This window comes from Pan troglodytes, chromosome 20, assembly GCF_028858775.2.
Source record: "Pan troglodytes isolate AG18354 chromosome 20, NHGRI_mPanTro3-v2.0_pri, whole genome shotgun sequence".
NCBI classification, from domain to species: domain Eukaryota; kingdom Metazoa; phylum Chordata; class Mammalia; order Primates; family Hominidae; genus Pan; species Pan troglodytes.
Genome location: NC_072418.2, coordinates 54,962,938 through 55,106,024, shown reverse-complemented (window position 1 = coordinate 55,106,024; position 143,087 = coordinate 54,962,938). Strand labels below are relative to the sequence as shown.

General features: G+C 44.4%; 4 protein-coding genes, 2 long non-coding RNA genes and 2 pseudogenes across 9 annotated transcripts; 5 read left to right on the top strand and 3 right to left on the bottom strand.

The window, feature by feature from the left end:
- Positions 1-257: 257 nt before the first annotated feature.
- Positions 258-15,127, bottom strand: LOC134809122 (uncharacterized). Its single transcript, XR_010153949.1, has 3 exons — positions 14,982-15,127; positions 680-806; positions 258-567 (listed from the first exon to the last, which is right to left on the bottom strand). It is a non-coding gene; the product is annotated as an uncharacterized LOC134809122 (long non-coding RNA).
- PANTROV1R-PS278 (vomeronasal 1 receptor panTroV1R-ps278 pseudogene) lies at positions 3,912-4,654 on the top strand (annotated as a pseudogene).
- Positions 15,128-15,195: 68 nt separating the features above from the next.
- On the top strand, positions 15,196-20,009 carry LOC129137967 (uncharacterized). The gene is made up of 3 exons (XR_010153950.1): positions 15,196-15,439; positions 17,428-18,066; positions 19,499-20,009. It is a non-coding gene; the product is annotated as an uncharacterized LOC129137967 (long non-coding RNA).
- Positions 20,010-20,099: 90 nt separating this feature from the next.
- PPP2R1A (protein phosphatase 2 scaffold subunit Aalpha) lies at positions 20,100-56,537 on the bottom strand. Its single transcript, XM_024351951.3, has 15 exons — positions 56,039-56,537; positions 44,430-44,520; positions 40,401-40,501; positions 34,966-35,198; positions 33,627-33,774; positions 33,350-33,505; positions 30,602-30,716; positions 30,421-30,491; positions 29,833-29,967; positions 26,663-26,836; positions 26,282-26,342; positions 25,397-25,551; positions 24,289-24,431; positions 20,710-20,801; positions 20,100-20,553 (listed from the first exon to the last, which is right to left on the bottom strand). The coding sequence occupies exons 1-15, from the start codon at positions 56,114-56,116 to the stop codon at positions 20,537-20,539; spliced, it is 1,770 nt and encodes a 589-aa protein (XP_024207719.1). The 5' UTR covers positions 56,117-56,537; the 3' UTR covers positions 20,100-20,536.
- An 18,022-nt stretch (positions 56,538-74,559) lies between these two features.
- Positions 74,560-92,093, top strand: ZNF836 (zinc finger protein 836). Of its 2 annotated transcripts, none has more exons than XM_009436177.5 (5): positions 74,560-74,917; positions 76,472-76,605; positions 78,099-78,193; positions 85,365-85,491; positions 88,433-92,093. In XM_009436177.5, the coding sequence occupies exons 3-5, from the start codon at positions 78,179-78,181 to the stop codon at positions 91,099-91,101; spliced, it is 2,811 nt and encodes a 936-aa protein (XP_009434452.2). In that variant the 5' UTR covers positions 74,560-74,917; positions 76,472-76,605; positions 78,099-78,178; the 3' UTR covers positions 91,102-92,093. The 2 variants fall into 2 exon arrangements, with proteins under 2 accessions (XP_009434452.2, XP_054528684.1); XM_054672709.2 differs by having other exon boundaries at positions 74,583-74,917; positions 76,468-76,605.
- Positions 92,094-102,564: 10,471 nt separating this feature from the next.
- On the bottom strand, positions 102,565-102,968 carry LOC456260 (large ribosomal subunit protein eL37-like). The gene has a single exon (XM_054672712.2). The coding sequence runs from the start codon at positions 102,918-102,920 to the stop codon at positions 102,627-102,629; it is 294 nt and encodes a 97-aa protein (XP_054528687.1). The 5' UTR covers positions 102,921-102,968; the 3' UTR covers positions 102,565-102,626.
- A 2,941-nt stretch (positions 102,969-105,909) lies between these two features.
- Positions 105,910-138,426, top strand: ZNF616 (zinc finger protein 616). Of its 3 annotated transcripts, none has more exons than XM_512866.9 (4): positions 105,910-106,230; positions 115,361-115,448; positions 121,911-122,037; positions 128,937-138,426. In XM_512866.9, the coding sequence occupies exons 2-4, from the start codon at positions 115,437-115,439 to the stop codon at positions 131,141-131,143; spliced, it is 2,346 nt and encodes a 781-aa protein (XP_512866.4). In that variant the 5' UTR covers positions 105,910-106,230; positions 115,361-115,436; the 3' UTR covers positions 131,144-138,426. The 3 variants fall into 3 exon arrangements, with proteins under 3 accessions (XP_512866.4, XP_054528685.1, XP_054528686.1); XM_054672710.2 differs by lacking the exon at positions 105,910-106,230 and adding an exon at positions 106,302-107,496; XM_054672711.2 differs by lacking the exons at positions 105,910-106,230; positions 115,361-115,448 and adding an exon at positions 127,458-127,577 and having other exon boundaries at positions 121,951-122,037.
- Positions 111,620-111,702, top strand: LOC112206457 (small nucleolar RNA U13; annotated as a pseudogene).
- Positions 138,427-143,087: the final 4,661 nt, after the last annotated feature.

Genomic DNA, 143,087 nt, shown 5'->3' with positions numbered 1-143,087 from the left:
AAAAAAAGAATGGCAGAATTTGGCTGTTAAATCATGTGATCCTTGTGTTTTATTTGTGAGAGACCTTTTTTTTTTTTTTTCACATCTTTCTCTTTAGAATATTTTTATGTCCAGACTTTTTCTGTCACTGCTGAGGTCACAATAGTAAAGTGTATTTCCTAGAACGTGTCCATATTATCATTTCTAAATTAATTTACATTTAATTATACAAATGAGTCCAGCGATTTCTAATGCAAATTACTCCATGCTTTTCTCTCACATTTATCTCATTTTTTATTAATCCATTCTAGATCCTTTATCTGATTCCAGTTACCTGCTGAATACTTACATAATGGATCTGCAAATTAAGGATGAGCTTGATTTTAGGAAGAAGAGTATCTCATAGAATTAGGAAATCCAGTGAGACAAACATGCTTCTCTACAAGTGCGTCACAGATCAAACCTCAATATTTTCTGCTCCTTGCAGTCTTCAGGGATTGTGAAAAAGTAAGAGCCTCTTTTGGATACTTCAGTGGTCTCTTTGGAGACATTTATGAGAAAGTTGTAATTGCCTCTGGTAATTAGCATCTGCAAAAAGTTTTTCAAAAAGTTATCAACTCCCTAAGTCAGCTGTCATTGCTGCTACAGGTAAAATTATAATTGCACTTCTGAGGGAAGATGAGATCACAGACTCACAAACCTTTATCTCAGGGTCTGGCTGCCTCCTTCCCACACAGTGCTGTTATGACCGTCACACAAACTGGGCTGTCCTGGCAGTGGGAAGGAATCAGGTGAGTATTTTTGTGTTTCAGTCTGGCAGGCAGAATCTGCAAGAAAAGAAGTCCAAGTGGTCATGTCTGGAAAGGGATTTCTCTTTTGTAGAAACAAAGTCAGTAGCAAAGCCAGACAGGGAGGAGGAATAATTCCTTTCTTATGGGCTGAGTCAGTAAAGAGAGATGAGAGGCCTAAACCTTATACCAATCCCTGATGGATACAAAGCTATCATAATAAAATCCGGACGAGCACGGTGGCTCACACCTGTAATCCCAACACTTTGGGAGGCTGAGGCGGGCACATCACTCGAGTTCAGGAGTTTGAGACCAGCCTGACCAACATGGCGAAACCCCATCTCTACTAAAAATACAAAAATTAGCTGGGTGTGATGGCTGGCGCCTGTAATCCCAGCTACTTGGGAGGCTGAGATAGGAGAATCACTTGAACCCGGGAGACAGAGGTTGCAGTGAGCCGAGATCACACCTCTGCAGTCCAGCCTGGGTGACAATACTAGACTCCATCTCAGAAACCAAACAAAACGAAGGTAACTTAATAAAATCTTCACTTAGGATGAGAGTTGGTGAATAATTCCAGTAATCATTAAATAAGATTTATGGTGCTCAAGGATTGTAGTAAATAAATATATATGTTGTTCACACACCTCATAAGAATCACACAGTACATTTACAGTATTTTAAATAATATGCTTATACTGCCTCCATGATTATAATGAAGAGTAGGATAGAGCTAGAAAAATTACCTTATCCTGTGCAGAAACCATATATCTGAAATCATTTCCAGAATAAAATTGTTTTTTAAGAAATCTAACTCTGTATAAATGATGCGCTTAATGGAGACAGTGATTGTCCTCCACGGAAAACCTCTGTGCTCTTAGGATTATGGTGAGGCTGCTTTCCCTCTTGAGGTTAGGGAAGTAGCATTTAAGGGAAGGGTAACTTTACTATTAAGAGTTGCAAACAGCAGTAGTCAGGATCAACTGTATCTTGTGTTATTTTTCCTGGTCAAAAATATTCTGCATAACTCTTTAATTTTTTTTTTTTTTTTGAGATAGAGTTTTGCTCTTTTTGCCCCAGATGGAGTGTGTGATTTTGGCTCACTGCAACCTCCGTCTCCCGGGTTCAAGCTATTCTCCTGCCTCAGCCTCCCGAGTAGCTAGGATTACAGATGTATGCCACCATGCCTGGCTAATTTTTGCACTTTTTTTAGTAGAGACAGGGTTCCATCATGTTGGCCGGGCTGGTTTCGAACTCCTGACCTCAGGTGATCCACCGATCTCGACCTCCCAAAGTGCTGGGATTACAGGCACGAGCCACCGTGCCCGGCCTATCCTACTCTCTCATTCTATGAGGCTATTTCAGATTACACACACAAGTGAATCATGCAGTATTTGTCCTTCACTGACCGCCTTACTTCCTTAGCATAACGTCCTTAAGATTTATCCATGTCGTCATCTCTTGCAGAATTTCCTTCTTTCTAAAGGCTGAATAATGTTCCGCTGTATATTCACACATCCCATTTTTTTCGTCCATTCATCATTCAATGGATAGTTAGGTCGTTTCCACGTCCAAGCTATTGTGAGCAGTGCTGCAATGACCGTGGAAGTTCTGATATCTCTGAGGTCCTGATTTCAGTTATTTTGCTATATACTCAGAAGTGGGAAGGCTGGATCATATGGTAATTGTCACTATTTTATTTTATTATTTTATTTTAGAGACAGAGTTTCCCTGAGTAACTGCAGGTCTGCAGGCGTCCACCACATCTGGCTTCATTTTAATTTTTCTGAGGAACATCTGTATCATTTTCCATATAGGCAGCACCATTTTGCATTTTCAGCCACAGTGTATAAGAGTTACAATTTCTCTGCCTCTTTGTCACACTTGCTGTTTTGGGTTTTTGCTAATAGTAATTATAAGAGGTGTGAAGGGATACTTCACTGTGGTTTTGACTTGTATTTTCTGCAGAATCAGTGACATGGAGCATGTTTTTATACACCTGTTGGGCATTTGAATGTCTTCTTTGGAGTAATGCTATTCAAGCCTTTAACCCATTTTAAAATTGATCTATTACTTTCTTGTTTTAGGAGTTATTTTTTGCTATTGAGTTGTGAAAGTTCACTTTACTATGATTTCGACATCCATAATGCTCAAGATTTTGTGTTCTCCAGATTCCATTTTGCAGATATTTCTTCTGTTTTAATGTATTTTACAAATTACACTACCCTGCTAATAGTTTCACATAACTTGTACATTAACATATTGATTTCTGACTGATCAAAAATTACCAATAATTGATTTTCTATCTATATTGTTTTATTAGCTGTTAGTATTTCATGTTTAACAGTCTAGAAACAGAGTAATATACTTCAATAATTTCATTGATAAATGCTGTAGTATTTTCTCCTCCTATTGGATGAGTTAATGAGTTTTTCTGCTACCAAAGTAATATTGAGCCATTCTTGCATTCAGTAAATCCAACTTGTACCAGGGGAAGTTTCCTTCAGGATTATACTCTAAATAGTGCACCAACAGAGTGTATTGGGATTTCAAAGGTTACTGACGTTGGATATTGACTTATGCAGTAATTCTTTACACAGGAATGGAAACTTGTTTTGAACAAAATTATAAAATAAAATACCAGAGATGGAAAATAAAATGACATGGTAAACAAACAAAACTAACTAGGTCCAGATTTTTTGAAAACACAGCTGAATGGTCTGTTAGCATAGCACAGGCCTTAGCAATCACCTTCGCAGGCACCCTAGTCAGGTGCAAGTCTCCTCTCAGCCCCTAAGCAGCTTGTGAATTTCCACAAATCACTGCATCTCTCTGTATCTTAAGTTCCTTTTGTCTCTACAAGGAAAAGTATGCCAGTGAATCCATCATACAGTTATAAAAATCAAAGAAGGTATCATACATATCACATTACAGCAGTGATTCCCATATCGTAAGTGCTCTTTACATGTTATACATTCAACCCTAGAAAGCCTCTTTGCAAAACAAAACTTTAAATGTTTCTCAGTAGAATACGGGTTTTTCCATTGATATTATTAATGGATAATATCACCTCACATACACTTCATGTTCTCTGCAGGATCTTCTGGCTCTAAAGATGAATATCAGTCACTGGGAACTCACAGAATGGCCTCCAGGGAGTTGGCAATAGGAATGATCTACTTGTCGTAGAATTTTGTTGGAATCCTGAAGAGTTTCTGTCTTCTTTACTATTATGTCTTCTTTTACTTAACAGGATGCAGGTTGAGGACCACAGATTTGAATTGGAAGCACCTGATTATAGCCACTTCTTACGCATTCTGTTTAAGGGTATCCCCAAGACACACCTCTGTATGCAGCACCAAGTCAATGTCAGATTTTATATTGAATAATTTCCTTCATGATTTTGGATTCTGGTTTGTTATCCTCACAGAGTTGGTAGGGTGTGATCGTTGGCACCACCTGTGCCTGCAGTGTTTCAAGCCATCATGATGAGCCCCAGGAACTCCAGATGTATAGAATTTAAAATAAACTATCCTAAGAATATGGAGCTTTCTATTTTCCTCTACTGGACCTTGAATATGCTGATAAATATGGTTTTACCCTATGCGTGTGATTGCCAAACAGCAGCAGAAACATTACAAACAAAACAAGATAGGATAGTTTTCTTCTGTATTCAGGACAAAAATCAAAGAATCAGCATATATAGCATTGGTATTATTCTCTTATGTTTCTTGCTGTGGCTGTTAATCTGTGCCTGCGTCTTCATAAATTTTATCTGGTACAGACACAAGTGGAAGCTCACACACATTCTTAGCACCGATATCCCCACCCTGAACTTCTTTTAACTCTTTTCGGTGATATGTATTATTATTTTTTATTTTTTTAATAGTTTTTTTTTAATTAAATTTTAAGTTCCAGGATAAATGTGCTGGACGTGCAGGTTTGTTACATAGGCAAATGTGTGCTGTGGTTGTTTGTTGCACCTATCAACCCATCACCTAGGTATTAAGCCCTGCATGCATTAGCTATTTATCCTGATGCTCTACCTCCCTCCTCCTCCTGGACAGGTCCCAGTGTGTGTTGTTCCTCTCCCTGTGTCCATGTCTTCTCATTGTTCAGCTCCCATTTATAACTGAGAACACGTGGTGTTTGGTTTTCTGTTCCTGTGTTAGTTTGCTGAGGATAATGGCTTCCAGTGATAAGTATTTTGATTAAGTCAAAGACTTATTATAGGTTATAAATCACAGTTCACTGGAGTTTCACAAAAGAACATAACTCTTTATGCAGCACGTGGATGAGGAAACAGAATACTGCCAGTTCACCAGAAGCTCCTCTGTGCTAACTCACTATCCTCAAGGTTGTCGTTCTGTTGGAACTATTTGTAGAAGTGTTGCTGTCAAGATACTGGTTTACATTTATTCCAGTATTTAAGAGATTAAATCACATTTGTCTGTTTGCTACTTGATATAAATGAAATCAGCATAAATTATTTCATATTTGGCTCCTATATTCCATAAGAATTTTTTGTGAATATATCTTTATGATTATGGTTTTTGGTTTTTGTTTGTTTGTTTGTTTTGATACGGAGTCTCGCTCTGTTGCCCAGGCTGGAGTGCAGTGGCACGATCTCGTCTCACCACAACCTCCACCTCCCGGGTTCAAGCAATTCTCCTGCCTCAGCCTCCCCAGTAGCTGGGACTACAGGCATGCGCCACCATGCCTGGCTAATTTTTGTATTTTTAGTAGAGACGGGTTTTCACTATGTTGGCCAAGCTGGTCTTGAACTCCTGACCTCGTGATCCGCCTGCCTCAGCCTCCCAAAGTGCTGGGATTACAGGTGTGAGCCACTGTGCCCAGGAACAGAGTGAGACTCTGTCTCAAAAAAAAAAAAAAAAAAAAAAAGTTAAACTCCAAGACACATATGCATCAGTTTCTTCAACCCAGGAACAAAAGAATAACTGAAAATTGCCCTGCAAAAAAGGCAAATCAGTTTTATCCTCAGACAATATCTAAATTCATGTAGTATTAGAGCTTTCTACATGAACTCTAGAGTCGCTGAAACTCAAGCTAGTAAGACATTCATTGGCTCAATCCCAAGGAAGAAACTAGGGTTTCCACAAGGACTGCTAAGATAGAGGAGAGTCAATAGAGGAAGAAACACACTACAGCATTTTCTCCTACCTTGAACAGAGGCAGTTATGAGTCCTACATCCAAATAGCCACCTCTGAGACCCTTCTCTTCCCTATAGGTTCTCCCCCTCTTCCTGTAATGTCAACCCGAGACTTCACTGGAGACTGAAATTGCAAAGACTAGTTTAGAAATAGAAATTTAAAAAATAGAAGTGGGCTGGGTGTGGTGGCTCACACCTGTAATCCCAGCACTTTGGGAGGCCGAGGCGGGCAGTCACCTGAGGTCAGGAGTTCAAGACCAGCCTGGCCAAAGTGGTGAAACCCCGTCTCTCCTAAAAATACAAAAATTAGCTGGGCGTGGTGGCAGGCACCTGTAATCGGGAGGCTGAGGCAGGAGAATCGCTTGAACCCGGGAGGCGGAGGTTGCAGTGAACCGAGATCACACCATTGCACTCCAGCCTGGGGAACAAGAGCAAGACTTCATCTAAAAAAAAAAAAAAAAAAGACTAGAAGTGAAGTTGTTTTGAAAAAAAATCCCCAGGATTTCTCTTTCTTTTTGTGACAAACTCTGTTTTAATTCCATTTCTTTAGATTCTGTATTTGTCTGTTTGGCACCTGTCCATCACAGGGCCAATTATATTTATTATATTTCCTTATTTTCTGTGTTCTTTGGTGCTGTGACTGTGTCTTCCCTGACTGGGTAGAGACTGCCCATCTTGGGGCTAGCACATTCTTAGACGTAGAAGTGGGTTTCCTGGAGCCAGCCTTTCCTATGAAAATTTACCCACCCAGAGCCCATGCCCCAACCCTCTCCATGTCAAACTCTCACACACCAAGCCAATATTCTGCTCTCCTAAGTCAACACAAAGCCAGATACCAGACAACTAGGAACAGCCCCTTTCCCCAAGGCCCTCAGGAATGCCTCAATCTGGCCAATCCTGAACTGTGCACCCCGCTCTGCCCTGCCTTTCCTTTAAAAATCCCATTGGCCTCTCTGTGTCATCACTCAGTTACTTTTCTAAATTAAGACCCATGCACTGAATAATGTCAGAGCTAGAAGATAGAAGTCTGCTTCTGATGTGGTGAAAATTAAGAACAAAGGGATTTTACAGAAGGTTGAGAAAAATGCCCTTTGGTTAAATCCTGTAATTTTAGATTCTGTGAGCATCAGAAATCAGGAAGCAAGATCCAAAACATCTATGACTATAATATGAAGCCTCACACATGTGCAGTGATTTATATTTACCACCTCCTTTCACGCGCAGAATGCCCTGTGAGACTCACAATATCCCTGCGAGGAATGCCGGCAACTGCTATATCACTGGAGGATTCAGACTTAGAAAAGTTAACGATTTGTCCAAAGACAGCAACAGGAAGTCCTGCCTCTAAAAGCAATCAGTGCTCTTCACACTACATCTCAGCAGTTTCCCTCTAATGGAGAAGACCCCTTGGTGACTTTGTTATCCTTTAATTCCTGAAAATGGGCAAACAATATAATGGGAGATGTATGCCCAGATTCTGCTTTCTTTATACCTCCCTGTGAAGCCTCTCCTTTCTGAGAGGCTCAAGCTGTAAGAACTGACATCCTCAGAGACTGGCAACCTGGAACTCATGAGGAGAGATTATTAGAAACTCATAGAGGTGTCAGCATTGAAAAGGGAGATTCTGCTGGGTGCATTGGCTCACACCTGTAATCCCAGGACTTCAGGAGGCTGAGGCAGGTGGATCACTTGAGGTCAGGGGTTCGAGACCAGCCTCAGCAACATGGCAAAGCCCTGTCTCTATTAAAAATACAAATAGCCAGGCGTGGTGGCGGGTGCCTGTAATCCCAGCTACTCGGGAGGCTGACGCAGGACAATCACTTGAACCCAGGAGGCAGAGGTTGCAGTGAGCCGAGATTGTGCCACTGTACTCCAGCCTGGGTGACACAGCGAGAGTCTGTCTCAAAAAAAAAAAAAAAAGAAAGAAAGAAAGAAAGAAAGAAAAGGCAGCTTCTTGCCTTGTGTGTTAATCTGCTCAGGCTGCCATAACAAAATGCCATTGACTAAGTAGCACAAACAACAGATATTAATTTTCTTAGTGTTGTGGAGACTGGAAGTTCAAGATTGAGGTGAAGGCAGGCTTGCTGTTTTCTCCTTGGCATGCAGATGGTCGCCATTATGAAGTGTCCTCAAAGTCTTTATGTGCACGACACTCTGGTGTCTCTCTCTGTGTCCATATTTTCCCTTTCTATAAGAACATCAGTCAGATTGATTGGACCCCACTCTAACACCCTCATTTTAATTTAATCACCCTTAAAGGGTTCTATCTCAAAACACATTCTAAGGTACTGGAGATTCGGGGCACTTCAACATTTAGATTTGGGTAGCAGCACAAAATTTTTCACATAACACCTTTCAGTGATCCACCCTTTGGCCCCTTTTGGCTGAGCAAAGTGGCTTATGCCTGTAATCTGAGCACTTCAGGAGGCTGAGGTGGAAAAAATCCCTTGAGCCGAGTTCAAGGCTGCAGTGAGCCATGATCGCCACTGCGTGGCAGAGCAAGATCCCATTTACTGAAGCAAAAAATGAACTAATCAGGGAATTTAGGATACCCATCACATTAAATGCTTATCATTTCTTTGCGTTGAGAACATTTTAGATCGTCTCTTAGCTATTTTGAAATGTACAATAAATTACTGTTAACAATAATCTCTACTGTGCTAACAGTAGAGCTTATTCATTCTAACCATATCGTTGTACTAATTAATCAAAATTTCTTCACCACCAGCACCCCAACTTTTTGCTGTACGGAAGTTTAGGATATAATCCCAATTGTCTATTTTTGCTTTCATTGACTGTGCTTTTGGGGTCATATCCAAAAATCATTGCTTGGACAAATATGATGTAGCTCTTCTCCTATGAATTATTCTAGTAGTTTTATAGTTTCAGACCTTATGTTTAAGTTGTTAACGCATTTTGAGGCAATATTTGAATAAAAATCGGATTAGAAAACCCCAATTTTATTGTTTTTCTAGATAGATATCCAAATGCATCCTTTCACATCATGTGTTCTTGGCACTATTGTTGAAGTCAGCTGACCATGAATGCATGGGCTTATTGCTGAGCTCTCTATTCCATCCCATTGGTCCATCTGTCTGTTTTCATGCCAGTGTCATATGTTTTGATTAGTATAGCTTCATAGTAGATGTTGAAATCAGGTAGTGTTATACCTCCAGCTTTGTTTCCTTTACCCAAGATTACTTTGGAAAATTTGGGGGGTTTTGGGTTTCATATGAATTTCAAGATTGTTTTTTCTATTACTGTGAATAATGCCATTAGAATTTTGATAGGGGTTGCACTGAATCTGCAGATTGCTTTGGTTAGTATGGACATTTTAACACTATTAATGCTTCCAATTCCCAACCACGACATATCTTTTCATTTTTTTGTATATTCTTCAGTGTTTTATCAACATTTTATAATTTTCTGTTTACAGGTTATTCACCTCTTTAGACAAAATCACTTCTATGTATTTTATTGTTTTGCTGGTTATTGAAAAAAGATTGTTTTGATTTCTTTTGCAGAGAGTTAATTGTTAGTATATAAAAATGCAACTAATTTTGCTCACCAATTTCATATCTTCAAACTTTTTAAAAGTTCATTTATTATCACATTATTTCTAACAGTATTTTTGTTTAGTCTTGAGTTTTCTGTGTATAAGATCATTACTAAACAAGCATAATTTCACTTTTCTTTTTTATTTGAATGCTTTATATTACTTTTTCTTGCCTGATTGCTCTGGCAAGAATGTTCACCACTATGTTAAATAAAAGTGGTGAGAGTGTGCATCCTTGTCTTGTTCCTGATCATAGAGGCAAGGCTTTCAACTGTTCATCTTTGGGCATAGTATTAGCTGTGGGTTGGTCATATGTGGCCTTTGTTGTGCTGAGGTGCATTCCTTCTATACCTAATTTGATGAGAGTTTTTATCATGGAAGAATGTTGAATTTTGTCCAATGCATTCAGTGAATCTGTTGAGATGCTCATATGGATTATGTTTTCATTCTTTGTATGTGGTGCATCACATTCACCGATTTGCATAGGTTGACCCATCCTTCATCCAGGGATAACCTACCACTTCATTATGGTAAATAATCCTTTAATGTGTTGCTTTTTTTTTTTTTTTTTTTGAGATGGAGTCTCACTCTGCCACCCAGGCTTCACCTCCTGGGTTCAAGTGATTCTCCTGCCTTAGCCTCCTGAGTAGCTGGGAATACAGGCACCTGCCACCATGCCCAGCTAATTTTTGTATTTTTAGTAGAGACACGGTTTCACCATGTTGGCCAGGCTGGTCTCGAACTCCTGACTTCAGGTGATCCACCCACTTCAGCCTCCCAAAATGCTGGGATTACAGGCATGAAGCCACCGTGCAGGCCTATATATATATATATACATATATATATATATATATATACACATATATATATATATATATACATATGTATATATATATATATATTTTTTTTTTTTTTGCTAGTATTCTGTTGAGGATTTTTGTATCTAAGTTCATAGGGAATGTTGACCTGTAGCTTTTTCTTGTATTATCCTTGTGTGTAGCTTTGGCATCGGGGTAATGCTGGCCTCAAAAAAGAGAATGGAAATGTTTTCTACTCTTAAATATTTTGAAGGAATTTGAGAATGATTGGCATTACTCTTTTCTTAATGTTTGGTAGAATGCTGCAAAGAACACATCATGTCCTGGGCTTTACTTTGATGCAAGTGTTTTATTACTGATTGAATCTCGTTTCTCATTCTTGGTCAGTTCAGATTTTTAATTCGTTTTCGTTTTTCTTAATTTTATTTATTTGAGATAAGAGTCTCCCTCTGTTGCCCAAGCTGAAGTACAGTGGTGCCATCTAGGCTCACTGCAACCTCCACCTCCCCGGTTAAAGTGATTCTTGTGCCTCAGCCTCTCAAGTAGCTGGGATTACAAGCATGCACCACCACACCCAGCTAATTTTTGTATTTTTAGTAAAGACACGGTTTCGCCATGTTGGCCAGGTTGGTCTCAAAACTCCTCACCTCAAGTGATCTGCCTGCCTCAGCCTCCCAAGGTGGTGGGATTACAAGGGTGAGCCACTGCACCTGGCCTAATTTGTTTTCCTCAATTCTGCATTAATGAAAGATACTTTCTATTTCCTCATGATTCAGTCTTAGCAGGTTTTATCTTTCTAGGAATTTCTCCACTTCTTTTAGATTGTCTAACTTGTGGGCATATAGTTGTGGATAATGTTGTCTTATGACCTTTTGTATTTCTGTGGTATTAAGTGTAATGTCTCATCTTCCATGTCTGATTGACTCTTCTTTTTTCTTGGTTTGTTTGGCTAAAGGTTTGTGATTTATGTTTTCAGAAAAGCAAACTTAGTTTCAAGGATCTTCTCAATTGTGTTTTTCTGCTCTCTCATTTTTTTCTGATTACACTGGATCTTTATTACTTCCTTCTTTTTACTGACTTTGAGTTTAGTTTGCTTGTCTTTTTCTAGTTCCTTAGGGTGTAATGTTAGGTTGTTTCGGAGACCTTTGTTGTTGTTGTAGGCATTTATTGCTCTGATCTTCCCCCTTAGAACTGCTCTTGCTGCTTTCCACAAGATTTAGTATGTTGTGTTTCTATTTGTTTGTCTCAAGATACTTTAAAATCTCTCTTGTGATTTCTTTTTTGACGCATTGTTTGGGAGCATGTGGTTTAATTTTCCCATATCCCTCCATCTTGAAATTCCTCGTTATTGATTTCTAATTTTGTCCCATTGTAGTAGGAACTAATACTTGATATAATTTCAATTAAATTTGATAAGAGTTGCTTTGTCTTATCTATATGATCTGTCCGGAGAATGTTCCATATGCCTGAGAAGAATGATACTCTACTACTGTTTCATGGAATGTTCTGTGTATGTCTGTTAGGGTACATTTGGTTTAAGTGCAGTTTGCATCCAACGATTCCTTATTGATTTTCTGTCTGAATGATCTGTCCACTATGGAAAGTAAGATATTTAAGCTCCCTACTAGTATTGTATTGCAATCTGTCTCTCCCTTCAGATTAATATTTGCTTTATATATTAAGGTTCTCTGATGGTGCACATATCTACATTTACAATTCTTATATCCTCTGGATGAATTCACCTCTTTATCATTGTATAATGACAATTTTTGTACTATTATAGTTTTTCCTTAATGTTTATTCAACCTCTACTCTGTTTTGGTTTCTATTTGCATAGAATATCTTTTTCTAGTTCTTCACTTTCTGTGTTCTTAACGGTTAAGTTAGTCTCTTCTCACAGCATATACTTGGGTCTTTTAAAAAATTATTATGATATTCTGTGTCTTTAAATAACTTAATCCATTTACATTCAAGGTATTTATTTATTTGATGGAGTTTTGCTCTTGCAACCTCCGCCTCCTGGGTTCAAGCGATTATGCTGCCTCACCCTCCCAAGTAGCTGGGATTACAAGTGCCCGCCACCATGCCCAGCTAATTTTTTTTATTTTTAGTAGAGACAGGGTCTCACCATGTTGGCCAGGCTCGTCTCGAACTCCTGACCTCAGGTGATCCACCCGCCTTGGCCTCCCAAAGTGCTCGGATTACAGGCTTGAGCCACAGTGCCTGGCCTCATTCAAGGTAATTATTGATAGTTAAGAACTTACTCCTGGCGGGGCGCAGTGGCTCATGCCTGTAATCTCATCACTTTGGGAGGCCAAGGCAGGCAGATCACAAGGTCAGGAGTTCGAGACCAGCCTGGCCAATATGGTGAAACACCGTCTCTACTAAAAATACAAAAAAATTAGCTGGGTGTGGTGGCAGGCACCTGTAGTCCCAGCTACTCAGGAGGCTGAGGCAGAATTGCTTGAACTGGGGAAGTGGAGGTTACAGTGAGCTGAGATTGCACCACTGCACTCCAGCCTGGGTGACAGAGTCAAACTCTGTATCAAAAAAAAAAAAAAAAAAAAAAAAAAACTTACTCTTCATTTTATTATTTCCTCATTGTTTTCTAGATTCTCTGTTTCTTCCTACTCACTTGCTGTCTTTGTTATTAGATGCATTTATGAACTGGTATGTTTAGATTTCTTGCTTTTTATCTTTTGAATACTTACTATAGGTTTTTTGCTTCATGATTAGCATGAGTCTCGCATATAACATATTTTACTTATAAATGGCTATTTTAACCTGATAAAAAGTTAACTTCTATCACATAGAAAATACTACACTTTTATTCTTCCACCCACATTTTATATTTTTGATGTTAGACTTCTTTTATATTGTATATCCCTAAACAAGTTAATATGCCTATTATGTTTAACAGTTTTGCCTTTTAGACTTTATACTCAATATATAAGTGATTATCATACTTCCATTACAGTGTTAGAGTATCCTGAAATTTGATTCTGCATTTACTTTTATCAAAGAGTTCTATCCTTTCACGTTTCCACGTTACTACTTAATGTCCTTTTTTAAATATTAAAAAAAAACTCCCTTTATCATTTTCATAAGACAGGCCTAGAAGTGATATACTTGCTTAGCTTTTGTTTGTATGGGAAAGTCCTTATACAACGTCCTTCATTTGTAAAGGACAGATTGCTAAGTAAATTATTCTTAGCTGCCAGGGTTTTTTTCTTCTGTAATGTAATAACATCAACCTACTGTCCTCCTGGCCTTTAAGAGTTTTTACTAAGAAGTCTGCTGATAGCTTTATAGAGTTCCATTGTAAATGATGAGTCTCTCTTCTTTTGTGCCTTTAAAACTCTGTCTTTGGGCCGAGTGCGGTGGCTCATGCCTGTAATCCCAGCACTTTGGGAGGCCAAGGCAGGCAGATCACTTGAGGCTAGGAGTTCAAGACCAGCCTGGCCAACATGGTGAAACCCTATCTCTACTAAAAAATATAAAAATTAGCCAGGTGCGGTGGTGCACACCTGTAGTCCCAGCTACTTGGGAGGCTGAGGCACAAGACTGGCTTGAACCCAGGAGGCAAAGGTTGCAATGAGCCAAGATGGTGCCACTGCACTCCTGTCTGGGTAACAGAGCAAGACTCTGGCTCAAAACAACAAAAAACAAAAACCCCTGTGCTTCTGTCTTTGATTTTTGGCAGTTTATTACAACATGTCTTGCTGAAGTTTTATTTGAATTAAAACTAATTGGAGACCTTTAAGCTTCCTACACCTAGACATTTATATCTTTTCCCAGGTATAGACATTTTTGGCTACTATTTCTTTAAATAAGCTTTCTATAGCCTTCTTTCTGCTTTCTTTCTTGAAATCCTGTAATGTGAACTTGGCTCTTTTGATGCTGTCCTGTACATCCTGATGACTTTATTTTTTTATATTTTTTTCTTTCTTCTCCTCTGAGCATGTATTTTCAAATAACTTATCTTCAAGTTCACAAATTCTTCCTTCTGCTTGTTCAATACTGTTGTTACCGCTCTCTATTGCTTTTCTCATTTCACACTCGTGTTTTCAGCTCCACAATTTCTGGTTTTGATTAGGTCAGAGTACACATAGATATCTAAGAGATGAGGCAGTACAGCTGATATTTGGGTTACATACAGAATAGCAGGGGAGTTATTAGTGTATATAAAGTATGATGAGAGAATGAAGGTGGGAAGTAAGGAGGCCCAAAAGATCAAGTGGGGTCAGGACAGGTGGTAGTGAACCCATGCCCAAAGAGTTAAATAAACCAGTAACTAACAAAGATTATGAATTTACAGAACAGCAGATAAGAAATAACTTTCTGAAATGTTCAAACTCCCTCTACAAAACTGGCCAAAATTGGTTGAAACCAATATGGCCAAATGGAGTTTGCACAGACCAAGCATGCTGATGTCACAGCCTGAATTTCCTCACCATGTTTCAAACTCCCACTAAATGTGCGCATGATGCATGAGGAGACATGAAGAGAACTGTGCACGCCTGAAGACTCTCCAGACCTCTCCTTTCCTTCTACCTATCACCTGAGAACCCCAGAATCCACCTCCTAAACGTTTTATAATTAAATTACTGCCTTAAAACCAGCACAGGGAGACAGATTTGAGCTTGACTCATCTTGTGAGTCAACTTACAATAAAAAAAACTTTTCTTTCTCAAAAACCTGGTGTCAAAATATTGGCTTCCAGTGCCTCAGGGAGAGAGCTCCTTTTGCTTGATAACAGTAGTATCAATTAGACCAGATGGCATAACAGGGGCTGCAGGTTCATCTTTTCTTAGTGCCTTTCCTCACCCTTAAGAATCTTTTGGGACTGTTCCATTGCTGTGTGATGCAGGCACAGAACTCAAGAGTGAACACGCTGAGAATTCTCGATGCCAGGCTGCCCAAGGCCACAGTGAGCATCAGATAAGGGAGAACTATTCCTTTGTTCTGAAAAGACTTCATGACTCAGGGCTGAGCTCAATCTAAATGACATGCAGCATTAATTTCATTTTCTACTTACTATGTAGTCTAGGGTTCCTCCTGTTTCTCTGCCATCTAGAGATCAATTCATTTTTATCAATATTTGGGAAAATCAGTGACATAAATCAGGTAAGAGGACCCTAGATCCAGCCTCCAGGATCCTGCCCTTTGCCTGTTGATCCCGCCCTTTGCCTTTCCACTTTTCTAAATAAATTACACTAGCACAGACACACTGACATGCAGACTCTCGGGAGATACCAGCACATAAGCACTTCAGAGCAGTTTGGGGATGACAGGTATCAAAGTGAGGGCTAGGGCTGGGGCTTCTATCTGAAGTTCATAATCTATCTGTGCGTGCCGGCTAGCTCCTGGGAAAATCCCAGGGTATTTCTGTGGCCATGGGGGAGATTATTGAGACAGGGCAGGACCCCTGCAGAACAGTGTCTCCCAGACACTTATTATTTCCCTTTTCATGTGAAGATCTCTGGACCAAGCCTCCGTGATAGGGCTGATCTGGAGACCACTGTGGATGCTGTGAAAGCCTCTGATCACATAGGAGAGTAAGCTCTGGCCTCAGGAAGCAGGATCCTATCCAAGAGAGCTCCATGCTCCTGGAGGTGAGATTCTGTATGCTTCTTCAGTAGACGGCCACAGACTGAATAATCAATTGAGATTCGCATATCTTTTAGTTTCCCAAAAAAGAAAAATTTTTAAAGTATTTTTATCCATGTTAAGAATAACAGCAGCTACTCAGGAGGCTGAGGCAGGAGAATCGCTTCAACCCAGGAGGTGGAGGTTACAGTGAGTGGAGATTGCGCCACTGCCCTCCAGCCTGGGCAACAGAGCGAGACTCCATCTCAAAAAGTAAACAAAAATGGCTGGGCACGGTGGCTCACCCCTGTAATCCCAGCATTTTGGGAGGCTGAGGCGGGCAGATGACCTGAGGTCGGGAGTTTGAGACCAGCCTGACCAACATGGAGAAACCCCGTCTCTACTAAAAATACAAAATTAGGCGGGCGTGGTGGCGCATGCCTGTAATCCCAGCTACTTGTGAGGCTGAGGCAGGAGAATCGCTTGAACCTGGGAGGTGGAGTGCCACTGCACTCCAGCCTGGGCAACAAGAGCAAAACTCCATCTCACAAAATAAAATAAAATAAAAGCTTAGTATCTGTACAAAATATACGAAAAAAGAGGAGTAACAGCAAAGGAACACAGACCTGAATTAACTCAACATAGAAAGCCTAAGTATTCATGAATAATAAACATCTGCCATTTGCCTAGAGAGTGAGATTGGAGTTCTAGCCCCTCATTCTTATTTTCAGCATCAGGGAAGGTCCATTCTCCCTACTGCTCTAGAATATGCACAGGGTACAGGAACAGCAGGGTGGGTACTGAGGCTAAGCCCAAGCTAAGGGGTGGGTGGAAGCAGATTCCCGCTACTCAGTTTCTGTCAGGAAAGGCATGTGCTCTTGGGGACAGAGGGCAGTGATTCCCCATGAAGAGTTGGGGCCTCAGGTTTCCCTTCCCTCCTCCGAAGTCTGGGAAGGACCCAATTAGCCAACCCAAACTTCGAGCTACTAGTCTCTTACCCTTCCTGGAGGCTGACTGGGAAAAATCCAGCCCTACAAAGCCTGTAACCCCCCACCACCTTGCAGCTCTGTATGGCAAGACATCAAGAGAGCAGAGAGCCTGCTGGAGTCAGGGCCTGGCACTAAATCTTTATTGGATTTTCTCTTTTTGACAAGTTCCTGAATTATTATTTTTTTTCATATGGGGTCTTGCTCTGTCACCCTGGCTGGAGTGCAATGGCCCAATCTAGGCTCACTGCAACCTCTGCCTCCCAGGTTCAAGCAATCCTCCCGCCTCAGCCTCCTGAGTAGCTGGGATTACAGGCGCCCTCCACCACGCCCAGCTAATTTTTTCATATTTTTAGTAAAGACAGGGTTTCACTGAATTGGTCAGGATGGTCTCGAACTCCTGGCCTCAGGTGATCCACCCACCTCGGCCTCCCAAAGTGCTGGGATTACAGGTGCGAGCCACTGTGCCCACACCATTTTTTTTAATTTATGCCTCATGCCACCAGCTTGGGTAGATGAACCTGGCCTCCTTCCCTCCAGCCCTGATGGCCACAGGCAGAATCTTGTGGGTGCCCTGCAGTTCACTCCTCGGGGCTGAGGCACCACCTCATCATCTTCATCTGCCCGGGGGAGCCATGGTAATTCTCCTCTAGCGACAACCACAGCTCAAGCACCATAGGCAGATTCTGCACCCTGAGTCAAGGGCATGGTGATTTTAGAGCTCTACTCGTGCCCCTATGCATTAGCCAAAGGCAACAAGTGACTCGACCTCATCCGCATCCAGATGTCTGGGTCAATGCAGTGGAAGGAAGGGGTCAGTGAAGAGGCTGTTGGCGAAGACAGCCAAAGAAGTGCAGTCATCACAAAAGGAGACAAAATTTGTGTGTGGGCTCTGAAGAACAGTGCTGTGGAAGGAACCATTAGAGATGGCCAGTGTGACTGCTGGGATTTAGGCCTAGAGAGCGGGAGAAACAGGCCAGGGTCATGAGTCCTGGCTCCACACAGTCTCTCCACCCTGACCCAGCTCCAGCATCAAACTTCAGCTGCTACAGAGAAGGCCAGGTGTATGGAGCAAACAAAGCCTGCAGCCTGGGAGATTAGGAACCGCTCCCAACAATGGACTTAATAACATCACATTCATCACCTGATTGGATTCTTCCAACATGAAGCTCACAGAAGGTGAGTTACCTCAGTCCCTTCTCCTGAGAGCACTCCCTCAGTAACACACTTGAACGAGTCTCCACTCAGGCTCTGCTTCTAGAGCACATGACCCAAGACACCAGGCAACTCCTGGTTAACTCAGGACTCTGCCAGGGTTCAATAACTCAAGTTATCCTTCACCCTCGTCTCTCATACTCACTCCTGTGGTCGCTGAGTATCACCTCATTACCCAGCACATCCTGGGTAGCCATTGCACCTCCACCTCCTGTAATAATCCCATTCCATCACTTGCCCAATCTTGCAGCCTCAACATATCCCTGAGCCTTGTCTACATACACATGTCCAATTCTAGACCCCACCTCTGAGCCGTAGCACATCCTCAGCCCTAGATCCACGCAGCATTAACCTCACTCTCAAGAGAGAAAAACTGGGTTAGTATTTAAGGCAGGACTTCTCAAACTTCAGTGTGCAGATGAACCTGGGCATCTTGTTAAAATGAAGGCTCTGCCTGAGCAGGTCGTGGCAGGGGCAAGAAGCTCTGCATTTCTAACAAGCTCCTGAGAATGCAAAGGCTGCTGGTCCACTGCACTCTTGTTACAATGGACCAGCAGCGTTAACCATGGGGAAAGTCAAAGTTTAATGTCAGACTTTGACGTTTGGTTACACGTGTGTTCACATTTCTAGAGCAGTTCTCAACTGGGAGAGAGTTTATCGCCCAGGGCATAAATGGAAATTTCTAAAGATGCTTTTTGGTCTCCTTCAGCCTCATCCCCTAGGGCACAATAAAGTCTAACAAAGGGTAGGGATGTGGTACTATGAAGGCTGAGCTGGTGAAATCACCTTGTCACTCAAAGCCACATTTCCCTTCCACCACCTGGGTCAAAATGTGCTCAAGCATCGTTTCCTCTGTGAAACCCTTCCATGCAGACACCACCAGCCATACGTCCCTTGCTCCTTTCTCCAGGGTGCTCTGGGCCCCTCCCTCCATCAGTCAGAATTCCGGTCACCTTCAAGTGATGAAACCCTAAACGAACAGGCACTTGAGCAGTTTAATTCTCCCAGGTGACAATACTGGCATGGCTCTTCACAGCCTCGGGGAGGCAGGCTCCTTCTATCTTGTCCTGCCTTACTTGACCTTCACTCCTAAGATCATTTTCTGGCCCAAGGTGGCAGCTCCTACTCCAGCCATCTGGTCCACATTCCAGAGTGCAGGAAGGAGGAAAGCTGGGGGATCACGCCTTCCCCCTTAAGAACACTTCCTAGAAGCTGCATATACCACTTCTGTTCAACATCTTTTTGGCTAGAATTTGGTCACAATACCACACCTAATTTCAAGAGACACTAGGAAAATACCTTGAATCCACGTAGTCATCTGCCCAGCTAAAAATCAGAGCTTCTACATTAGGAAGGGGAGAATAGATACCGAGATAAGTGATCTATCTTGCCACAGTTCTCTCCCTAGTACCGTCCTGATTACTCTGAGACCTCCTGGGGACAGGGTCCAAGCCCAAGTCTTCTTCAAGAACACAGGAAATGGCCCACAGGGGGTTCTCTGGCAATGTACAGCTAACTCTGCTTCTCATGTTGTGTACTTCTCATGTTGAAACTGTTACACACTTTCCAGGTACTAATTCACTTGGTCCTCGCCACCCACCCTGCAATCTAGGTATTACTGTAACCCTCATTTTACACAATACAAAACTGAGCTCATAAAGACTTAACAAGCTACTCCTAGTCACACGTCTATTAACTGAAGGAGCCACAATTTGGACCCAGGCAGTCTGGTTCCAAGGCACCTGCTCTTAACCCCCCAAATACTCGGCCAACATCTATGAATCTGAACTGCACTACAGGACACCACCCAGAGCACCTCGTGGACTCTCTACCCCGAAGGCCAGCAGCACTCCTGGGGGGATCCCCAGAGAATTCTTTCGGGACATAGGGGTATAGTGGGTCCTGTAACAAGATCTTCTCCAGAGAAAAGCGCAGATGTTGTGGCTCTGGGGTGGTGCCCCCTCCTCCATGCTGATGACTAAGGCCAGAGGACCGACTACTTCTAGACCTTTATTTCTCTGTGAAAAGGGGGAAAATAAAAGGAATAAAATAAAAACGGCACAGTTGACACACAAAAAAAAACCAATGAGGGGGAGGACGGGAGGTGGAGAAGTAAATGGGGGAGGGGTTCCCATTACAGCAGCAGGATCCAGTGACCCGGGATGCTCACATCTCTCCCCGACGTGGGCGGAGTAGCCCCTTCCTCCCAAGGTCACTGTCCTGTCCAACCCCGTGGTCCCCTAGCCCGTTGGGAGGTGGACAGTGACACATCTTCCCAGGCTGGGGAGAGGAGGAACCGTGCTGGGGGAAGGGGCCTGGGGTCAGACCATGCACAGGGAGTGACAGCCAAAGGCCCCCCAGTGTCTCCCCAAAGAGGGACTTGTGGGGGTTGGAGGGTGGACACCAGAGGCCAGTGTTTGCTCCTCTTCCAGCATCAGGCGAGAGACAGAACTAGGAAAACAGGAACAGGCAAGAATCAGAACCAGAGCCCTCTCTCTGCCCACAATGCCATGGTACCTCCCCCTCCCAGAAGCTGCTGCCCGCAGGCCCAGCGCCTGTCCTCAAAGTCCACCCTCCTGCTAGGGCTCCGTGCTTTCTAGGTCTTACCAGTCAGAGCCTCCTGGGCAAAGTATTTGACGTCCACATCCTGGTCCTGGGTCAGCTTCTCTAGGATGGGCTTGACTTCACTCTGCAAGGTGCTGGAAAGCGAAAGGAGACAGGGAGAGAGAGGGTGAGCCAGGATGGACTGGGGCAACAGGTGGGCACAGGGCTCTTGGGCAAGAGAGTGTACACAGACACAGACACACCAAACCCAAGGTGGGAGGAGTCTCAAGAATCCAGGGCACACACAGGAATTAGAAATCTCTGATCACTGCACAGGAGGGTGACCATAGTTAATAATAATATTTTGCATTATTTCAAAACAGCTATAAGAGAAGATTTTGAATGTTCTCATCACAAAGAAACAGTAAACATTTAAGGTGATAGATATGCTAATTATCCTAATTTGATCATTACACATTTGCACACATTATTGAAACACTACTATACCCCCATAAATATGTAAAATTATGTGTCAATTAAAAGTAAAATCAGGCCGGACGTGGTGGCTCACATCTGTAATCCCAGCATTTTGGGAGGCCAAGGTGGGTGGATCATCTGAGGTTGGGAGTTTGAGACCAGCCTGGCCAAACCAACATGGAGAAACCCTGTCCCTACTAAAAACACAAAATTAGCAGGGCGCAGTGGTGCACGCCTGTGATCCCAGCTACTTGGGAGGCTGAGGCAGGAGAATCGCTGGAACCTGGGAGGCGGAGGTTGTGGTGAGCCAAGATTGCACCATTGCACTCCAGCCTGGGCAACAAGAGCGAAACTCCGTCTCAAAAAAAAAAAAAAAAAAAAAGGTAAAATCAGGGCCGAGCACAGGGGCTCACGCCTGTAATCCTAGCACTTTGGGATGCCAAGGTGGGCAGACCACTTGAGGCCAGGAGTTCAAGACCAGCCTGGACAACATGGGAAAACCCCCGTCTCTACTCAAAGTACAAAAATTAGCCAAGCATGGTGGTGCACACTTGTAATCCCAGCTACTTGAGAGGCTGAGGCACAAGAACTGCCTGAACCCAGGAGGCAGAGGTTGCAGTGAGCCGAGATCGCACCACTGTACTCCAGTCTGGGCGACAGAGCGAGATTCTGCCTCAAAGGAAAACCAAACAAACTGCAAAAAACCAACCAACCAATCAACCAATTACTTAAAGGTCACAAGTATGATAAACAAGGACAGACTTCTCTGGGGCCCCAAACAGGGAGATCAGAGCAGGCTGGGAAAGTGGAACAGAATCTCAGAACCCCCAAGTCTCTGAGGCCCAGCAAATGGGTATCTTTCATTGATTTCACACATATTCACTGAGGCCTACAATGTATTAGGAGTGAATACGGAGCTAAATCACTCTTGATTTCTGCCATGAGGCACCCGGGCCAGGAGGAAGAGACCAAACTGGTACGTAAGAGGGGAGTGGTAAGTGGCCCCAAGGGGAAGTTCCTGGTCCTCCAGGAGCCCAGAGGAGGCATCCACTCTCATCTACGGGGCCCAGGGAAATCCGCCTGCACCAAGAGTCAATTGTTTTGGAAAACGGAGGAGGACTTCGGAGAGAAACTAAAGCTGAGGTTGTGTTCTGGAACAGACAGAAAGAGAAATCTGCAGTTGTGGGTCCCCCACTTTCAGTTGACAGTTCCCTGTTCTCCCCAAATAACCACTATTCTTACTTCCATCATCTCGATTCCTTCATTCTGCCTGTTTCTGAACTTGACATAAATGGTGTGTTTTCTTGGTTTTGGCTCCTCACTCAACATGGTATCTGTGAGAGTCACCTGTTGCTGCTTATAGCAGGCATTTGTTTCGTCATTGCTGAATAGTTTTCCACTGTTTGAATGAACTAAAATTTATCTACTCTACTGTGGACAGACATGGAGGTTGTTTCCGTTTTTATGGCTACTATGAATAAAGCTACCATGAACATTCTTCTGACAGAAACAGCACTCATTTCTCCTGGATAGAGACCCAGGAGTGGAAGGGCTGTTTCACAGGCTGTTTGTATAACAAGCTTCACCAAATTCCACTCCAGATCCACTCCCGTTTTCAGAGTGATCAAACCCTAAATGTACAGCCCCACGTGCAATGGATGAGAGTTCCAGCTCTTCTATGTCTTCACCATTTGCACCACTGAGTCTTTTTTAATGTTGGCTGTTCTGGGAGGTGTGTAGTCATATGTCACTGAGATTTAATTTGCATTTTCCTGAAGGCTAATGATGCTGAACGCCCTTGTCATATGCTTACTGGCTATTTGGAGATCCTTTTTCAAGTGCCTATTCAAGTCTTTTTCCCCAACTCTTTCTTGTCTTGCCTGATTTGTAGACAGGTATTGTGGATGAGTCCTTTCTCAGAAACATATATTAAAACATCTTCCTCCAGTCAGTGGCTTGCATTTTACTCTCAAAATGCTGTCTTTTGAGAAATAGTGTTACATTTTACAGATGGTCAACTTACCCATCACTTCCTCTGGTTTGCTGTTTAACAAATCTGTGCCTACGCTAACTCAAGAAGATATTTTCCTACATTTTCTTCTAGGTCCTTTATTTTTTAAAATCTTTCTGGTTCTGGTCTGTCATCTCAAATTAATTTGTTTATGCATTGAGGCGAGACTTCTTTTATTCCTACGTGGATATCAAATTGACTCAGCTATGTTTTTTAAAAAACATACGTTTCTCCACTGAACTGCAGAGGTGCCTACTGTTAAACACATGTGGGACTGTTTCTGTACCCTTGATTCCATTCTATTGGGCGATTTAAATATGCTTGTGTTCACATCTATTTTAATTACTGTGGTGTCATAAGTCTTCGTCTCTGGTAGTATAAATCAGACAACTTTGTTCATTAGAATGTCAATTTTCCACTAAAGAACCTGTTAAGATTATTGGGCTTATACTGAATCTAAAGATGAGTTCGGGGAACTGTCCCATCCGTGAATATTATGTAGGTCTGCTTTAATTTTTTTTGAGACAGTCTCGCTCTATCGCCCAGGCTGGAGTGCAGTGGCATGATCTCAGCTCACTGCAACCTCCGCCTCCTAGATTCAAGCGATTCTCTTGCCTTCAGGCTCCCAAATAGCTAGGATTACAGGTGCGTGCTACCGCACCGGCTAATTTTTTGTATTTTTACTAGAGACGGGGTTTCGCCATGTTGGCCAGGCTGGTCGTGAACTCCTGACCTCAACTGATCCGCCCACCTTGGTCAGGTCTGCTTTAATTTCTCACATTAGTGTTTTACAGTTTACACTAGAGGTGTTACATACACATCTTTCATTGAATTTATTCCTGGCTATTTGATATTTTTGGTGCAATTATAAACTATACACATACTTACATATAAAACATAAGGTGATTTCATTTTCTAATGACTTGTTGCTAGTATACAGGACTGCCAGCCCATCACCCCCTCTTTCTATTTCATGCTGTGATGTTCATTTTACAGTTGAGAAAACACACCTTGAGAAGGGAAGGGAGCCAAGGTCACATAGCAAGCAAGAAGCGCTGCCAGGCCTCTGACCCTGGGCTCTACCTTCAAAGGTCTAAGATTAAGGTGCCCACAAGAAGCCCCTGCCAGTGTGTGGGGGAGTATCCAGACCTCACCTGTTGTCCAGGATGGGCCCTATCTTCTGCAGAGACTTGGCCACATTGAAGCGGACATTGGCAACCGGGTCCCCAGCCATGCGCAGAACCGTGGGTAGCATGTGCTTGGTGGTGATGTCCTGCCCACAGACCTCAGACAGCACCTGGGGGCCAGTGAGTGGCAGGGGTGAGTATGCAAAGCTCCTGGCTAACTCTCATTTCCTGCTGCCTCTGACCAGGCCACTCTGGTGATCATCAGGCCCCACAGAAGCTGAGCAATACGGGTGACTCAGTTAGTGGAGTGAATCTCCCAACTCCACTAACACCATCCTAACACCATGTCTCCATTCTGCGATGTCCCAGTTTCTCTGTCCTCAGGCTTCCCTTAATTATTCTGGAGATCGACCTTAATTACCAAGCCCTAGGATCCCTCCTTAAAGCAATGCTCTCCAGAGAGTGGCATGGGAAGAAATGATCAGAACACTTAGTTATATTTATTTTTAAATCCCTTCCTTTCTAGCCCTGTGTATGCTTTACACATAAATAAGTAGTACATGAGATAATTATAATCGTAGGAAAAGCAAATAGACAGGAGCACTTCCTATCTGTAGCATAACTGTTCTAAGCCCTGTGCGTGTATAACCTGATTAATCTTCACGCTCACCAGGCTGTGATTACCAGTATGAATTCTTTACAAATGAGAACACCAAAGCATCAGTTAGGTAACTATCCAAGGTCCATAGCTAATATATGGCAGCACCAGAATTTAAAACTAGGTCTGACCTAGAGCCCAAACACTCACCCAACGCACCACAGATAGAGACACACATTTCTCAGGGAAGGAGAGGGGTGCTCATAAAGCTTGAGATCGCTGCTCCAACAGGTCAAGTCTCCCAGGCCCTGGGTCCCTCACCATCCAAGTCCCCAGTCCCAGAGGCCCTATGACCCTGACCCTGGGAGCCCCACCCCCTTGCCTGCAGTTCCCCAAGGACTCATCTCTGGATAGAAGATGCACTCCATGTCTCCATTCCCAAGCCAGGTGTCTCCCTTGGGGAACCCTCTAGCATCCCTCCTCTCCCATGCGCTCCAGTTCCCTAGGGATGGGCCAGCAGGCAGGTGGAAGGCTCACATTGATGCAGAAGAGCGTAGTCATGCGGTGCAGGTAGTTGGGGTCTCCGGACATGGCCAAGACCTTGGGGATGATTGTGGCATGGGCCCACTCCTTCCCAAACTTTTCCACTAGCTTCTTCAGGTTGCTGGTGGCTGCCTCGCGGATGGCATATACTGCAGAAGGGTGAGGGTGAGAGAGACAGGGATTTGGAGGTGAAGAACTGATGTGGGCAAAATGTAGGTCACATTCACCATGGCTTACAAAGCAGCCCCTAGGTGCCAGGCTGCATGTGAGCCAAAGAGAGAAAAAAGGACTTACTATGTGCTATATCTAGTAACTGTTTTTTTTTTATACAGTATCTTTTCAACCACTCCAAGAGGTAGGTTCCACTACTGGCTTCATTTTACAGATGGGCAAACTAAGGCTCTAAGAAGTGATTTGCCTAAATTATGTGGCACTTATTACTTCAAACAGGGCTTCACAGAGATAAATAATACCTTTTATTTTTTACCTCTCTTAGTGTAAACAATGAGCCATTCTCATAATGGCCCCAAGGGACCAGAATAAGAAATTTCAAAGAATGAGTGTGGGGCTCATTCAAAGACAGCAGGTGACTTGTTTTAGATCTGACAGCCCCAAGGGCAGGATTCAAAACCCTGGTCTGGCTGCTCAGTGGCCCTCTGGCTCTCCACTATACCAGGCAACCCCTGGGTGATCTGTTTCATCCTCCTCCCACTCAACACTTCTCTAGGACTCTAACAAGCATGTGAGCTGGTCCATACGAGCATCCAGCGGCGTGGGGAGTGACTCTAGCCTCCTCCACTGCCCGCCACAGCCCCAGCCAATCCATCCTGCCTTTCTGGAGCTCCCATCTCCTCTTGCTGCTCCTGTGAAGGTACTCACCATGATCCACAAGCCAGGCCATGCACAAGGAGTTAAGTTTCTCATCAAAGAACTCCACTCCCTACAGGAGAAACCAAGGGTTCCAAGGTAAGCGTTCCAGGAGAGCAAACAGGGGGAGCTGCTAGCCACATCCCACGGAACCTATACCCACCCTAGAAAGACCGGACACTTCTCAACTTTGTCTGAGGTGCTCCTTTCCCTCCTCTCTTTGAATCCAATGCATCTTTTAAGGCCCCATTTCCTGGGTCCCTTCCTTCAACTCCCCAGGCAGTTGTCACAGCCTCCACTAAGCCTTCAAAGCCCCGTTTCCCCATCACAGCCCTGGACATACTGCACCTCCCCTGAGGCAGCACTGCCTGGCCCCAAGGCCTCCTCACTCACCAGCTGTCCAGCCAGGAGGGGCATGTACTCAATGATGGCCAGCCGCACCCGCCACTTGGCGTCCTCAGCCAGCTCCACAATGGCAGGGAGCAGGGACTGGGACAGCTGCCGGATGCCAATCACCTCGTTCACACAGTCCAGGTTAGAGATGATGTTCAGCCGTACCTCAGGGCACTGAGGAGAGGAAAGAAGGATTCTGAGAGAATGCAATGCACACAGCAACCCAGGACAGGATGGAAAGAGCTCAGCTGCATCAACTTTTATGGACATCTCCCGAGGGACTACTCCTGTCCAAGCCCAGCTCCCCGTTCTGGGAACACATTAACGGCACACAAAAAGCAAGCAGCATGGATCACTAACTTAAGCAGATTTTTAAACCTTATAATAGTATCACAAGAAATGTTTATCCATTTTCAAAGGACTTTAAGAATCACAGTAGGAAAATACAGCACCCTGGAAAAAACAGGCAGACATGATTCTTCTAATCCTAGCTCCGCTGCTTGCTAACAAGGGTTCCTTCCTGGATATCAATCCACAACATGGGAGAAGGGAAGGAAGAAAACTATTTCCTTATTAAAAGTATTTTAGTCTAAATAAATAAATAAAGGAGCACTGAAATGAATCAATAACCAAGTGAACAAGCCTGGCAGGCTTGGGCTGTTGAAACCCTGCACATTCTGAGGATAGGACTGGCCCTTGCCCAGCTCCAGCCCTTGCTGTGTGAGCCTCAAGCTGCTGAACATGTGCGTGAGAAGAGAAGGCTCAGAGACTATACCTCACCCATTTAAAAAGACTTCTTTTTGGTGCACCAGTAAAAAGGTAGCCTTTTTCATTTAGACAAGTTTATAAATTCTGGTGAGAGTCAAAATGTAAAGTTTATAAATCTAAAATGGAAATCTCAAATATAAGTCAGATGAATTCCTCACACCAAGAAAACCATGCTGGTTCTTTTCTTCTAAGAGAAGCTGCCCTGAGACAGGCTGGCTGCCAGCACACGATTACCATATAGTGCTTGCTGAAGGTGAAACTGGAGCAAAAAATGCTCCAGTCCTAGCGCACTTGCAGCACGTATGGGCTTGCCTTCAAACTGGGCTGAGCCTGGATCCTTCCCTCATGCCAGAGGCAAAATGATCCCCAAAACGCTGGAGAGGTGTGAAATGACATAGCAGACAACTTGAGGGGCTCTCACCTGCCAAATTATACCCATTAAAGCATCAAAAACAAATATAAATTGTATTAATATCTATAAAATGATTATAAAAACTCTGTGCATGTGAAGCATAACTCAGATAAATTACTTAAGTCATAAAATTCGTCATGAACATTAATGAAGATTCAGACTTTTAGCAACTGACGTAATTAACTGATTAAAAACAGTACAGTTAATCACCCACTAATAGGGAAAAACAAAAAGAACAAAAAATATATTAAAAATAGCGCACTCTTTTCAATGCATTAAAAATTGACTGTAATTCTGGGGCTAAGAGATTACTCCACTGTAACAGAATTGAATAACGTAACTTTTAGGGGCATGGGGGACTGAAATGTGATGCAGTACTTTCTGTTACAGTATTTCCTCCAACTTTCTAGCAGACTGTGTGGGCGCCTGTGTATAAAAAAGAAAGAAGGGGATGGGGAAGAAAGACTGAGGCTTTTGGGAACAAAGATGTCACACACCAGCAAACAATTGCACCATCTGCCCAGTTTCTCACCACCAAGGCCAAAACCACCACGTGGTCCCTTCTGCCTCCTGAACAATCTTGAATCCTTCCGTATCACTGCAGCCTCATCTCTACATACCACTTAGTCTAGCCTCAGCCTTCCAGACTCCCACAGCCTCTGGTTTGGTCTGCCTACACCGCTGCTGGCCGCCTCACTTCAATCTTTCCTTCACATAAGCCTCAGGGTGCCTTCTAACACCAACTCTATTCTGGCTCTTCCGCTTGCCCACAGTCAAGTCCAAACTCCTTCCCCAGTGGTCACCCTGATGATCTCTCCAGTCACCACCCAGCACCACCTCTCATCCTTTGTAATACAGGCAACCTGAACTGCTGGGTGTGGTCACGTGACCCTCCTGGCCAATGGGTGTATGGGGTGCAAGCACAGGTGAGGAATCTCGTCCTAGACTGTTATGAGAGAGAGAAAAAAAATCCACCACCTAATTTAAGCCAGAATGGATTCTGGGGTCTATATTACAGCACCTTAGCCTAAACCCTAAAAAACATGAACTCATCCTTAACAGCACCTGTAACACCTTAATGGCATCATGGGACTGCCTGTCTCTCTCCACTGCCAGTCTCTGAAGGCTTTTGAGGATCAAAACTCTTATTCTAGGCTGGGGGCGGCGGCTCACGCCTATAATCCCAGGCCTTTGGAGGCCAAGGCAGGAGGACTGCTTGAGATCAGGAGTTCAAGACCAACCTGGGCAACATAATATCTTGTCTCTATGGAAAATGTTTTTAAAAATTATCTAGATGTGGTGGCTCTTGCCTGTAGTCCCAGCTACTTGGGAGGCTAAGGTGGGAGGATCACTTGAGCCTGGAAGGTGGAGGCTGCAGTAGACCATGATCACATCACTGCACTGCAGTGTGGGCAACAGAGCAAGACCCTATCTCAAAACATAAATAAATAATTTTTTTTTTTTGAGAGAGAGTCTTGCTCTGTTGTCCAGGCTGGAGTGCAGTGGTGCAATCTTGGCTCATTGCAACCTCTGCCTCCTGAGTTCAAGTGATACTCCTGCCTCAGCTGCCCGAGTAGCTGAGATTACAGGCACTCGCCACCATGCCTGGCTAATTTTTGCATTTTTAGCAGACACGAGGTTTCACCATGTTGGCCAGGCTGGTCTCGAACTCGTGACCTCAGGTGATCCACCCGCCTCAGCCTCCCAAAGTGCTGGGATTACAGGCGTGAGCCACCGCGCCTGGCCATAAATAAAAACTTTAAATTTCTATTTTTCATATCCTCCATGTCCAGGAAAGGCCTCATGAAGAGTGCCTGGAGGAATGAATGCATGAACACACAGCTATGCCCACAAACATGCAACTCAGCAAAGATCTGGATGTTTGTTGAGATATCAGCAGATTCCTGGTCAATGTAGGTAAACCCTAGCAATCTAGGAAGACCCACCTGTCCCCTCCACAAACCCAGAGCTGAGATCCTGGCGCCCTTACCTCATCCTTCAGCTGAGCCAGGAAGAGGGGCAAGAGGTGCTCGATGGTGTTGTCTTTGCCCAAGATGGGAGAGAGACCCATGATGACTGAGGCCAGGGCAGACTTGACATGTTGGTTGGCATCGGACACCAGCTCCTGGGAGAGAGAAGAGGTAGGCACAGGGGTCAGTGCAACCCCTGCAGCAGCAAGTGGCCAAGCAGATGCCAACTCCTAAGAGACAATAACCTGCTTCTGCCCCTCTCATTCATAGAGCAGGGGATGGCTTAGGGTACAGGGGAAATCACTATTCCTTATGAGTACCACCTACTTAGAGTTCAATGACCCCTGCTCTCAGCAGCCCCCACTCCAACCCCAAAACCCTGTGAATGAGAGGACTCAGTGACGTCTGAGGTTCTAGAAAGTACTTCCACCTTTAAGGTCAGCCTCAAGCTGCAGTCAGGACCCCTAACTGCTTGAAACCCAAGAGCTGCCTGGTTCCAGAGGGCTGGGAACCTAGTTTGCAGCTGACTATCCCCAAAGCCTTGTCTCCAGCCCCTCTTTTTGGCAGGCTCGGATCCACTTGGTTCCTCCCATCAAACTCTCTGTTACCTTGATGCAGGGCAAGATCTGGGACATGATCACATTCTCCCGACAGTCAGCTGAGAGGTTTTCACAGAACTCTGTGGGCAGGGAGAGGGAGGCAAAGGGAAGTGAGACCTGATGTGCTAGTTCCACCTCCAGCCCCTCGGATACCCACCCCACTTGCTGTGTTCCAGCTGCCAGCACCAACCTTTGACCTTGTGGGAGGCTGCGGCCCTCACCTCGGCCTCACAGTCTTTCATCAGGTTCTGGAAGGCAGGGACCAGGTCTGTCTTGGTGATCTCAGGCCCCACTGCTTTCTGGAGCTGCAGACAGGAAGGAGGAGGGGGAGAGTGAGAGGGGCTGGCAGTTTACTCTGGGCTAAGGAAGCCAAAATCAAAGTGAAGGCACCAGAATTAGGGGACAGAGCGTGGGCCTTGGAAGCAGTGCTAAAATCTAATTCGAGTGCCAAGTCTGGCCCCAGGGCAAGGCTCTTCACCTCGCTGAGCCTCTTCTGCTTCCGAAGAAAAATGAGGACTGCAAGGGCACCTACCTCACAGTGTTGTCAGCATTAAAAATAACACATTTCCATATTATTCAGGCTACTGAGGTTAAGTTTTCTGTTACCTGATTCAAAAACATTCAAATAATATAGTGACTGCAACTTTTTGATTTATATATGGCTGTATTTCTTAAAGATCTGTTACCAGAAGCACGAATTACTTTTGTAATGAAAATAAAACAATAGGCCAAGTGCGGTGGCTCATGCCTATAATCCCAGCACTTTGGGAAGCTGAGGTGGACAGATCGCGGGAGTCCCAGAGATCAAGACCAGCCCGGGCAACACAGTGAAACCCTGACTCTACAAAAAACAAAACAATTAGCCGGGTGTGGGGGCAGGCACCTGTCGTCCTAGCTACTCAGAAGGCTGAAGTGGGAGGATCACCTGAGCCCAGGAGGTCAAGGCTGCAGTGAGCCGTGACTGTGCCACTGCACTCCAGCCTGGGTCATGGTGTGAGACCCTGTCTCAAAATAAAAATAAAACGATAAAGATTGACAGAAAGGAAGGCACTCTAGGGCTGGGCGCAGTGGCTTACACCTGTAATCCCAGTGCTTTGGGAGACCGAGGTGGGTGGATCACTTGAGGCCAGGAATTCGAGACCAGCCTGGCCAACATGGTGAAACCCCATCTCTACTAAAAATACAAAATTAGCTGGGTGTGGTGGTGCACACCTGTAATTCCAGCTACTCAGGAGGCTAAGGCATGAGAATCACTTGAGTCTGGGAGGTGGAGGTTGCAGTGAGCTGAGCTTGTGCCACCGTACTCCAGCCTGGGCAAAAGACTGAGACTCTGTCTTTAAAAAAAAAAAAAAAAGGGAGGCACGCTTGGCCCTGCCTGTTTCATGGCACCAGGCATGGAAAGACACACGGCTCCTGCTGCAAAGCTGGTTCCTGAAGACCTGGTAGGAAGCAGGACAGTTCATTATGAAGACGGGAATGAACAAGTAAAAATCTTGAAGGACCTCATGATATCTTGGGAAAATACTGCCTTTTATTCATCTTGCAAATATTTACTGAATGTCTACTATGTGCCAAGAACTGGTTTAACAGCCTAAAATTCCTGCCCTCATGGAATTTTTATTCTAAGACCCAGTGTGACACAGTTTATGCAGCTCAGGAGACAAGGATGGGAAGAACCTTCCCTAACTGTGGTGATGGTACGCTATTCTGAAGCTCTGAGTCCTTCCCGCAAATGCCAGTGGGAACCAGCATAATTAAAGGCAAAGGGCGCCCCAGGGTGGAGTGGCACTCAAGGCCTCTCTGATCCCACCCTGCCCTCTCTCCTGCTTTCTCTCAGGCTGGGCCATCAAGATCAGGCCTGAATGTTCCTGCTTGCACTTGCTCTCGCCTCCCAGGGTTCTTTGTCCTCTGGCTGGAACAAAGTTCCTATCTTAGCTCTTACCCACTCATCTTCTAGAACCAGCTGTAACACCACCACCCCTCCTCAGTGCTTCCAAGGCCCCACATCTGTCTGTCTGTCCCACACCTGTGACACTTTATAATCAAATTTCCCCTAAGTCAGTCTTCCCCTTCAGACTGCCTGGCTCCGCGAAGGCCAGGAATGTGCCGAATTCACTGGCCCAGCAAATAGCTGGTGCTCAGCAAACATGTTTGTGGGATGAGGCAATCTGGATCCCTGTGGAAGGAGCACTGTCCTGAGAGTCACAGACCTGGAGTCTTGTCCCCTTTCTGCCTGGCTGGTAGTGTCACTCTGATCAGTTAATGAAACTTCCCGGGGCTGGGCATGGTGGCTAACACCTGTAATCCCAGCACTTTGGGAGATGAAGGCAGGCGGATCACTTGAGGTCAGGAGTTTGAGACTAGCCTGGCTAACAACATGGTGAAACCCCGTCTCTAATAAAAATACAAAAACTAGCCGGGTGTCATGGTGGGCATCTGTAATCCCAGTCCCTCAGGAGGCTGAGGCAGGAGAATTGCCTGCACCCGGGAGGGAGAGGTTGCAGTGAGCCAAGATTGCGCCACCACACTCCAGCTGGGCAACAACACTCTAGCCTGGGCGACAGACTCCGTCTCAAAAAAAAAAAAAAAACCACCAAAAAACCCCACCTTTTTGGGCTGTCTTCCCCTTTGTGAAAGGACAGCTTGATTATGTCAGGAACACCCCACATGTGCTACCCTTCTCTGCTCCTGTGGCACTTTCCTCCACGTAGCCTTAACTTAGCCTCAGAATCTTTCTCAAGGCAGCACTTTAAGATGCCATGTCAATCAACCAGGATTGGCATATGAAGCGAGACGCAGTTAGATGATCATAGAGATCTTACTGCTCAAACGCCCAATGATTCCATCGGCCTAATGGAAACCTCAGCTCCTATACACTTCCCTTCTGAGGGTGTCAGTGTCCCCACCAGTGGGACAATGTCAACGGTCGCTCATCTACCTCTGTGAACTTGTCAGCCACCATGTAGCGGACGCGCCAGGACTTGTCTTCAGCAGCCTGGCGCAGAGTGGGCATCACCAGGGCCTCCAGATCCTCCTGGGGCAGAAGCTGGGCGATGTTCACGCACGCCTCCACCGCCAGCAGCCGCACCGAGTCCTGGGGAGAGGAGAGGAACAGTGGGAGGGCAGCAGAGGCCTTGCTGAGCTCTGGGATTCTCTTTCATGGGTAGGAACCACCAGAAGGACGGGAGAGCAGAGGGCCAGGAAGCAAAACTCACCTGCTCGTCAGAGGCCAGGTTGGAGAACATGGGGATGATCTCACTCTTGACGTTGTCCAGCTCCAGCACCTTGGCAAACTCCCCCAGCTTGGAGGCTGCGGCCCGCCGCACCATGGGGGTGTCATCTGAGCACAGGTTCCGGAAGTACCTGGGAGTCGGGGACGGGGATCCTGAGGCAGCAGGCAGTATGGCAGAGAGGAGCAAGCACAGACTCTGCAGTCGTGTGGGTCCAGGTTTTAGCTGAATGACCTTGGGCAAGTGATGACCCCCTCTGTCTTCCCAGCCCTATGAAATGGAGCTGATAGCAACAGTACCTACCCCACAGGTCCGCATGAGGTTTAAATGAAAATAATGTGTGTGAGACACTTCGCAGATTGCGCATAATAAATCTAGTCAATGCTAAGTGCTGACGATCACATCATTCCCATAAAAATTGCTTAACCAACGAGCCAGGCACAGTGGCTCATACCTGTAATCTGAACACTTTGGAAGACCAAGGCAGGAGGATTGCTTGAGCCCAGGAGTTCAAGACCAGCCTGAGCAACATAGTGAGACCCCATCTCTGCCAAAAATAAAAAATGAGCCCAGCGTGGTGTTGCACACCTGTGGTCCCAGCTATTTGAGAGGCTAAGGCAGGAGGAATGCTTGAGCCCAGGAGGTTGAGGCTGCAGTGGGCTATGACTGCACCAGTGCACTTCAGCCTGGATGACAGAGCGAGATCCTATCTCAAAAAACAAACAAACAAAAAACTGCTTAACTAAGAGGCAGGTCTAGAGCCACAGAAAGGCTTTATTTTTCAGCAGCAATTGCTTCGGTCAAAGACGGTGGGGGCCAGTGTAAGTATCTAAGCAAGTGTACAGCCATAAACCAGAGTTCTGGAGTGAGTCAGGCTCAAACCTGGGCTTGATGGTCAATTGTTTGCAAAGTAGAGGAGCAGGAGGCTGAAAACTGAGGTGGTTTATCTGCCAAAGGCACTGGACCTGGGATAGGCTGGAGATACCATCAGATGTAATTTGCTGAAAGTTTTTATGTTCCAGATTTTGCTCTAAGCACTTTATGTGTGATAATTCTTTTAAATCCTCACATTAACCAGTGGGAAGGAGGACCTGTCATCATCTCAATTCCTAAGTGAGCAAGGGGGCAGAGGTGGGTAAACTGACACGTGGTCGTGTCCAGAGACCAACTCTCGAGGATGTGGCCTATCAGGTGGTAAGCAGGAGTGGGAGTGGAGAGAGTTCAGGGGCATTTGGGCCCCAGCTAGACCGAAAGGAGTCTGAGGCTTTAGAGAAGGTTGGAGCTGAGATGGGAGCTTGGAGCTTCCAAGGAGGCAGAGACTCACTGTCGAAGTTCCGCCTTCACAGCACTGGACACTCGGGGGTAGCAGACGGAGAAGAGGCCGCAGGCCGAGGTCCGGGAGGTGAACCAGTCGCCGCCCGCCAGCCGCTTCACTAGCGGCACAAAGTGCGCCTCCAGGTCAGAGGGCGAGTGCTCGTGTGAGATGGCCCGTAAGGACTCCACTGCCTTGTCCCGCACCACTGTCTCCTCCACTGTGGCCAGCGACTCCAGCGGTGGCTGTGGTGAGAACACAAAGTCACTGGACAACTCCCTCTCCACCATCCGCAGCCCTGGAGCCCCATCCTGCACCCCATCATGGGCTCATCTCCTCAGAGAAAACTTCCCTATTACCCATCCCGACCTTCATTAAAATAGCCTTTAAAAATGGTTGCAATGAATGATTCAAAGGAAAAACGTAACATCATGCCAGCCAGCAGAAGGTCTCTGTCAGCGTGCCTTCCACAAAGGTTCTTATTTAGGGGTCCTTGAAGGAGTTTCACTGGGGTCCATGAACCTTAAAATTACACACGTCGCTTTCTGAGGAGAAAGTTCTTAGCCTCTCAAAGTGCAATGATCATCACTGACACTGTGTAGAACATCTTACTCACTGTGTGTACTAGGCAGGACCTCCGTGTTGTACCAGGGGTGCTTGTTCTTCCTCACTGAATTCTATAAAGCAAGTCCTGATTTTAAAGAAGAGAAAATGGGCCGGGCGCAGTGGCTCACGCCTGTAATCCCAGCACTTTGGGAGGCTGAAGCGGGTGGATCACGAGGTCAGGAGTTCAAGACCAGCCTGGCCAATATGGTGAAACCCCGTTTCTACTAAAAGTACAAAAAAATTAGCTGGGTGTGGTGGTGCGCGCCTGTAATCCCAGCTACTCGGGAGGCTGAAGCAGAAGAATCCTTGAACCCGGGAGGCAGAGGCTGCAGTAAGCCGAGATCGCACCACTGCACTCCAGCCTGGGCAACACAGCGAGACTCCATCTCAAAAAGAAAAAAAAAAAAAAAAAGAAGAGAAAACTGAGGTACAGCCTGGCTTGCCCAAGCTAGTAATAGCTACAGGTCAGGATCGAAAACCTGACCTAAGCTTCCCATGAACAGTTACACACAGCTCTGGTGACTGAATTGGGATCTCATGTTTCTGGGGGACTATGGGGCTCGGGACTGCTCGCTGGTTGTTACTGTAGGCCTAGAATGACTGCGCTCCTTCAGATACATACGACTGGCTCTCCACTGTATCCCCAGAGCCCAGCAGCACTCTTAGCACAAGACAGGAACTCTTAATTAGTGACCTACTGAAGGGAGACTCAACTTATCCCAATATGTTCAAATAAAGGTGTGGAGGTCTCTGATCTGAAATTCAACTTGGGCTGACAGGTATTTAAAGCAGGAAAAAAAAAAATCATAAATGGAAATGCCTCCAGGGCCCAGTCAAGTAACAGAATGATGCCATCAGCCAAGGTGACAGGCAGGGGTGGCAGGAGGCATGAATAGGAAGAGGCAGGCACTGTGGCACCCTGGAGGGCATGTAGCCCAGGGAGGGCAGGTGCTCCCCAGCTCCAAGGACTGTCACTATGGGAGAATGCAGTTGGCAATAAGCAAATCTGGTTTTCCAAATGCAGCCCTCAAAAAAACTCAAGAGTCTTGTATGTGAGAAGTCTCATGTAACACATGCTACAACATGGATGAACCTTGAAGATGTTATGCCAAGGGAAATTAGCTAATAGTCATAAAGACAAATATTTTCTGATTCCACTTATATGAGGAATCTAGAACAGTCAAACTCCTACGGTGGCTGCCAGGGGCTGGGGGAGAGGGAAGGGGGAGCTCATGTCCAATGGGTTTGGAATTTCAGTTTGAGGAGGTGAAAAATTCTGGAGATGGATGGTGATAATGGCTGCACAATGTGAATAAACCTACTGCCACAGAGCTACACACTTTAAAATAATTAAAATAGCACATTCTATGTATATTTTTACAGTAAAACTAAGAATAAAAACAAATGTTTAAAAATAGCATTTAAAAATAGTTGCAATGAATGATTCAAAGGAAAAATGTAATACTAAGCAAGCCAGCGTAATGTCACTGTCACAGGTCCTCATGCTATCGTGACGTCTCAGGTTCAGGACAGTATCATGGGAGTGTGACCATAGGTGCGGTGTGACTGGGATACTGCAGGGACAGAGTTCCTGTTGTTCACCTCAGTTCTCCCACCACCTGGGCTGGCACAGAGAAGGTACTCAATCAACACTTGCCAAGTGACTACAGGTGGAACTTATGGCAATCTGTTATAAGGAGGCCTGGGACAGAGGCTGAGCAGTAATTATGTAAGCCAAGGTTCTCTTCTCCAGTAGGTTACTGCAGGAAGTAGTTCTCAAAGTATGATCCCTGACCACCCTGCAGCAGAATCACCCGGAGGCCTATCCCAGCATGGACCAAAACAATCAGAATATCTGGAGGCAGGGCCCAGGAAGATACACATTTAAGAAACTGCAATTGATGCCTTTGCACAGTGAAGACTCACTACTGTGAAGCCTCTCTGTGAAGTCTGGGGGCAAGGGTTCTCAAACCTGGAGACCACACAGGGTAGGGAAGAGTGTGAACCGCCTAAAATCCTGTGTACTTTTATAAGAAGAGGGTCCAGAATTTAACAGATTCTCAAAGGGATCCATAATTCCAAAAGAGTTAGGAACTGCTGGCCGGATGCGGTGGCTCACGCCTGTAATCCCAGAACTTTGGGAGGCCAAGGCAGGTGATCATTTGAGGCCAGGAGTTCTAGACCAGCCTGGCCAACATGGTGAAACCCTGTCTCTACAAAAAATACAAAAATTATCCGGGCATGGTGATGGGTGCCTGTAATCCCAGCTACTTGGGAGGCTGAGGCTTGAGAATCACTTGAACCCGGGAGGCAGAGGCTGCAGTGAGCTGAGATTACAACACTGCACTCCAGCCTGGGTGACAGAGCGAGACTCTGTCTCAAAGAAAAATAAAAATAAAAAGAGCTGCTGACACAGAAACAACCCTCACACCCAGGCACGGTGGCTCACACCTGTAATCCTAGCACTTTGGGAGGCCGGGGTGGGTGGATCACCCGAGGTCAGGATTCCGAGACTAATCTGACCAACAAAGTGAAACCCCGTCTCTACTAAAAATGCAAAAATTAGCTGGGTGCGGTGGCACACGCCTGTAATCTCAGCTACTCGTGAGGCTGAGGCAGGAGAATCACCTGAACCTGGGAGGCAGCGGTTGCAGTGAGCCGAGATCCCGCCACTGCACTCCAGCCTGTGCAGCAAGAGTGAAACTCCATCTCGGGAAAAAAACAAAACAAACAAACAAAAAAACAATCCTTACACTGCAGCTACAGGAGTCTCTGTAATTAATTCCATTTCATCACTGCTGAGAGCGAGGGCCGGGAGTGGGTCTGACACATCTCTGGGTTTCCATAGCCTAGAGACCTTGCTCAATGTTTGTGTAATGAAGAAACTACACAAAGCCATTTTCTATTTCTTATAACCTGTCAAAATCCAGGTTAACAGCCACCTCCTCCAGGAAGCCTTCCCTGACAACTTCCCAACCCACCTAAGCAGGTTAGGCGCCTTCCCTGGGTTTTAAGGACCCCCCTGCCTCCCTTGTTTACAGCTCTGAAAGCAACCAGGAGCCCTCTGAGGATAGCACATAGGAGTGGCTAAGAATTAGGGGCCTGGGATCGAATCTGGACTCTGCCTCTTCCCAGCTCGGACAATTCACTTAAATCTGCCTGTGCCTCAGTTTCCTCATCTGGGCAATACAGCTAACATCAGTATACAACTATGTAAGGCTCTTGGGATGTGCACTGCAGGCAACGAGCAAGCACAAGCTATTCTGATCTAACTCTTCTCTGGTTTCCAGCACTGCCTGGCCCAGACAGCCCCAGGATATGTCTGCTGGCTGACATGAACGTCAGGCACATCGGTCACAGGGAACTGCTTCCCAAAAGGAAGCGTGGCTTGACTGGGACTTTCCTCACTGAGAATGTTCTGTTGGGAGACCCTGGCCAGGTAGGAGAAGGATCCCTGGGTCCCAGCCCAGCTCCACAGCAAGCCTGAGTCCCAACCTCAGTTGCAGACCCTGGGGGCCCTTGTTGAAGCCTTGTGGTTTCATAAAAATAATGTCTTCTGCTCCTAAGTCCTCTGAGAAGCTACTGAAAGCTATGAATTCACTGCTCAGAAGTTCCACCTGACAAATACCAGGCAGGGGCTACAGACAATTTTGTGAAATTCAAGGAATCCCTTCTAGGCTGGCCCCCAAACCTCATCATGCTCATGTTAAGCCCTGTTTTGTGTAAAATGTATGAAATGATCTATTTGTATACAATTTTCTGTGTGTCCATACGCACAAATTATACACATATGCCCAGATGAAGGCTGAGATACCCGAATTTAATGGTAACTATCAAGTTTCCTTAGATAATGCTGTTTGGGAAAAAACAAATTGTTATATTGACTCAAATCCCAAGATCCCAACAATGATAAGCACCATTCTTTATACACCACTAGAGCTAGGAGAAAGGCTGCTGCTAACTAATACACCATCAACTGCCGGTGCCACATTGTATCTCTAGCGACAGTGAAATACACAATCACTGGGGGAGTGGGGCAGAGGCAGAGGCAGCAGCAGCGGCCCAGCACTCTGAGAACAGTGAAAACCAGGGGACTAGGTAACCTGTAGGGTCTGCCTTCCCAGATCATCTTCTCTCAAACAACGCTGCTTGTTGGGATCTGGCCCATCTTTGTGTCCTTGGCCATCACCTAGCACGGGACACACAGGCAGGCAGTGGGGTGGGGACCTGGCAGACAGTCAAATGGACAGACCAAGAATCCCAGCTCTGCCATCTACTAGCCATACAATCTGAAGAGACGCTTAACCTCTCAGTGCTCCAGGTGGCTCACCCATAAACAGGGAATCCCTCCTACCCCAAAGGCTGGATATGATGTCACAGCAACAATAATGACAACTGCAGTTAACATCTGTTAGTACCTACTAAGTGCCAAGTACTGTGCTAGGGCTCTTCAAGATAATTTAAAAAGGTTTTCATAACCCCATTGTGCAGATGAGAAAGGTACAGCACAGAGAGGGTAAGTAATTCTCTTACAAGTCACATGGCAAATAAGTAGTAGAACCCAACCTGACTCTAAACCCACAGCCCTGTATGTAGAATCCCAGGTAAGGCCTGGCACTGGGCACCTACCTGACCACTAAACAGAAAGGATGATAACTGCACCCTGAGTTCACGATATTAAAAGCCACTCCTGACTTGCTGGATTAAAGCGGATGTCCATGGCCCGGCTGTTCTGACGTGATCCCCACGCTCTCTGACGCGCTCCCCTCCCTGCCCTAGGCCGGCAGGGCCATGGGCCGACCCTAAGGGGTGGGCAAGAGGACTTCCTGCCTTCCACTCACCAGCAGGCAGTGCACGTACTCTGGGCCTCCCACCAGGGTAGTGAAGGTTCCCAGCTGTTCTGCCAGGGCCAGGAGGACTTCATCTTCATCATAGATGGTATCTGTGGAACCAAGACAGACTTCGTGACTATCCCATCTCAACTCTGACCCCAGCCCAAGCTCAGAACACATGGACTCCATTCTGCTTCCTCAGGCTGTCAGCACTCAGTTCTTCCATCCGCCCACTTGCTCCCCACTCTCCACCTGGGCTGACACAGATATTAAGGTACAGGCTTGGCTGGGATAAGAGAGCCCTAAGTCCTGCTTCTGCCCTCTAGCGGGTGTGAAACACTGACTGAGTGATTCTACCTCTCTGAGTCCCAGCTTCTGCGTCTGTAAAATGGTGTTCACCATCCCTCCCTCGTAGCAACGGTTACAGTGAGGAGCAAATATGACTAGGTGTATAAAGCGCAGAGCATGGTCAACGAGAGCTTTTTTGGGGTCCAGCTTCTCCCCTCAGCACTGTTCCCTCTGCCAGAAATTTATTTTTATCCTTGGAGATTCAGTTTAGCCGCCCCTTCTTGGAAGATTTCTAGGATGTCCGCTACACCTTCTCTGGGCTCAGTCTCTCTCTCCTTCCATGCCACCTTTACCACATCCTTAACATAGGCTATAATCAGCGAGCCCAGGACTGGCTCCTCTCTGTGCCCCAGTTCCTGCCAGAGCTGAGCACAGACAGACAGCAATTCAGGTTTGCTGAAAGAATGAATATGTGAAGGGAAAATCCGTTCTGTCCCTAATGCCCACATCCAAAGGCCTCTCTCTTAAGCTCCATCCTCTCATCCCTGAGGCAGTGGGAACTGCTGATCTCTGCACAGCACAAGCTGCTAATATCCCTGGCATCTATTGGCACTTAAACCTCCTGCATTTAAGTTGGGTGTATGGCAATCCAGCAGCCGACTGCATTTCCCAGACGCCCTTGCAGTTGGCAAGGTCACGTAACCTTGCTCTGGCCAAAGGGGTGTGAGTGTAAGTGGTGGGTTCAACTTCTGCATCACCTCCTTACCACAACCCTCTCATTTAAGGAGTCATTATCATCATCTCCATTTTATGGTAGGTTCAAATCTTGCTTTACTGTTGGCTGCTTATACAGCAGCTCACTTCATCTCTCTGAGCCTTTGTCATCCCCTAAATCACAACAGGGCTGTTCTCATTTCATAGGGTTGTTCAGAGACTAAAGGGAAATAAATGCTTTCATTGAAGAGCTCAGCACAGGGCCCAGTAGGAGGGTTAGTATCTCTGCCTCTTCCTTCAATAAATACATTCTCGCCAATATGACTCCAGCTACACTGTTCTTAGGCTCGTTCCCAGCCTCAGTTTCCCTGGCTCCCTCTGCACACAGTTAAAACCACCCTTCCTGTTTTCTTTGTCTCCTGAAGACCTTATGCGTATCCACGGACTCAATTCTTATTCATCTTTATCTCCAGTCTAGACCTTATAGCCAAGCAATGCTGCTGAAGGCCAAACACCTGGGAGCTGCCAGCACCTTGTCTTTCCACCAATCCACAGAGAACTATCCTTCTTGGAAGGGTTGGCAGCTCCTTCTGAGCCAAGCCTGTCAACCCTCCCAACCTAAGGTCACTCTGATCATCACTAGCTGTCGCCTGGGAGACTGCAACAGCTTCTTACCTGGTTTTCCTGCTTCCACCTTTGCCCCTACACCATCTGATCTCCCAGACCCCAGAGTGACTCTTTCAGGTGTAAAAGAAATCCCGACACTCTTTCATTTCAATCTGCCAATAGTTTCAAAGAAACCTGATCTCACATATTGTGGTCACTGTTCTTCTCCAACCTCATGTCCTAGTCTCACTCTCCCTTAACAATCTTGCTCAACCCATGGCTACCTCACTGCTATTCTTCCAACACACTGAGCATACATCTGCCTCTCCCCACAGCCTGAAATGCTCTTCCCACAGAGTTCCACATGGCTGGTGCCTCCGTTCCACTCAGGACCCTCTGCCATTAAGCTTCCATAAAAACCCAGAGGGTTCAGAGAGCTTCCAGATGGTGAAACACGTGGAGGTTCTTGAGGGTGGTGGGCTCAGGGAGGGCACGGAAGCTCCAGGCCCTTTCCCCCATACCTCATTCTCTGTATCTCTTCATCTGTATCCTTTGCAATATCCTTTATAATAAACCAGTAAACATAAGTGTTTCCCTGAGTTCTATGAGCCTAATCAAACCCAAAGAGGGGGTCGTGGGAACCCCAACTTGAAGCTGATCAATCAGAAGTTCCACAGGACCAGCGACTGGTGGGCGGGGTTGGGGACAGTCCTGGGGACTGAGCTGTCAATCTGTGGGATCTGACACTGTCTCTGGGCAGACGTGTCAGAACTGAATTAGAGGACAACCAGCTGCTGTCCACTGCTTAGTTTGGGGAAAAAAACCCAGACATATGGTCACAGAAGTCATGTTCTGTGTTATGATTGCTGTGGTGTGAAAGTAGAGGAAAGTCACAGAGTTTTCCCTACACACCCCAAGTGTTAGGTACTCCTCTTATTAGACTCCTTTACAGACAAGGGAAATGAGGCTAAGAGAGGTGGAGTGACCTACTCAGGTTTTCCTAGCAAGTCAGTGGCACAGCTGCTTATTGCAAACCCAGGTCCAACATTTTTCCTCTACAACTTCTTCACTACTTTATTATCCTGCCATGCTTCAGCATTCTAAAGCTTTCAACTCTCCCCAACAGTTCACCAATAGAAGCCACCTGGTTTGGGGCCATTTGTTCAGTGTCATACGAACAGACACCTACTCTTCATGTACCATCCAGTCAGACACACCTGCACCCCTCAGTCATTAGCTGTGCCACTGCAGGCGAGTCACTGCACCTCTTTAGGCTCCAATACCCCATCTGTCCAGTGTGGGGAGGGGTAACAATCTCAAGCTCCTTCCTCCCCAGGATCATCACTAGGTCCAAGTAAGATGTTCCCATACACAAGAGTTTAGTGACAAAGCACTCTGAACCTTCAGCTGTGATTTCAGCTGGTAATAAGTATTAAGATATGAAGTAGTAATGGGAATAATGATAACAGAGAATTTACTATTAATTGTGGTCCAGTCTGTGTCAGACAGTGTATTAAGTGCTTTACCTACATCCTCACAAACAGCAGTGCTTAGTAACAGCCTGGCAGCTATCGCTTAGGCGGCACGTACTATACAGTGTTATAAGCACTTTACAGTATCTTATTTAGTCTTCATCTTAGGTTACATAATTATGCCCATTTCATCTGTGAAGAATCTGAAGCAGGCAGATGTAAAATATCTTGCCCAAAGTCACACACCTAGAAAGTGGTAGAACTCGGATTTGAAATCAGTCATTAACCAATGCTGTTAAGTTAAAGGCCAGAATGACTAGATAAATATCCCTTCTCAGTTACCTCCTCACTGCACGACCTTGGGCAAATGAATCACTTCACCTCTCTACACCTTGGTTTCTTCATCTATAACATGGGGACAGTAGTATTACCTGCTTAAGGCACTGCCGTGAGATCAACTGGGTGAAATGATGGTGATGTATGTTTACTGAGTACAGGCAGCTTTCTAAACACTTTATATGAACTCAATCCTCACAAGATACGGTGTAGAACACCACCTGGCATACAGTAAGCATATCATAAGTATTAGCAATTGTTATTAACATTGAATGCTCAGATCAACACTTTGGCACATGGATGATTATCCCAATCTACAGATGAAAAATGTAAGAAACAGGTAAACTAACTTGTCTAAAGTCACCAGCTTCCAACTGTTGGAGCTGCAACTCAAACCTCGTTCTATCTGCTTCTAGATCCCTTTCACCATCTGTCTCCATCATTCCAGACCATTCTTTTAGAGCAAGACTGCACTTCTCTGAATCCCTTTTCCCACTCCATAGTGTCTAACACAGGGCAGACATTCACAAACAATATGTTAAATCCACAAGTCTTCTCTTATATAGTGAAAACCACCTCCCAAGAGTCCCCACATCTGGGCCCCAGGGGTCCCCTTCGTTACCTGTAAGGAAAGGCAGAAGCTCACTTCGGGTCCTTTCAACCCCAAGGGCCAAGGCGATGGTGGACAGCTTCTTGATGCTGTTGAGGCGAAGCTAATGAGAGAACAAGAAGAGGAGGGGAGAGTGTTAGAAACCCCAGACACGCATGAGTTCTGACAGCTCTGAACCCAGTCAGCCCCTGCAAGCCTTGCTTGGTTACATGTGAAGATGCTCAAGAGTAATTTGGCAAACACCCACCAAGAGACTCTGTGACCTCGAGTGAATCATTAAATAACAACAACAGTAGTGGCAGCAGCAACAAATGCAAAAGCATCCCTTGGGTCTTATGGAGGTGACACCTACTCAGTTGCACTTTCCAGGACCACTCTGTTGAAAACTGTACTCCCTCTCCTCCCTCTCTCTTCATCACTTTCTCCTGTACATAGTATCATGTAACATGCCAATGCACTGTACTTTAACAGCAGCAGCCACGTTTATAACACGCTTCCTCTGTGCCCGGTCCTCGGCTAAACACATCCACACACCTGCACCCATGTCACTAGCTGGAGTCCCATTTTACAGACAGGGAAACAGGCTCGGGGAACAAAAGCCCCCCTCAGGGTCAGATAGCTAAGATCGCATGGAGCAGGATTTAAAGCCAGGATTGCTGGCTAAGTGACTGTAAAAGAACAAACAACACTCCAGCCTGGGCAACAGAGTGAGACTCTTCGTCTCAAAGAAAAAAAAAAATTATTGTAATAAAATGACTACAAAAACAAGAGTAGCATTAGCAGTAGTAATAATACCACCAGTATTATTACTGAATAGCAGCCTCAAAAAGTTATATCCCAGTGACGTGCACGTCAAAACAGTCTTTGCAGACGTAGTTAAGTGTGTCCAGATAATATCATCCTAAACGGAGGGTTAGCCTTGAATCCAGTGACAGTGTCCTTCTAAGAGACAGAAAGGAAGACAGATACAGAGGGGAAGGCACGCATGTGAAGATGGGTGGAGAGACCAGGAGATGCATCCACAAGCCAAGGAACACAAGGAATTGCTGGAGCCACCAGAAGTCCTAACTTCCAGAGAGGCATGGAATGGGTATCCCTCAGAGCCTCCAAAAGGAACCAACCCTGCGGAGACCTTGATTTCAGACTTCCGGCCTCCAGAACTGTGAGAGAATAAATTCGTTGTGTTAAGCTACCCAGTTCATGGTGATTTGCTGTGGCAGTCCTAGGGAACTATTATATTTGGCTAACACACATAATAGATCTCACAACAAGCATTTACATGTTGGGACCTCATTTGATCCTCCAGATCCTAAAAGAAAAGCATGGCTAATATCCTTTTTTCACCACTTTGGAAAGTGAGGATCAGAGAGGTAAAGACACCTACCAAAGCAAGCACCGAGGGAGTGTGGGATCCAAAGCCAGCTGCTCTGATGGCAGGACAGACTGTGAAACTCTCCCCTCATTTCTTCATCACCACGAGGCCTCTCCCATTATTAATAGCTCCCAGCACTGTCACAAGAATGGAATGAGCTCATGAGTGTGAGAGTGGGAGGAAATGCTTTCATGAGGGGGAGAGTGACTAATGGTCCCACAGGGGACCTTTCTTCCTGGATAGAGGCAGAACAGGTAGGGACAGGGCGAGGTTGAGGAACAGGAGCTCCCTTAGCCTGTTCTGTTCTGAGGCCCTACATAACTGAGACGAGGTCTACAAGTGACTAAGGTCTTGCGTGAGTTGGGTTCTCCGGTCCAGGAGTTGAAGAGTATCTCTGGGATCACAGACGATGAGCATCTGATGAAGTGTTGTGATGGTCTCTCCTCAGAAAAATGCACACAGTAAATCTTTCATACAGGTAGTCCAAAAACTCACCATTCTGGCATTAAACAGACCTCAGGATAAAGTACTACAAAACCTGCAACTGATTTTCAGCTAAAAAATAAAACGTATATAGAGACAGACCTATAGAAAGATAAAAAACTAATATAGCGAACACTAACAATCACTGACCTGGGGTGTAAGTATAGAGACGCTCACTGCACTACGCTAGAAGTCAGCAAAACTTATTCTATACATTGCCAGACAGTAATTATTTTCAGCTTTGCAAACCTAACTACTGAACTCTGCCTGCGTGGCACTGAAAACAACCATAGAACCAGAACTAGAGAAGCAAACAGGCATAGCTGTGTTCCAATAACTTTACTTGCAAAAGCAGACAGTGGGCTGAATTGGGCCCATGGACTGTAGTCTGCTGACCCTTGTATTAGTCTTCCAAAGTTATGCATGTCTGAAACTTTCAGAATAAAATACTGTGGGGAGGCCGGGCGCAGTGGCTTATGCCTGTAATCCCAGCACTTTGGGAGGCTGAGGCAGGCGGATCATGAGGTTAGGAGATCGAGACCATCCTGGCTAACACAGTGAAACCCCGTCTCTACCATAAATACAAACAGAAATTAGCCGGGCGTGGTGGCGGGCGCCTGTAGTCCCAGCTACTCGGGAGGCTGAGGCAGGAGAATGGCGTGAACCTGGGAGGCGGAGCTTGCAGTGAGCCGAGATCGTGCCACTGCACTCCAGCCTGGGTGACAGAGTGAGACTCTGTCTCAAATAAATAAATAAATAAAATAAAATAAAATAAAATACCGTGGGGAGTATTGACCTAGTTGCCTATTTCTTTCCTCTTTGTTTTCTCCAAGTTGATCTGTGTGTTCTTCTCTCAGCCTGAGCTATGGGGAAATATACACATGGGCTAGGGCCATACTAGGTGACCAACAGCCCTGAGGACAATCAGATGGTACAGGGAATAATCACAATTAATAATCATAATCGTAAATGCCAGAACAATAGCAACAAACATTTATTGTTTGCTACATGCTTGGCAGCATTCCAAGTGATTGACATGGATGATTAACACACTGAATCCTCGTAACTGCTCTGAGGTGCGTATTGTTAGCAGCATCCCCACTTCACTGATGCACAGAGGCGAGTGAGGACACTGATGCACAGAGGTGAGGCTGTCACTTACTGGAAAGCAATGAAGCCAGGCAGCCTGACTCAATTTCAATATCATACTGTCATTTAGGCAAAAATGTTTGTATCATGAAGCTTCCATAAAAACCAAAGAGGAAAGGATTCAGAGAGCTTCCTGATAGCAGAACATGCAGATTCTTGGAGGGTGGCATCCCTCCAAGGCACGAAAGCCAGGGATGGCACGAAAGCTCCCCGCCCCTTCCCCCATAGCTCACCCTATGCACCTCTTCATCTGTATCCTTTGGAATATCCTTTATAATAAACCGGTAAACCTAAGTGTTTCCTGGAGTTCTGTGAGCCACTCCAGCAAATTAATCAAACCCAAAGAGGGGGTCGTGGGAACCCCAACTTGAAGCTGGGGATGCCCAAGAGGTGGGCCCATGACAATCAGGCTGCTTTCCCATCCAGAGAGCTCCCTTCCTTCCACTGCTGTTCTTTGGGATTCTGCTTTTGGTTTCATTAAAAGTGTTTCTTCAGGCAGACAGCATCATCAATGCTTGAGAAAGATGGCCTAGTGTGGTACTACAGAGCTGCATTGTCCAGGTTCAAGGCTAAACTGCTTACATATTAGCTGTGGAATCTTGGGCAATCCTTGTACCTTTCTGAGCCTCAATTTTCTCATCTGTGAAGTGGGGATGATGAGAATACCTACCCTCAGAGGGTTGTCTTGAGTACAAAATGACATTCTACAGGGACACCCTAGCACTAGGGGAAGATTAATAATGGCAGCCGTGGCAACCACGCCTCACTGACAGCATCCTGATTTTGTTCAGATTATTAAGAAGGACATCGTGGCAGCTGGTCCACTGATGTTTCTTTTCCCTTTTTTCACCATGACAGAATAATAACAGTAAATATTTCCTTAGTCTCTACTATGCCCCAGGCTTTAATGTTTTAATTCATTTGACCCTCACAATCCCATGAGGGAAATACAGAATCCCCCATCTTGTGGCAGAGAACACAAAGGCACAGGGAGGTTAACTGCATACAGCTTACTGGTAGCAAAGCCAGGATTTGAATCCCAGCCACCAGGTTCTTAACCAGTACTATGGATTCATATTTGCTCTGTTTTTTCTTTTTTGTTGTTCTTGTTGTTGTTTTGAGACAGGGTCTCGCTCTGTTACCCAGGCTGGAGTGCAGTGGCACAATCGTAGCTCACTGTAGCCTTGACCTCCCGGGCTCAAGTGAATCTCCCGCCTCAGCTACCCAAGTAGACGGGTCTACAGGCAGGTGTCACCAAGCCCAGCTAGTTTTTTAACTTTTTGTAGGGATGAGGCCTCACTATGTTGCCCAAGCTGCCCTCAAACTCCTGAGCTCAAGCGATCCTCCCACCTCGACCTCCCAAAATGCTAGGATTACAGGCATGAGCCACTGCACCCGGCTTTTTTTGGTTTTTCTCTTGCAGAGGGGTGGGGTGGTGCCATGAATCCCCCCAGTAGGTCTAATAATGAACGCAATTTTGAAAGAGGTGAACATAAACAACACTAGAAGATATGTATAATAGCAGAAATGACATGCGAACACAATTCCTGATTTCCACTGGTAACAGTCACAGGTTTTGCTAACGCTACCTATGATATACTATAGTGATATTATAATCTATAACAGAAGGGAAGTTAAATGTAAGTTAGAGGTTAATGAAAATAAAGATGTTATTTTTGCCATCCAAATTCATGGACCTGCCTGGGAATTGCAGATGATCCCCAAGTTAAGAGCTCCTGCATGGGGCTATACTGCTGTTCATAATCCTTGGTTTTCAGCTGTACACATGACCCCTGGAAAAGACATTTCTGAATTGCCTTTGCATCTGAATGTGACTATAAGACTAACATCTGGCCGATAAAATCCAAGTGGAAATGTTTTGTGCAACTTATAGGGATGGGGGTCACACTTATCTTCCCTCCTTCCTGTCTGGAATGGAGCTATAATGGTTGGTGCTTCGGCAGCCAACTTGGGGACCTGAGGTAACCTGGGGGACACGGAGGGTAGAATGGAGGATACAACCAGCACATAATGGTAAGAGCCTGGGACCCTGACACCATGAAGTGCCACAGCAGCCTGGATTGCCACCAGACATTTTGGTCATCAGTCAGATATAAACTTCAAGCTCATTTAAGCCCCTGTTATTTAGAGTTTTTCTACTACTTACAGCCAAACTTAACTTCAACTAACTCTGCATATGACCCAGTTCTTGGCAAAGAGATATACAAGCAAGTCTGCTGAGGAGATTCAGGAGAGATTTTCCTCCTTCATAAAAGGGAGGAGGGAAAGAACCGCTGTGTCCTAGGCTGGCCTCTGCTAAACTGCACTAAAAAGTGCAGTTCCACTAGGACAGCAGATGCTGCCGGAATCTTATAACCAAAATAGGCCGGTCAAAAAAACCGCATTTCTGTGATATCTTTGAGCTGACCCAATTCTGTGATAGCTTTGAGCTGCTGAACTTGCTATATGAGAAATAAAGAGAACTCTTACTTGTTTAAACAACTCTAGGTTGGGGTCTCCGTCACATTCCTGATAGAAAATCTATTAATATCATTTCAGAAACCTTGACTGGCCATTGATCATGTCATATCCTGAGAATTCCCTGTGCGCTGACTATCTCCCAAGTGTGTCCCCACCAAGCACCTGCTACAATTGTGATACTGTGAGATACAGATTTGGGCTTCATCCCCATTTCCTTGCGTACAACTCCTCAAATCTTTGGAATCTCCAAGGCGCTTTTTGTATGCTAATGTTGACTGATACCTTCAGGATGGGGTCCATGGTCACTGGAAAGATAGTCATGGAAAACACAGGGGCATGATTAGAGGGTTGGGATTTTCAGCCCCACCCCACAACCTCCAGGGATCGGAGAGGGGCTGAAGGTCAAGGTGATCACCAGGTTTAATCAATCCTGCCTACCTAACAATGCCTTCATAAAAACCCTAAAGGACAGGGCCTGGGAACTTCAACATAGCCGAACACACAGAGGTTCCTGGAGGGTGGTGCACCCAAGAAGGGCATGGAAGCTCCACACCCCTTCCCCCATAGCTCACCCTATGCCTCTCTTCATCTGTATTCTTTATACTATCCTTTATAATGAACTGATAAACTTACATGTTTCCCTGAGTTCTGAGAGCTGCTCTAGCATATTAATCAAACCCAAAGGCAGGGTGGTCATGGGAACTCCAACTTGAAGCAGGTAGATCAGAAGTTCTGACGACCCAGAATGGCAACTGAAGGCGAGGGCCAAGGGGCAGTTTTGAGGCCTGAGCCCTCAACCTGTTGGATCCAACACGGTCTCCAGGTCGTGTCTGAACTGAATTGGAGGACATCCAGTTGGCGTGTGCTGCAGAACTGAATGCTTGCTTAGTGGTGGTGAAGAATCCCTCCCCACCCCAACACACATTTAGTCACGGAAGTCTTCTTCTGTGTTGTTGACTGTTGTGTTAAGTGAGAGAATAGGAATTGGGATTTTCCAAAGAGTCCACCCATATGGTTCCATGACAGCACTTACCACCCTAGACTGGGACTCTCTGTGTCCCAGCAGGCCTCGGCACAGAGCCTGCTCTGCGGTGAGTTAATAAATAAAATCCGCCTTCCCACTATATGCACCTGTGGAAAGGGGACCCACTTTTGAAGATCCACCCTGCATTCAACCCATGGAGCCTTCCATAATATGAATGTATATGGTATAATCCCACATGTAGTATGTTTTCCCTGCACATTCAGAATAAAAGCTAAGGCCTTACTCTGGCCTACAAGGCCCAACACAATCTGACCCTAGTCTACTGATCCATTCTCACTGGGCCTGGCTTGTCACAACTGCTTCCTTGATAGTAACCAAAAAAACAAACAGCCCAGTGTATTCCCAACCCAGGCCTTAGCACTTGCTGACGGTCCCACACGGTTCCCCAGATGCCCCATTTCCTCAGGTCTGCTCAATCCCCACCATATGACTACTGCAGAGCAATGAACAAGCCAATTTCACTGCATCTTCACAACCAGGCACACGCTGATTCTTCATCATTATCCCCATTTTGCAGATGAGGAATCTGGGTCCAAAGAGGGGAAAGTACTGCTCCAGGGGCACACAGAGAGCACAACTGGCAGAGCAGGGGTTCAAACCTCAGTCATCCTCAACTCTTCCCTCTACATTACCCACCAGCAAATCCCATCAGCCCCCCTCAACATGTCCTGACTGTAACCGTACTTCCCCCCTGCATGCTAACACTGGTCCTGGGTGCTTTGTAATGGCACCTCAACAGGGCCCAACCCCTATGACAGCCAGAGGAAGGATCCTTTAAAATTATACCAGAGCCGATAATTACTACTCAAAGCCTTGCAATTCCTCCTCCTCCCTCCCATCTTCAAGGCCTTCACCTTGGCCCACAGGCCTCACTTGATCTAGTCCTGGTCTAGTCCTCACCTCCCACCACTTTGCCATTCTCTCTGCCTCAGTCACACTGGCCTTTTTGCTGTGCTTTGAACGCATCAAGCATCCTCCCACTCCTGGCCTTTGTACCAACTATTCCCTCTGCCCAGACTGCTCTTCCACAACCTGTTCATTTCATTCAAATCCTTGTTCAACATCACTTCCTCAGAGCAGCTTTCTCTAACCTCCCTATCTAACAAAGCAGCCCCAGGTGCTTGCTCTATTCCCTGTACCTGTCTTATTTTGTTCTTTTTTTTTTTTTTTTTTGGAGACAGGGTCTTGCTGTCGCCCAGGCTCTCACCGCAGCCTCGATCTCCCTGGTTCAAGCAATCCTCCGACCTCAGTCTCCTGAGCAGCTGGGACCACAGGCCTGTGTCATCACACCAGCTAATTTTTTTTTTTTTTTTGGTAGAGACAGGGTCTCACTTTGTTGCCCAGGCTGGTCTTAAACTCCTGGGCTCAAGCGATCCTTTCACCTTGGCCTTCCAAAGTGCTAGAATTGGCCAGGGGCGGTGGCTCATGCCTGTAATCCCAGGACTTTGGGAGGCAGAGGCGGGCAGGGAGTTTGAGACCAGCCTGGCCAACATGGTGAAACCCACTCTCTACTAAAAATACAAAAATTAGCTGGATGTGGTGGTGGGCGCCTGTAATCCTAGCCACTCAGGAGGCTGAGGCAGGAGAATCACTTGAACCCGGGAGGCGGAGGTTGCAATGAGCAGAGACGGCCTGGACGACAGAGTGAGACTCTGTCTCAAAAAAAAAAAATAAAATAAAATAAAACCAAAGTGTTAGAATTAGGCTTGAGCCACCATGTCCAGCAATTTTTCTTCTTAGCAATTACTGCCACTGACATCCCACTACAGATCTACTATCTGTCTCCCAAACCATAATGTAAACCCCACAAGGGCAGCTTTGCTGTTTTGTTCCCTACTGTATGTCTAGTATCTAAAACAGAGTCTGGCACACAGGAGGTGCTGATAAATATTTGCTGAACAAATAAATCAAGACTACAGGATTTCATATCCCATGTTCCTTCTAGTATCCTGAACTGTCTCAGACACAATTAAAATATCTGGCATATGAATATAATCAGCAACCGTGTGTCCCACCCCAGATTCTATTCCACCCTTAGGTCCTACTTCCTTTCCTGGCTCCTTCACTTCTCAGCTGCACAGCTTTGGCCATGTTATTTATGGTGCTTCAGTTTCCTCATCTGGAAAATGTGGACAAGGACAGGACCTACTTCAAAGAGTGATTGTGAGAATTCAGTAAGATCGTCAGTGATATTCCTCTGTACTGTACCTAGCATAGAGCAAGCACCCAATAATTTGTTACGCAGATGGTTTAAGTCAGAGGTCAGCAATTTTTTCCCTGCAAAGGGTTAGACAGCAAATATTTGAAGCTTTGAGGCCATCTCTGTTACAACCATGCAACTCTGGGCTGTAGCACAAAAGCAGCCATAGGAGCTTCCAGACAGATGAACACCTCGCGGTTCCTGGAGGGTGGAATGCCTAGGGAGGGCATAGAAGCTCCACACAACTTCCCCCACACCTCACCCTGCATGTGTCTTCATCTGTATCCTTTGCAATATTCTTTAGAACAAACCGGTAAGCTGCCTAGCTCTGATCCTGGCACAAAGACATCTCCCTACAAATGTCTGCTGGTTAGTGATGGATGGATGAAAAGATGGGAGGATAGACAGCTGAAGGAAGTGATCCTGGAGTTAAAGAAAACAAAAAACTGGCCGGGCACAGTGGCTCACGCCTGTGATTCCAGCACTTTCGGAGGCCGAGGCAGGAGGATCACCTGACATCAGGAGTCTGAGACCAGCCTGGCCAACACGGGGAAACCCAGTCTCTTCTAAAAACACACACACACAAATCAGCCGGGCGTGGTGGCCTGCGTCTGTAGTCCCAGCTACTCAAGAGGCTGAGGCGGGAGAATTGCTTGAACCCGGGAGGTGGAGGTTGCAGTGAGCACAGATCGCGTCAGTGCACTCCAGCCTGGGCAACAGAGCAACAAGACTCCGTCTCAAAAAAAGAAGAAAAAAAAAAAAAAGGCCATTACATATCTGTTCCCTCTTCCTGGGAGGCTCTCCCCCACCTTCTTTCAATCTCTTCTCAAACTCTGCATCCTCAGAGGGGCCTTGCCTGATTGGCCTTCTTAAAATGGATCTGCCCCACCCCACTTTGTACTTGCTGTGCCCTCTGCTTTCAGGCGTGTTCTCAAACAGGATCTCAACAAGGCCTCCCCTGACCACACTTTAAAACTGCGTGCCCTATATATACCCCATCTCTCTTATTTTTATTTGTCTCCCTAATGCTTATCCCCAGTATACTCTGTTTATTGTCTGTCTCTCCTCACTACAAAATAAACTCCCCAAGGCCTAGAGTTTTTGTCTGTCTTGTTCCTGCTATATACCAGTGCTTAGAACAGTGCCCTGCACAGAATAGAGGCCCAATTCAATATGGATTCGCTACCACTACATCCTATTTGTTTCCTTCCCATCACTTTTCAAACACTCATCTATTCAGCTCTGCTGACCTGTTTCACACCTGGATCCTGTATAGCAACTGGTGTCTCCACTATATCCCCAGCATCATATCTCATACATGGCATATGTTTACTGAACAAAAGAATTCATACAACCGCCCTATGAACTAGGTAATTAACCCCATTAAAGAGAAGAGTAAACAGGCCTAGAGAGATTAACTAACTTGCCCTTGTCAATCAGTAACAAGTGGAAGGGCCGGGAATACAATCACAACCTGTATGCCACCAGAAACAGTGATATACCAGGAACCCAGCAGGCGAGACCCACGTTTGGCAGGTTACCCAGTGCACCTTGTCCAATTTTATAAATGGGAAAACAGACCTAAAGGGAGGATGGGACCTCTTTAATCACCACTCCCAATAATTACAGCTAATATTTATCGAGCCCTTACAACAGGCCTGACACCATTCTACTTTTTATTTGTGTCATAATTCGTTCAGTCCCTCACAAGTCCCTCCAGCAAGACCAGGACTACAATTAGCCCATATTTTATGGAACACAGAGATCCAAAGCGCTGAAGTAATTTGCACAAGGTCACACAGCAGGTGGGAGGTGGACTTGCAGTTCTAACTGTTCTCAATCCCACACCAGCCCGGCTCAGAGCCTTGGGTCGCCTCATCCCATAACCAGGAATGTTCATCCGGGCTGGGCGCGGTGGCTCACGCCTGTAATTCCAACACTTTGAGAGGCCGAGGCGGGTGGATCGCTTGAGGTCAAGAGTTCCCGACCAAGCCTGGCCAACATGGTGAAACCCCGTCTCTGCTAAAAATACAAAAATTAGTTGGGCGTGGTGGCTCGCGCCGGTAATCGCAGCTACTTAGGGGGCTGAGGCGCGAGGATGGTTTGAACCCGGTATGCAGAGGTTGCACTGAGCCGAGATCGCGCCACTGCTCCCCAGCCCCAGCCTGGGCGACACAGAGACTGTCTCAAAAAAAAAAGAAATAAATAAATGTTCATCTGCTTAGCAAATCCTTCACCCCCTATCCTCGTCAATGGGAGGATCCGGGGAGGTGGGGAGGCGGGTTTCTACAACCTAATTCACTCCTAAACTTGGCTAGTCCCCACCTTTGGTGGGGGGGTGTTTTTGCGTCCCCGTCCTCTTAGGACACCTAAACCAAAATGAGAGGCGGAGGAAGAGCAGGAATTGGGATGGCAGGCCTTCGCCTCTCGGTCCCCACTTGGCCCAGCAGTCGAAACCCAGAAAAGAAAAAAACCTTCCCAGGTCCCGACCCACCAGGCGGCCCTCCCGTACTTGGAGCAAGTCATGCGCGCCCCACATCCCCAAGAGGCCATTCAGAGGCCGCTGCCAATCACGGAGTCCTCCTCTCTCCCAGACCCAGTCCGCCGACCCCAGCCCTGGCCACAACCTCCCAGGACCGCGGACCGCCGCGCGCACAGGGCAGGCCCGGGACCCTCGAGGCTAGCGCTGGCCCCCGCCCTCCACTGGGCCGACACCCAATCGGGAGCGCCGTCTCAATGAGTCCGGGCACCCGGGGAGATAAGAGACGCACGCTGATTGGCCGTCGCCCCCTTCCGCCACTCCCAGCGAATGCTGAGTCTTCCCCGCGAGGGCCGCCCGTGCCCCCAGGTACCCCTCCGCGTCTTCCCCAAGTCCCCCGTAGCCTCCGGACCTGAACGTCCTCATTGCGGAGTTCGTCTATGAGCACCGCGATGGGGTACAGCGAGTCGTCGCCGTCGGCCGCCGCCATCTTGGCTCCGTCCCGTTCCTGTCAGACTGCGGCCAGCGCTGTGCTGAAACGTGGGGGGGGGCAATGCTGGGAGGAGAAGGAAGGGCGGGCGTGGGGGCGCCCGAGCCAGTTTACAGGGGCTGCTCCACGGCCATTGGCCGCGCTACGCCGGGCTAAGCTCGCGTTTCTTTGGTCCGGACTTGTGAAGTCCCGCCCACTTCCCATTTGCCATTGGTCGAGTGAACAAGATTTGACTAGTTTGAGCCTAGGAGAGGGGGAAGAAAGCGGAAGTTAGCCGTGTCCTAGCGACCAAGATTGTACCCGCCCTGGTCGCTGCTAACAACGACCGAGACGAGCAGTAGTTTCTACCCAATGAGGGGCGACATGGGGAGGAGGCTAAGCCTGCCCTTTCGTGAGTCCCCGGGAAGGCTTCTGCGCGTGCGTCGGTGGTAATACGTGACGTCATGTGGGGAGCTGGAGGGTGTGCAGGTTTTGGGTTACCAGGCCGTGGTTCCGCTGGCTGGCTGGCTGGCTCTCCGCGCCTTTGCGCGGCAGGAGGAGGGAGTGAGACTTTGATTTGTGCTTGATTTATGCCAAGGCCCTTCTCTCTTTTTTCTTTTTCTTTCTTTTTTCTTTCTTTTTTTTTTTTACTTTTTTAAAGACAGGGTCTCGCTCTGTTGCCCAGACTGTAGTGCAGTGGCAGGATCTTGGCTCACTGCCGCCTGGACCTCCCCGAGCTCAAATGATCCTCTCGCCTCAGCCTGCAGAAATAGCTGGGACTATCGGCGCGCGCCGCTAGGCCCGGCCAATTTTTAAAAAAATGTTTGTGGAGACCGAGTCTCACTGTGTTGAGCTCAGTTGCCTTGCTGTTTGGATGAAACCCAAGCCCCTCGGGCTGGTATTCAATACCCTGTCTAGGCGCGTCTCCCGTCTGTTTTTTACCTTTTATCTGATGTCCTGGAGAATTACAGCTGCCTGAGCACTGCTTGCGTTTTCATGCCAGCAAGCCTCCTTGCCCAAGCTGTGCGTTCTGCTCGGGGTGCCTTTCATATTCACTTCTGAGATCTCTGCATAAATGCCTCCCCTTTACTCCCTTTCCTCTCTGTCTTCAGGCTCTGTTCTCTAGGCTTCCAGAGCCACAGAACCCCTCTCTCTGTCTCTCCAGTCCCATCTATCTCTCTGTCTCTCCAATCCCACCTCTCTCTCTCTCTCTCTCTCTCTCTCTCTCTCTCTCTCTCTCTCTCTCCAATCCAATCTCTCTCTCTGTCTCTCAATCCCAGAGCCTGGGCTGTGACTATGTATTCGAATCTGTTTCCTCCATAGAGTGGGAGCAGGATTGGTTCTGACTAATCTCTGTTTTTAACCTCTTCAACACAGCCCCACCCCGCACCGCAATCTTAGGACTACTCTAACTGAGGGAGTTGAATGGGGATGGGAAGGCCTGGGATGCTCTTTCCTCCTTTATTCTGCTACTTGAAGGGCTGGGCTGAGCTAGCACTCTGACAGGTCTGAATACCCACAGCATCTATTTCTTTTTTCTTCTTTTTCTTTTTCTTTTCTTTTTTTTTTTCTTTTTTTTTTTTTTTTTTTTTGAGACGGAGTCTCGCTCTGTTGCCCAGGCTAGAATGCAGGGGCCCGATCTCGGCATACTACAGCCTCTGTCTCCCGGGTTCAAACAATTATCCTGCCTCAGCCTCCAGAGTACCTGGGATTACAGGCGCCTACCACAACGCCCGGTTAATTTTTGTATTTTTAGTAGAGACGGGGTTTCACCACTTTGGGCCAGGCTGGTCTCAAACTCCTGACCTCAGGGTGATCTGCCTGCCTTGGCTTCCCAAAGTGCTGGGATTACAGGTGTGAGCCACCGCGCCCGGCCTTTTTTTGAGACGGAGTTTCGCTCTTGTTGCCCCGGCTGAAGTGCAGTGGCTCAATCTCTGCTCACTGCAACCTCCACCTGTCGGGTTCAAGCGATTCTTCTGCCTCAGCCTCCGGAGTAGCTGGAATTTACAGGCATGAGCCACCACGCCCGGCTAATTTTGTATTTTTAGTAGAGACGGGGTTTCACCATGTTGGCCGTCTTTGGTCTCGAACTCCTGACCTCAGGTGATCCACCCACTTGGACTTCCCAGAGCGCTGGGATTACAGGTGTGAGCCACCGTGCCCAGCCCAGCATCTATTTCAAATACCCTTACCCACTGCAGTTAGGAAACTGCTGCTCATAAAAGTGGGGATGGGGTTGAATATTTCAGTCCCAGCCCTCCGTATTCCCAGGACTCCTCTCAGCCCCAAGGTCTCTGAGGCTAGGGATCTTTTTAGCTATGCATGCCTGTCTTGGTGTCAGGCTGCTTGGGATGTTGGGCTGGTGGCCTTTGAAGTGCTTAGGGCCTAGGAATTTTCAGAGGCTTAAATGAGGCATTATAAATCTCAGAAACAAAATAAAAACAAATTATGGATTCCAAAATGCAAACTTTAATAAGTATTTAACAAATAATTATACAAATCAATACCTATACAGATCAATACCTATACAGATCAATACCTATACAAATCAATACCTATACAGATCAATGCCAATGATAATAGCTACAGTAAGGTGTATTCAATAAATTAATTCATTTAACCCTGACAATAACTCTATGATATATGTAAAGTAGCAGCATCATCCTAATTTAATGGATGAGGAAACTGAGGCGCAGAGAACTTTAGGAATTTGTCCAAGTTCTCATAGATGGTAATAGTGGTGCTGGAATTTGTTTGTTTGTTTGAGACAGGGTCTTGCCTTGTTGCCTAGGCTGGGAGTGTAGGGACGCAATCTGTTTCGTGCTCAGTGCAGTCTTGATCTCCCAGGCTCAAGTGGTCCTCTCGCCTTGGCCCCCCCAATGCCCGGTAGCTAAGACTAAAGGCATGTGTGACCATGCCCGGGTAATTTTTTAATTTTTGTAGAGACCGCTGGGGTCTCACTATATTGCCCAGGCTGGTCTCAAACTCCTGGGTTCAAATGATCCACCTGCCTTGGCCTCCCAAAGTGCTGGGGTTACAAACAGGAGCCACCCCACTCATCGGGTGCTGGAATTTGAACATGGGCAGTCTGACTCCAAAGGCTTGCTTGACTAAAACTCAGCTTTAATATAATGATACAATCCAGGTGTGGTGGTGGCTCATGCTTGTAATCTGAACACTTTGAGAGTCCAAGGAGGAAGGATTGCTTGAAGCCAGGAGGTAAAGACCAGCCTGGGTAACATAGCAAGACCCCTGTCACTGCAAAAAAGAAAGAAAGTTTAGCCAGGTGTGCTGGCACATGCCTGTAGTACATCAGGTACATCCCTGTAGTACTCAGGAGGCAGAGGCAAGAGGATCACTTGAGCCCAGGAGATCGAGGCTGCAGTGAGCCATGATCACACCACTACACTCTAGCCTGGGCAACAGCCAAGACCCTGTCTCAAAAAAAATTAAAATAAAATAGAAATACATATATATGTATATATATATATACACACACACACACACACGTATATATATACACACACACATATATATGTGTATATATATGTATATATATAAAATATTTGATGGGGGATTTTGGATTATTTTACTATGCCTGAGTTCATAGTGGGGTGGGGTGTACAAATGCAAGAGATTCTGGGACTAGGAGACATTCCTGATGTTGGGTCTTGGGCTTTCCTAATCCTCAGTTTCCTTTTTTTTTTTTTTTTTTTTTTTTGAGATGGAGCTTCACTCTTGTTGCCCAGGCTGGAGTGCAATGGCGCAATCTCAGCTCACCGCAACCTCTGCCTCCCAGGTTCAAGCGATTCTCGTGCCTCAACTTCCCCAGTAGCTGCGATTACAGGCATGCGCCACCATGCCCAGCTAATTTTTGTATTATCAGTAGACATGGGGTTTCTCCATGTTGGTCAGGCTGGTCTCGAACTCCTGACCTCAGGTGATCCGTGTGCCTTGGCCTCCCAAAGCGCTGGGATTACAGGTGTGAGCCACCACACCTGGCCTTTTTTTTTTTTTTTAATTTTAAAAATGTACAGACGGGGGTCTCACTATGTTGCCTAGGCTGGTCTCGAACTCCTGGGCTCAAGTGATCCGCCTTGGCCTCCCAAAGTGCTGGGATTACAGGTGTGAGCCACTGTGGCCGGCCCTGATCCTCAGTTTCTACATATGTAAAATAGGAAAGTCCACTATTTGATAGATTATTGCATAAAGTATCGGACATACCAACTATGGATTATTAAAGAACTTTCATAAAAACCACTTAGATCTGTATGTATGGAGTAAGAGAAATGGGGACGATATATGTTGAATGGAAAGTGGAAGTTGCAAAGTGTCTTAGTTCAGGCTGCTGTAACAAAATACCATAAACTGGGTAGCTTATAAACAACAGAAACTTATTTCTCACAGTTTGGGGCCAGGAAGTCTGAGATCAAGGCACCAGCAATTTAGTGTCTGGTGAGGGTCCACTTTCTGATTCGTAGATGGTGCCATCTAGCTGTGTCCTTCTCACATGGTGGAAGGGAGAAGCAAGTTCTATCAAGACTCTTATTTTATTTTTTATTTTCTTCTTTTTAAAATTTGAAACATCCAGCTACTGCACAATACTGGAATTTTTTTTAACAATTTTTTTTTTTTTTTTGGAGGAAAAAATGGTGAGATCCTGCCATAGGGTCTCACTATGTCACCCAGGCTGGAGTGCAGTGGCATGACCACAGCTCACTGCGGCCTCAAACTCCCGGGCTCTAGCAATCCTCCCACCTCAGCCTCCTGAGTAGCTGGGACTACAGGCATTCGCCGCCATGCCTAGCTAATTATTTACTTTTAATTTTTTGTGGAGACAGGGTCTCAAACTCCTGGCCCCAACTGATCCTCCCTCCTTGGTCTCCCAAAGTCATGGGCTTACAGGTGTGAGCCACTGTGTCTGACAGAATTCGTATAAGGACACTAATCCCATTCATGAGGGCTCCACCATCATGACCTAATGACCTTCCCAAGGCCTTACTACTGAAAATACAGCTATTGGAGAGGTTGAGACAGGAAAATCAGTTCAATCTGGGAGGCGGAGGTTGCAGTGAGCCAAGATGGCACCATTGCACTCCAGCCTGGGTGACAAGAGCAAAACTCCATCTCAAAAAAAAAAGCAATTTCAGGATCAATTTTTTTTTTTTTTTTTTTTGAGATGGAGTCTCGCTCTGTCATCCAGGCTGCAGTGCAGTGGTGCAATCTCAGCTCACTGCAATCTCCACCTCTTGGGTTCAAGTGATTCTCCTGCCTCAGCCTCCCGAGTAGCTGTGACTACAGGCGTGTGCCACCATGCCCAGCTAATTTTTGTATTTTTAGTAGAGACGGGGTTTCACCATGTTGGCCAGGATGGTTTCGATCTCTTGACTTCGTGATCCGCTTGCCTCGGCCTTCCAAAATGCTGGGGTTACAGTTTTTTTTTTTTAATCTTTGGAAATTAACCAAGAGTTTGCAGCAATCTAGGGATTATATTCATCGCTTTCAAGGAAAACAGCTGAATCTTGGGAAGAATAGCAAGCTTTGTGGGTTTTTTTTAACTTGCCCTATTTCATTGTCCCTCCACTGATGCACAGTAGACTTGAAAGCCAGCAGTCTCCGTCAGAGAGGAACAGCAACCTGGCAACCATTGGCAGGAGGAGAACAGGGCTGGACTCCCTTCAAAGTCCCAGTCCCAGGAAATTGTCATTATTTGACTTGTCAAGTGGCCCCCTGTAAAACCCTACTTGCAATGCTCTTTCTTTTTGTCCTGTCTAGAAGCTCACTCAGCCTGAGTAGTTCTCTCTACCCTACCCAGGATGGTCTCAAACTCCCGGACTCAAGCAATCTGTCTGTCTCAGCCTCCCAAAGTGCTGAGATGACAGGCATGAGCCACCATGCCCAGCCAGGGGATCTTTTTGTTCAGAAGATTGATTATTCCCATGTATTAAAGGGAAATGTACACTATGTTGGTAGATAATTCTCCCAGGGCATCTCACATATCTTCACATTTTTTAAAGCTCTTGTTCCAGACTATCTTATCAAGAATGTTTTTGGGTTTTTTTGTTTGTTTGTTTTTTGAGATGGAGTCTTGCTCTGTCATCCAGGCTGGAGTGCAGTGGCTCAATCTTGGCCCACTGCAACCTCCCCCTCCCAAATTCAAGCAATTCTCCTGCCCGAGCTTCCCGAATAGCTGGGATTACAGGCACGTGCCACCATGCCTGGCTAATTTTTTGTATTTTTTTAGTAGAGACGGAGTTTCACCATGCTGGCCAGGCTGGTCTCAAACTCCTGACCTCATGATCTGCCCATCTCGGCCTCCTAATGTGCTGGGATTACAGGCATGAGCCACCGCGCCCGGCCTGTTTGTGTTTTTTCGTTTGTTTGTTTGTTTGAGACGAAGTTTCACTCTTGTCACCCAGGCTGGAGTGCAATGGCACAATCTCGGCTCACTGCAACCTCCACCTCCTGGGTTCAAGCGATTCTCCTGCCTCAGCCTCCCAAGGAGCTAGGATCACAGGCTTCCGCCACCATGCCCGGCTAATTTTTGTATTTTTAGTAGAGACGGGGGTTTTACCATGTTGGCCAGGCTGGTTTCGAACTCCTGATCTCAGGTGATCCACCAGCCTCAGCCTCCCAAAGTGCTGGGATTACAGGCATGAGCCACAGCGCCCGGCCAAGAATGTTTGTATAGCAAACGGTTTAAGAAGATAGCAACAGCGAGTCCCCATGGCCAGAGGCAGATTTGTTGCCTAACCACTGTAAAAAATATATATAATAATGATGCATATGTCAGAAGCCAAGGTTGGGGAGGTCTTCCTGTGGCCCTCTTAAAAGATTGCTTTATAAGCTCAGGATTCTTCATTGTGGCACACACTCACTGCATTACACACTCACTGCATTACACACTCACTGTATGCAAAGCACCTGTCCAGACCCTTTCTCATCAGTCCTGTTGGACTTGAAGTGCAAGGGGATTGACGTGAGTATCAAGTTTTTGCTTCTTTGCTGTGTTGTCAGTAATAAAGTCTGTCGGACCTGACACCGGAGTCTTATATCTTCTTCAAGCAACCTTGAATTTTTTATTTATTTTTTGTTTTTATTTTAATTTTTTGAGACAGAGTCTCTCTGTTGCCCAGGCTGGAGTGCAGTGGCGCAATCTTGACTCACTGCAGCCTCCATCTCCTGGGATTAAGGGATTCTTGTGCCTCAGCCTCCCGAGTAGCTGGGATTACAGGCATGTGCACCACTAAAAATACGGAAATTAGCCAGGCATGTTGGTGGGCTCCTGTAATCCCAGCTACTCAGGAAGCTGAGGCAGGAGAATCGCTTGAACCCAGGAGGTGGAGGTCGCAGTGAGCTGAGATCACACATCACTGCACACCAGCCTGGGCAATAGAGCGGGACTCCGTCTCAAAATATATAAATAGCCGGGCGCGGTGGCTCACTCCTGTAATCCCAGCACTTTGGGAGGCCGAGGTGGCGGATCAACTGAGGTTGGGCGTTCGAGACGAGCCTGACCAACATGGAAAAACCCTGTCTATACTAAAAATACAAAATTAGCCAGGTGTGGTGGCACATGCCTGTAATCCCAGCTACTCAGGAAGGCTGAGGCAGAAGAATCGCTTGAACCCGGGAGGCGGAGGTTGCAGTGAGCCGAGATCACGCCACTGCACTCCAGCCTGGGCAACAAGAGCAGAACTCCATCTCAAACATAAATAAATAAATAAGTTGGGTATAGTGGCATCTGCCTGCGGTCCCAGCTACTGTACTTGGGAGGCTGAGGTGGGAGGATTGATTCGGTCCAGGAGATTGAGGTGAGGCTACAGCGAGCCATGAATGTGCCACTGCACTCCAGCCTGTATGACAGAGCAAGACTCTGCCTCAAAAAAACAAAAGAAAACAGCCGGGCATGGTGGCTCACGCCTGTAGTCCCAGCTACTCAGGAGGCTGAGGCAGGAGAATCGCTTAAACCCTGGAGGTGGAGGTTGCAGTGAGTCGAGATTGTGCCACTACACTCCAGCCTGGGCGACAGAGCGAGACTCTGTCTCAAAAACAAAATAATATTAACGGGAAATAGTATTGGCAAGGATGTGGAGAAAGGGAACCCTTGTACACCATTGGTGGGAATGTAAATTGGTAGAAAACATTATGGAGGTTCCTCAAAAAATTAAAAATAGAACTACCAGGTGATTCAGCCATCCTCCTTCATGGTATATATCCAAAGGAATGAAATCAATATCTTGGAGAGAGATCTGCACTCCTATGTTTATTGCCACAATAACCAAGATGTGGAAAAAACCTAAATGTTCACTGATAAATGGATAAACACACACACACACACACACACACACACACTATTCAGCCTTTAAAAAAATGGAAATCTAGGCCGGGCGTGGTGGCTCACGCCCGTAATCCCAGCACTTTGGGAGGCCGAGGCTGGTGGATCACCTGAGGTCGGGAGTTCAAAACCAGCCTGGCCAACATAGTGAAACCCCCGTCTCTACTAAAAATACAAAAAACTAGCCGGGCATGGTGGTGGGTGCCTCTAATCCCAGCTACTCGGCAGACTGAGGCAGGAGAATCGCTTGAACCCAGGAGTTGGAGGTTGCAGTGAGCCGAGATAGGGACATTGCACTCCAGCCTGGGTGACAATAGTGAAACTCCGTCTCAAAAAAAAAAAAAAAAAAAACAGGCCAGGCACGGTGGCTCACGCCTGTAATCCAAGCACATTGGGAGGCCAAGGCGGGCAGAACATGAGGTCAGGAGTTCGAGAGCAGCCTGGCCAGCATGGTGAAACCGCATCTCTACTAAAAAAATACAAAAAAATTAGCTGGGCATGGTGGTGCACGCCTGTAATCCCAGCTACTCGGGAGGCTGAGGCAGAAGAGTTGCTTGAACCCAGGAGGTTGAGGTTGCAGTGGACCAAGATCGCACCACTGCGCTCCAGCCTGGGCGACAGAGTGAAACTGCGTCTCAAATAAAAAGGAAAAAAACGGAAATCTTGTCATTTGTGATGACTTGGACGAACCTAAGGGACATTATGCAAAGTAAAATAAGACAGACACAGAAAGACAAATAACGTATGATCTCGTATGTTTTTTTTTTGAGACAGAGTGTCGCTCTGTCACCCAGGCTAGAGTGCAGTGGCACGATCTCAGCTCACGGCAAGCTCTGCTTTCTGGGTTCACGCCATTCTCCTGCCCTCCTGAGTAGCTGGGACTACAGGCGCCCACCCCCACGCCCGGCTAATTTTGTTTTTTTATTTTTAGTAGAGACTGGGTTTCACTATGTTGGCCAGGCTGGTTTTGAACCCCTGAGCTTGTGATCTGCCTGCCTCGGCCTCCCAAAGTGCTTGGATTAGGGGGCGTGAGCCACCGCGCCCGGCCGTATGACCTCATTTATATGTGGAATCCAAAATAGTCAAACACACAGAAGCAGAAAGCAGAATAGTGGTTGCAAGAGGCTGAGAGGTGGGAGGAAATGAAAAGGTGTTCGTCAAAGTGTGCAAAGTTTCTCATGAAGAGAAACTTTTTTTTTTTTAATTTCATGGGGAAATTAAAAAAGCAAAAAGCAAAAAAACAAAAACAAAAAGGAAAGTGTACAAAGTTTCAGTCCTGCAAGATAAACAAGTTCTGGAGGCCTACAGTACAACATAAGGCACATGATTAACAAATACGGCGTTGTACATTTACAACTTTGCTGAAAGGGTAGGTCTTATATAAGATCTTATGTTATCACAAAAGGACAAACAAAACCAAAGCGGAGTGAAGAAATGAACTGGAAGGGAATTTTTGGAGGCAATTGATAAGTTTATGGCATTAGTTGTGATAATAGTTTCAAGGATGTATACTTATTTCCAAACACGTGAAGTTGTATACATTAAATATCTACAGTTTTTTATATGTCAATCATACCTCAATAAAGTAGTTTTTCTTTCTTTCTGTCTTTCTCTTTTGAGGTGGAGTTTTGCTCTTGTTGCCCAGGCTGGAGAGCAATGCATGATCTCAGCTCACTACAACCTCCACCTCATGGGTTCAAGCAATTCTCCTGCCTCAGCCTCTGAAGTAGCTGGGATTACAGGCATGTGCCACCATGCCTGGCTGATTTTGTATTTTTAGTAGAGATGGGGTTTCACCATGTTGGTCAGGCTGGTCTCGAACTCCCAACATCAGGTGATCCACCCACCTAGGCCTCCCAAAATGCTGGTATTACAGGCATGAGCCACCAGACGTAGCCTGATAAAGCATTTTTTTTTTTTTTTGAGACGGAGTCTCGCTCTGTCGCTCAGGCTGGAGTGCAGTGGCATGATCTCAGCTCACTGCAAGCTCTGCCTCCCAGGTTCACACCATTCTCCTACCTCAGCCTCTGGAGTAGCTGGGACTACAGGCGCCCACCACCACACCTGGCTAATTTTTTGTATTTTTAGTAGAGATGGGGTTTCACCGTGTTAGCTAGGATGGTCTCGATCTCCTGACCTCGTGATCCACCCGCCTCGGCCTCCCAAAGTGCTGGGATTACAGGCATGAGCCACCGCGCCCGGCCATAAAGTAGTTTTTAAAAGCTCAAAGAACCCTGCAGAGCTAAGACTCCTAGGAAAAAAAAAAAAAAAAAAAACTTAAAGCAACAAAATAATGTTGCCATTTAAAACTAACTGCTCTCATAAGGGACACAATTATGTTAAAGGGAAGACTCACATTCTCCAAATCAAAATGAGTTTAAGTGTACAAATTGGAGAATAGATTTGGGAGAAAATTGACCTATATAGATGGAGAACATAAAATGTTGAGAGAGAGAGGAACCAGGACAGAGAAGAGCAGGACAGCAGGGTAAGGGGCTGCGTAGGTAGAAGGGAAGAGCTTCAAGCCCCCAAGGCAAGAGCAGCCCAGAAGGGACTGGAAGAAAAATAATTACAATAAGGTTATGAAACGGTTTCCCATGGAGCTGGATGGCATCTCTTTCCTTGTGTGTCAGCCATGCAGTGTCTTTAATAAAGGCCAGGGTTGGGCACGGTGGCTCGCACCTGTAATCCCAACTGTTTGAGAGTCCAAGGCAGGAGGATCATTTGTGGCCAGAAGTTTGAGGCCAACCTGGACAACATAGTAAGACCCCATCTCTCTCTTAAAAAAAAGGCCCAATATGGTGGCTCATGCCTGTAATCCCAACATTTTGAGAGGCCAAGGCAGGAGGATCACTTGACCCTGGGGTTTGAGAACAGCCTGGGCAACATGGTGAGACCTCGTCTCCACAAAAAAATCCAAAAATTAGCCAGGCATGGTGGTGTGTGCCTGTGTTCCCAGCTACTCAGGAGGCTGAGACAGGAGTGTCACTTGAGCCCAGGAGGTTGAGCTATGATCACACCATTGTAATCCAGCCTGGGTGACAGAGCGAGACCCTGTCTCCAAAAACAAAACAAAACAAAAAACAAAAAAACTAGCTGGGTGTCAAGGGCGTCCGTGTGAAGAGACCACCAACAGGCTTTGTGTGAGCAATAAAGCTTTTTGCTGGGCGTAGTGGCTCACGCCTGTAATCCCAGCACTTTGGGAGGCCAAAGCGGGTGGATCACAAGGTCAGAAGATCGAGACCATCCTGGCTAACATGGTGAAACCCCGTCTCTACTAAAAATACAAAAAATTAGCCGGACGTGATGGCGGGTGCCTGTAATCCCAGCTACTCGGGAGGCTGAAGCAGGAGAATGGCTTGAACCCGGGAGGCGGAGGTTGCAGTGAGCCGAGATCACGCCACTGCTCTCCAGCCTGGGCGACAGAGCAAGACTCCATCTCGGGGAAAAAAAAAATAAGTAAAGATGTTTAATCACATGGGTACAGGTGAGCTGAGTCCGAAAAGAGCGTCAGAGAAGGGAGATGGGGTGGGGCAGTCTTATAGGATTTGGGTAGGTAGTGGAAAATTACAGTCAAAGGGGGTTGTTCTCTTGTGGGCAGGGGCGGGGGTCACAAGACGCTCAGTCGGGGAGCTTCTGAGCCAGGAGAAGGAGTTTCGCAAGGTAATGTCATCAGTTAAGGCAGGAGCTAGCCATTTTTACTTCTTTTGTGATTCTTCAGTTGCTTCAGGCCATCTGGATGTATACATGCAGGCTTGGGCTCAGAGGCCTGACACTGGGCCTGGTGGCATACATCTGTAATCCTACCTACTCAGAAGGCTAAGGTAGGAGGATCCCTTGTGCCCAGGAGTTTGAGGCTATAGTGAGCTATGATCCACCCCTGCACCACAGCCTGGGTGACAGAGTGAGACTGTGTCTCAAAATAAAAATGAATAAAAAAAGGCCAAATGGCTAAGTGAGGCTTTTCTGTGAATGTGGTTTTTTGGGGGCTACTAGAAAGAAAAGCTGTGTTAATTTAAAGCAAAGACAAGTTTTACAAGAAAGCTTGAATAGAGGACATAGTAGATCCTGAGAGTATAAATCCCTGGGAATTAGCAAACATTTGTGGGAAAAGGATGGACTTTCAGGATGATAGATTAATGAGGTTAAAGTCTAGCTCTCTAAGAGTGATGCTAGACTCATATGAGATCTCAGTTACATGTGGAATAAATAAAGTTTTACCAAGGGATATGTTTTTTATATTTATTTATTTATTTATTTAAGACAGAGTCTCGCTCTGTCGCCCAAGTGGAGTGCAGTGGGGCAATCTCAGCTCACTGCAACCTCTGTCTCCCAGGTTCAAGTGATTCTCCTGCCTCAGCCTCCTGAGTAGCTGGGACTACAGGTGTGCACCACCACACCCAGCTAATTTTTGTATTTTTAGTAGAGATGGGGTTTCACCATGTTGCCCAGGATGGTCTCGAACTCCTGACCTCAAGTGATCTGCCCATCTTCAGCCTCCCAAAGTACTGGGATTACAGGTGTGAGCCACCGTGCCCGGCCCAAAGGGTATGTTTGATATGATGAGGGGATGGAAATGGAATAGATGGAGGCTTAGAGAAGAGTGAAGGGACCACATGCAAGTGGCTCACGCCTATAATCCCAGCAGTTTAGGAGACAGAGGCGGAAGGATCCCTTGAACCCAGGTGTTTGAGACCAGCCTAGGCAACATAGTGGAACCTCATCTCCACAGGAAAAAAAAAAATTAACTAGGTGTGTGTAGCCGGCACAGACCTAGGGGGACTGAACAAAGGAGGGTGAACAAGGGAATAAAAGACAAAGACAAGAGAGTATATTTGGAAGAAGGGGTCAGGGGGCACTTGCCTCTAGTGGACAAGGACCCTGAGCTTTACACAGTCCTACACAGCCCTCCGTATTTATTAGGCAAAAGAGATAGCGAGAGCGGTGGGGGGGTGTAGGTCAGCAGTTTGATTGACAGCAGGCTTGCAAGACTGCATTCTTCGAACAATAGGTGCTAGATTTCTCAATAGATAACTTCAAGGAGCCCGGTGCCAGGGAGTGAGGCCCTCAGCAAACCTTTTGGTGGCAGGGCAGTGTGAGTTTGCCCGCATCCTGCATTCATGATAAACAGTTTGCTGTTTGATAATATAGTCTCCAGCGGAACGCTGAGTTGGTCATGATCCCTTTGGCCTTTTCGGCTCCCAACAGGTGTGGCGGCGCACGCCTGTAGTCCCAACTACTGGGAGGCTGAAGTGGGAGGATCGCCTGAGGCCGGGATGTCAATGCTGTGGTGATCATACCACTGCACTCCAGCCTGGGTGACAGAGCAAGACCCTGTCTAAAAAAGAAAGGAAAGAGAAAAAGCTAAAAGATATAATATTTTTTAGAGTTTAAAAAAAGAACAGTGGGCTGGGCATGGTGGTTCACACCTATAAATCCCAGCACTTTTCGAGGCTGAGGTGGGTAGATAGCTTGAGCCCTGGAGTTTGAAACCAGCCTGGGAAACATAGTAAGACCCTGTCTCTATAAAAAACCAAAAATTAGCTGGGCGTGGTGTTGTGCACCTGTAGTCCCAGAGTCCCAGCTACTTGGCAGGCTAAGGTGGGAGGATCACTTGAGCCTGGAGGTGTTGAGGCTGCAGTGAGCCGTGGTCGTGCCACAGCCTTCTAGCCTGGGCGTGCCACAGCATTCTAGCCTGGGCAACAGAGTAAATCCCTGTCTCAAAAGAAAAAGGAAAAAGAACAGTGAAGGGATTGGATTGGTTATAGACGTTTGCTGGGGTTGGCTAGACTGGATGGTGGGAGGAGGGTCAGGGCTCACCTTCTCCTTTTTATCTCTTCTCCGCACTAAAGAACCTTTGTGCTGTTCCGTCGCTCTGTGATGCAGGCCTAGAACTCCGGTCTGAGATGCACGCTCTTAGTGTCCAGTAGCTCCAGGCAGCAGTGCCAACAAGAGTGCCCTTCAAATAATAGCCATTTCTTTGTGGGAGGACACTCGGTGCCTATGGCTGAACTCAAACTGGACTCCACGTGGCATAGATTCCACTTTCTACCTCCTGTGTGGGCTGGAGCTCCTCTTGTTTTTCTGCCATCTAGAGGAGAATCCATTTTTATCATTATTTGAGTAAATCAGAGACCCAAGTCAAGTAAGAGATCACTAGATCCCATCACCAGCATAAATTGATATTTGCCTATTTGTTTTCTTTGCTAAATCAATAACATCAGTGCAAAGAGACACCTAAGATTAGCCTCCTCAGAGAACATCATCCTTCTAGAGATACAGGTTGGGTGGGGCTCAGAGTGATACACAGAGCTTTTTTTTTTTTTTTTTTCTGATACAGAGTCTCACTCTGTCACCCAAGCTGGAGTGCAGTGGCACAATCTTGGCTCACTGCCACCTCTGCCTCCTGGGTTCAGGAGAATCTCCTGCCTCAGCCTCCCGAGTAGCTGGGATTACAGGTATGCACCACCACACCTGGCTAATTTTTGTATTTTTTTATTTAGTAGAGACGGAGTTTCACCATGTTGGCCAGGATGGTCTTGAACTCCTGACCTCCAGGGATCCGCCTGCCTCGGCCTCCCAAACTGCTGGGATTACAGGCATGAGCCATCGAGCTCGGCCTAAACAGAGCTTTTATCCAAAAATTCCAATCTATGTATGTGTGGGAGACAGATCTAGGAAAAATTCTAGCGTCTTTCAGTGGCCCTGGAGGAAATTATTAAGGGGCAGCAAGATCCCTGCAAGAGAGCCGAGTCCAACAGTATTTGTTCATAAGATACCTTCACACGTCAGCTGTCTCTAGGCTAAACTTGTGTAATGGTGTTGATCCGAAAAGTAATGCAGAGCCTCTAAAAGCCTCTGATCATATGCAAAAGATGAAGTTCTGGTCTCAGGGAGAATAATCCATCCATAGAATGTCACACTCCTGTGGGTCACAGCAAAGGACCACTGACTGAAAAGTCAATTGCGGATCACATACAGATCAGCCTTCTTTGAGTTTCTCAGGGAAGGAAAAATAGTATTTATTTATTTATTTATTGAGACGAAGTATTGCTCTGTCACCCAGGCTGGAGTGCAATGGCGCCATCTCAGCTCACTGCAACCTCCCTGTCCTGGGTTCAAGAGATTCTCCTGCCTCAGTCTGAGTAGATGGGATTACAGGCACCCACCACCATGCCAGGCTGATTTTTGTATTTTTGGTAGACACAGGGTTTCACCATGTTGGCCAGTCTGGTCTTGAACTCCTGACCTCAGGTGATCTACCCACCTCAGCAGAGTGCTGGGATTACAGGCGTGAGCCACCATGCCCAGCCCTTTTTTAAGATTTGTATTTCTTTCTTACTTAATTACCTACTCATCTGAAGGAAATTTTTTTTTTTTAAGACGGAGTATCACTCTGTCCCCAGGCTGGAGTGCAGTGGCGCGATCTCGGCTCACTGCAACCTCCACCTCCCAGGTTCAAGCGATTCCCCTGCCTCAGCCTCCCGAGTAGCTGGGTCTACAGGTGCGTGCCACCACGCCTGGCTAATTTTTTGTATTTTTAGTAGAGACGGGGTTTCACCATGCTAGCCAGGATGGTCTCAATCTCCTGACCTCGTGATCAGCCCCCATCAGCCTCCCAAAGTGCTGGGATTACAGGTGTGAGCCACAGCCCCCGGCCTTGGAAAAATATACATTTTTAAAATTTTATCTACTTTACAGTTTGGGCGGCCAAGGCAGGAGGCTCACTTGAGCCCAGGAGTTCAAGACCAGCATGGACAACAACGTGAAACCCTATCTCTACAAAAAATTTGAAAATTAGTCAGGTGTGGTGGCACATGCCTGTAGTGCCAGTGTATTAGTTTGTTCTCACATTGCTATAAAGAAATACCTGAGATTGGGCAATTTATAAAGAAAAGAGGTTTAATTGGCTCCTGGCTCTGCAGGCTGTACAGGAAGCATGATGCTGGCATCTGCTTGGCTTCTGGAGAGGCCTCAGGAAACTTACAATTATGGCAGAAGGTGAAGGGGAGGCAAGTACTTCACATGCCCAGACAGGAGGAAGACAGAGAATGGGGAGGTGCCACGCACTGTTTTTTTTTTTTTTTTTTTTGAGCCTAGGCTGGAGGGCAGTGGCACGATCTTGGCTCACTGCAACCTCCGCCTCCCGGGTTCAAGCGATTCTCCTGCCTCAGCCTCCCAAGTAGCTGAGATTACAGGTGCGTGACACCACACCTGGCTAATTTTTCTTTCTTTTTTTTTTTTTAAGAGACAGAGTCTCACCCTGTCACCCAGGCTGGAGTGCAGTGGCGCGATCTCGGCTCACTGCAAGCTCTGCCTCCCAGATTCAAGCAATTCTCCTGCCTCAGCCTCCCGAGTAACTGGCAGTAAAGGCACGCGCCACCACACCTGGCTAATTTTTGTATTTTTAGTAGAGATGGGGTTTCACCATGTTGGCCAGGCTGGTCTCAAACTTCTGAGCTCAAGTGATCCATCCACCTTGACCTCCCAAAGTGCTGGGATTACAGGCGTGAGGCACTGCTTGGAGCCAAATTTCCTCTTATCAAAACATCAGTCAGATTGCATCAGAGCCCATTCTAACAAGCTTAGTTTAACTTAATAGCCTCTAAATGCCCTATTTCAAAATACAGTCATATTCTGAGGTGCTGGGTGTTAGAACTTAAAGACAATGATTTATTTTATTTCATTTATTTATTTATTTTTTGAGACAGAGTCTCGCTTTGTCGCCCAGGCTGGAGTGCAGTGGCTGGATCTCAGCTCACTGCAAGCTCCGCCTCCTGGGTTCACGCCATTCTCCTGAGTCTGCCTCCAGAGCAGCTGGGACCACACGCACCCGCCACCACGCCCGGCTAATTTTTTGCATTTTTAGTAGAGACAGGGTTTCACCGTGTTAACCAGGATGGTCTCGATCTCATGACCTTGTGATCCGCCCGCCGCGGCCTCCCCCAGTGCTGGGATTACAGGCATGAGCCACCGCGCTTGGCCAACAATGATTTTTTAGGGACGTGATTCAGCTCATAACATTCTGGACTCTGGACTCCCAAAATTCATGTCCTTCTCACATGCAAGATCCCTTCACCCCCATCCTAACATCTCAAAAGTCTTCTTCTTATTATTTTTTGAGACAGAGTCTCACTCTGTTGCCCTGGCAGCAGTTCAGTGGTGCAAAGACAACTCATTGCAGCCTTGACCCCCTGGGCTCAAGAGATCCTCCCACCTCAGCCTCCCAAATAGCTGTGACTATAGGCGTGAGCCACCATGCCTGGCTAATTTTTGTATTTTTTGTAGAGACAAGGGTCTTACTGTGTTGCCCCAGGTTGGTCTTGAATTCTTGAGCTCAAGCAATCCTTCCACCTTGGCCTCCCAAAGAGCTGGGATTACAGGCCAGAGCCACTGCTCCTGGCCCATTTCAAAAGTCTTAATCCATTTCAGTATCAAACTCTAAGGCCCAAATATTATCCAAATATTATCTGAATCACATATGGGTGAGACTCAAAGTGTGGTTCATCCTGAGGCAAAATTTCTGTCCAGCTGTGAAACTGTGAAGCCAAAGAAGTTATTTGCTTCCAAAATACAATGGTGGGACAGGCATAGGATAGACCGTCAGCCCTGGAAACCACCCTTCTACTCTGTTACTGTAATTTTGATGTTTGTAGATTGCACATGTAAGTAAGCACACGCAGGATTTGTCTTTCTGTGTCTAGCACATTTCGCTTAGCATAATGTCTTCTGGGTTCCTGGATCCAGCCACGGCTGCACATCAAATCTTCACGGAGATCCTAGTTCCCTGACTACTGAGTAACTTCAGCCTTAACTGGCTTCAGCCTCACTGGCAAGACCCGATGGAGTCCACCAGGATCGCAAAAATCGATTTTGACTTAAATTAGTTCAACTTGACAAGAAGAAAACATCATAGTTTCCAACAGAAGTGGACCACAACTTTAAGCTTTGACCTTAAAGTCTAAAACATTAACTTAAAATAGGCAGGAAGCAACGCTGCTTCACAGGACAAGAAATAGTCACAAATACTCCTAAATCGGGAGAACAAAGACTTGCTGGGTGGAAGGCAGAGCGAATAACAGGCCCCGCCCACCAAACAGGTCCCGCCCACACCGCCCGTCCCGCTTAGCCCACCTGGCCCCGCCCACTACCGCATCAGCCTTGCCCCACCCTTTCAGGGTTCCCAAATCTGGCCCGTCTTTCTGCCCCTTCCCTTGCGGGTCGCACCCCGCCCAGGCCCCTCTCCCGCCCCAGGTCTCTCAGTCTTTTTTCTCAGGGCGTGCAGCTTCCTGCACACCCGGAAGCAGATCGCGCGGGGAAACGATCACAGCGCTGCGCGTCAGTTTCCGTCTACCTGGACTAAACATTTGCTTCGCCCCGTCTGCCTGAATCGAACGTGCACTTGGCAGTCTTCCCTTGTCCATACCCGTTTCCTGGGGATCGCTACGGACCTTAAAATACCAGCAACAGCCCCTTCGCCCCAAGTAAGTCTGATAATTGCTTCCCTTTCGGTTTAAAAATCTCTCTGAGGCTGTTCCTTGCTCCCTGCCTTTCTGCCTTAGGACCATGTAGACAACCCCACTCAGGTCGTGTTCCTGCTTAAAACCCTTACTGACCTCTGCTTCGGCCCTGCGCCAAGTCGAGTCCTCACTCGGGAGGTGGATTCCCGCTCGTTGCGACCCCGGAGCTTCTCCGTCGTCTGCCCCTGGAGGGGAGCGCCCGCCGTCTGGCTCCTGAAGGAGTCGCTTCTCCTCCCAGGTCCTGGGATTCTGCAGACCCTCCCTGTCCTGAGACACCGTACTCCCTGCCACCTTGTGTCCTCCTCACGCCGGGTCCTTTCGCTCCCCAGGCTTCCCCTTCACAGCCACTGCTTTTCTTGATTCCCCCCCTTGGGGGAGGTCACCTGAGTCTTGTGACACCCAGTGTTCTTCCTTCCCAAATTTTACTCCACTGGAAAATATGCTTTTCCGGGAGGTGGGCATCCTATTCCTCCCCTTTCTTACTGAATGTGTGGGTGAGAGGGATCAGGAGAGGAAAAGAAGGGGAGCGACGGAGCAAAAGGAAAGACCGAATAGAAGAGAATGAGGGAGACCCAGAAATACACGGCAAAATGGATGATAATTTAGGGATTTGCAAAGAGACAGCAAGAGTGAAAGAGAACGAATGGAGAAAGAAGCAGGGGGAGGAAAGCACATAGAGACATTTAGAAAAAAAGGGGGACCTTCAGAGAGATGAAAGGCAGCAAAATAGAGTGGGGCGGCAAAGGAGGAGGCACTGCAGACAGACAGTGGGGAGAAGGTGAAAGAGTTGGAGCCGCCGCCGACAGAGCTACGTGGTGCTGGGACTGAAAGAGAGGGAGAGAGGGCAGTGGGTGACAAGCAGAGTAGAGGGAGAACCACAGCAGGGAGGAAGCCTAGGGAGTTGGGGGTGCTAGAGAGTGGGAACAAAGGAGGTGTAACAGGTAAGAGGGAATTTTAACAAGGAGAGCAGAGAGGGAGCTCAGATGGGGAAAAAGAGGCAGAAATACGTGGAGATTGGGGACAATCGGAAAGACTGGGGAGAAAGAGCTACGAGAAGTGAAGTAAGTTGCAGAGCATTGGGCAGAACAGACATAAAGAGGAGAAAAACAGAAAAGGGGAGGAAAGGTGCAGAATGAGAGAGGGACACACACAGTAGTGAAGAAAGTGGGAGAGGACCCCATCCAGATGAGCGATGAGTTGATTGGATATGGATGGTGGTTGTAATATTCTAATTCGTGACTTTATACTCTAATTTAAAATCCATTTCTTTAAACTGTACTCATGAGGATGAAAATTACCACTCTTTTCTGTAAGGCTTGTGCATTTTGTATTTATTTGTATCAAAAGATATTTGGAATTTCTGTTTAGCCAGAGAGCATTTAAATTAAGTCATTCGTGGTAACTCTTTTCTTCCCTGGGATGGGGTAGAGGATAGAGTAACTGAGAAATGGGGCGATAAATGACTGTCACTGTCACTACAAGGTATGTCTTTTTTTTTTTTTTTCTTTTTTGAGACAGGGTCTTGCTCTGTCAGACTAGAGTACAGTGCCATGATCTCCGCTCACTGCAGCCTCAACCTCCTGGGCTCAAGCAGTCTTTCTGCCTCAGAGTGCTGGGATTACAGACGGGAGCCAGCACGCCAGGCCTACAAGGTATATCTTTGTATGAGTATTCAGAGTCTTATTTTTTTTTGGTAATGGATTTGCTTTTTTCTTTTTTTGGGACGGAGTTTCGCTCATGTTGCCCAGGCTGGAGTGCAATGGTGCCATCTCGGCTCACTGCAATCTCCGCCTCCCAGGTTCAAGTGATTCTCTTGCCTCAGCCTCACGAGTACCTGGGATTACAGGCATGTGCCACCACGCCTGGCTAATTTTGTATTTTTAGTAGAGACGGAGTTTCTCCATGTTGGTCAGGCTGGTCTTGAACTCCCAACCTTAGTGATCTGCCGGCCTCGGCCTCCTAAAGTACTGGGATTACAGGTGTGAGCCACTGCGCCTGGCCTACTTTTTTCTTTGTAGTTCCACTTAATTCATCGTTATTTTGGAAGCTTGAGATAAGTGTTAGTTTATTCAATATCTGCCTTTCTATAAATAATTACTAACTTCTGAAATAAGATTTGGTGACATCCTATAATCAGCTGACGTCATTCATTTCTAAATGTTAAGTATTGTCATTTTTTTAAACTTTCACCCTATAATTCATTAAATTTTTCAAAAACTTTCCAAACTGTTAAAGTGTCCAATACAGTATAGACACCACGGTGTACGTTAGATTCCCCTGAACTTCTTCATTTTATAACTGAAAGTTTATACGCTTTGGCCAACATTTTTCCATTCTCCCCACCACCAGCCCCTGGCAACAACTGTTCTACCCTGTTCCTATGAATTGGATACTTTAAAATTCTGCTTGTGAGGTCATACAGTAATTGTCTTTTAGTGTCTGTCTTATTTCACCTAGCATAATGTCTTCCAGGTTCATCCATGTTGTTGCAAATAGCAGGAGAATCGCTTGAACCTGGGAGGCGGAGATTGCATGGTTCATCCATGTTGTTGCAAATAGCAGGATTTTCTTCTTTTTGATGGTTGAATAAATCCATTATACATATGTACGCATACTATATATATCTATATAAATACACGTACACATAAAGATATGTATACAGACACATCATACATTTTCTTTTTATTTTTATTGATTGATTTATTTATTTGAGATGGAGTCTTGCTGTGTCACCCAGGCTGGAGCACAGTGGCATGATCTCGGCTCACTGCAACCTCTGCCTCCCAGGTTCAAGCAATTCTCCTGCCTCAGCCTCCTGAGTAGCTGGGACTACAGGTGCATGCCACCACACCCGGCTAATTTTTGTAGTTTTAGTAGAGACAGGGTTTCACTGTGTTGGCCAGGATGCTCTCAAACTCCTGACTTCAGTTGATCTGCCCGCCTCTGCCTCCTAAAGTGCTGGGATTACAGGCGTGAGCCACCATGCCAGGACACTTGGTCTTTGTTTAGGAATTTATTATCCTTGCATCGCCCTGGTGCAGTGGGCTGTCTCTCCACATGCTGAGGTCTTCCCTGTGGGCATGGTTGTAGTGCAGAAAGGAATGTGTTGTTTCCAAGCATTAAACAACAGATTTTTCACTTTCAGATTTGACTTGTAAAGAATTAATTATATTGACTGAGAGAGAAGCCCAGAAGAGGAAGAAGAGGAAAGAAAAGGAGTCAGGGATGGCTCTTACACAGGTAAAATGATATTCTTAGTGGATCATTCTGTCTCCTTCCTTTTTGAAATGTGACACATTGGAGTTGCGAATCTCCTCTGAGTCTGAAGCATCCTGCCTGACACGTTTGCTGCCATTCACCCATGCCTTCCCTCAGTTTCTCTCATCTCATTTAGCTTCTATCTCACTGTGACCCAGTGACATTAACTTGGGAAGAGGCTCCACTGGGCATGGTCCTGGGAGAGACTCACACCCAGACACGGATGGAGACGGGGTATGGGCCCCACAATGTCAGAGCTGTTGGCAGCAGAGATTGTTTAGAGGCAAAATCAGGATGCAGTCAGCTCTCTGTAGACCAGAAGTAGAGAAGCTGCACACGGAAGTGACATATTAATGTGCACGATACCTCATAAATTCTGGAAAAGAGGCCTATGAGGGGAGATCTTTTCTGCCTAATTTTATACAACATTTGAAGGTGTATGAATTAGTCACTGTTTCTAACTTCAAAATCTTAATGACTGGGAATGGAATGGACAATTAGATACACACGTCAGTGACAGAGGGCGTTTATTTTATCATTGATTTTTTTTTTTTTTTTTTTTTGAGACGGAGTTTCGTTCTTGTTGCCCAGGCTGGAGGGCAATAGTGTGATCTCGGCTCACTGCAACCTCCACCTCCCTGGTTCAAGTGATTCTCATGCCTCAGCCTCCTGAGTAGCTGGGATTACAGGCATGCGCCACCACGCCCGGCTAATTTTTGTATTTTTAGTAGAGACGGGGTTTCACCATGTTGGTCAGGCTGGTCTCGAACTCCCGACCTCAGGTGATCCTCCCGCCTCGGCCTCCCAAAATGCAGGGATTACAGGTGTGACCCACCGTGCCTGGCCCATCATTGATTTTAAAATATAAAATCAACCTGAATGTCAGATTCTTTTAGCCGTCGTCACTATATCCGTCCCACAGAGACTGCAGTGTTCATGCTGGGACTCTTAGCAGTTGTTTTATGTAAAAAGGTTATAATTTTGCTCAGATGTAGGAGCAGAACTCCTTTGTTATTAGAGAAGATGGAGCCAAATTCTCTCATTGCACCAGTTATTACTGAACATCATATTTCTTTTATTTTAAACATCACATAATATATTTGTTTGCAGTAAAAGTCCAAGCAGAGATGCAGTTGAGTCATTAAGAAGGTGGTACAACATGAAGATGATAGGGAAATAATATTTTATTATATATTAAATTCATGCTATGTTAGATTTTAGCTGTTCCTGTCAAAAAAAAAAGGGTACCTCTGAGATGAGATGATGGATATGTTAATTTGTTAAACCATAGTGACTTTTTTTACTATCTATACTGTAATATCATGTTGTATACCTTATATATACCATAAAATTTATAAGCAAACATAAAACATGGGGCATCAAGGAAACATTTCAGTTTTATGCTAAAAAAAAATTTATAATCTTAAAAAAGGACATTGGCCAGGCGCAGTGGCTCATGCCTGCAATCCCAGCACTTTTGAAGGCCGAGGCAGGCGGATCACGAGGTCAGGAGTTAGAGACCAGCCTGGCCAACATAGTGAAACCCCACCTCTACTAAAAATACAAAAATTAGCCTGGTGTGGTGGCGCATGCCTGTAGTTCCAGCTACTCGGGAGGCTGAGGCAGGAGAATCCCTTGAACCCAGGAGGCAGAGGTTGCAGTGAGCTGAGATTGCACCATTGCACTCCAGCCTGGGTGACAGAGCTAGACTCTGTCTCCAAAAATAAAAATAAAAATAAAAAAAGGACATTAAGGCATATATATTCTGAAAATTTAACTACAGAATATGAAATGGCTGCTAGAATGCAGTAAAAAAAAATTGAGCAAAGAATGAAGATTATTTTATTTTGATTTCTACAAATTAATGAAATGGAAAATGGAAATGCAAAGAGTTATCATTTTCCCCAGATCTTCAACATCTAAAAGAAACATAGTAGTAGGTTTTGTTCAAATGAGTGAGAAATCTCATGTGATGTTGGTGGGAGAGGGCTGCTTTGCAGCTCAGGGTAGTGGAGAATCTTGCCAGATCTAGCAAAGCAGGAAATGCACCATCCTAGAGGAAGCGATCACTCTTTCAAGTGCCCAACCTGGAGGAACCCAGGTTCCTTTCCCTATCACATCATCCACCATCCCTCATGTTTCTGTGGGGAGCTACTGTTGCAAGTTCTGTGGCAAGAGTCAGTGAGAGGTGTCAAGTTGCATTTACACGTCATTATGAGATTTCAGAAAACAATTCTTCAGGGAATGTTCTGCTGTGAAGTTTTGTTTTGCAAGTTTTTGAAGTGTAGATCTTTTTATGTTAATAAACACTAATTGTTTTGCATCCTCTTTGGAGCAGTGCCTAAATGAAGACGTAGGGGTCTTTTACTGTTTTTTGCTGTTACAAAGAATGTCACCGTGGCTGCCTTGTATGCATGCTGTCTTCACCACAGATGCCTGAAGTTTCCTCCAGGTTGGGCAGTTTAAAGAGTGAGTGCCTCTTTTAGGATGGCATACCACAAAAGCAAAAATAAATAAATGTTTTCCTTTATCTTTTTCTGGAAGGCCTGGCTCACAGTGTGATTATAAAATACTATGTTTCTTTTAGATCTAAGGTTTTCTTGCTTACATTTTCTTTGCATGCATCTTTTTTTTTTGGTGATGAAATCTGGCTCTGTTGCCCAGGCTGGAGTACAGTGGCATGATCTGAGCCAACTGCAACCTCCGCCTCCCAGGTTTAAGGGATCCTCCTGCCACAGCTTCCTGAGCAGCTGGGACTATTGGCACTCACCACCATACCCAGCTAATTTTTTTGTATTTTTCAGAGAGAGGGGGTTTCACCATGTTGACCAAGCTGGTCTCAAACTCCTGAACTCAAGTCATCCGCTTGCCTTAGCCTCCAGAAGTGCTGGCATTACAGGCATGAGCCATTGAACCCAGCCTTTGATTATATTATGCCTTTCAGTAAAGCTTGTTTGTTTACTTACAGTTAAGTAATGTTATATATATTCACATTATTTATTGGACTTCCAGAATACATATGTTCTTGGTGCTTGATTGTTTGCCATGAGCCCCTCATGCTCTCTTCATTTTTCTCTGTTTTTTATAGTTTTTGTTTCTCTCCCTGTCAAAATCCCCTTTGAGTTCACTGATTCCTTCTTCTGTCTGATTAAGTCAGCTGTTGAACTCACCTAGTGACTATTTCAACTCAGTTATTTTATTTTTAGCTCTAGTCTTTCTTTCTTTTTCTTTCTCTTTCCTTCCTTCCTTCCTTCCTTCCTTCCTTCCTTCCTTCCTTCCTTCCTTCCTTCCTTTCTCTCTCTCTCTCTCTCTCCCTCCCTCCTTTCTCTTTCTTTCTCTTTTTTTTTTGAGACAGAGTTTCACTCTTGTTGCCCAGGCTGGAGTGCGATGGTGCGATCTCAGCTCACTCCAACCTCTGCCTCCTGGGTTCAAGCAATTCTCCTACCTTAACCTCCTGAGTAGCTGGGATTACAAGCACGCACCACCAAGCCTGGCTAATTTTTTGTATTTTTAGTAGAAACGGGATTTCACCATGTTAGCCATGCTGGTCTCAAACTCCTGACCTCAGGTGATTTGCCCTCCTCGGCTCCCCAAAGTGCTGCGATTACAGGTTGTGAGCCACTGCACCCGGCCATTACTCTCTTTCTTACTCACTTTTTCTTTCCTTCTCTCTTTTTCTTCCCTCCCTCCCTCCCTCCCTCCCTTCCTTCTTTTTCTTTTCCTTCTTTTAAGGCAGGGTTTCACTCTATTGCCCAGGCTGGAGTTCAGTAGAACGATCCATCTAAAACAACAACAACAACAACAACACACACACAATTATAATTTTCTGACTGGGGATTGTGTCCTCTCTGAGGCTTTGCTTGTCATCTCCTAATTGAAGAGGTTTGCTGGTTTCTACTCAGAAGCTCCCCTGTTACTTGTGTGTGCTATTGAAGACTCTGGTGCTGCAGTCAGCTATGGTACTAGATCTCACCTAGTGTCTTTCCGTGTTACTGCACACACTGGTTTATGTCAATCTTCTTTTTTCTCAGTGGCCCCTAACCTTTCATCCTGTTCCTTTCAGTGATTAAATTCAGGCAAGACAGAAACCAGTTGATAGGCTTTGGTTGTGTCTCCACCCAAATCTCATCTTGAATTTTCAGTAGAGACAGGGTTTCACCATGTTGGCCAGGATGGTTTCGATCTCTTGACCTTGTGATCCGCCCACCTCGGCCTCCCAAAGTGCTGGGATTACAGGCATGAGCCACGGCACCCGGGCTGTGGAAAGCAGAATTTAAGAGTGATGAACTAAGATGTTTGGCAGAAACACTCTCAAAGCAAATTGTTCAGGTTGCTGCATGGCTTCTCTGACCTGTTTATAGTAAAACAGGAGAAGAGAGAAATGAGTTAAAAACAGTTTGTTTTCAAAGCCCAGTGTAAAGGTTTGGAAAATTCTCAGCCTGGCCATGTAAAGAATTAAAAGTGTATTTAGGAGAGAAAACCAAGAGGGGTGTAGCCAAGTGGCCTCTGACAAGGAGATTAGTATGGATAGAAGTAAGCCAGGACCTGATTATTGAGACAATCAGAGAATCATTCCAAAGGCATTTTAGAGATCTTTGAGACTGCTGTGCCCATCGTAGGTCCACAGTGCCAGGGCCTTGAGGGCAGAATAGTTTCAAGGGAGTGGCCCAGGGTGCCCTTTGGACCTGGGAACTCCGATACCTCAGGTCTGTGATCTCTGTATGTCAGAGCAGAGGTCCTTGGCTACCCCACCTATGGCTGAAGTGGGACCAGGTGCGGACCAGCCACCACTCCAGAGGGCACACACTGTTGAGAGCCAAAAAGGCCAAAGGGATCGTGATCAACTCAGCATTCCACTGGAGGCCATATGATCAAACAGCAAACTGTTTACCATGAATGCAGGATGTGAGCAAACTCACGACTGCGCCTGCCGCCAGAAGGTTTGCTGAGGGCCGTCACTCCCTGGCGCCGGGCTCCTTGAAGTTATCTACTGGGAAATCTAGAGCTTATTGTTCGAAGGATGCAGTCTTGCAAGCCTGCTGTGATCCAAACAGCCGACTGAGTTACCGACAATCACCCCCCCTTCCGGTTATCTCTTTTACCTAATAAATTCGGAGGGCTGAAAAAGCTCAGGGCCCTTGTCCACTAGAGGCAAGATGCCCCCTGGCCCCTTCTTCCAAATATACTCTCTTGTCTTTTTCTTTTATTCCCGCGTTCACCCGCTTTGTTCAGTCCACCAGGGATCGAGGTCGGTTACAATACACAAACTGTAAACCTTGGCAACATCAACACAGTGCTAACTAAAAGTGTGCAGAGGGCATGAGATGTGGACTCTTGGTTACTTCCATCTAGATTTCAAAGAATGCCTCAGAGATCCTTGGAGCCTAGGCATAAAAATGCCATAGGAGTGAGGCTGTCCCTGGAAGTCCCCACTAAGGCAATGCTCAGTCTAGCTGTGGAGGCGGGGCCAACTTCAGAGAGTCCCTGTTAGGATAAGGTCCAGTAAAGCCCTGGGAGCAGGGCCACCTTTGAGACCCCAAAACTGTAGAGTCACCGGTATGTGATTCCAGCTCGGGAGAGCTGCAGGCACTGTGAGAACTTCCATGTGGGGTGATCCCAACAAAACCACTAGGGCAGGGATCCCCAGGATGTTGGGACCCAACCTCTACTCCAGGATGTCTAGAAGGTGGGACACGGAGTCAAAGATTATTGTCAAGCCTTAGTGTTTAATGTGTATGCCCTGTTGGGTTTCAGCCTTACATGGGAACAGCTACCCCTTCTTTCCTGTTTCTCCCTTTTGGAATTGAAATATTTAACCTGTGTCTGCCCCACCATTGTATTTTGGAAGCACATAACTCGTTTGATTTCATAGTTTCACAACTAGAAAGCAGTTTGCCTTTGGATGAAATGCACGTTTGAGTCTCACCCATATCTGATTTAGATTATAGTTAGATACAACTCTAGACTATAGGCTTTTGAATTGGTTGTAGAAATAAAGCTTTGGGAGCCATTAGGATAGAATGTATTTTGTTTGTGAGAAGTATATCAATTTTGGGGGCCAGGGGTGGAATGTTACAGTCTGAGGTTTTTTTTTTTCTCTCCTCCACAATTCATGTTGAAACTTAATCCCCAGTGCCCAATCTTTAAATGTTATGAGGCGTGGCCTTTAGGAGGAGATTGGATCATGAGAAGTCTGCCTTTATCAGTGGGTATGGTGTTCTCGTCAATGAGATATCAAAAGGCTTATTCTACGGAGTTCACTGCTTTTTGCCCCTTCTGTCCCTTCTGCCATGTGGGGGCACAGCATTCGTCCCCTATGCAGCAACAAGACCATCTTGGAAGCAAGGATCATCCCTCACCAGACATCAGTCCTGCTAGCACCTTGATCTTGGATTTCCCAGCCAGCAGAATCATGAGAAATACATTTCTATTGTTCATAAATTACCCAGTGTGTTTTACTTGGTACAGCAACACAGAGAGACTAAGACATTCTGTAACCATAATTTAACCATTTGTTTCTTTTGATTCAAGACTGATTCTCAGACATCTGGATTCAGATGCCTGCTCTGCCATTTTCAGGTTGTTGACCTAGGTGACTTTTTAGCGTTTTCTGTGACATAGTTGTCTCCTAGTAACATGGGAACAAATCTCTCTATCTATCTATTATGTTGTTACTTGAATTAGAACATGTAAAGCATCTGGAGTAATGCCCAGCACATGGGGAGTGTTCCAAAACTTCAGTCGTTGCTGTTGCTGTGGTCATCACAGTTTTTAGTTTCTGACCTTTCTTTAAAGCTTCTATGGACATTGTCATCTGCAAGACACCACTCGTATACTAGCTCATCTGGACACTCAGTTGATACATTGAACATAATATCTAACACTTATACAGATAACCACGTGTTCATTTCTTTGTATATTTCTTGCATTGTACACAAAAATGAGAAGCATACACTGATTTACGGGATATCATAATCTCCTATTGATTTTTAAAGCAAACTTAAATTAGGGACACATAACCTTCTCACAGATGCCTTGCATGGATATGTGAAAACACACAATCAGATTGATGTGACAGTTCTCTCCTCTTCTCATTTTATGTATAGATAAGAGCTCTCCCATTGCTCATGTTGAAATGTGTTTTTCATTTCAGGGACCTTTGACATTCAGGGATGTAGCCATAGAATTCTCTCAGGAGGAGTGGAAATCCCTGGACCCTGTGCAGAAAGCTTTGTACTGGGATGTGATGTTGGAGAACTACAGGAACCTGGTCTTCCTGGGTAAGGATAATTTTGCTCTAGAAGTTAAGATCTGCCCTCGTGTATTTTTGTATTTTCTCTGTTGTCTTTCTTGGGAGCCCTTCCATTATTTGACTGAGACTGAAGCCTTGTTGACTCACAAATAAAAAGCTTCATAATGCTGCATCTGGCCTTTCACTTCCCATATCATCACACTATCCCCTTTTTGAATGTCTTCCCTTGTTGTCCTGTGCCCTTAGTAGAATTCCCATATTTAAGTATTAGTCAGTATAATGGTACTTTTTTTTTTTTTTTTTTTTTTAATGGAGACAGAGTCTAGCTTTGTCACCCAGGCTGGAGTGCAGTGGCGTGAACCCAGCTCACTGCAACCTCCGCCTTCTGAGTTCAAGCAATTCTCCTACCTCAGCCTCCTGAGTAGCTGGGACTACAGGCTCACACCACCACTCCCGGCTAATTTTTTGTATTTTAGTAGTGACGGGGTTTCACCATGTTGCCCAGGCTGGTCTCAAACTCCTGAGCTCGGCAGTCTGCCCGCCTTGGCCTCCCAAAGTGCTAGGATTACAGGCGTGAGTCACCACGCTACTTCTAAATTAGTATCTCTCTTTACTTCCAAAGTCAGGATTTTAACTATTCTTTGGGCAATTATATACCCACAGCTCTGCAAGCACAAACGCTGCTGCCCCATGCTTATAACTCTTTGCCCTCCCCTCTTGCCCTTCCTCCTCCCTGCCTCTTCCAAACATATTACTCTGGTCCAGATGGACTACCCAGTTACTTACTAGCATATTAATTGTACACTCCCATTATTGCAGTACTCCCTCACCTTCCATGTTACACTCAGTGTGTAAGGGGTGACCCCTACTCATTCACTTGACAACTTTCTGAGAACACTGTCTATGTCAATATGTGCAGGGGATGATGGCTCAGATACTGTTATTCATGAAGGGTGACTGAATAATGTTTTGGCAACACACCTTGGCTCTTGAAGTATTTCTTTCCACACTCTTGGTATTTGGAGTGACCAGTTATCTGCACTGACTGTTTGGCCAGTTTTATTTAAAAACATGTTTGATCCCGGAAACCCAGGTTCATGTCTTACTTTCTTTGTAATTTGGGTGTAGATACATAAATCCTGTGGGCAGTCTTACTGTCCTTATTTGTAAAATAGTGATAATTTATCTTAAGATTTTCTAAAACAAGTTAGTGCTGTTTGCTAGCTTAGAATATTGCATGTTTTATAGTAAAGACTCACAAATTTCTTTGTTTAATAAGGTATATCAACATTATTTCATGTTTATAATGAGATGGCATATTAGCTTTAACTTAATGTGGTTAGGTATAGCAGATACCGTAGATAGGGTGGTTTAAACAACAGAAAGTCACTTTTCACAGATCTGGGTGACGAGTAGTCCACATGTCAGAGCCAGTCACCTTGGTTCTTGGTGTGGGCCCTTTTCCTGGTGTATCATGACTAACTCTTTCTGCGTCCTCACATGGCAGAAGGATCGCCATGCAAAAAGCAAAAGCTTTTTCACACCTACTCAAATTCCCATTCCGTTCCTGAAATTCTATCTACCATGGTGACCTAATTGCCTCCCAAAGTTCACACCTCCAAGTAATATTACATTGAGGATTAGGACCCCAACATACGAGTTTTGGCAGACATAAGTCAATATAGCTGACTTGCACTGCTTGTTAGTGTTGCAAATGTCTATTTTTTATGGAAATAGATAGTTTTTTGTTTGTTTGTTTGTTTTTCCGAGACAGAGTCTTGCTCTGTCACCCAGACTGGAGTGCTGTGGCGCGATCTCAGCTCACTACAACCTCTGCCTCCTGGGTTCAAGCAATTCTCCTACCTCAGCATCCCAAGTAGCTGGGATTACAGGTGCACACCACCATGCCTGGCTAATTTTCGTATTTTTAGTAGAGACGGGGTTTCATCATGTTGGCCAGGCTGGTCTCGAACTCCTGACCTCATGATCCACCCACCTCAGCCTCCCAAAGTGCTGGGATTACAGGTGTGAGCCACTGCGCCCGGCCAGAAATAGGTAGTTTTAGAACAGGTTTAATACTTATATAATAAGTATTCAGAAAAATAACTTAGTGTTATAACTTCAAAAAATTCTTTCTCATTTTCCCAGTACTATTTTTGATTTATAATTCTAGCTTGCCATTTATATAGATCATTAATTAGTTGAACTTGTTGATATTTAGCTGTAATTTGACATTTATTCGTGCACAATAAATATGAAGTAAATATATATGTATATAACTATTTTCTCTTCTGAGAGAGCCATATGTTTGCTGCCAGTTGATGTATGATTTGGGGGCATGGTGGAAAAATACTTGTTTTAGTGCTAATATATGTTTGCACAACATGAGTCTTTCAGTCATTGAATGTTTGAAACTAGGCTTCCTTAAAATTAATTTGAATTACATGTGATTACTCTTTCTTTACTGAAGAATTCTACTCCTTTTTTATTTGTAAAAATAGAAGATCATTGTGGTAAAGTTTGGTAACTGTCTAGTATAAACGTTACTTTTAGTGTAGTATGTTTTCAATATAAAATATTTACGAATAGTAGTTATTTAAAAAAAAACAAATAATACTAGTTATTTTTAAAATCTATGTTCGGCCAGGCGCAGTGGCTCACACCTGTAATCCCAGCACTTTGTGGGGCCGAGGTGGGCGGATCACGAGGTCAGGAGTTCGAGACCAGCCTGGCCAATATGGGGAAACCCTGTCTCTACTAAAAATATAAAAATTAGCCAGGTGTGGTGATGTGTGCCTGTAGTCCCAGCTACTCAGGAGGCTGAGGCAGAAGAATAGCTCGAACCCAGGAGGCGGAGGTCACAGTGAGCTGAGATTGTGCCACTCCACTCCAGCCTGGGCAACAGAGCAAGTCTCTGTCTCAAAAAAAAAAACCAACGAAAAAACTCCCATGTTCATTATATTTTGTAGGTATCCTTCCTAAATGTATGACCAAGGAATTACCACCAATAGGGAACAGTAATACAGGAGAAAAATGCCAAACAGTGACGCTGGAAAGACATGAATGTTATGATGTTGAAAATTTTTACTTAAGGGAAATCCAGAAAAATCTACAGGACCTTGAGTTTCAATGGAAAGATGGTGAAATAAATTATAAAGAAGTGCCAATGACCTCTAAAAACAATCTTAATGGTAAAAGAGGTCAACATAGTCAAGAGGATGTAGAAAACAAATGTATTGAAAATCAGCTTACATTAAGCTTTCAGTCACGTCTGACTGAACTGCAGAAATTTCAAACTGAAGGGAAAATTTATGAGTGTAACCAATCTGAGAAGACAGTTAATAATAGTTCCCTAGTTTCACCACTTCAAAGAATTCTTCCTAGTGTCCAAACCAACATTTCTAAAAAATATGAGAATGAGTTTTTGCAGCTGTCATTACCCACCCAACTTGAGAAAACACACATTAGGGAAAAACCTTATATATGTAATGAGTGTGGCAAAGCCTTTAGAGTGTCTTCAAGTCTTATTAACCATCAGATGGTACATACTACAGAGAAACCTTACAAATGCAACGAATGTGGCAAAGCCTTTCATCGGGGCTCACTACTAACTATACATCAGATAGTCCATACAAGGGGGAAGCCATATCAATGTGGTGTATGTGGCAAGATCTTCAGACAAAATTCAGATCTTGTAAATCACTGGAGAAGTCACACTGGAGAGAAACCATACAAATGTAATGAATGTGGCAAGTCCTTTAGTCAAAGTTACAACCTTGCAATACATCAGAGAATTCACACTGGAGAGAAACCTTACAAATGTAATGAGTGTGGGAAAACCTTCAAACAAGGCTCATGCCTCACTACACATCAGATAATCCATACAGGAGAGAAACCATATCAATGTGATATATGTGGCAAGGTCTTCAGGCAGAATTCTAATCTTGTAAATCACCAGAGAATCCACACTGGAGAGAAACCATACAAATGCAACATATGTGGAAAGTCCTTTAGTCAAAGTTCCAACCTGGCAACTCATCAGACAGTTCATAGTGGAAACAAACCTTACAAATGTGATGAGTGTGGCAAAACCTTTAAACGGAGCTCCAGCCTCACTACACATCAGATAATCCATACAGGAGAGAAACCATATACATGTGATGTATGCGACAAGGTCTTCAGTCAACGTTCACAACTTGCAAGGCACCAGAGAAGTCATACTGGAGAGAAACCTTACAAATGCAATGAATGTGGCAAGGTCTTCAGTCAGACTTCACATCTTGCGGGGCATCGGAGAATTCATACTGGAGAGAAACCTTACAAATGTGATAAATGTGGTAAAGCCTTTAAACAGGGCTCATTACTCACTCGACATAAGATAATTCATACCAGAGAGAAACGTTACCAATGCGGTGAATGTGGAAAGGTCTTTAGTGAAAATTCATGCCTTGTAAGACATTTAAGAATTCATACTGGGGAGCAACCTTACAAATGTAATGTGTGTGGCAAGGTCTTCAATTACAGTGGAAACCTTTCAATTCATAAGAGAATACATACGGGAGAGAAACCTTTCCAATGTAATGAATGTGGCACAGTCTTCAGGAACTACTCATGCCTAGCACGTCATCTAAGAATTCATACTGGGCAGAAACCTTACAAATGTAATGTGTGTGGCAAGGTCTTCAATGACAGTGGAAACCTTTCAAATCATAAGAGAATTCATACTGGAGAGAAGCCTTTTCAATGTAACGAATGCGGCAAGGTCTTCAGTTACTACTCATGCCTAGCACGTCATCGGAAAATTCATACCGGAGAGAAACCTTACAAATGTAATGATTGTGGCAAAGCCTATACTCAGCGTTCAAGCCTCACTAAACATCTGCTAATTCATACTGGAGAGAAACCTTACAATTGTAATGAGTTTGGAGGGGCATTTATCCAAAGTTCAAAACTTGCAAGATATCACAGAAATCCTACTGGGGAGAAACCACACAAATGTAGCCATTGTGGTAGAACTTTTAGTCATATAACAGGCCTGACGTACCATCAGAGAAGGCATACTGGAGAGATGCCATACAAATGTATTGAATGTGGCCAGGTCTTTAATTCCACTTCCAACCTTGCAAGGCATCGGAGAATTCACACTGGAGAGAAACCTTACAAATGTAATGAATGTGGCAAGGTCTTTCGTCATCAGTCAACACTAGCACGTCATCGGAGTATTCATACTGGAGAGAAACCTTACGTGTGTAATGAGTGTGGCAAAGCCTTTAGAGTGCGTTCAATTCTAGTTAATCATCAGAAAATGCATACTGGGGACAAACCTTACAAATGTAATGAATGTGGTAAAGCTTTTATTGAAAGGTCAAAGCTGGTGTACCATCAAAGAAATCACACTGGAGAGAAGCCATACAAATGTATTGAATGTGGCAAGGCCTTTGGGCGGTTTTCTTGCCTCAACAAACACCAAATAATTCATTCTGGAGAAAAACCTTATAAATGTAATGAGTGTGGCAAATCTTTCATTAGTCGCTCAGGCCTCACTAAACATCAGACAAAACATACTGCAGAGAATCTTAAAACAAAATTCAATGTGGAAAAGCATTTAGATGTTCTCCTAACTTCTGGGTTCAAATAATTCATACTTATTGATATAGCTTGTATATTTGTCACTTCTGTCTGAAATCTCATGTGGAATTTTAATCCCCTTTATTGGAGGTGGGGCCTGGTGGGAGATGATTGGATCACAGGGGTGGATTTCTCAAGAATGGTTTAGCACCACCCGCTTTTTGCTCTTCTTGGGATAGTGAGTTCTGGTGAGATCTTGTTTTTTTGTTTGTTTTGCTTTTTTGAGACGGAGTCTCTCTCTGTCACCAGGCTGGAATGCAGTGGCGTGATCTAGGCTCACTGCAACCTCTGCCTCCCAGGTTCAAGTGATTCTCCTGCCTCAGTCTCCCTGAGTAGCTGGGACTACAGGTGCACACCACCATGCCTGGCTAATTTTTGTATTTTTAGTAGACATGGAGTTTCACCATGTTGGCCAGGATGGTCTCAATTTCTTGACCTAGTGATCTGCCTGCCTCGGCCTCCCAAAGTGCTGGGATTATAGGTGTGAGCCACTGCGCCTGGCTGAGATCTTGGTTAAAAGTGTGTGGCACGTTAGGCATGGTGGGTCATGCCTGTAATCCCAGCATTTAGGGAGGTTGAAGCAGGCAGATCACTTGTGGCCAGGTGTTCAAAACCAGGCTGGTCAACGTGGTGAACAGTTGTCTCTACTAAAATACAAACATTAGCCAGGCATGGTGATGCATGCCTGTAATCCCAGCTACTCAGGAGGCTGAAGCATGAGGATCACTTGAACCCAGGAGACAGAGGTTGCAGTGAGCAAAGATCGTGCCAGTGCACTCCAGCCTGGGTGACAGCGAGACCCTGTCTCCAAAAAAAAAAAAAAAGTGTATGGAACTTTCCTCTCTCACTCCTATTCTTGCCATGTGACATGCCCACTCCCCTTTTTCCTTCCACCATGATTTTAACATTCCTGAGGCTTCCTCGGAAGGTGAGCAGATGCCAGCACCATGTTTCCTGTAAAGCCTGCAGAACTGTGAGTCAATTAAACTTCTTTATAAATTACCCAGCCTCGGATAGTTCTTTATAGCAATTCAAATATGGCCCAATACATTTACACATGCAGTAAATGTAGCTAAGTTTTAAGGTATTGTTCACTACTCACTTGGCATAAGAATGTACATACTAGAAGGCCGGGTGTGGTGGCTCACACTTGTAATCCTAGCACTTTGGGAGGCTGAGGTGGGCAGATTGCCTGAGCTCAGGAGTTGGACACCAGCCTGGGCAACAGAGTGAAACCCCGTCTCTACTAAAATACAAAAAATTAGCCAGGCATGGTGGCATGTGCCCATAGTCCCAGCTACTTTGGAGGCTGAGGGAGGAGAATTGCCTAAACCCGGGAGGTGGAGGTTGCAGTGAGCCAAAATCACACCACTGCACTCCAGCCTGGGCAACAGAGCAAGACTTTGTCTCCAAAAAAAAAAAAAAGAATATACATATTGGAGAGAAATTACTGAAGTGCAGTATGTGTGGTAAGAATTCTATTCAAAGATCAAAACTTGTGGATCTATAGATAATTCATAGTGCAGAGATGCTTTACAAATGAAAAGAGTGTGGCAAAACCTTTACCAGAGTTCAATCCCTACTGGACAGAAGGGAGTTTATACTGATAGGAAATCTACACGTATGTGCCAGAGACTTTCCCCAGGCATCGGAACTCACGAGACATCAAAATATACAACTTTGAGAGGAACCACACAAACGTAATATGTGTGGTAAGGCTTTTACCTGAACATCAAAATGGAAACCAAAGTATTCATACTGAAGAGCTACCTTACAAATGTAACAAATGTAGTAAGACTTTTTTAAAAAATCAAATGTTCGGCCAGGTGCGGTGTCTCACGCCTGTAATCCCAGCACTTTGGGAGGCCGAGGCAGGTGGATCATGAGGTCAGGAGATCGAGACCACCCTGGCTAACACGGTGAAACCCCGTCTCTACTAAAAATACGAAAAATTAGCTGGGCGAGGTGGTGGGCGCTTGTAGTCCCAGCTACTTGGGAGGCTGAGGCAGGAGAATGGCATGAATCCAGGAGGTGGAGCTTGCAGTGAGCCAAGATCGCGCCTCCAGCCTGGGCGACAGAGCGAGACTCTGTCTCAAAAAAAAGAAAAAAAAAAAATCAAATGTTCATGCTTTTGGAGTGAGAGAATTTATATAGGAGAAAAATCCTATGAATGTGCTGAACATGAAGGGGACTGTAAGCAGTAGTGTGTTTTCAGTCTTTACCAAATTCATACTGGAGGGAAACCTTACAAATGTAATCAGTGTGGTAAAATTTAAAACCAGTTCTCACAACAGACTACACATCCTTGAAATCATACCAGGGATAACCAAGCCTGCTTCTCCAAGATTGGCCTGGAATATTACATACTACACAATAACTACAAGACAAAATTTGTTAAAACTCAGGACAGTATGTACGTCAAAGGAGCCAGAACATATGTGGAAAAGGCCAATTCAGTTTATAAAATATTGTATTCAATTTGAGGTTTTTGTTTTGTTTTGAGAGAGTCTTTGATCTTTCCTCCAGGCTAGTGTGCAGTGGCGTTATCTCAGCTCACTGCAACCTCCACCTCCCAGGACTTCTCACATTCCCCCACCCCTGGTTTTTTTTAATGATGATTTTAACTCTCCCCTCTAATGCCTTTTTCTTTTTAAAAATTTTTCGGAGAAATCATTTTAGAAGAAAATGAGTCTCTGTTCTTAGTTTTCCTCTGATCCCTCATGGCTAGGACAGTTTATTCCTAGAGAGGGAGGTCCCATATTATTAGGAAAGCTGATATTTTGCACGTTGTGAAGTCTCATGTCCTGCGGAGAGAAAATGGGGGGAGAAAGGGAGAGAAACAACAAACAGAAAAATAACAATTTCGGAAAATTGACATGGGCCATATTACTCTGAAGTTCATACATCAGTAGCCAGGTATGAAAGTGCCTTATATATGTAAATAGGCTGTTACTATCTTCTTCTGACATTTAAGTTGTCTAGCTTCGGTTCTCAGGGCTTTAAGAAAGCACAGCTTAGTTTTTAGTGATTTGAAATTAGAAAAATCGGGGAAGAAGGAGGGAAAAAATTAAAAACATTATTTTGGAGATGTGTAGCCCAGAAAAGTTAGAATTCAGTCCAAACTTTAGAAAATAATAAAAATTGAAAAACAATAGGCGAGACTAGAGTCTAACAACAGATGTACTGTAGTTTTTGAAACATAATTTTTCTCACTCCAGTTTCCCATTTTTACTAAAGACCAATCATGGTATGACTGATTTGCTTTATTATTCTTGGCCTGTTTATACGTATAAGTGCAGCAAGAATCATTATTTTTCACACAGACTCTTTATATTGGCTTTGATGGAAGTTTGTTCCACAAAAGGAATATCAGATAAGACTTTTTAAAAGCCAAGCCCAGCCATTGCCATGTACCACCAAATACCTATGAGTTGGGTAAATTCCTCTCCTCTTGAGGTCCCAAGATAACTTGGAGTTCCTGGGCCTATCAGAAAGGGACATTTTTTACTTAACACAGGTCAGAAAGCCTGTATAGGGATGCTGTAGGCAGGGTATGAGGCTAGTTTTCCAAGGGGCTTTAATGGGCTCTATGAATCAAGTTTGATTCCTTAAAGGAAAGCACACCATTTCAATCAAAGCCTTGGTAAAATAGCCATTTTCTCTGATGGTATTCTGTTGTAAAAGAAAACTTTTTTTTTTTTTTTTTTTTCCCAAGACAGGGTTTCACTCTATTAACCAGGCTGGAGTGTAGTGGTGTGATCTTGGCTCACTGCAACATCCACGTCCCAGGTTCAAGCAATTCTTGTGCCTCAGCCTCCCAAATAGCTGGGATTATACACATGCACCACCACACCTGGCTGATTTTCATATTTTTTGTAGAGATGGGGATTTTCCATGTTGGCCAGGCTGGACTTGAACTCCTGGGCTCAAATGATCCGCCTATGTCAGCCTCCCAACGTGCTGGGATTACAGGCTTGAGCCACCATGACCAGCTAAAAAAAAATCTTATTGCACTTATGCAAATAACTGTATTGCCATAAGTTATGAATACTCACAAATAGTTTCCAAATTCCAGATAATTCAAAAGCAGAGAGACAAATATGCACCAAAATTTGTTTACAGGAGTATACTTTCCTCAGTTGTTAACAGCTGCCAACAGCTCATAAGAAAAGTTTTCTTGTCTCTGAAAAACAAAACAAAGGATCAGCAACAATTTTTTTTTTTTTTTTTTTTGGGATGGAGTCTCGCTCTGTCGCTCAGACTGGAGTGCAGTGGCATTATCTTGGCTCACTGCAACCTCTCCCTCCTGGGTTCAAGTGATTCTTTTGCCTCAGCCTCCTGAGTAGCTGGGATTACAGGCGTGTGCCACCTTCATGCCCAGCTAATTTTTGTATTTTTAGTAGAGACGAGGTTTCACCCTGTTGGTCAGGCTGGTCTCGAACTCCTGACCTCGTGATCCACCCACCTCGGCCTCCCAAAGTGCTGGGATTACAAGTGTGAGCCACCACGCCCAGCCTTTTTTTTTTTTTGAGATGGAGTTTTGCTCTTGTGGCCCCGGCTGGAGTGCAGTGGCATGATTTTGGCTCACTGCAACCTCCGCCTCTTGGGTTCAAGCAATTCTCCTGCCTCAGCCTCCCGAGTAGCTGGGTTACAGACACATGCCACCAAGCGCAGCTAATTTTTGTATTTCTAGTAGTAGAGATGGGGTTTCACCATGTTGGCCAGGCTGTTCTTGAACTCCTGACCTCAAGTGATCTGCTCACCTAAGCCTCCCAGAGTGCTAGGATTACAGGCATGTGCCACTGCACCCGGCCAAATCACCTTGTGAAGAGGATCAAAATAAGACAATTGTCCATAAATGACAAAAAAGTCTTAGGACGGCCACTATTAAAGCACAATTGACTAGAACTTTTGGTTACTTCTGTGGCATACAATAATTTTACATAGTAATTACAATTATTAATAACATACATGTAGTCATATCACAGTTACAAGAGTTTCTCATAATTTTGGAACACATGCCAATAACATATTTGTACAAATACAGCCCAAAGAAAGCCAAACACCATTTCCTATTTGACAATGCTTTCTGTTTGATTTTTATACCGAATAAACTTTATGTGCCTCTTTCGGACTTCAGGGAATTAATATGAAAAGATTAATGAAGACCCAATTTAAAGTTTGACAAAAAATATTTGACAAACTTTAAAGTGCTTGATATCACAAAATAGGATCAGAGGCCATTGTAAAATAAGTCCTTCATTTAACCAAAGTGATGCCACAAAGATTTCAAAGGTGCAAACCATTATTTTTTGAGAGAGGACACTTAATTTCTCAAACAATAATCCCTAATAAAGACAGCATGAGGCTAATTAAATTTGTTATTCAAAATTTTATAAACAATCTAAAATTTTAATCATCTTGCCCATAAGATATGATTTCCATAAGCCTTTTTACAACCATTGTAATCTTTATTATGGAGTGGGTCAATGCTCCAAGAAAACCTTGTTAATCTGACACAGAGGCTCACATGCTGGTCTTGCATCAGTGTGCCTTTGACATCGATGGTTAATTTATAGAGAAACTGAACTTATTTTATCTCTCCAGGTAAGCTCTTGCAATTTCATGTGCCCACCTCTTCTGTAATAGCCCCTGGGCCTTGAGGAGTTGAATAGTTTTACTTTCTTGTCCTGCGTCTCAAGAACACAGTTTATTTTGATTGGCATCTTCTATTAGGTCTGAAAATGAGGCTTTAACTGCTGTCAGTGTTTAAGATTTAGCAGGACTTGGTGTCCTTTTTAGACCCAGACGTCAAAGCTCTGTAACTTAGTGACACAAGGACTTTAAAAGCACATACAGGCCAGGCATGGTGGCTCACACCTGTAATCCCAGCACTTTGGCAGGCCAAGGTGGCAGATCACTTGAGGTGAGGAGTTTGACACCAGGCTGGCTAACATGGCGAAACCTCATCTTTACTAAAAATACAAAAAAATTATCCGGGCATGGTGGTGTGTGCCTGTAATCCCAGCTACTCGGGAGGCTGAGGCACAAGAATCCCTTGAACCTGGAGACAAGGTTGCAGTGAGCCAAGATGATGCCACTGCACTCCAGCCTGAGTGACAAAGTGAGACTGTCTTTAAAAAAAAAAAAAAGCACATACAGAAAACACGTGGATGTGATAACCTTAATTAAAAAAACTTTTTTTAATCTCAGTTTTTTTCTAACCAAACCAAACTTAGTAATAATGACATAGGAATTATTTTGATAAAGTGTAAGATCTGTTTATTAGGCCAGTTATCTAAAGGCAAAAGAAAAGACCTCCTCCAGTGCAACTGCTGTTTCCTATGCGGAATATTACATTGAAAGGAAACATTTCCTTTAGACCTCTAGGATAAAACATTTTGTTGTTGTTGGCATGAGGCCACAACAGTTAGAAACTAAAAGAGAAAAACTTACAGGAGCTGAAAATCAGTTGAAGGATAGAGTTATTATTTCAGGCCTTTTAAAAGAGGAGAGAAAGCTGAAAACAGCAAGACACAATAAAAGTTGAACTTTGTGTAAAAAAATTATAGTGTCTTGTAATTTATTAAGAGTAAAGCAATACCTTAGGAAAATTTGGTATTTTGATCCAATTATTTAGTCTATAAGTGGTTTTTTTAAAGATCAAAACCCAGTCACTAGAAAGACCATTATAATTTCTGTTTAATTTATATACAACTTGAAATATAAAAGGTTTTTTTTTTTTTCATAAATCCTCTTATTAATGACTTACACAGACCATTCATGACAGGCTTGGGCACCCACCTCTTCACCTTTCTTCTGCTCCTACTCATTCCACCCTTTATCCAAACTCCAATTCCCTCTGCTATTTTCCTGCCTCAATAGTATTTGGCAGGGATAAGTATGAAATTGCTTGATCAATAAATGCAAACAAAAATGTATGCTGGTAATTCTTAAGACATTTCTAATATTATTTTACCAATACTTTTTTTTTTTTTTTTTTTTTTTTTTTTGAAACAGAGTCTTGCCCTTTTGCCCAGGCTGGAGTGCAGTAGTGTGATCTTGGCTCACCGCAACCTCTGCCCCCTGGGTTCAAGAGATTCTCCCACCTCAGCCTCCCGAGTAGCTGGGGTTACAGGTGCCCAACACCATGCCTGGCTAATTTTTGTAGTTTTAGTAGAGATGGGGTTTCACCATGTTGACCAGGCTGGTCTTGAACTCCTGACCTCAGGTGATCCGCCTGCCTCAGCCTCCCAAAGTGCTGGGATTACAGGCATGAGCCACCATGCCTGGCCTATTTTACCAATACTTTTAAAGCTAACTTATTAAAGATTTTACTTAAGTCATGTGAACTTGAGAAACATTTTGGCTTATTATTTAATTTACGAGGACTCTTTAAGCCAGTTTAGCACCTTGTGTCCAAAACACAACAAAATACGTATACAAACACATTAGCACACACATACATTCTCATATAACCAAAGATCATGTAGCTTTTACTTCAGAACTTTAGTCATGAGGTATTAGTAGAAACTCATTGGTTTTCAAAAAGAAATTGCAAACAGTGGATTTTATCTCATTAGAAAAGTAACAGTGGACTTCAAGCAGGCAGAAAAGAAAGCAGAGAGAGAACTTGAGAACTTTACAGTTGCAGGCTGACCTTTGGGCTCTGAATTTTCCTTCATGTACTTCTGCACAAAAAGACCATATAAGTTCATGTCACACAAACACTTGCAAGAAGAGGTGCCATAAAACCAAAGGAGTGCCTGAAAGGGGCGTCATTCTTCTGGTTTTCTCCTCGTTCTTAGATTATTTGGTTCCCACTTCTTTTGTTTGTTTGTTTCCTTAAAAGGAGAAATGGAGATGTGGCCTAGGGTTTTGTGGAGTAGGTCAAAGTATGTGCTGCTTGCAAAGGAGACTCCACAGTGTGTTACCACTGAGTCACTGCCGCCCTCCTATGTGTCTCAGTTTCTCCTCCGGAGGTCTAAGCACCTCCAGGAGGGCTCAAAGCACAAGTTACTAGCACCCATATGCACCTCCTGGATTAGTCTTTTTAAAACTAATTTTGTGGGGGTTCTCTGTAGAGCCACTACACATCACGGTGGGTCAACTTCCCAGATACTCCCATGAGGCCCCCGGTCACCTAGGGGCGCCTATCAGCTGCGAGGAGCAAAATACTCTTTCTGTTCGAAGCTGAGGATACTCAGTCACTCATTTACCTATGAAAACAACAATTCGGATCCTCATGTAAATGTGAACAGACAGGCCAAAGTGAAATTGATTTTGAGAGAAAAAGCAGTAGAGAAGACCCCTTTAAATGCATCTGTGTACTAGAAGAAGGATTCTTTTTTTTTTTTTTTTTGAGACAGAGTCTCTGTTGCCCAGGCTGGAGTGCAGTGGCACAATGTCAGCTCACTGCAACCTCTGCCTCCTAGGTTCAAGCAATTCTCTGTCTCAGCCTCCTGAGTAGCTGGGATTACAGGTGCCCGCCACCATGCCCGGCTACTTTTTGTATTTTTAATAGAGACAGAGTTCACCATCTTGGCCAGGCTGGTCTTGAACTCCTGATCTTGTGATCCACCTGCCTCAGCCTCCCAATGTGCTGGGATTACGGGCTTCAGCCACCAGCCCGGCCACTAGTCTTTTTTAAACAGGTAGGTCTTGTGTGTACTAAGACTAAGAACTCACTCATTATCATGGAGAGAGCACCAAGCCATTCAGAAGAGACCCAACCCCATTACCCAAGCACCTTTCATTCAGCCCACCTTCAACAATTTGGGTCATATTTCAACATGAGATTTGGAGGAAACATATCACTGTTCCTTACCACCAGATACCAGCAACACCACCAATTGTGACAATCAAAAATGTCTCCAGACATGTGCAAACGTTTCCTGGAGAGGGGGCATCATTCTTGGAAATACCACCTTCCAGTATAGAGATCAAGAAAGCAGAAGGTGCTTGGGCCGGGCGTGGTGGCTCACGCCTGTAATCCCAGCACTTTGGGAGTCTGAGGTGGGTGAATCACGAGGTCAGGAGTTCAATACCAACCTGGCCAAGATGGTGAAACCCTGTCTCTACTAAAAATACAAAAAAATTAGCCAGGCGTGGTGGCAGGCACCTGCAATCCCAGCTATTCAGGAAGCTGAGGCAGAGAATTGCTTGAAACCAAAAGGGGGAGGTTGCAGTGAGCCGAGATCACGCCACTGCACTCCAGCCTGGGTGACAGAGTGAGACTTCATCTCAAAACCAAACAAAACAAACAAAAAGAAAGCAGAAGGTGCTAATGTGCCATATGGCTTTCAACTGCACTTGACACAATATTTTGTAAATTCTTCAAAAATGAGTTAGCTGATTTTCAAGAGATGTTTAAGTCTGCAGCAGTAGCTCATCTGCAACTGATAAAACTCACATTTGAGAAGTGGTTTGAGGGGCAACAGCAAGTTAAAATTATAACAAAGTCCAAGTCAAGGCCATAGCCCTAACGTTCTTTGAAATAACCTGCCAGTTGATTAAGGTAACTCTTGTGAAATTGTTTTTTGTGGGTGGATGAAATGGCAAGTGTAGTAAATAGAAACTAGACTGTGGCCCAAGAAGTTCAAAAACACTGGAATAAAATTCTGAAACTAAGGAAGGGTTCCTAAAACTCGTGGGTATAGCTAAAGTCATGGGTTTAGCTTTGAAAATGTCCCTATTTTGAAATGGCATCAGATAAAATGCTATCTTTTGTTATACTTTTCATAATGTTATACTTTTGAGACTTCTATCAGTCCATAGTATTTTATAAAAACAAAATTAAATTTAGACTTATAATAGTCTTTGGGATGGTACATTTAAGTGGAAAAGAAGTAGCTGGGGAAAGCTGCTTACTGCAGAAGGAGGGCATACTTTCTGATACTGCATGAGGGATGTCATCGGGTGAAGTTAAGAACGACAAAATATAGTGGACTGGAAACCTATTCTCAGGAGAACTGTAGCCATGAAAAGTACTGTTGTTCATTCTTGACCTCCTGGAACCAGGCCCTAACTCATCTTCTCAGCAAAATTGCACATTTGCTATGGACCTACTGGGTAGTACCTTCTTTGTTTTCCTTTTCTGAATGTGAGGGTTAATTCAGGTTTTATTTTTCTGTTCCACCATGAAATGTCGTGAGTGGCGAGGACTCTATTGGGCTCTCAATGAACAGAAGTGTCATGAGACTGTCATGAGATCCTTGCTTGCAACTGAAAGTTATGTTTGGGCTTTTTTTTTTTTTTTTTTTTTTTTAAATGTTAGAGGAAGTGGAGGTGAATATTTTGTGTGGGCAAAAGAGGAACAAATTATTTCTGATGGAAGCTGTGCTGTCACATATTGTAATATTTCGAGACAGGGTCTCGCTCAGTCACCCAGGCTGGAGTGCAGTGGTGCGATCTCAGCTCACTGCAACCTCCACCTCCTGGACTCAGGTGATCCTCTTCTCTCAGCCTCCCAAGTAGCTGGGACTACAGGTGCACACCAGCATACCTAGCTAATTTTTGAATTTTTTTGTAGAGATGGGGTTTCGCCATGTAGCCCAGACTGGGAGAAACATATTTTAAGGTATAATTAGCATGTTGTGTTGTTAAAATCTCAGTGATAAACTTGCATATTAGCAACAGAGCTCTTGTTTCCACATTATACAATTTCAGTTTATTTTCTTGTATCATTCCAATGCTTTCCCTGAACTTAAAATAAAAGGGATCCTCCACATATTGGTGGAACACATTCTTTGCATCTGTTATTTTTCTATTCTTTTTTTGCCACACAAATCTGAGAATGTCACCTCGATTTTTGGATCCTTCAAGTTCTTCAATGGAAGAAATGTAAGTCCATAAATTGGGTTAAATGGTTTCTAGTGGAGTGTGTAATGATAAAAAATTATTTTTAAAATGTAGTTTTGGCTGGGCTCTGTGGCTCATGCCTGTATTCCTAGCACTTTGGGAGGTTGAGGTGGACAGATTGAGCCCAGAAGTTTGAGACCAGCCTAGGCAACATTATAAAACCCCATCTCTACTAAAAACACAAAAACTGAGGTGAGAGGATCACTTGAGCCTGGGGAGGTGGAGGCTGCATGAGCCGTGATTGCACCACCACACTGCAGCCTGGGCAAGAGAGCAACATCCCATCTCAAAAAAAAATTACATTACAGTTGAAAAATCATAGAATACAATGTTTAATATGATAACTCAAATATGCATTGTTAGAGCCTTTGAAAAATGCAATTTTATTAAATTATTTAATATTTATTGTCTGATAAATTTAATTTTTATAGTGCATGTGTAAAAATATTATAGACAATTTGAACAGTATTTCAGAAGCACTTTCAACAATTATATTGTGTAAAGTGTCCTATGTATGCATGAATAAAGGACATGTATAAAGTATTTAGCATGAGGAAAATTGAGTCTTTCTCAACCTAGGCATCATAAGTTTCAGGAGTAAACATTCAGTATATTTTTTTTTTTTTGTATTTTTTAAAACCAGAACATTTATTGCATGACTAATCATAGACATTCTTAAGATGAACTGGATGCTGCAACAGCTGCCCTCTTGGGTTTAGGTATTGTTCCTTCACAGAATCCATGCCTGAATCTGTGGTATACAATTTTTAGGTGCCTCATTCCACCAGTTCCGGTGGTATTTTGTCTTTTAGCCTTGGCACTCCAGTTATACTTTCTCTTGCGCTTGACAGCATAGCCACATTTGCCACAGGTCGACTTCTGAAGGTGGTAGGCCTTAGAGCCACGGCGGCAACACAACGTGTGCGTCTTATTGCGACGCTTTCCAAACAATGACGTTCCCTTCGTCATCTCGCTTCTGCGGCCAAGACCAGAGAGACCGGAAGAGAAGGCACTTCCGCTATATCACGCTCAGAAGCTCAACATTCGGTGTTGAATTAGAGTCTGAGCCGAGATGGCATTACTGCACTACTGCTTGGGTGACCAGAGCCAGACAGTGCCTCAAAAAAAAAAATTCTCCCAGGCTCAAGCAATTTCCAACCTCAGCCTTCCAACTAGCTTGGACTACTGGTGCACACCATTACCCTTGGCTAATTTTTGTATTTTTTGTAGAGATAAAGTTTTGTCATGTTGCCCAGGTTGCTCTTGAACTCCTGGGTTCAAGCAATCTGCCCACCTCAGCCTCTCTCAATGTGCTGGGATTACAGGCGTGAGCCACTGCACCCTGCCTTGTTCCTTTACTTGCTTAGTAAACTTGCTTTCACTTTACAATGTGAACTCACCCCTAATTCTTTCTTGCATGAGATCCAAGAACCCTCCCTTTTGGTTGTAACTGCCCAACAGGTTCTCCTTCCCTGCTGCCTAGACAGAGCTGATTCATCAAGACAGGGGAACTGCAAGAGAGAGTTTAATTCATGTGGAGCTGGCTGTACAGGAACCTGAAATTTTTTTTATTACTCACATGAGTCTCCCTGAAAACTCGGGGATCAGGGTTTTTAAGGATAATTTGATAGGTAGGGGTCAGTGAGTCGGGAGTGCTGATTGGTTGGGTAGGAGACGAAATCATAGAGATTTGAAGCTGTCATTTTGCACTGAGTCAGTTCCTGGGTGGGGTCACAAGACCAGATGAGCCAGTTTATGGATCTGGGTTGGTGTCAGGTGATCCATCAAGTTCAGGGACTGCAAACTATCTCAAGCACTGATCTTAGGTTTTATAATAGTAATGTTATCCCCAGGAACAATCTGGGAAGGGTGAGAATCTTGTAGCCTCCAGCTACATGACTCCTAAACCATCATCTCTCACCTTGTGCCTAATTTGTTAGTCTTACAAAGGCAGTCTAGTCCCCAAGCAGGAAGGGGGTTTGTTTTGGGAAAGGGCTGTTAATGTCTTTGTTTCAAACTATAAACTAAGTTCCTTCCAAAGTTAGTTCAGCCTATGCCCAGGAATGAACAAGAGCAGCTTGGAGGTTAAAAGCAAGATGGAGTTGATTAGGTCAGATCTCTTTCACTGTAATAATTTTCTCAGTTATAATTGTGCAATGGAAGTTTCAGGTTCTGGATCAGGACCCCTTTCTGGTAACACAAGGATGGTTATGAATGCATCCAGACATCCAAAAAGTTATCTCTGAAAGCCAGAGATTTCCTTTCCCTATGGGTTCTTCCCTTGCATGTCAACGCAAGGATTCACTGGGGACCTAGAATTGTGCAGGGCAGTTAGGAAGAGAGAGACAAAAGAGAGAAGAGGTGAAGTAGTTTTGAAGAAGAGAAAGAAGGTCCCATGCAGCCTCAGTTTTTTTTCCAACAAACTTTTCATGCTGGGAAATAGGATCCTGGTTTATTTGTGGGAGGGATTTTATAGGAGGGTGAGAAAAAAATGCCCTTTGAGGGTAGAGTCTGTGGAGCCCTAATTGGGGAAAAGGAGTCAGCCTGAAAGGACCAGGAGAAAGCAAAGAGATAAAGCAAATAAGCTATAAATCTTTCTTCATGGTCCAGAACATATAAAAAAAATAGAGGAAGCAGATAAGCTGTAGGTCTCTTTTTCTTTATGGCCAAGGACATATGGCCTTTCTGTGGAAAGAACGTAAATAAGTCACAAATTTTCTGCTTTCATTTATCATCAAACGCCTCAGCTAACAGAAGAATGCAAGTTAGCTCCCTGCTACCTTGGCCTCCCAAAGTGTGGGGATTATAGGCGTGAGCCACTGCACCCAACCAAATCTCCTTTTCTCATGGCTCACTGCAGCCTTCACCTCCTGGGCTCAAATGATCCTCCTTCCTTACCCTTCCGAGTTGCTGGGCCCACACGTGCAGGCCACCATGTCCAGATAATTTAATTTTTTGTAGAGATAGGTCTGGCTATGTTGCCCAGGATGATCTCAAATCCCTGGCCTCAAGCAATTCTGACACCTCAGCTTCCCAAGTAGCTGGGACTACAAGAGTGCATTACCAAGCCTGGCTAATTTTTGTATTTCTTGTAGAGATGGGGGTCTCACTATGCTGTCCAGGCTGGTTTTGAACTCTTGAGCTCAAGTGACCTGCCCACCTGGGCCTCCAAAACTGCTGGCCCATCTCAAAAGACTTAATCCATTTCAGTATCAACTCTCAAAAGTCTTAATCCATTCCTGTATCAGCTCTTAGGGCAGAATACCCCCTAAATATTATCTGAACCACACATGGGTGAGAATCAAGGTGTGATTCATCCTGAGGCAAAATTTCTGCCCAGCTGTGAATCTGTGAGGCCAGAGAAGTTATCTGCTTCCAAAATATAATGGTGATAAAGGCATAGGATACATCCCCCAGCCCTGGTAACCACCCTCCTAATCTGTTACTGTAAATTTGACGTTTGTACTTTGCACGTGTAAAAGCACATGCAGTATTTGCCTTTCTGTGTCTAGCATATTTCGCTTGGCATAATGTCTTCCGGGTTCCTGGATCCAGCCACGGCTCCACATCAAATCCCCAGCGAGATCCTAGTTCCCTGACTATTGAGTAGCTTCAGCATCACCGGCAAGAGTGGATGGAGTCCACCAAGCTTGTAAAAATCGGTTTTGACTTAGTTCAACTTGTTAAGAAATCATCTTAGTTTCCAATATAAGTGGACCACAACTTTAAGCTTTAACCTTAAATTTTGAAACATTAACTTAAAATAGGCAGGTAGCAACGCTGCTTCACAGGAGAAGTAGTCAGAAAACCAAAGACATGCTGCCTGTGAACCAGAGTAAATAACAGGCTCTATTTCGGCCCCGCTTACCCCATGAAACCCCGCCCCATCCTCCGCCGCGGCTCCGTCACGCCCCACCTAGCCACGCCCACTGCCGCTCCGGCCCGGCTCCACCCTCTCAGGGTCCCTCCCCGAGTCAGGCCCCTCTTTCAGACCCGCCCCTTGCTGGTCGCGGCTCGCCCAGGCCCCGCCCCCTGGCCTCCCAGTTTTTTCTCTCCGCTAGCAGTTTCCGTCACTCCCGGAAGCAGATTGCGCCAGGGAAAGGCCTTATCGCTGTGTGTGTATTTCAGTCTACGTGGATTAAACATTGCTTCGCTCCGTCTGCCTGGATTAAACGTGCACTTTGCAGTCCTGACTTCTCCATACCAGTGATCTGGGGATCGCTACGGACCTTAAAATACCCATAGCCCCTTCGCCCCTGCAACAGGCACTTCTCCCCACGTAAGTCCGAGAATTGCTTCCCTGTCGGTTTAAAATCTCTCTCAGGCTGTTCCTTGCCCCCTGCCTTTCTGCCATGTAGATAACCGTGTCGATAACCCCATTCAGGTCGTGTTCCTGCTTAAAACTCTTATTGACCTCTGCTTCGGCCCCGGGCGAGGTCAAGTCCTCCCTCGCGAGGTGGATTCCCATCAGTCGAGACCCCCGAGCTTCGCCCTTGTCGACCCCTGGAGGGGAGCGCCCGCTGCCCAGCTCCTGAAGGAGCCGCTTCTTCTCCCAGGTCCTGGGATTCTGCAGACCCTCCCTGTCCTGAGACACCGTCCCCCGCGCCACCTAGTGTCCTCCGCGCGCCACCTAGTGTCCTCCTCACGCCGGGTCCTTGCCCTCCCCAGGCTGCCCCTTCACAGCCACTGCTTTTCCTGACTCCGCGTTGCAGGAGGTCACCCGAGTCTGTCTTGTGACACCCACTGTCGTTCCCTCCCAAATTTTTACTCCACTGGAAAATGTGCTTTTCCGGGAGGTGGGCATCTTATTCCTCCCCTTTCCTCCTGAATATGTGGGTGAGAGGGATCAGGAGAGGAAAAGGGGGGGATCGACGGGACAGAAAGAAAAACTGGGGAGAAAAGAATGAGTACACGGCAAAATGGATGATAATTTAGGGACTGGCAAAGAGCAAGAGTGCAAGAGGACGCATGGAGAAAGTAGCACGGGGAGAAAAGCACATAAAGAAATTAGGGAAAAGGGAGAGCTTCAGGGAGCTGAAGGGCAGCAAAATAGAGAGGGGCGGCAAAGGAGGAGGCACTGCAGTCAGACGCGGGGGGCGGAAAAGGTAAGAGTTGGAGCCGCGGCTGACAGAGCCACGTGGTGCTGGGACTGAAGGAGAGGGGAGTGGGTAACAAAGGAGAGTAGAGGGAGAACCACAGCAAGGAGGAAGCCTAGGAAGTTGGGGGTGCTAGAGAGTGGGAACAAAGGAGATGTAACAGGGAAAAGGGAATTTAACAGGGAAGAGGGATTTCAACAGGGAGAGCAGACAGGGAGCTCAGATGGGGGGAAAGAGGCAGGAATACGTGGAGGCTGGGGACAATGGGAAAGTTTGGGGAGAAAGAGCAACAAGAGGTGAAATAAGTTTCGAAGCATTGGGCAGAATAGACATAAAAGAGGGAATAAAGAAAGGGGAGAAAAACAGCAAAGGGAAAAAAGACGTGCAGAATGAGAGAGGGAAACACATAGTAGTGAAGAGAGTGGGCGAGGACCCCACGCAGATGAGCGGTGAGTTGATTGGATATGGATGGTGGTTTTAATGTATTGATTTGTGACTTTATACTCTAATTTAAAATTTGTTTCTTTAAATTGTACTCATGAGGATGAAAATTACCACTCTTCTCTACAAGGCTTGTGCATTTTGTATTTATTTATATCAAAAGATATTTGGAATCCCTATCTAGCCACAGGGCAGTGACTTGATTCAGTCATTTTGTAACTCTTCTTTCCAGGGATGGAGTAGAGGATGGAGGAGGAGAGAAATAGGCAAGAAATGACTGACTGTCACTACAAGATGTATCTTTGGTTTTTTGTTTGTTTTTTCTCTTTTTGAGACAGGGTCTCTGTCGCCCAGGCTGGAGTGCGGTAAAATTATATCGGCTCACTGCAGCCTCTCAGCTGCACTCCATCCTCCTCAGCCCCTGAAGGTGCTGGGATTACATGTGTGAACCACCTCTACAGGCCTACAATGTATGTCTTTGAAGGAGAGTTGAGAGTGTTGGTTTTTTGTTTTGTTAATGGATTTACTTTTTTCCTTGTAGTTGCTTTACAGTTAATTCATTGTTATTTTGGAAGCTTGATTTAAATTTTAGTTTATTCAGTTTCTTCTATAATTACTAACTTCTGAAATAAGATTTGATGTCATCCTGTAATCAGCTGATGTCATTAATTTCTAAATATTGCCTTTTTTTAACTTTTACCCCATAATTTATTAGATTTTTCAAAAACTTTCCAAACTGTTAAAGCGTCCAGTACGGTAAACTCACCACGAAGTACATTAGATTCCTCAGAACTTCTTCATTTTATAACTGAGAATTTGTACCCTTTGACCAGCATTTCTCCACTTTCCCCACCCACCATCCTGTGGTAACAACTGTTCCGCCTCGTCACTATGAATTGGACTTTTTTAGATTCTACTTGTGAGAACCTACAGTAGTTATCTTTCTGTGTCAGTCTTATATCGCCCAGCATAATGTCCTCCAGATTCATCCATGTTGTTGGAAAAGCAGGATTTTATTTATTTTTATTTTTATTTTTTATTTTTGAGACAGAGTCTCGCTCGCTCTGTCGCCCAGGCTAGAGTGCAGTGGGGCGATCTCGGCTCACTGCAAGCTCCGCCTCCCGGGTTCACGCCAATCTCCTGCCTCAGCCTCTTGAGTAGCTGGGACTACAGGCGCCCGCCACCACGCCCGGCTAATTTTTTGTATTTTTTTTTTTAGTACAGACGGGGTTTCACTGTGTTAGCCAGGATGGTCTCAATCTCCTGACCTCATGATCCACCCGCCTCGGCCTCCCAAAGTGCTGGGATTACAGGCGTGAGCCACTGCACCCGGCAGGATTTTCTTTTTTATGGTTGAATAATATTCCATTATATAAATATACACACACACACACTCTGTATATATACACATACATAAATATATGTACACACACATTTTCTTTACATATTCATTCCTGGATGGGCACTTTGGTTGTTTCTATATCTTGGCCGTTGTGAATAATACTGTAGTGATCATGAGGGGGCAGAAGTTCCTAAGTTTTTTGTTTTTTGTTTTTTTAAGTAGAGACATGGTCCCGCTGTTCTGTCCAAGCTGGTCTCTAACTCCTGGTCTCAAGCGATCTTCCCATCTCAGCTTCTCAGAGTGCTGGGATTATAGGCATGAACTACCACACCTGGCCTAGATGTCTCTTAAACATACTGATTGGATTGCCTTTGGATTTATACCCAGAAATGAGATTGCTGGATTGCATTGTTGTTCTATTTTTAATATTTTGAAGAACATCCATAGTGTTTTTCATAATGGCTGTACTGATGTGCACTCCCAGCAGCAGTGTACGAGGGCTCATTTTTCTCCATATCATTGCTAACACCTGTTATCTCTTGCCTATTTGATAATAGCCTTCCTAAGAGGTATGAGGTGATAGCTTATGGTGGTTTTGATTTGTATATCCCTGATGATTAGCGATCTTGAGTACCTTTTCATATACCTGTTGGTCATTTGTATGTTTTTTTTTTGAGACAGAGTCTCACTCTTGTTGCCCAGGCTGGAGTGCAATGGCGTCATCTCAGCTCACTGCGACCTCATCCTCCGAAGCACCTGAGATTACAGGCACCTGCCACTATGCCTGGCTAATTTTTGTATTTTAGTAGAGACGGGGGTTTCACCATGTTGGTCAGGCTGGTCTTGAACTCCTGACCACAGGTGATCTGCCCGCCTCGGCCTCCCAAAGTGCTAGGATTACAGGCGTGAGCCACCGCGCCTGGCATTTGTATGTCTTATTTGCAAAATGTTCAGGTCCTTTGCCCCCTGTCCCCCCCCCCCTTTTTTTTTTTGAGACAAAGTCTTACTCTGCTGCCTAGACTGGAGTGCAGGGGCGCCATCTCAGCTCACTGCAACATCTGCCTCCTGGGTTCTAGCGAGTCTCATGCCTCAGCCTCACAAGTAGCTGAGATTACAGGCATGTCCCACCATGCCCGGCTAATTTTTTGTGTTTTTAGTAGAGATGGGGTTTCACTGTGTTGGCCAGGCTGATCTTGAACTCCTGGCCTCAAGAGATCTGCCTGCCTCGGCCTCTCAACATGCTAGGATTACAGGCATGAGCCACTGTGCCCGGCCCAACATCAAAGAACTTTAAAAGGCATTCCCTTCCTGACTTAAGGAACAACTTCTCATTGTCCAGGCCTTCTTGTTGTACAGCCAACAAAATACTGCAAATCTCCAAAATATTCTTCAGGATGTTTATTGAGGAAAATTTTATTAAAAGTGACAGAGCTGTATTGTCACAATCCAAAGCTGTATTGTTCAAGGGTCAGCTGAATTGAGGAGCAAGTCCTAAGCTGAGCCCACGGGGAGAGTGGGCAGCTGGAGTGGTGCATTGGTCCTGTGGGCGTGGAACCCAGAGCTGCAGCACAGCAAGCACTCTTGATAGTGACTTCTTTGGGGTCCATCACTCTGGGGGCTACATTTGTTATTTTGGAGTATTTTGGGCAGCAAGTTAAGATGGTTATAGATGCGTTTTGGACTATCTAAATGTCAATATGGAGAGTTTCCTTGGAAGATGTTGGGTCTCACTGGGGTATGTGCATCATTGGAGACATCTGTTTTAGTAGATGGTGGTGCCAGTGTTCAAGGGTGGGGTCATTATGAATGGAATTGAGTGTCTTGGGTCATTGAGTCCTCAGGTATCTTTGTGTGTATTAGGTCAGCAGGAGTTTATGAGTTGTTGGGGCATGTGGGATTTCGTAGCACGATACGGGGAGCACTATGGAGTATCTGGGAAGGGTGTGGACCCCAAGGAAGTTTGTAAACCTGTCTCAGTTTAGGAGGGGAACGTTAGGGCCTCAAACTCTAGTGACAAAAGGCTTTCGTTAGGGAGGGTTTTCTGTGGTGGGTCTATGGCAGGATGGTGGCTTAGGGAAGATTTTTCAAAGAATCAGAGAATATAATATCACAACAACCTGCAGCACAAAGATTTCAATTGGGACTGTCCTCGGAAGATACAGCTGTTACTTTCTCGCTGCCAGGACAGTGGTGATTACTTTCCCCCCACCTCTGTCTGCTGCAACAATCACAGGGAGCTACGAGGCAAAATGCTTTAAACTCAGTGTGGAACAGGGATATTTTCTCCAGGCAAGAGGGTCCACTAGGTGCTGGGGAGGCAGTCTGGGGAGAGGATGGGTAATGCTCTTTGGAGAATGACAGGCCTAGTAATTGCAGGGTGTAAAGGAAAAAACAAGTTTTTTCCTTTCTACTCTCACACTTAACACAGAACTCTTCTGTGGCCAGTGTTGGGGAGTTTTCTCCTACACACTAAAGAATTCTCCAGCAGACACCAGCTAGATTGCCTTATAATTCAATTTAATTCTGGCACTGTCTACCTGGAGTTAGAGTCATCTCCCACAGGTTGCCCACAGGTTAAGGGCTCAGTCTCACAAGACCTCCCCGGCTCACTTCAGCTACCATTTCGAAAGTAGTAGGTTGTCACCTATACTTCTGACCTACTGACTCCAAATTGGCATTCCTACTACCCCAGCCAAAGGTTTGATTAATTTGCTAGGATGGCTCACCGAACTTAGAGAAACACATTTACCAGTTTCTTATTGTTGAAGGACAAAATCACGACAAATTCGATCCTTTTGTCGTTAATAAATGTGATGATTGGGTTTTCACACTCATGTGAGATGTGCTCAAACCTTGTTACGATGTCGTGATAAGAAGGGAAATTATTACAAATTCATTTTTTAACTCCTGTTCTTGTTTTCTTTTTGGGAATTTTCTTTTTTCCTAAACGTGACTTATTTCAAGGGTCAGTTTGCTAATGTGGCGCTTAGCACGAGAGACTTCATTCTGGCTTGGTCTGGTAGTGCGGGAGGCTAGTACAAAACAACGGCCTTTCCATAAAAATGAACAAAATAATGCGCTTGGCCAGGACATGGGTGGAGCTGGAGGCGATTATCCTTGGCAAACTAACACAGGAACAGAAAACCAAATACTGCGTATTCTCACTCATAAGCGGGAGGTAAATGATGAGAAAACATGGATACGTAGAGGGCCACAACACACACTGGGGCCTACCTCAGGGTGGAGGGTGGGAGGAGGGAGAGGATCAGGAAAAATAACGAATAGACATTAGGCTTAATACCCGGGTGATGGGGCCAGACGTGGTGGCTGACACCTGTAATCCTAGCACTTTGAGAGGCCGAGGCGGGCGGATCACCTGAGGTCTGGAGTTCGCAACCAGCCTGACCAATACAGTGAAACCCCGGCTCTTCTAAAAATACAAAATGAGCCAGGTGTGGTGGCATGTGCCTGTAGTCCCAGCAGGAGGCTGAGGCAGGAGAATTGCTTGAACCCGGGAGGCGGAGGTTGCAGTGAGCCGAGATCGTGCCATTGCACTCCAGCCTAGGCGACAGAGCGAGACTCTGTCTCACACACACACAAAAAAACCCAGGTGATGAAATCATGTATACAACAAACCCCCATGACCCGTTTACCTGTGAACCAGGCTGCACCTCCTGCACGTGTACCCCTGAACTTAAAATATAAGTTAAAAAGAGGAAAAAAATTGGCCTATTATAAAGTGTAACAGCTGCAACGTCTATTTTTACCTCTAGGGAATTATTTTAAACATCGTTTACTGATGGTGGTATTGCCCATTAAATGCATGCACACACACAGACCCTAAAGCTTATCGTTTCCTTCCACTCTGCCCTAATTGAAACAAAACATACTACTAACTACATTTCTGCCCGTATGAGTACCCCTCTTCTGTGCTAAAATCTTATTTATACTCTCCGTCTTCACTTCTTGCCTCCAATTCCCTCTTGAATGCATCCAGTCAAACTTGCATATCCACCATTCCACTGATAACTTTATTTTTCAGAGTCACCAGTGACCTCCCCATTTCTAAATCCAATGTATTTCTTTTCCTGCTTTAGTCTTTCTTTTCCTGTCAGGAGCTTTCTGTTTAATTTTCTTGTCACCTCCCTGACCATTTTCCTCTGCTGCTGTGTCCTGACTTCGAATGTTTCTCAATGTGGGAAAGACTCATGGCTTAGTCCTTGAACCTCGTCTTATCTCTGTCCACACCCACTGTCTTTCCTTATCATCTCATCTCATGGCTTTAAACCCCACTGTATTAGTCCATTCTGGAATTGCTACAACAAAATTCCAGAGACCGAGTAATTTATAAAGAAAACAGGTTTAATTGGCTCACAGTTCTGCAGGCTGCACAGGAAGCATGGCAACATCTGCTTCTGGGGAGCCTGTAGGAAGATTCCAAACATGGTAGCAGGTGGAGTAGGAACAGGCGTCTCACGTGGCGGGAGCAGGAGCAAGAGAGAGTGAGGGGGGAGGCGCTACACACTTCTAAACAACCAGATGTCGTGAGAACTCACTGTGATACAGAACAGCACCAAGGGGTGGTGCGAAACCATTCATCACAAATCCACCTCCATGATCCATCCACCTCCCACCAGGCCCCACCAGTAACGGTGGGGATTACAATTCAGTGTGAGATTTGGGCCAAGGACACAAACCTGATCCATATCACCCACCTACTCACCTACACGTCTCCATGTCCCCTGCAGGCCTGTCCCCTGAACTCTAGAATTCTGTGTCCTGTTGTCTCCTCTGTTGTCTGTTCAGCCGTCTAAGAGACGTCTCCACCTTTATGTGTCTAAAGTGACTTCCTAAACTCCCTAAGTACATTCCCCTGCGCTCCTGCACATCTCAGATGACGGTGGCCCTATACTTCCTGGCTCTAGCTTTACATGTCAGGATATATTTGAAATAGAGAAGATATGACATTATATAGAAGGGTTTTAATTAAAATGATAAAGAAAAGTTACATTTACCTAAAATGGTAGGGAAATGCATAGTTTCTAAAAGTGCTGTGAGCTGTGGGAGAAAAATGTTTGAAGACCTCGTCCCTACCTGATCTGCTGCCTCGGGACCTCTCTGACCTCATTTCCTACCTGTGTCCTCCTCACTCCCTCTGCTCCAGCCACACAGGCCTCTTTCCTATTCCTGGAGTCGAGGGTGTCTACCTGGGCTGTCCCTGTGCCTAGAACTCTCTGGCCCCTCAGTTGCAGGTAATCTGGCAAGATATCCCCCATCCCGAGCTGCAAAGGTGCCCTCTCCCACCAGCATCACATGAGACTTCCCACTCATTTAAACAAAACTTACTACTATGTTGTTTTTACATTTTGAGGATCTGGGGAAAATGGCAACCCAAAGAAAAGTAACTTTGAAACAACCAACCTGCTTTTAGTTTCCTGATTTTGCTCCATTCAGCCCCTTTCAGCTTATGAAGCCAACCTCCTCCCCTTAGCTCACAGAACACTCCTTTCATTTTAAGAATGAGGTGTTGTCTGATTCTAGGATTGCAAATAAAAGCCAATAAAGGCAGGTCCATATTTTCTGCTCTGTGTGTTTCTTTCTGGCCCTTTGCCTTCCACTTTCTACAGACTGGTGACAGCAAGGCCCCAAGGGGAGGTCAGAGCTGGGAGACTGGGGCTGTGGTAGTCTTGCCCCCTTTGAGACTACTCAACCCTCGCTTCACACTAGAGTGCCAAGGCATTTGTAACACATGGTTCATTCCCCCTTATAGAGATTCTCCTTCCAGTAGTTAGGGTGGGGCCCAGCCTCCGTAATGTTTTAGGTACCCAAGTTGATTTTTTTTTTTTTTTTTTTTTGGTGACAGAGTCTCTGTCGCCCAGGCTGGAGTGCAGTGGCTTGATCTTGGCTCACTGCAACCTCCGCCTCCCAGGTTCAAGTGATTCTCCTGCCTCAGCCTCCCAAGTAACTGGGATTTAAGGGGTGCGCCACCATGCCTGGCTAATTTTTGTATTTTTGGTAGAGAGGGTGTTTCACCGTGTTGGCCAGGCTGGTCTCGAATTCCTGACCTCAGGTATCCACCCGCCTCGACCTCCCAAAGTGCTGGGATTACAGGCATGAGCCACCGCTCCCAACCCCAAGTTGATTCTCATTTGTATCCAGCATTGAGCTTCCAGCCTCTGTGTCCCCCATTTCCGAGGGCAGAGCTCAGCCTGTGACCCACAGAGGTGACGGGGGGCTGTGCGCTGCATGGGGTTTGATCAGGGATAGGTCCGTGCCCTGAATGGGAGGTCAGTCCAGCCTAGCTACACACTGCTGCAGCCTGTGTGTGGGCTTCTCCCGGAGGGGAGCTAATGCTGAAGAAAACGGTGAAAGATTCACTTGGTCTTTGTGTAGGAATTTATTATTCTTGCATCCCCCTGGTGCAGTGGGCTGTCTCTCCACAGGCTGAGTTCTTCCCTGTGTGCATGGTTGTGACACAGAAAGGAATGTGTTGTTTCCAAGCATTAAACAACAGATTTTTTTACTTTCAGGTTTGATGTGTGAATAATTACATTGACTGAGAAAGAAACCCAGAAGAGGAAGAAGAGGAAAGAAAAGGAGTCAGTGATGGCTACTCAGGTAGAGTGATACTTTACTCAGGTGAAGTGATATTCTTGGTGGGTCATTCTATCTCCTTCCTTTGTGAAGTACAGGGCGTCGGAGTTGCAAATCTTCTCTGAGTCTGAAGTGTCCTTCCTGACACATTTGCTCATGCTCATCCATGCTTTTCCTCAGTTCCTCTCATCTTTTTAGATTCCATCTCACCATGATCCAGTGACATGAACTTGGGAAGAGGCTGCACTGGGCATGGTCCTGGGAAGGGCTCACACCCAGACATGGATGGAGATGGGGTGAGGGTCCCGTGGTATCAGAGCTGTTGGGCAGCAGGGATTGTTTAGGGGCCACATCTGGATGCACTGTCAGCTTTCTGTAGACCAGGAATAGAGAAGCTGCATGTGGAAGTCACATATTAATGTGCATAAATACCTAGTAAATTATCGAAAGGGGCCAGGCGCCGTGTCTCATGCCTGTAATCTCAGCACTTTAGGAGGCTGAGGTGGGCGGATCACTTGAGCTCAGGAGTTTGAGACCAGCTGGCCAACATGGTGAAACCTCGTCTTTACTGAAAATACAAAAATTAGCCAGTCATGGTGGCAGGGGCCTGTAATCCCAGCTACTCAGGAGGCTGAGGCGGGAGAATAGCTTGAACCCGGAGTTGGAGGTTGCAGCGAGCCAAGATGGTGCCACTGCACCCCAGCCTGGGGGACAGAGCAAGACTTCATCCTCAAAAAAAAAAAAAAAAAAATATGGAAAAGGAGGCGTGTAAGGGGAGATCTTTCTGCCTGATTTTATACTACATTTGAAGCTGTATGAATGAGTCACTATTTCTAACTGCACCACCTTAATGACAGGGAATTGAATGGAAAACTAGATACAGACATTAGAGCGTGTTTTATTCCATCATTGATTTAAAAATATGAAATCAACCTGAATGTCAGATTCTAACCATGGTCAGAATATCCATCTCACAGAGACTGCGGTGTTCCTGCGGGGACTCTTACCAGCAGTTGTTTTAAGTTTTAAGGTTATAATTTTGCTCAGATGTAAGAGCTGAACATTTGTTATCAGAGAAGATGGAGCCAAATTCTCTCACTGCACCAATTATTATTAAATATTATATTTATTTTAAACATCACATGATGTATATATTTGTTTTTTTGGTAAAATTTCAAGCAGAGATGCAGTTTAGGCATTAAGAAGTTAATACAACACGAGGATGATAGGAAATAATTTTGTTTTGTTTTTTGCTTTTTGTTTTGTATGGAGTCTCGCTCTTGTCACCCAGGCCGGACTACAATGGCGTGATCTCAACTCACTGCAACCTCTGTCTCCCGGGTTCAACCGATTTTCTCTTGCCTCAGCCTCCCAATAGCTGGGATTACAGGCGTGCACCACCACGCCTGGCTCATTTTTGTATTTTTAGTGGAGATGGTTGGGGGTTTCATCATGTTGGCCAGGCTGGTCTCGAACTCCTGATCTCAGATGATCCGCCTGCCTCAGCCTCCCAAAGTGCTGGGATTACAGTGTGAACCACCACACCCAGCCTGTAAATAATGTTTTATTATATATGAAATTCATGCTAAATGAGATTTTAGCTGTTGTGGCCAAAACAGAGGGAAAAAAAAAAAGTAACTGTGAGATGATGGGTGTGTTAATTTGTTAAACTCTAATGACTTTTTTTTTTTTACTATCCATACCATAATACCATGTTGTATACCTTAAACATACACAATGTAATTTATCAGCAAACAAAAATGGGCATCAAGGAAACATTTTAGCTTTTTTTTTTTTTTTTTGAGACGGAGTTTCGTCTTGTTGCCCAGGCTGGAGTGCAATGGCGCAATCTTGGCTCACTGCAGCCTCCGCCTCCTGGGTTCAAGCGATTCTTCTGCCTAAGCCTCTTGAGTAGCTGGGACCACAGGCATACACCACCATGCCTGGCTAATTTTGTATTTTTAGTAGAGACAGAGTTTCTCTATGTTGGTCAGGCTGGTCTCAAACTTCCGGCCTCAGGTGATCCACCCGCCTTGGCCTCCCAAAATGCTGGGATTACAGGCATGAGCCACCGTGCCCAGCTTTAGTTTTACACAGAAAGAAATTTATAACCTAAGAAAAGGACATCAAGGCATATATATTTTAAAAATTTAACTACAGAATATGAAATGGCTCCTAGAATGCAGTAAAGGAAAATTGAGCAAAGAATGAAAATTATTTTGGTTTGATTTCCACAAAATAATGAAACCTCCTCACAGTCCAAGGAATTGGAAAATGGAAATACGAAGGGTTTTCATTTTCCCCATAGCCTCAAAATGTAAACAGAACATAGTAGTAAGTTTTTTTTTTTTTTTAATTGGGTGGGAAATCTCATGTGTCGTTGGTGTATGAGGACACCATTGCACCTTAGGGTAGTGGGAAATCTTGCCAGATCCAGGAAAATAGGAAATGCACCATCCTAAAGAGGCAATCACTCTTTCAGTTACCCAACCTGGAGGAACCCGGGTTTCTTTTCCCTGTCACTTTCTCCATCATCCCTCATGTTTCCGTGGGGAGCTACAGTTGTAAGTTCTGTGGCAAGAGTCAGTGAGAGGTGTCAAGATGCATTTACGTGTCATTATGAGATTTTAGAAAACAATTCTTCAGTACATGTTCTGTTGTGAAATTTCATTGTGCCAGTTTTTCAAAGATACATCTTTTTTTGTTAATAAGCAGTAATAGCTTGTTCTGCATCCTCTTTGGAACAATCTCTAAATGAAGACATATGGATCTTTTATAATTTTTCACCATGGCTGCCACAATGCTCTCTTCACCACAGGTGTTTGAGGGTTCCTTCAGGTTGGACAGTTTAAAGAGTGGTTGCTTCTGTTAGGACGCTATACCACAAAAGTAAAAATAAATAACTGATCTTTCTTTGGAAGGCCTGGCTCGCTGTGTGATTATAAAATACTGTGTTTTTTTAAGATCTAATATTTTGTTGCTTACATTTTATTTGCTTGAATCTTTAATTTGAATTTTTCTGTATATCTTGTTGTAGATTATATTTGATTATAAAGTTTTAGATTATAAATAACATAATAGGTTCACAAGTAGATTGGCAAACCCCTCCATTTTCTTTCCAAAATTATTATGGTTCTCCTTTTACACAACACAGCCACATATTATTTAAATTCCACATATTGGCCGGGTGTGGTGGCTCACACCTGTAATCCAGGCACTTTGGGAGGCCAAGGTGGGTGGATCACCTGAGGTCAGGAGTTCAAGACCAGCCTGGCCAACATGGTGAAACCCTGTCTCTACTGAAAATACAAATATTAGCTGGACATGATGGTGCACGTCTTTAATCTTAGCTACCTGGGAGGCCGAGGCAGGAGAATCACTTGAACTTGGGAGGTGGAGGTTGCAGTGAGCTGAGATCGTGCCACTGCACTCCTGCCTGGGTGACAGTGAGACTCTGTCTTTAAAAAAAAAAAAAAAAATCCCACATATTCTGTTTGTGTTTTCATGGCTCTGAATTTTTTCAGTTGCAGGCCTTTATGTCACCATGTCTTCCAAAAAGAATCGAGTTTGTCAGTCTTTGATAATATCTTTATTATGTCTTTCATTAAAGCTTGTTTGCTTATGTAAAGTTCAGTAATGTTAGATATATTCACATTATTTGTTGGACTCCCAGAACGCATATGTTCTTGGTGCTTGATGGTTTTTCATGGGCCCATTAGACTCTCTTCATTTTCTTTATTTTACTTAATTATTTATTATTTATTTTTTGAGATGGAGTCTCGCTCTGTCGCCCAGGCTGGAGTGCAGTGGCATGATCTCGACTCACTGCAACCTCTGCTTCCTGGGTTCAGGCAATTGTCCTGCCTCAGTCTCCCTGAGTAGCTGGGACTACAGGCACGTGCCACCACACCTGGCTAATTTTTGTATTTTTAGTAGAGACGGGGTTTCACCATGTTGGCCAGGCTGGTCTTAAACTCCTGACCTCAGGTGATCTGCCTACCTTCGCATTTTCTTTATTTTTGGAGACAGAGTCACACTCTATTGCCGAGGCTGGAGTGCAGGGGTGGGATCTCAGCTCACTGCAACCTCTGCCTCCTGTTCAAGTGATTCTCATGCCTCAGCCTCAGATTACAGGCATGTGCCACCATGCCTGGCTAATTTTTGTATTTTTAGTAGAGATGGGGTTTCATAATGTTGGCCAGGCTGGTCTCGAATTCCTGCTCTGAAGTGATCTTCCTGCCTGGCGTTCTGAAAGTCCTGGGATTACAGTTGTGAGCAATCATGCCCGGCCCACATTTCTTTTTGATTCTTCAAAGCCAAGATGTAAATTGCCATTTCTTTCATGTAGGTTTGTAGAGATTAAGTTGGTTTCTTTTTGTAGACCGTATTTCCCTGTTTCTTTGTATGTTTTATTGTCTTCTTTTGTGACTTCAGCATTTGAAAAAATCAGCTGCCTCCCCAGATTTGGTGGCTGCTTCATTCAGGGAGGACATTCCAATCAACTACCCTAGATTCTGGAGACTTCCCATGCTTTTTCTCTGGGCCTTTGCTTGTCATCTCGCTATTGAAGAGGTTTGCTGCTTTCTACTCAGAAGCTCCCCTGTTTTCTGTACTATTGTGGATAGACTCTGGTACTGCAGATACTGTGGTACTAGATCTTCACCCTCATGTCTTTCTGTGTTACTGCAGACACTGGTTTATGTCAGTCATCTTTTTGCTCAGTGGCCCCTAACCTTTCATCCTGTTCCTTTCAGTGCTACCACAGGAGGTCACCACTAAGGCAATTCTCAGCCTAGCCATGGAGGCAGGGACACCTTAGAGAGTGCTTATTAGGGCAAGGTCAAGGGGAGCCCTGGAAGCAGGACCACCCCTGAGACCCCAGAACTGTAGAGTCACCAGTATGTGATCCCAGCTCGGGAAACCACAGCCTGTGAGAAGTTCCATGTGGGTGATCCCAACAAAACTAATGGGGCAGGGATCCCCAGGACACTGGGGACCTAACTCCTACTCCAGGATGTCTAGAAGGTGGGACATAGAGTCAAAGAAGATTGTGGTCAAGCCTTAAGATTTAATATGTGTGCCCTATTTGAGTTTCAGACTTAACATGGGAGTAGCTACCTCTTCTTTCCTGTTTCTGCATTTTGGAGTTGAAATATTTAGCCTGTGTCTACGCCACCATTGGATGTTGGAAGCACTTAAGTCGTTTGATTTCACAGGTTCACAGCTGGAGAGCAGTTTGCCTCAGGATGAAACACGTTTTTGAGTCTCACCCATATCTGATTTAGATTATAGTTAGATGCAGCTGTAGACTATAGACTTTTGAATTGGTAGTAGAAAAAGTTAAGACTTTGGGGGGCCATTGGGATGGAATGCATTTTGTATGTGAGGAGTACATGAATTTTGGTGGGGCAAGATGGAATACTGTGGTCTGAGTGTTTTTCTCTCCTCCACAATTCATTTGAAACTTAATCTCCAATGCCCAATCTCCAAGTATTATGAGGTTTGGGTTTTAGTAGGTGATTGGATCCTGAGGGGTCTGCCCTTATCAATGGGATATGGTGTTCTGGTCAGTGAGATATCAAAACGCTTATCCTACGGAGTTCACTGCTTTTTGGCCCTTCTGTCCCTTCTGCCACGTGGGGACACAGCGTTCCTCCCCTCCAGAAAATGCAACAAGACACCATCTTGGAAGCAGGGATCATCCCTCAGCAGACATCAGTCCTTCTGGCACCTTGATCTTCGATTTCCCAGCCTGCAGAATTATGAGAAATATATTTTTATTGTTCATAAATTACCCAGTCTGTCTTATTTGGTTATAGCAGCACAGACAGACTAGGATATTCTGTAACCATAATGTAACTGTTTGATTGTTTTGATTCAACTCTAATTCTCAGACATCTGGGTTCAGATGCTTGCTCTGCCATTTTCAGGTTGTTGACCTAGGCAAGTTTGTTAGCGTGTCTGTGACACAGTAACATGGAACAAGTCTCTCTCTCATAGGCTATTATGTTGTTATTTGAATTAGAACATGTAAAGCATTTGGAATAATGCCCAGCACATGGGGAGTGTTCCAAAACTTTAGTCATTGCTGTTGCTCTGGTCATCACAGTTTTTAGTTTCTGACCTTTAAAGCCGCTGTAGACATTGTCATCTCTGAAAACACCACTCATATACTAGCTCACCTAGACACAGTTGATGTATGGAGCATAATATCTAACACTTTTTAAGGGATAACCATGTGTTTTTCTTATTTGTGTATTTCTTGTATTGTCCACAAAAATAGAACTATACACTGATGTAGAGAACATAATAGTCTCCTAGTGTATTTTATAACAAACTAAAATTAGGGACCAATAACTTTCTCACAGATGCCATATAGATATGTCAAAACACACACTTCAAAGTGATGTGATAGTTCTCTCCTCATTTTGTGTAAACAAAAGACCTCTCATATTGCTTCTTTTTGAAATGTGTTTTTCATTTCAGGGGCATTTGACATTCAAGGATGTAGCCATAGAATTCTCTCAGGAGGAGTGGAAATGCCTGGAGCCTATGCAGAAAGCTTTGTACAAGGATGTGATGTTGGAGAACTATAGGAACCTGGTCTTCCTAGGTGAGTATAATTTCCTTCTAGAAGTTCAGATTTGCCCTTGTGCATTTTTGTATTTTCTCTGTTGTCTTTCTTGGGAGCCCCTCCGTTATTTGAGACTGAAGCCTTGTTGGTTCAAAAATAAAAAGCTTCACAATGCTGCATCTGGCCTTTCACTGTCTCCTTTGTATATATATTCTGCTGCCTTCTTTGTACATCAGTGGTGGTTCCAGAGCTGTAGTTCGCAGAGAACTTTATGGCAGAGTTAAAATATCCGATTCCCTGTTTTCTGTCCATGTGCTTTTTTGTTTGTTTAAAACAGGTTCTTGCTCTGTTGCCCAGGCTGGAGTGCAGTGGTGTGATCACAGCTCACTGCCATCTCTGTCTCCTGGGCTCAAGCAATCCTCCAACCTCAGCCTCCCAAGTAGCTGGAATTATGCGTGCGTGCCACCATGCCCACGTAGAGACAGGGTTTTACTATGTCACTCAGGCTGCTCTTGAACTCATGGGCTCAAGGAATTCTCTGGTCTTCGCATCCCAGAGTGCTGATATTATAGGCTTGAGCCAGTACGCTTGGCCTATCCCTGACCCTGTGATCCACCCGCCTCAGCCTCCCAAAGTGCTGGGATTACAGGTGTGAGCCACCACGCCCAGCCAAAGCTTATATTTTTTAAGTCCACATAATTTGTTTTAAGTGACCGCTACTTTAATCTGGTGCATTTTCATGTATTGTAAGTGAACTTTGTTTTTATTTATTTAATAATCAGTTCCATATTTTTGAGGATACTCAGTTTTCTTTGTTTTATGTTTCTTTTTGAGGTAGTGTTGTGTTGGGGAATGTATATCATTTTATATATTTTACAAGATTTCTTTCTTTAGTACAGATGGTATAGCTCAGGAGCAGTTTCTCTAAAACTTACACAAACTCCATAGTGTTGTAATAAGACAGTTTCAGTTATTTCTTTTACTCCCTTTCTCCTGACTTAATTCCTACTATTAAATTTGTTAATGAGACCGGGCACGGTGGCTCACGCCTGTAATCCCAGCACTTTGGGAGGCCGAGGCGGGTGGATCACGAGGTCAGGAGATCGAGACCGTCCTGGCTAACACGGTGAAACCCCGTCTCTACTAAAAATACAAAAAATTAGCAAGGTGTGGCGGTGGGTGCCTGTAGTCCCAGCTACTCAAGAGGCAGAGGCAGGAGAATGGCATGAACCCAGGAGGCGGAGCTTGCAGTGAGCAGAGATTGCGCCACTGCACTCCAGCGTGGTGACAGAGCGAGACTCCATCTCAAAAAAAAAAAAAAAAAATTGTTAATGGAATTGATTACAGTTCTTTTCATTGGAAATATTTTAATACCTTGAATATATTTTTTTAATATAGTTACTATCTTAATTGTAGAAATACCATGAAAGAGATTGGTCATACTTTGTTTTTGTTTGTTTGTTTGTTTGTTTTGTTCTGTTTTTTGAGACGGATTTTCATTCTTGTTGCCCAGGCTGGAGAATAATGGCGCGATCTCACCTCACTGCAACCTCCGTCTCCCAGGTTCAAGCGATTCTCCTGCCTCAGCCTCCTGAGTAGCTGGGATTACAGGCATGTGCCACCACGCCTGGCTAATTTTGTATTTTTAGTAGAGGTGGGGTTTCTTCATATTGGTCAGGCTGATCTTGAACTCCCGACCTCAGGTGATCTGCCAGTCTTGGCCTCCCAAAGTGCTGGGATTACAGACGTGAGCCTCTGCGCCTGGCCTGGTCATACTTGTTATATCAGACACATTGCTTTTCTGTAGTAAGTTTCAGTTTCCTAAATATAACTTGCTGGATTTTCTTTAAATCACACTTTTTTTTTTTTTTGGAACAAGTGCTATATTATAATAATTATTCTCCTGTCTGCTTTCAAGTCCATCATGTTATACTGAATTATTATTTTCAAATCTTACTTTATTATACATGTAGCCCATTTCTTGCACTTCAAGAACTTCTCAACTGATGTTTATAAAACCTATGTATTTTTTCCCGTCATGCTTAGGGAATGACCAATACATTTTTTTAAAAAAATTATATTTTATCTGGAAGTGTTTTTCCTAAGTTTTCTTCTAGGATTTTTGTAGCCTGAGGTCTTACATTTAAGTCTATATTCATCTTGAATTAATTTTTGTATATGATGAGAGATAGGGGTCCAGTTTCATTCTTCTATTTATGGCTAGCCAGTTTTTCCAGCACCCCTTATTGAATAGAATGTCTTATCTCAATTGTTTTTGTTGACTTTGTCAAAGATCAGTTGGTTGTAGGTATGTGGCTGTATTTCTGGGTTTCCTATTCCATTCCATTGGAGATCTGTGGCTGTGTTTCTGGGTTCCCTATTCTGTTCCATTGGAGATCTTCTATTTTAACAGAAGCATTTATATCTAACAATTTTCTATCTTAGCACTGTTTTCTCTGCATACATAAGTTTTGGTATGTTCTATTTTCATTTTCCTTTGTTTTGAGATATTTTATCATTTCCCTTGAGATTTCCAATTTGACATATTGGCTGTTTAGGAATATGTTGTTTCCACATATTTGTTGATATTCTAATTTTTTTTCTGCTGTTGATCTCTAGTTTTATTTTATTATGAAGGGATAAGTTACGCTTTATGATTTCAGTCTTTAAAATGTGTTAAACGAGGTCAGGAGTTTGAGACCAGCCTGGCCAACATGGCGAAACTGCGTCGCTACTAAAAATACAAAAATTAGCGGGGCGTGGTGGTGCGCGCCTGTAGTCCCAGCTACTCGGGAGGCTGAGTCAGGAGAATCGCTTGAACCTGGGAGGCGGAGGTTGCAGTGAACCAAGATCACGCCACTGCCTTCCAGCTTGGGTAACGGAGCGAGACTCAGCCTCAACAAAAAAGAAGTGTTAAAAAGTTGTACTTTTAAATATTTCTTTTGAAGAATGTTCTGTGTGAAGTTCTGAAAAAATTCTTTTGTGCTGTTTTTGGGAGATGTGTTGTGCATATGTAGGTTAGGTCCAATTTAACGCAAGTTTAGGTTGCCTATTTACTTACTTTTTTTGTCTGTCCTATTTATAAAAGTGGTCTGTTGAAGTCTTTTATTATTACTGTGGAACTTTTCTCCCTTTAGTTATGTTTCTCTTGCTTCATATATTAAGGATCTCTAATATTAGGTGCATATATAACTGTAATTGGTATATCTTCTAGTGAATTAACCCTTTAATTATTACATAATGCCCTTCTTTGTCTCTTGTACCAGTTTTGACATAAAGTCTGTTTTGACTGATACCAGTTTAGCCACCTCTGATGTCTTTCTGTTACCATTTATAAGGGATATCTTTTTTCACCCTTTCAATTCTGCCTACGTGTGTCCTTCAAATAAAAATGAATCTTTTGTGGATAGCATGTAGTTGGAGCCTGTTTTTAAAATTCATTCAGCCAGTCTCTATCTTCTGATTGTGGAGTTTAAGCCACTTACACTTAATGTAATTACTGATAGAGAAGGACTCACTCTTGCCGTTTTGCTGAATGTTTCCTATATCTCTTAGATTTTTTTGTTCTTCGTATCCGTTACTGCCTTTGTGTTTATTTAGTTGATTCTTTTGTCTTGACATACTTTTATTTCCATTGTGTGTGTCTTCTATACATTCTTTGTGGTTACCGCTGCAATTACAGAAAACACTTTAGATTTATAACATCCTGTTTTAAACTGGTAACAGTTTGACTTCAGTCACATAGAAAAATGACTCCTTTACAGGTCTGCTCCCATGTTATGTTTTTGATATCCCAGATTACTTCCATATATACTGTGTCTCCATGAACGTGTATTTAAACCTTGACAACAATTTCCTGCTTTCTTAGTTTTTTCAGATTAATATTTGCCTATTTTGCTAGCGTTTCTTCTTCTGCATCCCAAGACTCCTTAACATTGTTGTACTATCAATAAGGTTTTATGTTGTCTTTTTGTGTGTGTACAAAATAAATTCATCCATCTCCTCTTCATGGCTGTTATCAAATTTTTTCTTCAGGATTATATTGTAGGAACATTTTTTCGCATATCTCCTGATATGTAGGGTTGTTGAGCATATGCCTGGAAATATAACTCATGGGACATTCAATTTGATAAAATTCATAGCATATATTATAAAGACATAAGTCTGCTTTCTTCCCATATCCTCACACTGCCTCCTTTTTAACTGTCTTCCCTTGTCCTGTGCCCATAGTATAATTCCCATATTTAAGTATTGGCCAGTATAATGCTACTTCTAAATTAGTTTCTTTTTTTGTCCAAAGTCAGGATTTTAACTGTTCCTGGTGAAATTATATACCCACAGCTCTGCAAGCACAAACCCTGCTGCCCCATGCACATTACTCCTTGCCCTTTCCTCTTGCCTTTTCTCTTCCCTGGCCTTTCCTAAAATAGTACTTTGTTCCAGACAGAATACCTGGCTACTTACTAGCATATTAGTTTTACACTCCCATTATTGCATAACTCCTTCATCTCCCACACTACTCTCACTCTGTAAGGGATGACCCTACTCATTCACTTGATCACTTCCTTTTTTTCTTTTTTTTTTTTTTTCATATGGAGTCTTGCTTTGTTGCTCAGGCTGGAGTGCAGTGGTGTGATCTCGGCTCACTGTAACCTCCACCTCCCGGGTTCAAGCAATTCCCTGCCTCAGCCTCCCACGTAGCTGGGATTACAGGCACCTGCCACCACACCCAGCTAATTTTTGTATTTTTAGTAGAGATGGGGTTTCACCATCTTGGCCGGGCTGGTCTTGAACTCCTGACCTTGTGATCCACCTGCCTCGGCCTGATCACTTTCTGAGAACACTGTCTAAATCATTATGTGCAGGGAATGATGACTCAGATACTGTTATTCATGGGGATGGCTGAATAATGCTTTTGGCAACACAGCATGGCTCTTGAAGTATTTCTTTCTACACTCTTAGTATTTGGGGTGACCTGTTATCTGCAGTACCTGCTTGGGCGATTTTTGAAAAAAACATAATGTTTGATCCTGCAAACGTAGGTGCATATCTTACTTTCTTTGTAAATTGGATGTAGATACATGAATCCCGTGGGCATACTAACTGCTTGTGTGTTAAATAGTGGTAATTTACCTCAAGACTTTTCAAACAAGTTAGTGCTGTTAGGTAGTCTAGAATATTGTTTTTTAGTAAAGACTCACAGATTTCTTTGTTAAATAAAGCATATCAACATTGTTTTATGTTTATAATGAGATAGCATATTGGCTTTACCCTAGTCAGCATGGCTACCTATAGTAGATATTGTAGATTGGGTGGTTGAAACAACAGAAATTCCCTTTTCACAGCTCTGGGTGGTGAGAAGTCTAACATGTCAGAACCAGCCATTTTGGTTCTTGGCATGGCATGGGCCCTTTTTCCGGTTTACCATGGCTTTCTCTTTCTGTGTCCTGACATGGCAGAGGACCGAATTGCCTCCCAAAGACCACACCTCCAAATACTATCACATTGAGGATTGGGTCCTCAACATAGGAATTTTGGCAGACATATGTCTTTATATCAAAGCAGCCTTCATCGTATCTGTAAGTTTTCATTTTGTAGTTTCTTCCAAACAGTGTTTGTTGTCTTTTATCTTAGTTCATATGCTTTTCAAGTAGAAATCTCTTTATGATATATATTTTGTGGCCAGTTAACTAGGTAATTAGAGGCAATGAATAGGACCAGGTGTGGTGACTCATGCCTGTATGTAATCCCGGCACTTTGGGAGGCTGCAGCAGGCAGGTTGCTTGACCTCAGGAGTTCGAGATCAGCCTGAGCAACATAGGAAAACTCTGTCTCTACCAAAACTACAAAAAAATTAGGTGGGCGTGGTGGTGAACATCTTTGGTCTCAGCTATTTGAGAGGCTGAGGTGGGAGGATCGCTTGAGTCTTAGAAGTGGAGGTTGCAGTGAGGCAAGATTATGCCACTTTACTCCAGCCTAGGTGACAGAGTGAGACTCCATCTCAAGAAAAAATGACAATAGATAGGGAGTTGCTCTATTGATTGTTACATAGGTGTAGGCATGAAATCATAGTCAGTATTTTTCCTTCCCCACTTTTTATTCTATATTATGCTGTGTATTTACCTTTCTCCCATCCAAGTAGTAACCAGGTCTGACACTGGTTAGCTTCTGAGATCAGCTGTGTTCCAGGTGGTATGGCCATAGACATATTTATCTTTCTTTTATCTTTAAAAGTCAGTGATCTCAACATATTTTCTAGTTATCATATGCTGTCTCTAGAATATATGTTCTTACTTATTATAAAGGGAGATTTGTTTAGAATTCCATACTATAAATTTGTGTATTTGCATATGATGCAAACTTGTATATGCAATATACAAATTTATAGTATGGAATTCTAAGTATATTGTATATTGTATTTTACTTACCTGCTGGTTTTATCATGGGTTATTAGAGTGTTTTATTTATTAATTTATATGGTGATTATTAATTAGTTTATCTTGTGAATATTTACCATTACACTATATCTTGCTGTAGTTTGGCATTTGTTTGTACACAGTAAATATGAAGTAAATATATATAACTTTTATTCTCTTATGAGAGAGCCACATTTTCTGCCAATTGGTTTGTAATTTGGTGTCATTGGTTGCAAAATACTTGTTTTAGTGCCAATATATGTTTGCACAACATAAGTCTTTTGGTCATAGGATGTTTGAAACTAGGCTTTCCTAAAATTAATTTGAATTACATTTAGTCACCCTTTCTTAACTATAGACTTCTATTCATTTTGTATTTCTAAAAATAAAAGATCATGGTGGAGAACTTTCACACCTGTCTACTATAAAGATTATGTTTAGTGTAGGTATGTTTCCAATATAAAATATTTGTTTATCAATAGTAGTAGTTTAAAAAAAACTCATGTTCATTATGTTTTGCAGGTATCTCTCCTAAATGTGTGATCAAGGAATTACCACCAACAGAGAACAGTAATACAGGAGAAAGGTTCCAAACAGTGCCACTGGAAAGACATCAAAGCTATGATATTGAAAATTTATACTTCAGGGAAATACAGAAACATCTACATGACCTTGAATTTCAATGGAAAGATGGTGAAACAAATGATAAAGAAGTGCCAGTGCCCCATGAAAACAATCTTACTGGTAAAAGAGATCAACATAGTCAAGGGGATGTAGAAAACAATCATATTGAAAACCAGCTTACATCAAGCTTTGAGTCACGTCTGGCTGAACTGCAGAAAGTTCAAACTGGAGGGAGACTTTATGAATGTAATGAAACAGAGAAGACAGGTAATAACGGTTGTTTAGTTTCTCCACACATTAGGGAAAAACCTTATGTATGTAATGAGTGTGGCATAGCCTTTAAAGCGTCTTCCAGCCTTATTAATCATCAGAGGATACATACTACAGAGAAACCTTACAAATGCAATGAGTGTGGCAAAGCCTTTCATCGGGCCTCACTACTAACTGTACATAAGGTAGTCCATACAAGAGGGAAATCATATCAATGTGATGTATGTGGCAAGATCTTCAGAAAAAAATCATATTTTGTAAGACACCAAAGGAGTCACACTGGACAGAAACCCTACATATGTAATGAATGTGGCAAGTCCTTTAGTAAAAGTTCCCACCTTGCAGTTCATCAGAGAATTCATACCGGTGAAAAACCTTACAAATGTAATCTGTGTGGGAAATCCTTTAGTCAGCGTGTCCATCTTAGACTTCATCAGACAGTTCATACTGGAGAGAGACCCTTCAAATGTAATGAGTGTGGCAAAACCTTTAAACGGAGCTCAAACCTCACTGTACATCAGGTAATCCATGCAGGAAAGAAACCATATAAATGTGATGTATGTGGCAAGGCATTCAGACATAGATCAAATCTTGTATGTCACCGGAGAATCCACAGTGGAGAGAAACAATACAAATGCAATGAATGTGGCAAGGTCTTCAGTAAACGTTCAAGTCTTGCAGTGCATCGACGAATTCACACTGTAGAGAAACCTTGCAAATGCAATGAATGTGGCAAGGTCTTCCGTAAACGTTCAAGTCTTGCAGTGCATCAGAGAATTCATACTGGACAGAAAACTTACAAATGCAGTAAATGTGGCAAGGTCTACAGTAAGCATTCACGTCTTGCAGTGCATTGGAGAATTCATACCGGCGAGAAAGCTTATAAATGCAATGAATGTGGCAAAGTTTTCAGCATACATTCACGACTTGCAGCTCATCAGAGAATTCATACTGGAGAGAAACCTTACAAATGCAATGAATGTGGCAAGGTCTTCAGTCAACATTCACGTCTTGCAGTGCATCGGAGAATTCATACTGGAGAGAAACCTTACAAATGCAAAGAATGTGGCAAGGTCTTCAGTGACCGTTCAGCTTTTGCAAGGCATCGGAGAATTCATACTGGAGAGAAGCCTTACAAATGCAAAGAATGTGGCAAGGTCTTCAGTCAATGTTCACGTCTTACAGTGCATCGGAGAATTCATAGTGGAGAGAAACCTTACAAATGCAATGAATGCGGCAAGGTCTACAGTCAGTATTCACATCTTGTAGGGCATCGAAGAGTTCATACTGGAGAGAAACCATACAAATGTAATGAATGTGGCAAAGCCTTTAATCAGGGCTCCACACTCAATAGACATCAGAGAATTCATACCGGAGAGAAACCTTATAAATGCAATCAGTGTGGGAATTCCTTTAGTCAGCGTGTCCATCTTAGACTTCATCAGACTGTTCATACTGGAGACAGACCTTACAAATGTAATGAGTGTGGCAAAACCTTTAAACGGAGCTCAAACCTCACTGCACATCAGATAATTCATGCAGGAAAGAAACCATATAAATGTGATGAATGTGGCAAGGTATTCAGGCATAGTTCACATCTTGTAAGTCACCAGAGAATCCACACTGGAGAGAAAAGATACAAATGTATTGAATGTGGCAAAGCCTTTGGGCGGTTGTTTTCCCTCAACAAACACCAAAGAATTCATTCTGGCAAAAAACCTTATAAATGTAATGAGTGTGGGAAATCTTTTATTTGTCGCTCAGGCGTCACTAAACATCGAATAAGACATACTGGAGAGAACCTTACAACTAAACTCAATGTGACAAGGCCTTAGACGTTGTCCTAGTTTCTGGAATCACCAAATAATTCATACTTACTGATATACCTTGTATATTTACCCCTTCTCTTGAAATCCCTGTGGAATTGTAATCTCCAGTATTGGAGGTGGGGCCCATTGGGAGGTGATTGGATCATGGAAGTGGATTTCTCAAATTGAGAAAGATTTAGCATCATCCCCTTGGTGCTGTCCTGGCAATAGTGACTTCTCTTGAGGTCTGGCTGTTTAAAAGTGCATAGCACTTCCCTGTTGCTTGCTCTCATTCTCACCATGTGAAATACCTACACCCCCTTTGCCTTCCACCATGATTTTAACCTTCCTGAGGCTTCCCTAGAGGGTGATCAGATGCCAGCACCATGTTTTCATTTAAGCCTTCAGAAATTGAGCCAATTAAGCTCTTTTCTTTATACATTAGCCAGCCTCAGGTTTTTTTTGTAGCAATGCAGTTATCACCTAATACATTTACACATGCAGTAAACATACCTAAGTTTTAAGCTAGTATTCACTACTCACTAGGTGTAAGAATTTGTATATATATTCCAGGATGTATACATCCTGGAGAAAAATCACAGAAGTGTAATACGTGTGGCAAGAATTCTACTCAAAAGCCAGAACTTGTAAATCTAGGTAATTAAAAGGGCATAGATGTATGAAATGAAATGAGGGTGGCAAAACCTTTACTACAGTTCAATCACTACTTGTCATAAGAGAGTTTATACTGAAAGGAAATCATATAAATGTATGTGTCAGAGGCTTTCCCCAGGCATCAGAACTCACTAGGCATCAGAATATACATCTTTGAGAGGAACCGCAGAAATGTAATGTGCATGCTAAGGTTTTTACCCGAACATCAAAATGGAAAGAGTATTCATACTAGAGACAACCTTCCAAATAAATGGTTTTGAAAAATGAAATGTTCAAAGACCTGGAATCAACCCAAATGCTTATCAGTGATAGACTGAATAAAGAAAATGTGGTACATATACACCATGGGATACTATGCAGCCATAGAAAGGAATGAGATCATGTCCATTGCAGCGATGTGGATGGAACTGGAAGCCATTATCCTCAGGAAACTAACACAGGAACAGAAAACCAAACAGCACATGTTCTCACTTAAAAGTGGAAGCCGAACAATGAGAACACATATACCCAGGGAGGGGAGCAACACACACTGGGGCCTGCTGATGGGGGTGGGAAGGGCAGGGAAGTGGAGCATCAGGAAAAATAGCTAATGCATTTTTGCCTTAATACCAGGTGATGGGTTGGTAGGTGCAGCAAATCACCATGGCACACATTTTCCTATGTAACAAATTTGCAAATTGTGCACATGTACCCAGAACTTAAAGTGAGACAAAACCAATGTCCACGCCTTTGCAGTTTGATTGAACGTATAAAGGAGAAAAGTCCTGTAAGTATGCTGAACATGAAAGGACCTGGAAGCAGTAGTGTGTCTTCAGGCTTTACCAAATTATTCCTACTTGAGAGAAAACTTGGAAATGTAATCAATGTGGCACAAATTTCAACCAGTTTTTTAAACAGACTACACATCTTTGAAATCATACTAGGGACAACCAAATCTGCTTCTCCAAGATTGGCCTGGAATATTACTACAGAATAACTACCAGACAACATTTGTGAAAACTCAGAACAGTATGTATTTTAAAGGAGCAAGTGCGTATGTGAAAATGGCTCATTCAGTTTATAAAATATTACATTAAATTTGAGGTTTCTTTTTTTTTTTTCTTTTGTGACAGTCTTGCTCTGTTCCCCATGCTGTAGTGCAGTGGCACCAGTTCACCTCACTGTAACTTCCACATCCTGGTTTCAAGCAATTTGTGCCTCAGCCTCCCAAGTAGCTGGGATTACAGTCATGCCACCATGCCCAGATAATTTTTATATTTTTTCATAGAGTTGGTGTTTTACCATGTTTGCCAGGCTGATCTCAAGCTCCTGGCCTCAAGTGATTTGCCGCCTTGGCCTCACACATTGCTGAGATTACAGGCATGAGCCACCACACCTGGCCAATGGGGCGTTTCTTAAAATAGCTACTAGACTATGACGTTTATCCTAAGATTTGAAGTCTATCATCTTCCTTACATATCCTTCATTGTGGTATCTGGGAATGAATCAACAAGATGAGAGGGCCTCCTTCATTCAGTGTGGCTCCTTCATTTCCATGCTTCCTGAAGATTAAGGTCACTGAATTTTAAAATTCAATATTCTGTGAGTTACACACCATGGAGTAACTGGGAGAATAATGTAAGTTTATGATGTAAGTTGTGCTTGTGTTCCAGGCGTCCATGAACACGTAGAGTGCCACTTTGGGTTGTAGGAAATAATTGCACAACCAACTGACTGAAATACCAGTGAGGACATTGATGGAATATTAAGGGTATTCATGAGAGGCAAGTGATAGGTTACTAGGGATGGATTGTGTGGGAGAAATAATGCAGAGGAAATGAAGATCATCTCCATTGAATGACAGCTGTTATATAGCAAAGATAAATGTAAAATTATTCTTGGAAGTGGAAGACAGCAGTTATCAGAGAGGAGAATTTAATCAAAAGAATCAGAATAGCATGGTCACAGGCCAGATTCACATTGAAGCATTTACTCTATATTTTACTGCTGTTACATTCAAAATGTATCAGAAGTCTCATGGTTCAATTAATAAAACATTATTTGTTTTCGTAACTCAGTGACGTTCCTTTCACCAACACAGATTTATCCCACCTTAGTAAAGAACTTCTAACAGACACTGCATTACACTCTGCTGGTTAAAATAATGTGCGACAATTGTTTTCTATGGCGAAATCAAACAACATAGATTTTTGCCCGTACCATAGTCCCCCTTTAAGCCGCAAGATGCCTTCCAAGTGTCCTCTGGTGGATACCTGAAACTGGATAGTACCCAACCATAAATATATAGTTTCAGTCAAGTTTTGAGGTGTGACAGCAAAGCTAGTACTGATTATTTTTATTCACACTTGTACAGAAGATTTATGATAAATCTTAGCATCTTCATCTGTATTTTTTTCTTATTAAATCAATAACCTTTCACTTAACTTAAAGGAGGCACTTTACAGCTTTCTTGCTTTCTCTTTTTTTTTTTTTTTTTTTTGTTAGGGGGTTTTGCTATGTCACCCAGGCTGAGTGCAGTGGTTATTCACAGGTAAGATCTTAGCACACTGCAGCGTCAAAAAGTGGTTCTCCCACCTCAGCCTCCAGACTACCTGAGACTACAGGTACATGCTATTGTGTCTAGCTTACAGCTTCTCTGAGATATCCAAGTTGCAAGCCTCACTACTTTTGTGCTTTGGGGCCATAATTAAGTAAAATAGGAGATACTTGAACACAAACACGATGATACTCTAACAACGCTAACTGAGATGACTAGTAAGTGACTGAGAGAGGGGTAGGTTATTCTGTGTGGCTACACTGTATAAAGGGATGATTTATGTCCTGGGTGGAACAATGTGAGATTTCATCACATTAGTGAGAACAGTATATAGTTTAAAATTTCTGTGTTATTTATTTTGGGAATATTCCATTTAATGTTTTTGGACCACAGTTGCCACTGGTAATTGAAATCATGGAAAGTGAAACTGCAGATAATGTGGGATGACTGTACCAATGTCTTGGGGGGAGGGAGCCAGCTGATTGTGAGATGTAAGTTTGTGATTCTGAGATAGCAGCTTTGCAAAAAACTGCAATTTGTCAATTCACCAATATTGATAATGTGCAAGCTTGGTGAGCTGAGAATATTCCTGAAAACCTTTGTTCCCACTGCGAATTCCCGGGGACAGTTATGAGTTCCTAATGACGTCACCACAAAGACATTTTGGAGTGTTTGGTAAAGGCTGTTTCTTTTCAGTGATTGCTGGAAGCAGATGGGATCAAATAAAAATAGAACACTGTGGGCTCCCAAGGCTGAGGTGGAGCTGGAGGATGCCGGCCAGACTGCGGAGCAGCAGTCTTCCTTGTGCACATGCCTGAAGTCCGCGTGGGTGTTTGAGGAAGTGGGGATACAGCATTTAATGAAAAATGTATGCTTAAGAAGTAGAAAATGGCAGTCTTCCTAGATAATTTTCAATGGCCAGAATGTGAATGTATTGACAAGTGAGAGAAGAAATGTTGTGGCGTCTGTTGTGACAGGTATATTGTTTTTTACAGGCTGGTGGATAATGACGCAGCTGTGGTGTATTGTAGGTCAGAACAGTTGAACCATGCCTTTCACACATGTGGTGTATTTCCCACATTGGCTTTCTTCATGATAAATGCTGTATCCAATGCTCAGGTGAGAGGTGATAGCTATGAAAGTGGCTGTTTAGGAAGAACAGGTCCTTGAGTTTGGCTTTTCGTTGGTTTCATGTTGATGTTTGGGGTACTTATTGCTTCCATGTGGATTCTTTTTGGTGCATATGTTACCCAACCACTCTGATCTACAAATTTGGAAGAACTGAAGAGCTATGGACCTGAGATCACTCCTTAAATCACATTTTCTTTATGTTATATTCTGTTTGTAGATAAGTTTTTATCTTAGTACACGTTGCCAAATGGAGTAGCTTGTACATTAAATGTTTTCTTTACATTTTTATGTTGTGTTATTTTGTCTTTTTTGTTGTTGTTGTTGTTGCTGTTGTTTTTGAGACGGAGTTTGGCTCTTGTTGCCCAGACTGGAGTGCAATGGCGCGATCTCGGCTCACCACAACCTCTGCCTCCTGGGTTCAAGCGATTCTTCTGCCTCAGTCTCCCAAGTGGCTGGGATTACAGGCATGCACCACCACACCCAGCTAATTTTGTATTTTTAGTAGAGATGGGGTTGCTCCATGTTGGTCAGGCTGGTCTCAAACTCCCAACCTCAGATGATCCGCTCCCCTCGACCTCCCAAAGTGCTGGGATTACAGGCATGAGCTACCACACCCTGCCTATGTTGTGTGTTTTTAAAGTTTTATGAAATTTCTGTTCTTCATTTTTCATTGCATAGACTGTTAATATGTATATAATACAAGACTATATGGCTTGGATAATGAGTATCTTTTATTCCTGAGATTTAGAACTTGATCTGTTCCCTAAGCCAGGGTTATATCATCATGTCATTTTAGAAGTAACCACTCTCTCTCTGGCCGGGCGCAGTGGCTCACGCCTGTAATCCCAGCACTTTGGGAGGCCAAGGTAGGTGGATCACCTGAGGTCAAGTTTGAGACCAGCCTGACCAATATGGTGAGACCACATCTTTACTAAAAATACAAAAATTAGCCGGGCATGGTGTCAGGTGCCTGTAATCCCAGCTACTTGGGAGGCTGAGGCAGGAGAATCATTTGAACCCTGTGGGTGGAGGTTGTAGTGAGCCGATATTGTGCCACTGCACTCTAACCTGGGTGACAGAGTGAAATTCCATCCCCCCCCAAAAAAAAAGTAACCACTCTCTCTCAGTATCTCTAATTTCTGAAGATGTGCAAAAAATATAATTTTATATAGCTGGAATGAGCACTTAGCCATAAAAGGTATTTCAGCAAGTTGTAATTTATTTTGGCCTAAAAATGAGGTTTTTTTGTAAAGGAAAAATGTTTGTTCTTATGTATTGAAGAAGTGTACGTTTATATAATGATTTTTTAAATGCCCAAAGGACTAGTTTGAAAACCTCTTCCAAGAATTCCTCTAATATGACCTTATATGAAAAGGGATAATACATGATCAAATAAACTCAGTTTTTTTTATGGTTGCTGTAAAAAGACTGTGTAAGGCAGCTTAGCACCATGCTTCTCATAAAAGCAGCTTAAATTATCCACTGGGGTTATCTTTTGACAACCTGCCATTATCTGGTGTTACACAATTCAATAGCAAGCAAGTTTGAGACAACTGCAGTTCAAAAGCATGAACCATATAACAAAAAGTGGAATAATTAAAGATAAGGCACTTCTTCCCAAAGGGAATTATCACCTAGTGAAAAATTACGCATTTCATCTACTCAGTTACTGACTGCAAGCAAGTCTCTCTGCTCTAGCTCTCAAGCTTTGGGTGAATGTCCCTGCGAAATGTATCTTCAAGTTGAAAGTTCACACTCCAGTCAAAAACTCCTTTTACTGAGTTTGCGGTACTGTATTTGCATGTGTCTATTTCTCTGGACCTTTATTGCTACTTTTGCTTTCCTTTGTTACACAGATTTTGTGTTGCACTTTCTTCTCCAGAGGGGTGATATAGAGCCTTGGTTATATGAATAATACCAGTGATAGTGTCCACAGCTCAAATGCAAGCCCATTTGGCATCACTCCTTTCATCTCTCTGAGAGGATTTATTGTGTGCAGAGTATGAAGCAGTTGTGGAGCTCTGTGCCTTTGTCAAGATACCATCTTGTTTGATGACTTCTTTGTTGTTTTTCCTTGAAAATGTCAGTAAGCTCTGTTATGCTTCTAGCAGATTGTAAGACTGTTTCCACCCTCATAACCTGTTGCAATAAATATTATTTCTCACACATTTTAATATTGTTAAGTTTGTTGGAGAAAACAAACCATAAAAATTCATTTGCTGTTCAGTTTTCAATTAAAATAAAGAAATAGAACATTGTTAATTTCTGAGACTTGATGGACAGTAATATGGAAAATCTTTTCATTTGCCTATTTGTGCATCTGCATCGGTGAAATTTCTCCTCATATTTTTAACCTATTTTCTAATTCAATTTTTTTTCTGTGATATACTTTACTTTGTAGAGCAATTTTTGGTTCCCAGCAAAATGTAGTGGAAGGTACAGAGATTCCTCATATAGCTCCTTCTGAGAAACCTTAGAAAATATAGCAAAACATAGCCATTAAAATAGAAAAACATTTACCAGATGGACAGCACCTCACCCGGGTGTGTCAACAGATGGACAGGAGTCCGGGTCCGGGTGTGGCTATCAAGGACACCAGATGTCCAGGGTAGTGTCCCATACATTCCCAGAACTAAAGTAGAAAAACATTTCCAGAAAATACCCCTTCCCGCCTGTGAGCCCCCTGACCAACCAGTGTAGGACAGCTGGCTCAGGCCATAATTAAGAACCAATCAGTCACTCCCAATCCTCGCGCCTTAATGCTTTTTGAATGTGTGACCCAATCAAATGTGTGTATCCTCCCCTTGTTTGAATTTGTAACCTCCCCCAGATTGCTGTGTAACCCCTCCCTTGTTTTGATGTGTAGTTTTTGCCTATATAAACTGTGTAAAACAGCCGTTCGAGGTCTTTCGGCCTCTTGTGCTAAGGACCCTAGCGCGCTAGTAATAAAGTGTGCTCTTTGCTGTGATCTCCGTGTCAGGTAGTCTCTCGCGGCGGCCCCATCCCGAAGTAGAATCTTGAGCAAGGTTCTAACACTTCCCCCACATATGCATAGCCTTTCCCCATTGTCAACATCCTCCACCAAAGTGGTAGATCATCATCCAACATCCCTAGTTTATAGTTGGCTCACACTTGTACATTGTGTGGGTTTGGACAACTGTAAAATGGCACATATTCACATATTATGGTAACATGCAGAGTACTTTGACTACCCTAATGATCCTCTTTGCTCAATCTAAATTTGTGTATTTCTTTCACTTCTGTCACTTGTTGCTTCACGTTTTGCAGCTGTTTTTTAGTGCATACACACTGATGGTTCTGAAATCATCTCTGTAAGTTGACATTTTTATCATGTAATCTCCCTGTTTTTCCCTGTTATTTTTATTTTCTCTGAAGATTACTTCTTTTGTTCCAGTCAATTTTGCAAGTTTATTTGCCAAAGTTAAGGATGCTTGCCTGTGACACAGCCTCAAGAGGTTCTGGCCACATATACCCAAGGTGGTTGGGGCGCAGCTTGGTTTTATACACTTTTAGGAGATATCAGTTAATGTGTAAGATGCACATTGGTTTGGTTTGGAAAGGCAGGGTAAGTCCAAGCAGGGAGGGCGCTTCCAGGTCATCGGGTAGATAAAAGACAAAGGTTGCATTCTTTTGAGTTTCTGGTAAGCATTTTCAAAGGAAGCAATCACACGCATTTATCTCAGTGAGCAGAGGGATGATTTGAATAGAATGGGAAACATGTTTGCCCTAAGCAGTTCCCAGCTTGACTTTTCCCTTGGCTTAGTGAGTGTTGGGTGCCAAGATTTATTTTCCTTTCACATTTCCCCTTTTCTCCTTTAAAAATCTTTGGGAGAGGCTGGGCGCGGTGGCTGACGCCTGTAATCTCAGCACTTTGGGAGGCCGAGGCGGGCGGATCACGAGGTCAAGAGATCGAGACCATCCTGGCCAACGTGGTGAAACCCCATCTCTACTAAAAATACAAAAATTAGCCAGGCTTAGTGGCACATGCCTGTAGTCCCAGCTACTCAGGAGGCTGAGGCAGGAGAATCACTTGAACCTGCAAGGCAGAGGTTGCAGTGAGCCCAGATTACGTCACTGCACTCCAGCCTGGGGACAGAACGAGACTCCGTCTCAAAAAAAAAAAAATCAGGTTTCATCTGATCCTTCATGGCTAGGACAGTTTATTTTCAGGCGGGCAAGTCCCATGTTATTTGGAAAGCTCATTTTTAGCAGTTTGTAAAGTGTCGTGTCCTGTGAAGAGAAAATAGGAGGAAGGAAGAAAAACAAAGAACAACCCTGGAAAATAGATACAGGCCATATTACTCTGAAGTCCATACATCAGTAGATAGGTATGAAAGTGGCTTATGTATGTGAATAGGTTGCTGTTATTTTCTTCTGAAGTTTAAGTTGTCTAGCTTCAGTTATCAGGGCTTCAAGAAAATACAGTTAAGTTTTCAGTGATTTCAAATTAGAAAATGTGGGGGAAAAAAGAAAAGAAAGAAGAAAAAATTGAAAACATTATTTCAGAGACATGTAGCTGGAAAAAATTAGAATTCAGTCCAAACTGTGGAAAATCATAAAAATTGAAAAACGTAAGCTGGGCGCCATGGCTCACGCCTGTAATCCCAGCACTTTGGGAGGCTGAGGCAGGCAGATCACGAGGTCAAGAGATCAAGACTATCCTGGCCAACATGGTGAAACCCCGTCTCTACTAAAAATACAAAAATTAGCTGGGTGTGGTGGCATGTGCCTGTAGTCCCAGCTACTCAGGAGGCTGAGGCAGGAGAATTGCTTGACCGCGGGAGGCAGAGGTTGCAGTGAGCCAAGATCGTGCCACTGCACTCCAGCCTGGCAACAGAGTGAGACTCCATCTCAAAAAAAAAAAAAAAAAAATTGAAAAACATTAGGCAAGACTAGAATCTAACAACAGGTGTACCATAGTTTTTGAAACATAATTTTTCTCCAGTTTCCCATTTTTACTAAACTTAAATCGTGGAAGGACTGATTTACTTTATTATACTTGGCCAGATTATATGTATAAAATGCAGCAAGTATACTTATTTTTCTTACAGGCTTTTAAAATTGGCTTTGATGGAACTTTGTTCCATAGAAGGAATCTCAGATAAGACTTTTAAAAAGCAGAGCCCAGCCATGGCTTTGTAGCACCAAATATCAATGAGTTGGGTAAATTCCTCTCCTCTTGAGGTCCCAAGATAACTTGGGGCTCCTGGGTCTGTCAGAAAGTGGCATTCTTTACTTGCCACAGGTCAGGAACCTTGTACAGGGACTGTATTCACAAGGTATGAGGCCAGTTTTCCCGAGAGGGTTTCATTGGCTGTGTATGTGAAGTTAGATTAGCATGCCATTCCAGTCAAAGCCTTGGTAAAATTACCAGTTTCTATGACGGTTCCCTGTTGCCAAAAAACCAAAACAAACTCATTGCACTTACACAAATAACTATATTGCCATAAGTTAAGAATACTCAGGGCTGGGCATGGTGGCTCAAGCCTGTAATCCCAGCACTCTGGGAGGCCGAGGTGGGCAGATCATGAGGTCAGGAGATCGAGACCATCCTGGCTAACACGGTGAAACCTCGTCTCTACTAAAAATACAAAAAAATTAGCTGGGCATGGTGGCAGGTGCCTGTAGTCTCAGCTACTCCGGAGGCTGAGGCAGGAGAATGGCGTGAACCCGGGAGGTGGAGCTTGCAGTGAGCCAAGATCGCGCCACTGCACTCCAGCCTGGGTGACAGAGTGAGACTATGTCTCAAAAAAAAGAAAAAAAAAAAAGAATACTCAGAAATAGTTTCCAAATTCTGGAGAAAGCAGGTAGAGAGAAACAAATATGTTTCAAATTTTGTTAACAGCAGTATACTTTCCTCAATTGTTAAATGCTGTTGGCTGGGCACGATGGCTCATGCCTATAATCCCAGCGCTTTGGGAGGCAAGGCGGGAGGATCACCTTAGGTCGGAGTTCGAGATCAGCCTGGCCAACATGGTGAAACCCCGTCTCTACAAAAATACAAAAATTAGCTGGGCATGATGGTGGGTGCCTGTAATCCCAGCTACTTGGCAGGCTGAGGCAGGAGAATCGCTTGAACCTGGGAGGCTGGGAGGCAGGGGCTGCAGTGAACCCAGATCATGCCATTGCACTCCAGCCTGGGCAACTGTCTCAAAAAAAAAAAAAAATTGCTGTCAATAGCTCAAAAGAAAAGTTTCCTTGACTCTGCAAAACAAAACAAAGGATCAAAAGAAAAAATCAGAAAGATTACTTTAGACTCCTATTAGTTCAGTCCATGCAGTTAATGTGTGTTGTGTTTGATATTCATGAACATTTTAGTTATCCATGAAAGTTTTGAAAGTTCTTTCCTCTATTCCTCTATTCTAATGTCACATTTTCCAAAGTTATCAGAAACTTGCATTCCAGAGCACCTATCAAATTCCCGTAGCTGATTATAAACCAACTTTTGAAGAGGATCCAAACAAGACAACAATTGCCTGTGGCAACAAAATGTCTCAGGACAGCTGTTATTAAAACCACAATTGACTATAATGGAAATTTTGGTTACTTCTGTGACATACCACCATTTTACATAATAGTCAATAATAATAATTATTATTGTTTTTTGAGACAGAGTTTTGCTCTTGTTGCCCAGGCTGGAGTGCAGTGGCACAATCTGGGCTCACCACAACCTCTCCTCTGGGGTTCAAGCGATTCTCCTGCCTCAGCCTTCTGAGTAGCTGGGACTACAAGCATGCGCCACTACACCCGGCTAATTTTGTATTTTTAGTAGAGATGGGGTTTCTCCATGTTGGTCAGGCTGGTCTTGAACTCCTGACCTCAGGTGATCTGCCTGCCTCAGCCTCCCAAAGTTTTGGGATTACAGGTTTGAGCCACCATGCCCAGCCAACAATTATAATTATTAATAACATGTGGCTGGGCACAGTCACTCACATCTGTAATTGCAGCACTTTGTGAGGCTGAGGTGGGTTGAGGTCAGGAGTTCAAGACCAGCCTGACCAACATGGTGAAACCGCATCTCTAGTAAAAATACAAACATTAACCAGGTGTGATGGTGCACACCTATAGTCTCAGGTACTTGCGAGGCTACTGCAGGGGAATTGCTTGAACCCAGGATGCAGAGGTTGCAGTGAGCCAAGATGGTGCCACTGCATTCCAGCCTGGGTGACAGAGTGAGATTCCATCTCAAAAAATAAAATAATAACATATAGTAAGTCATATCAGAATTATAAGAGTTTTCCATAATTTTGGAATACATGCCAATTTCATATTTATACAAGTACAGCCCACAGAAAGCCAAACACCATTTTGCATTTGACAATGCTTCCTGTATGATTTTTATACCAAATAAGCCAAATATGTCTCTTCTGGATTTCAGGGGATTAACAAAAGTTTAATGACGACCCAAGTTAAAATGTGACTTTGGAAAGCTTGTCAAATATAAAAACTTTAAAACACTTGATATCATAAAATAGGATCACAGGTCATTATAAAATAAGTGATTCATTTAACCAAAGTGGTATCGCAAAGATTTCAAAAAAAGGTGGCAACCTTTATTTTTTGAGAGAAAAGACTTAATTTCCCAAACAATATTCCCTAGTAAAAATG

What these genes read in the sequence shown, in the direction of transcription:
- PPP2R1A (XM_024351951.3), bottom strand. Translation starts at nt 56,116, where the DNA reads ATGGCGGCGGCCGACGGCGACGACTCGCTGTACCCCATCGCGGTGCTC. An exon ending in TGGCTCAGCTGAAGGATGAG is followed by an intron (nt 26,837 to 29,832) that starts GTAAGGGCGCCA and finishes TCCTCTCCTCAG; the next exon opens with TGCCCTGAGGTACGGCTGAA. An exon ending in GGCCTGGCTTGTGGATCATG is followed by an intron (nt 25,552 to 26,281) that starts GTGAGTACCTTC and finishes ACCCTTCTGCAG; the next exon opens with TATATGCCATCCGCGAGGCA.
- ZNF836 (XM_009436177.5), top strand. An exon ending in CAGGAACCTGGTCTTCCTGG is followed by an intron (nt 85,492 to 88,432) that starts GTAAGGATAATT and finishes TATATTTTGTAG; the next exon opens with GTATCCTTCCTAAATGTATG.
- LOC456260 (XM_054672712.2), bottom strand. Translation starts at nt 102,920, where the DNA reads ATGACGAAGGGAACGTCATTGTTTGGAAAGCGTCGCAATAAGACGCAC.
- ZNF616 (XM_512866.9), top strand. An exon ending in TAGGAACCTGGTCTTCCTAG is followed by an intron (nt 122,038 to 128,936) that starts GTGAGTATAATT and finishes TATGTTTTGCAG; the next exon opens with GTATCTCTCCTAAATGTGTG.